This window comes from Amblyomma mixtum, chromosome 10 (genome assembly GCF_055824585.1).
Source record: "Amblyomma mixtum isolate Tamu chromosome 10, ASM5582458v1, whole genome shotgun sequence".
Taxonomy (NCBI): domain Eukaryota; kingdom Metazoa; phylum Arthropoda; class Arachnida; order Ixodida; family Ixodidae; genus Amblyomma; species Amblyomma mixtum.
Window position 1 is genome coordinate 7,442,362 of NC_143021.1, and position 144,179 is coordinate 7,586,540.

Consider the following 144,179-nt stretch of genomic DNA (forward strand, 5'->3'; position numbering starts at 1 on the left):
GCATAATGTCACTAGCACCTCTAGCGGGAGGAGCGCGGCGCGCTGTGCCAAGCGGCCGCCGTTACCCGACGAGCCGAGTTGATAGCCCTTCTCTCGCTCCTGGTATGGCGGCACGCCATAATGTCACTGGCACCTCTAGCGGGAGGAGCGCGGCGCGCTGTGCCAAGCGGCCGCCGTTACCCGACGAGCCGAGTTGATAGCTCTTCTCTCGCTCCTGGTATGGCGGCACGCCATAATGTCACTGGCACCTCTAGCGGAAGGAGCGCGGCGCGCTGTGCCAAGCGGCCGCCGTTACCCGACGAGCCGAGTTGATAGCCCTTCTCTCGCTCCTGGTATGGCGGCACGCCATAATGTCACTGGCACCTCTAGCGGGAGGAGCGCGGCGCGCTGTGCCAAGCGGCCGCCGCTGCGCGACGAGCCGAGTTGGTAGCCCGTCTCTCGCTCCTGGTATGGCGGCACGCCATAATGTCACTGGCACCTCTAGCGGGAGGAGCGCGGCGCGCTGTGCCAAGCGGCCGCCGTTACCCGACGAGCCGAGTTGATAGCCCTTCTCTCGCTCCTGGTATGGCGGCACGCCATAATGTCACTGGCACCTCTAGCGGGAGGAGCGCGGCGCGCTGTGCCAAGCGGCCGCCGTTACCCGACGAGCCGAGTTGATAGCTCTTCTCTCGCTCCTGGTATGACGTCACGCCATAATGTCACTGGCACCTCTAGCGGGAGGAGCGCGGCGCGCTGTGCCAAGCGGCCGCCGTTACCCGACGAGCCGAGTTGATAGCCCTTCTCCCGCTCCTGGTATGACGTCACGCCATAATGTCACTGGCACCTCTAGCGGGAGGAGCGCGGCGCGCTGTGGCAAGCGGCCGCCGTTACCCGACGAGCGGAGTTTACCGGCCGCCGCTGCGCGACGAGCCGACTTGGTAGCCCGTCTCTCGCTTCTGGTGTGACGTCACGCCATAATGTCACTGGCACCTCTAGCGGGAGGAGCGCGGCGCGCTGTGGCAAGCGGCCGCCGTTACCCGACGAGCGGAGTTTACCGGCCGCCGCTGCGCGACGAGCCGACTTGGTAGCCCGTCTCTCGCTTCTGGTGTGACGTCACGCCATAATGTCACTGGCACCTCTAGCGGGAGGAGCGCGGCGCGCTGTGGCAAGCGGCCGCCGTTACCCGACGAGCGGAGTTTACCGGCCGCCGCTGCGCGACGAGCCGACTTGGTAGCCCGTCTCTCGCTTCTGGTGTGACGTCACGCCATAATGTCACTGGCACCTCTAGCGGGAGGAGCGCGGCGCGCTGTGGCAAGCGGCCGCCGTTACCCGACGAGCGGAGTTTACCGGCCGCCGCTGCGCGACGAGCCGACTTGGTAGCCCGTCTCTCGCTTCTGGTGTGACGTCACGCCATAATGTCACTGGCACCTCTAGCGGGAGGAGCGCGGCGCGCTGTGCCAAGCGGCCGCCGTTACCCGACGAGCGAAGTTTACCGGCCGCCGCTGCGCGACGAGCCGAGTTGGTAGCCCGTCTCTCGCTCCTGGTGTCATGTCACGCCGTAACGTCACTAGCGCCTCTAGCAAGAGGAGCGCGGCGCGCCGTGGATACCGGCCGCCGCTGCGCGACGACTCCACTTGGTAGCCCATCTCGTACCCTGGTATGACGTCACGCTTAGACGTCACTAGGCATGACATGACGTCAGAGGTCATTCTAGAGGTCAAGCGTGGCTGCCGACCGTCGCTACGCGAAAGTCCGTTGATGGGCGTAGTATTGCTTTCGAAATAAAATTCAGGGGGCACTTTGACTGTCTGAAGTGTGTAGAGGCGAAAATGTTTTTGCACCAGTTTGACTGATTCTGTGGCACTGGTGACGTCATCACTGAATGGTATCACACATAATTAATCACTAAGTACTAAGTAATGGCAAATTACTAATTAATGGCTAATTGCAGATTGATTACAAAATAATAATTAAGCGGTAATTAATGACGCTTAATCTTCCCCTTTAGGAGGGGAACGCGAACGAGTGTTGTAGCGCTGCCAGGGAGTTCACGCAACGCCACCACCGTTCAGCGCGATGCGTTGCCCATTTAAAGCAACGCTTTTTGTGGAGTGGAAATGGCGAAGTAATTCTCTATCATCTCGATAGACACCAGAACTGCACCGTACAAGGTGGGAGGAAGTCGGAGTGAAAGAAGAAAGGGCCGTAATGAAGAAAATGAAAATTTTATTTCAGGAAAGAAAATTATGCAATAACTGTCCCACATATCTCGGTGGACACAAGTCATCTGTTTGTAGAGGAAGAGAGAAAGTGAAAGAAGAAAGAGAAAGAGGGGCCGTTATGAAGAAAATGTAAATCGTATTTGACAAAAGGAAATTACGCAGTAACTGTCGTACATATCTCGGCGGACACCCGTCAAAATCGTGACACCTCTGCTGACCAGCTTCTGCTGACAGCCTTCTGTCGACATCGACGAGGCATTAAAGGCTTTCGCCTTAATAACAGCGCGCTAGCATTCGCGACGGCCGTTTTTGCGAGGACGCGATCTGAAGAGAAGAAGCGTTGAAGTTTCTTCGCAGTGCTTAAGGGCAAGGAGGTATTACTGCGTTAGCAATATTACTGTAGGTGTCGCCTCGTCGCGTAGCCCGGGTCGGTAGGGACGGATGACCGTGACAGCGTTGCTTCAGCCGCGCTCCGCCAGATGGCAGCACCGTCGGCGCGCCGCGCGGCAGCGGTGCCGAGCAGCTTGCTCTGTCTACTACAGGTGGCTCCACTAGGAAGTCTGCCACTTCTGGCCTTCGAAGCCGGCGTTAGCAGCATTGGCACGCAGTACATCGATGGCATTCGAATGATATCGGTTACGCAATTAGCCTAATTTCTAGTCAGTCCACATAAATAAATAACACCGAGAAGGAAATTCGTCGAGTTGGGGAATCGAACCAGGGTCTCCGGAGTGTGAGACGAGCACGCTACCACTCTGGCATGCCAGCTCGATGGCTTGGAATGAACAAAGGCGGGTCTAGTGAATATAATGCCTTCGTTCACTCCCATCTTCCTCCCTTCCCATTACGGCGAGGTTCAGGTGTCCACCGAGATATGCGAGACAGATACACTTCCTTTCCTCAAAAACCAATTTACCGACAAGCGAGGTGTACAGCCGAACGGGCGATGGCGTTCTGTGGAATCCCTGGCAGCGTGGCGTAATGATCACGTGACCAAATATGGCGGCGCCCATGGTTCCGCGCTGTAAAGCGTCTATAAATGCGCACTTGCCTTGGCGTGAATGCTTTGCCATGCAGTCCTCTAACGAGAAGTGGCAGGGACAGGAAGAAGCGAGAAAGCGACAACGTGCACAAGAGACGCCAGAACAGCGTGAATGACGTCTTGCAAAGCGTCGGGCTAAGGATGCAGCTCGGCGACAAGTTCTACCTCGCAGAGTGGTTCCACGTCATCGGTCACCGATGAATCTCGACACCTGACTGCTCAGGAACGCCGCAATGCTACCAGGCGAAGGCAACGCGCCGAAGAATCACCAGAAGAACGCGCGCACAATTGCTATCGCAATTTGCCCGGTTTAACCGGAGCTAAACCACTGCCAATTTTTTTCTTAGTCTGAGGACCGCAGCTTAAAAAGCAGAAACACTGCGACAATCAGCCGCCGCTATGGCGTTTCCACAGTACTTGGGCCCAAAAAGACAAAGGGTACGAAAATGACATGGAAGAGATTTTTTGTCACTTTCGTCATTGCCAACGACGGAGAGGATGCGTTACCAATTTCCTTCCGCGCTAAAGACAGCGCTAAAATGAACTGAACTCACTGAGCACTGGAATAGGATCTGTTCAGCTCTTGTGCCGAGAAATGCCAATCAACGTTTTTGTACAGTGAAATGGTCAATAAATGTTTGTTTACCTTATTCAAGAGGTACATTTCTCAAAATGAGGCGGGTTGGATCATGCGTTTTCCCGGATAATACGTTTGCCCCGCAACAGAAAAAAAAGTATCACCGAGGTTTTACAGTATATATGCGCGACTGTAAAAAACATACTTGACATACTGAAATCTCAATTGCAGGGCTTAAAACCCTTCACATTGCATTCTGAATGACCATGAAGGATTCAGTTTCAGAAAATGCACTTCCTCGTCAAGCTCTTCTTGAGAGAAAAACATTGCACGTGCGGACATATAACAAGCCCTGCTCTCTGCGACATGTATGCTAGAAAAGTGCATTGAGGACTTCAGGCTTTCACATATTGTCTAGGTAAGGTACGTTCCTTGATATGCATGTATGTTGCATCACGGTGACTGTGAGGTTAGAGCAGTTGACCACTGAGCCGGGAAATCAGGGTTTGATCCTGTCCATAGTGGCCACTTTTTTGATGGAGGCAAGATGCTGATATACTGTGCGATATGAGTTCACATTAGCTCCAGGTGGACGAAATTATCTGCAACTTTTCACCATGGTGTTCCTCGGAGCGCTAGTTATTTGGCACTTTATACCTCATAAACCAAACTAAGCTTTGTATGCATGAAAAGCAGGGCAATTTGCAATACGCTTTATATATTCTATGTACAATGTCTTCTTGTATCATCTGCGGAGCGATAGCTAAGCACCATCTAACTCACTATGCCCTACAACACATTGTTCAGTAAGTGGCGGCAGGAATGCGATGTGATGATACAGGTTTACTGCAGCTCTCTAGCTACTGTATCGACTAGGCGATGAACTGCACAGTATGCTTAGTGTGCGAGACAGCCATGTGCCGTCACAACATAAACCTAGCCCCTCCCCACACAGTTCTTGGGGTTACCGCTATGCATATACAACTAAGTACACTATGACCTTAAATTGGTGTATATACACACATTTCAGAGAGCAGAAGCTGTGAACTTTATGCTGCATATTGTGGGACGCACTCGACCCCTGTTGTTCGCTTTCCCGCAATGCACCCTCAACTGTGGTTAGCTCCCCCGCAACGCACTCTCTTTAGTTGTGTTACTTTAACTAACAGGGGAGGACGCTCGCGTCGCAGCGACACCAGCGCCACGGATGGCGTCGGCTGGATTGATGAATGGATAGGAGCGCCCCCTTTGAAACGGGGTGGTGGCAGTTGCCACCATGTTCAGCTTTTCTTTCTTTATTATTTTTTTTGTTTACTGTGTTGGCAATTCTCATTAAGAATCGCCATGATCTTTACCTACGGTTTCTTACAATTCTAACCTCATGCTACATCTCTGCTTTTCAGCCACCAATCCTCCAATCGCTTTTTGCTGACTTCCACTGCAGATTTATTTACATGACCATTGTTATCTTTAAACCCTAGGGCCTCAGGAAGAGTGATTGGGCCTGCATCGACACCCGGATTGATACCATCACATTTGATTATGAGGTGTCGCGTCGCAGCGACACCAGCGCCCCGGATGGCGCGTTTGCTGCTCGCGCGCGGGGGAGAGACGGCTCTCTTCTGCTCGGCACCGGAAAAGCACACGGACGTGTCGCGCGCAGCTCTTCGTCGGCTGGCGAGAACCCTCGTGGGGAGAAACTTTCACCCCGCATCTCGTCCTGCCCGGCCTCGGAGTTTTTCTCTGCCCTACCGTGGGCGAACATTCGCTCGTAACCGTGCTGGTGAGTCGGACGTCCTCGATTCCTTAGGGTATTTTGTTGCTAGCTGGCGTTATTGTTATTGTAACAATAAATGCCTTGTTTGTGTCAGCCAGTGTGTGTCGTTCCTTTGTTCCCTCAGAGCAAGGCTCGCCGTGGTCGGCGAGCGCTCGGTAGCGTACGCGACCACGGGGTGGATGATGATGATGAAAACTTTATTTGGAACTAGGGAGTTTTGGACACGTCGGTCCTTGGGCCCCCGCACGGCCCCACTGCACTCAAACGTTCATTTCCCGGAGGCTCATGACGCTGGCAGCCCGGCATGTGGCGATGGTTTGCTTGGCCGGGTCCTCGGAGCGCAGTAGGGTCTCCCAAGCCTCTCAAGTGGTAAGGTACGTGCTCTAGTCCCCTCGGGGGAGGATCCGCCGGGCAGAGGAAAAGAATGTGGTCCAGAGTGGCTTTGGGGTGGTGGCAGAGGGTACAGGAAGGGTTTTTGTGGACTTGGTGATATCGCGAGCGTATATAAGGGGAGGGCAAAGTGCGTGTTTGGAGCCGCCTCCAAAGTGTCTGATGGTAATTGTCGAGGGAGGGATGAGGTGGGGGGGTAGAGCCGACGCTCGGCTTTGCAGGCCTGCGTCATTTCACTGGATGAGTGCATGCGCTCCCGTGAGAACCCCAGGTTGGAGGCCGCCGGTGCCCGGTTGAGAGAAGCTCGGGCTGAAGCGTTGGCGGCCTCGTTTCCGGGATTCCCGGAGTGGGCAGGCACCCATATCAGCTCCACATGGTGGGGCGGGTGCGCGGCGAGGGAGTCCAGTATGCGAAACGCAGGGACGTGAACTCTCCCGCGAGCAAAATTTAGTATGGCAGTTTTAGAATCTGACAGTATATATCGAGCCTCTGTGCGTGGGATGGCCAGGGCAATGGCGGCCTCTTCGGCCTCCTCGGAAGTGGCAGCGGGGGTTATGTGAAGGGTGGCAATCGGTTAGAGGGAGGGGTTTGTGATGGCTACAACCGGGTCTTTGCCTGTGCATGCAGCATCCACCCAAACGGCAAACGATTCCGCGCCATAGTGTTTGTGGAACACCCGAGCGTGAGCTCTGCGTCGGGGTTCGTGGTAGGTGGGGTGCATGTTTTTGGGGAGAGGTTTGATAAGTAGTTCGCGGTGAATATGGCGGGGGACCTGGAGCTGTGTGGGATCCGTGACTGGTAGGCGTATACCGAGGGTGTGTGGGGATGTGTCTCCCGGTGGTGGTTCTCGCGAGACGTATGTATTGTGTCTGTGGGGTGGGGTCCGCGCAGTTTTGAACTGGGTCAGCCGCGGTTAAACGGGGAGAACGGATTTACCTCCCCCTATTTAAAACCCCGCAATGTACATGTACAATCTTTAATACAGGACCTCGGGCAACTACAGAATACAGGCCAGCCAGCCACAGGCCAGCCAACCACACGCCATCCAGCCAGGCTTCGAAGAAAGCCTGGCACCAGATGATTCAGTGCAAGATGCCATCGAACTGCAAAAGTGGGACCTCAACTGTGAATCTTCGCAGGTCTCACTCCTGCACGTTGCACCAGTGGCGGATGAGCCGTTGGCAAGACGCCGAGAGTGAGCTGCCACGAGCGATCCACTGCCGTCTGCCCAGGCATCCCTGGACTCATTGTATCCCGCGGCTGCTTCAGTGACACCTCCTATGCAGGGCAAAAGAAAGAGAAAACATCAGGGGAGTGCCGATGATGTTTCTATAGCTGACCACCTAGGGAAGCTTACTGAGGCACTACACACATGCGAGGGAACTGATGAATTTGGCGTCCTTGCACTTTCATTGGGCAAAATTATGAGAAGGGTTGCCTTGCAGCAACAAATTGGGCTCAGGATAAAGCTTCTGAAGGTATATGTTTAAGATTTAATCTTCATCCTAGACATGCGAAAGAAGCCTTATTTCGTGCAACACAAAACTTTTTTTAAATGTCCAGCATTAGTTTTATGCTTCAGTCAATGCGCAGCTGTACCTATGTAAGCCTTTTTGTGCCTTTTTGTACCATTTGAAACTCTCAGAGAATAAGAATTTCGATGAGTTTTTCTTTTATGAAATGATATACTTGTCATTTGTACGTACCTTTACGGCTGTCCATCATTTTATACTATACTATTCATGCTCCTTTTTGCATCCACGTTATATTTGTATATACTGGCAACTCCAATGATTTTCTCGCCATTTTTGTCTTGCTTTTTCAGCGAAATTAATTTTGTTTCTTTTTTTCTGCCTTTTTCACTTATGCTTGACTGTAGTACATTTGTAAGCTATTGTTTTTAGTGGTTTGCTGCTACTGTTGTTCGCTGTTGGTTGATAGTCTGTGGTTATGCTGTTTGCCTTTAAGGGGATAATGTACATTTGTATAAGCTATTGTTTCTAGTCATTCGTTGTTTACTGTTCTTTTATGTCGGGTGATAAAAGTCTGTGTTTATGCTGTTTGCCTTTTAGGGGAAAGGCCTGCGTCAAGCTGTGTCCACAGCTTTTTCTCTCACCTTCTCCATTATGTCGAATGGAAATGGAGTAAATAAATACTGCTTAAAGGTGCATTGTTTTGCGTCATTTTTTATGTTCTAAAATATGCTTAAAATGTGACACCTGATTGGTTTCACATTAATTCTAAATGAAATGATGTGACTGACAGGATTTTTCCGGGTACATTGGCTTTGCGATGTGCCTGACACAAATCGACATACAAAATTACAGATGATTCCTTTGCCTCCAGGAAAGACAATTTGCTACATGCAGCACAAATGTAGTGTTGTCAATGACCCGAGCACATTCTAGATGAAGCTTATTGCACAATTCCTGAAAAATCTCACACAATCTCTATGACCATCCCTTAAGAAAATATGTAATGTATGTCTTCGGAAATTCTGGTGATTTTATGCATTAGGCTCATTTGACTGTCTTATGACTTTCTTTTGAGTTTCCTTATGCGTTCCTAATGGCTTTCTAAAACAAATTGGCCACCGTCACTCTAGAGTGTTCCTAATGCATGCTTTTCTGATGCCTTCTTCTTGGGTCTGATGTCAGATCAAAAAGCTTCTGCATTAGAATCTTTGATGCTGATCAGTTACATTTTTAATCTTTTACTGCCGTTTTTCCCAGCTCGTAGTTGAGTGTCTTGTGGTGGCAGAGTAACATTCCGGCATGTTTTAATGCGATATGTAAATAAAAGTAGTCCTCCATGCTATACCGCCAAGACAGAGTGAAAATTTCCACCGCATGTAGAAAGTGACGTGGTGCCTTCGGATTTTACGATCACACTCTTATGAATCTGCTACAGTGTATTTGTAAGGAGACATTAGTTTTCTAGCTCCTGCAGCTTTGAGGCACCAAAAATGTAACATGTGACTTAAAAACTATGTGTACCTTGTGAGGCGGGCATCATCGTTTTGGTGGGTACATGTAAACATATAAATACAAAGATCCATGTTGTTTGAAAAGGCATGCAAAATAACCAGTCAAAACTTTTTAAATCAAAATCTGGCTTGCATGCATGGCAATCACATACATACGAACTTCTTTGAACTTATTTTATTTCCCTGCTCAGCATTGAAGAGAGGTGTTCTTCAGCTGCAGCAGTGTAGCCGCAGGAAACTGGTCACACGTGTACCCTGCTCACACACACATACAAAAAAAGGATTCATGCATTTTGCAAGTTGCATATGCAGTTCAAGGCAGTCATGTTACTCAAAAAACTTCAGCAAATATGTAAGAAAACAGTCAGTAATTTTTGCACAGAAAAAGACAATGGCAGACAAAAATCATTATACAGCAAAATGAGAGTTAGGAATTTCAATTCACTACCTGGCAATTAATTAAACAACCCTTAATACATGCATGCCTTCAAACTTTTAAGAACCGAAGTCAGGAAACAGCGAATACATGCATTAGGTTATTAAGTACTCTATTTACATGGTTGGAAGTCGAACTATTTTTTTTAATTTCAAAATCCGAAGTGGGAGGGGGGTCAACTTATAATCGAAACCAAAGTAGGTCACCATGAATGAATGTGAGGCAAATGAGATATCAGGGATGCTACAGTGTGGTTGCTATTTTGTTTGCTCGGCGGCTCCACCCAGTACCATTCGGCTATTCTGTGCACTTGTTCAGAAGAATTATTTTTATTTATGGGAGTGTCAATAGTTGATGGAAGGGCTGCTGTTCTAATCGCGGTGACGCCGCCACTCAAAATGGCCGCGCTTCCGGAGGTGTCTGTAGCCAATGGAAGAGCAGACGTCACTCATGCACAGTTTCGCTTTGGCTCTGTTCGACATATATTTTACTTGACTGGCAGCCATGTTTTACCAGTTTTTAACGCAGCGCTTCGTCAAACGCCATTTGTGCCCCAGGAACAGTAAGTGTTCAGCGTTCGTTCATAGCTACATTAAAGATGGCGGTCAGGCTTTACACCGAAGAAAGGAACAACTGCGTGCTGAGCCACAAGTTCCATGTTTCACAACGGGTGAGTAGGTCTGGTGGCTGCAACGAGGAAAAATTTTCATCTTTTCTACATGATGTCATGGTGCAGCTCTTTGTGAAGTGCAGGATTTCGCTGGACAACGACGTTAGAACAACGTTCTGTGGGATTGCAGCAGTGACAACGATGGCAAAAGCGTGGACGAGTAGTCCAGTGACTAATGCGTCTGCAATTTGATGTCACAGGCATGCCCCCCCCCCCCGACTTTGAATATGGGGATGTGGTCTTACAATCATGTAAATAAGGTATTGTCCCATAACACATGGTGTGTATTTGGAAATATTGTATCATACAAGGCTCAATTTCAGCACCAAGAAATAGCCTTCTAGAATGCAAAACTTGCGCAAGGCTTATATTGCATTGTGGCAAACCTAAACTGAAATTTAATTTGTGAACATACTTGAAGTTAGAAAGGCCGCATTTTATACATGCAAACTAATCTACTGCCTAAAAGCAAAGCAATAGCTGGCCCCTTCATCTCTCAAAACGAAAGAAAAGGTAGCTTAAAACTAGTTTTCTAAATCAATAACAATACTGCTATGCCAACTTTAATTCCCGTTTAAGTAACATGCGACTCTGAATTAAGGCTAAAATTTTTCAGAATGCCCCTCCTACCACAGTCTCACAGATGCATACAGTACTTTTAACTTAACTATTCGAAAACAAAACAGTGCATACCTAGCACGGCATTCAGCCGCACAGGATCCAGTCCATCCCTGGACGGTCCTTTATGGGCATTGGTGCCTCTTCCATATAGAGACTTCCCCCGAAGTTCCTCTTCGGTAAACTCATGCCGAAGAAGGCTTCTCGCGAATTTCGTTGGCAGCCCTTGGCAATGAGCTTGCAGCCTGCTGATGACAGTCTTCTCGACGAGGACACCGCCCCCTATGTCTTCCTGCATAAAAATAAAAGCACAATTGCAATAGATACACATTCCTTCCATCGGTCTGTGCTAGCAATCACGCATTCACACGCTGTAAACATCCACACCAAGCAACAGGATGACGCGTGCTTGTGCAGGACTTTGCTAGCGGTGAAGGATGCATACTACACGATCCTATTTGCCATGGTCAACAAGGCCTTCAAGAAGTGCGGAATTTCAGATGCCATGACAGGCATCGAGGGTGAAATGCTGTGAGCTACGAGCGTGACAAGCAAGCCGGCTTCTCACAGCAATGATGAGATTTTGCCAGCCAGATGGGATAAGGCAAGTGAGCCAGTGGCACCATTTACATCATGACATTTTAGTGGCTGCAACAAAAGACCACTCTTACAAATGAGAACAAGGTGAATTTCTTTATCAAAGCATAAACGTATGAAATGAAATTTAAGCGCACACGAAAAACGCACACAAGAGGAGGATACACACAGGACAGGCGCCTGTCCTGTGTGTATCCTCCTCTTGTGTGCGTTTTTCGTGTGCGCTAAAATTTCATTTCATTTATAAGCTATTCACCATCTAGCACAAACAGAAGTTTTGTTAAAATACATGAACGTATGGTTCAGGTAACAATCGAAGGCATTCGACTTTTTTTTTTCTGACTGCTACAATCGAGCGTGCATTCAAATCAAGCGAAATACAGTACCCTGGCAGCGGGTTCTGCAACATATTTCGATTCCAGAACCTGGTGCACTCCCGAAGCAAATTCAGAAAAGGTATCAGCAAATAAACGCAATCTATTTTACGAGCATATGCCATTTGACTCATCTGAGGTTGTTTCTTCTCAGGAAAATAGGTCACATTTTACACGACTGCCTATACAGCTCATTCAATCGAAAAGCCGTTGGCATCGTAGTAGTAGTAGTTGTTGGCACTGCGCGTCAGAAAAAATCGTATCATGCCAACCATTTGTCGCAGAATGTTCTGGATGGTGCATATGTTTCTGTGTTTCGTGCATAAACTTACTAGTTTAGTTAGAGACTAGCTTGTGGCAGGAATTCAAACCAGCGACCCAGGGCTGGGGGTTTCCACCGAGTTACTACAGTCAATTCCTTTTCTCAAATCTAATTCTCATTTCCTTCCTCTTTCTCTCTTCTTTCACTCCCACCCTCCTCCCTTTCCTTAGGTGTGGTTCAGGTGTCCACCGAGATGTGAGACAATTACTGCGCCATTTACTTTCCTCAAAAATGCATTGTGTTCAAAGGTGTTTCAAACTGGCAAGGAATCCCACCACTACAGGCGAAGCTTAAGCGTCCTCCATTTTTTCCTCATACCACAGCCATGATCAGCGGTAGCGTAACACCTGACCATTGTGTCCTTGATAGGCCTTGCCCCAATAATTCAGTGCGGGGGCTATCCAGCACATGCAACTCTGTCCTTTCTGCCTTTTCTTTGCAGCAATGGCATAACACTGACTAGGTGTATACTATACCCTTTGTAAAGTGTTTCTTTTTGCAAAAACTAATGCCAAGGCACTAGAGTCAAACCCTGCTACAAACGACTAAATTTCTGCTTCATGTGCAGTACCCTTGATTCCCTATCTGCAAACCATACATGGCAGTGCAATTGATTTCCTCTCCCCCAAAACAGATATCTCAGTCTGGTTTGACTTTAAAGGTGCAGTAAAGAGAAATCTGAACTCGTCTTTCTGCCGCGGGAACTCGATCTACACGTTGCGAGCATTCTTAGAAACTTCGACTTATTGCCCTGTGTGGTCGATTTCCCTAATTAAAGTCGAATTAACGTACGGCTCCCGCCTTTATTTTTTGAATTCTCCCCGTAAGGTGGGCGGAGTCGACCAACGCGTGGAGTGCCTTTCAGCCAGCTCCGTGGAGGCTTTGCTTTCGCTTTATTTTGTTTTTTAGGTTTTCGTGAATAAATAGTTTCATTCGCAGACAATATAATAGCAAAATAAGACCGCCGAAATAAAAATACGCGCGGACTATTTACTACTACGGATTACTACGTATTACTCCGCCGATGGCAGAGCGGCAAGCCGCCACGGGGCTGGATGAAAGGCACTACACGCGTTGGTCGACTCCGCCCACCGTACGGGGAGAATTCAAACAAAATGGTGGGAGCCGGACGTTAATTCGATTTAATTAGGGAAATCGGCCACACAGGGCAATAAGTCGAGGTTTCCAAGAGTGCTCGGAACGTGTAGATAGAGTTCCCGCGTCAAAAAGACGAGTTCAGATTTCTCTTCACTGCACCTTTAACGAAGTTATAATAAAGCAAAAGTGAACTGTAAAATTTACTTTGCAACTTGAGATACAGGAAATTCCAAATTTGTTTCCACAGATCAAAAGATGCATGCCGTTTGGTTTCACAAAAAACTGCCAAAGTCAGCGTGCACCTCACACTCACAGCAGGCTCTCGACCACACGTATCGCACACCGCCACATCATGCACTAGCTGCAAATGCCAACTCAAATGTCGCTGCATAACCTGGCTACGGATGCACTCCCGAGCCTTCCGTTCCCATTACACAAAAAGAAAGCAGCCAACTCAATGGGAGGATACACAGACTAAACGATAAAATGATACAACTCTTCCGAAGAAAGGATAAAACATGAAAAAAAGGGCACTAACAAGCTTTTTGTTCCCAGATCTTATTTTATTCACCAAGTGCAAACATTAAAGTGGTATAGAAGCCTAATTTTTCGTTGCATGCTTTCTTTGTAATCATGCATGAGACAGTGTTAAGTAGGGACCCTGGTCTTGAAAAAAAAAAATTATTAATGATTGGTTTGGTTTATGGGGTTTAACGTCCCAAAGTGACTCAGCTATGAGAGACGCCGTAGTAAAGGGCTCCAGAAATTTCGACCACCTTGGGTTCTTTAACATGCACTGATATCACACAGTACACGGGCCTTTAGAAATTCAACCGCCGCGGCCGGGATCGAACCCGCCTCCTTTGGGTCAGTAGCCGAGCACCGTAACCACTGAGCCACCGCGGCGGCGCTTTCATTAATGAAGTCACAGGTAAGAAACCTTCAGGGAATATGCATTTTTCTAGACCGATTCTAAATATGTCATTTAATTTCACGTAAAACAATTCCTTGAGCACTTATGTAATTTTTATGCATGTATTTTGTGAAGAGCTTTGGAAAAAATTTCTTGTGGGAAACTTGCTGAAATGTATGCCATTGTGTTCTCTTTATATCAAGGAATGCAATAAGGGTAAAATTGTCTTCCTTGATATCATAGAACATAAGTTACAGAGTTTTGAAGAGTTTGTCACTTCATAAATGAGAAGAAAAGCGCGTATTCCTGTTTCTGAAGTGGCAGCTTCAGTACCCGATAACTGAAGTTCTATGGTAGCCAGGATTATAATGTTAGCAAAGCAGACATTTGGGCTAGTTGGTGTGAATTCATGGTTGAAAAAACAGCGCAAACTTAGACAGAAAACACAGAAAAGAGGGGAGACACTACAAGCGCTGACTCGCAACTAAGGTTTATTAGAAAGAACAGAACACACTATATACAAAAAACCACCCACGACTGCGTACGTCATAACAGATTACGTGTAAGTGTGCAAGATAATCTAAACAGAAGCATCGCGCGTGTGCACCCGGTTATTTAAGTACCTAAATTCCAATTCTGACAAGGCCACTGAAGGATCACTCACGCACCGTTTGCCGGTTTTTCGGATAAAGAACGCGTCCATCAGCTCCCGGGTCACCTTATATTGGTGAAAAAAAAGCACATCAGTTTTCGGGAAAAGGGGTGTGCATTTGCAAACCCCTTTCTTGACTTGTCTTTGAGAGCTACTCCGGGACACCTTTGCTGGATGTATCGCCCGCGCACCGTCAAGCCACTCCTCGGTTATGAGTCAGGGCACTCAAAACTAATCAAGGACGGTATCGCGGTTTCGTGCCTCAAAGCCGCCACATCTAGGTCGTGCCACCACCGTGTTGCGGAAAGTGTGACAGAGCAAGTCGTACGATTGAAAAGCAGCGGTTTTCCCGACCACGTCATCTCCAGGGCAGGAGAAAAAGTTCTTAGGTGGGTTAAGACAGGAGCCAACGGAATAGGCCGTGTTGACAGTGAGCGCCGTAGGCCAGCCGTCATTCCGTACGCTCACAGGCTTTCCCATGGGTTAAAGAGCGTGGCAAAGAGGTACGATATTAGTAGAACAGAAAACTGGGCGAGTTGGTGAAGGTTCAACATTATGTACAGCGCGAAAAACTAAGACAGGGGAAGAAACACGCAAACAAACAGCGCTTGTTTGTTTGCGTGTTTCTTCCCCTGTCTTAGTTTTTCGCGCTGTACATAACGATATTAGGGTGGTGTTCTCGGCTCCTAAGAAGCTCGCTGCAATTTGCCCACAAGGGGACAAAAAACTGGCGGCTGGTGGCCACAAGAATCGCAACGCCTGTACAACAAAACATGTGGCGCCTTTCATTCCTTGCAAAAAGGGTGTTGTATATCGGTTGCCACTGTCTTGCGGTAAGGTGTATATCGGGCAAACGGGGCGCTGTGTAAATGTAAGGCTCTTTGAGCACCGCAACCTACTCGGCAGTGACTCGCGAGACAACCTTCCCGCACACTGCCGGGTTTGCAAATGCACACCTCTTTTCCCGAAAACTGATGTGCTTTTTTCCACCAAGATAAGGTGACCCGGGAGCTGATGGAAGCGTTCTTTATCCGAAAAACCGGCAAACGGTGCGTGAGTGATCCTTCAGTGGCCTTGTCAGAATTGGGATTTAGGTACTTAAATAACCAGGTGCACACGCGCGATGCTTCTGTTTAGATTATCTTGCACACTTGCACGTAATCTGTTATGACGTACGCAGTCGTGGGTGGTTTTTTGTATATAGTGTGTTCTGTTCTTTCTAATAAACCTTAGTTGCGAGTCAGCGCTTGTAGTGTCTCCCCTCTTTTCTGTGTTTTCTGTCTAAGTTTGCGCTGTTTTTTCCACCACGATAATGTTACCCTTATTGCATTCCTTGGCATCAAGAGAACCCAATGGCATGCATTTCAGAGAGCTTCCCGCTGCAAATTTTCTTGAAAAATGTTCGCAAAATACTTCCATAAAAAGCGCATAAGGGCTCAAGGAATTGTTTTATATGAAATTAAATGACAGATATAGAATCAGCGCACAGCAATACATGTGCCCTGAAAATTTCATAACTATGACTAGATTAACAAAATTTTCTTTTCAAGACCAGGGTCCCCCCTTAATCATCGATTATCACGTGGCAGTAGTCTACGGCCGTTCAATTTATAATCGAATTGCATCTCTCATTTGTTTCAGTTTCAAGAGCCAAGCAATCGATATGACGTCAAAGGTCCATATAGGTCACGTGAAGCATGACAAAAACTGTGATACAAATTTTAAGGGAGAAGCTGGGCTAGTTGGTGTTTGGATTGAGAGGACATAGTAGTAGCGCTAAAAAACAAGGACGACAGGGTAGACAAAGACAACACAGGCGCTAGACATCAACTGACTTTATTCTCGAGAACAACAACGATTTTATAGGCGACGATCAGGAGCATAAAAAAAATCAACAATTGAATCGCATGCGTGATGGCATTTACCGATACAGGAACCTCAAATCTTTAGTGCACAGATAAACATTTGGTTTGCTCACGCACGATTGCCTTTCCATATGAATGAGAAAGGCTTCCAATATTTCCCGCTATTTCTGCACCCAACAAACTCGGGAAACTTTGCAGAGTTGTGAATGATGACTGCAACAGAAAACTGCCATGCCCCATCGAGCATGGGAAGCCGTTTATGGCCTGCAGGACCAATGTGGTCTATCGGATTCCGCTATCTTGCGGAAAGTGCTACATCTGCCAAACTGGCCGTTGCATCAATGTTCACCTCATGGAGCACAAGAATTTGGCAGCTGCGATATCAGGCCCTGGACACTTGGCGGCACATTGCAACCGTTGTAAGCATGATGAAAAAAAAAAAAAGACATGTACCCCTTTGTTTGAGCAGACACGTGTGATACGTATATGTCAATGCAGATCAGAAAGAGCGGGAAGTATTGGAAGCCTTTCTCATTCACATGGAAAGGCAATCGTGCGTGAGCAAACCAAGTGTTTATCTGTGCACTAAAGATTTGAGGTTCTTGTATGGGGAAGTGCCGTCACGCATGCGATTCAATTGCTGATTTTTTATGCTCCTGATTGTCGCCTATAAATTCGTTGTTCTTCTCGAGAATAAAGTCAGTTGATGTCTAGCGCCTGTGTTGTCTTTCTCTACCCTGTCGTCCTTGTTTTTTTATCGCTACTACTATGTCCTGTGATACAACTGCTGCTTTGTCGTTTTACTTCACTACAATGCTGGCAGCCTGCCTAGAGACTGAACATAGATGAAGAAGCAGCGAATATATCAGCTTTTCTCAAGCTTCACGACCTATACAGAAATTTGACATCAAAGCCAACACTCCGCTGTTGAAACAAGTGAGAAGAAACTTGATTACAAAATATTAGAGGTCGCACGTGAACACCATGTGGTGATCCACGTACACCTGTCTTAGCATCACTACAAAGAACAAAAATGCAACCAAATTTGGCATGGCCTTCAATGGACCTCTAGCTTACAGGCTCAGCTGAACACCTCAACCTAATTACTAAAGCGAGTGACAACGAAGCGCTAGCTGTGGTGGTTACTCTGCCACCCTGTCTCTTTTTTCATGCTTCCTGCCACTACGTTGTATTTGCTTTGCTATTTGGAACTGACCCAAACACATGCACTTGTCGACAATCACGCAGTGATGCAGCCATCAAGCACCTGTTGCACGGAAGCAGGGGCCATTCTGTTGTCTGTGTGCACTGAAGGCAAACACTGGCTGGCATATGGAGTGATGTGTTCACACGGAGGTACAACAATGTTTCATTTCATTTCATTTCATTTTATTACTCTCAAGGCCGGTCAGGCGTGTATTTTGTATGTAGGCGTGTATGTATTCATAGCTGTACCCAAAACTGCCAGCCACTTAGCCAAAAAAAGAAGAAATTTCTCAGGCCGTTTTTTTCACATGGCTGAACAATACCAGTAAAGCTGATAGATTGGTTGACAATACTGTCATGGACTAGAAAACGGCAAAGTGCGTAACAATATCTGCGAGCCTGAAGAGTGGAGAAGTTTGCGTCCCAGCACTAATGCCGAAGCAGGAAAAAGGTTGCAAGGCTCTGCGATTTGTTCGAAGAAAACATTCATGAAAAATGAAGTTAATTTCTCACAGTTGTAGGCTGATTTTGCAACAGCAAAGTTTCTGTTCGAGTGAATTTTTTTTGTAGCGAAGCTCAGCTGTAATAAACCTGATTGCGAGACAAAGTGGCAGAGACCGTAACTCCAGTGCTAGCTTCTCGTACGAAAAAATCTAATTCGCAGCAGTTATGAAATGCAGTAAACCAGTTCCGAACACCCGCCTGTTGACATCAGGACTAACGTTTAAAGGGTGGGTCAGAAAAGCTGATGAAGCAATTTTCAAATTTGTTGTTCCATACTCTAGGTTAAGTTAGTTATATTGATTTTAATGGCGCAAAAGCAACTGAGGCTATGATGAGCCAAAAACTCTAGGTTAAAATTTTAAAACATTGAATTACTTTGCCCTACCCTACTGCAGTTCTTCAACAGTGCCCTTTCATTCGATTTATTTCAATGCAGTGATGCTAGTTTAGCACTGAAACATGTTTGTGCCTCTTCTGCCTGCACCCAAATGTAGCTATCACCCCCCCCCCCCCCTGCGCGCGCGCGCGCCCACGCACGCACGCACGCACGCACGCACGCACGCACGCACGCACACACACACACACACACACACACACACACACACACACACACACACACACACACACACACACACACGCACACGCACACGCACACACACACACACACACACACGCGCGCGCGCGCACGCGCACACACGCACGCACACATTTCAGGAACCAACATAGCAACCATACGAAATTTCGCTCCGCTGATCATCACCTAAGTAAATACCCCTGCCTACCAAAGACCTCTCCAAAGATAGCCAAATGACCGGGGCTAGGCCAGCCACAGTCATCATATATGCAATTTCCCCAATCTTGCTACTATACCGCATATCATGCTAGATACCTCTACACTCTCATGCTCTTTGCTCATGCAATAGACTGTAGATCACCACCAACCCAGGTCTACTTCTTTTTCTTTAATTGCAACAGAATGCCAGACACCTATGTTAGCGCTCTATTAATGCTGCCCTCTTGACATCAACTAATGTCACACTAATATTCTTGCTATCAATTGTTCACTGCTTTGTCCTTAGTGTCACTGCAAGTATCAACACCAGTGACAGAGCTTTTGCTTTTCTTCTAAATAGGAGAAATACCTTTCAGAAAGCAAACGCTTACAGTGACAGCCTTTGGCACGTCTGCTTGCCTTGGAGCTTCAAGGAGGGCCTGCAGTCTCCTCACTAGCTTGCTAGACTTCTTCACCATGGCAAAGGAGTCTAGAGGCAGACATGAAAAGGTCAAGCTGAAGCAGGAATACTCATAATCGCAATCACTGCTTTGCGTGCAAAGCTAGCATTTCAGCAGACCACCTAAAAAATCTTTGAGCGAGAACATAGTCGCTCTTGACTCTTGACTGCATGCACAATCTGCAGTCAAGGTTCACAATGTGCGATGCACTCCTGGAATCTGCACTTCTGTCCGTCCTGTGAATCGTGAGCAATATGAGAGGGAACAAAAGTTTTGCATAGAACTTAAAATATTCCGGTCATTTCTCCACTAAATTTGAGAATGATTATGGATATGATAAACCAACAGGAAAACTAGTTGGAAAACAAAAAAAAGATGTATTTTTGGCTGGAACAGCACAAACGGGTTAAGAACAAAAATGCAACAAGGAGCACACAAATGATCACTCCCCTGTGTTCCTTGTTAATTTCCTGTCTTTCGTCCATTTTCACTGTTCCACCCTAAAAGCATCTTCACTACCTAGCCTAATTGCCCACCCACTACAGAAAAAGGTGCGCTTGTGGCATATAATTATGAAATAACAATACAATAAATGCTGAAACTTTGTTTCTTCTCATATTGCTCATGACTAGATACAACGCAGTGGCGGGAATGGTTAAGAATTCTGGAGCCTGCTTTGTAGCGGGTTAAAATTCAATTTGGAGCAGCTTCCTCGTGATTTGTGGCAGGAGCCCTATCATGGAAATGCCACGGTTTAAAAAATGATGTATTGCTCCAACCTTTGCGTGGTGCAAAAGTAGGCAGATATGTACCAGCGAGGTCTGCGTACTTAATAGTTGAAGTTTTATGTATTGGTCCCTTAACGGCCCGAAGACATTAAGCAAGGGGGGGCATGCATACAGGTTGGGTTCCCCCAAATCTACTAGTGTAAAAAATTAAAATGAGCGATATTCCGTATGTTTATTATTAGTGCAAAATTTTCTGTGCGAAAATTGCAATGGAAGTAGAGGAATTCTAATTTCAGTTGTTTTCTTAAATATCACTGTAGTGGGGTTTCTTTTTGAAACTTAAAAGAAGCCCTCCAAATAGAAAAACCGGCATGCGACAACGCTCCTATACTGCAACTCTAACACTCCAAAATGCACTCCTATTGAAGGAATTCGGCAGGCAAAAGACAATGAATCAAAAGGCCACCAGAGGCATAGCGATGATTCCAGGATGAGCACAGCCACTTCGCTTCGCTGAAGTTATGATACCACAATACAAGCGTGACCTATAGCCATTTCAAGGCACATCACAGGCCAGTGCTCAGGCACTAGGCAGGTTTATACGAGGATGTTTTTTTACATGGGGAGGACAGGCCTCTGTCAGGCGCTACTAGGCGCCTTTAGCTTGCTCTCCCTTGTCTGCAGTCTCTGTACTGGGCAAACAAAACCAATAAATGAAATGAAATGACAGAGTTCTTGCAGTCAGACATGGCGTCTCTTGAGACAAAGTGTTTTATTTCCTCCACTCCTTAGCATTGCCATGAGCTTCCCACACTTTGCTGCTTCCTTGTTAAGTGTTTGCCACGAAGAGACCCTGCTCGGACCGGCTCACAATGTAACCCATACTTCAAGCTCATATGGCGAAAGATATATGGCAAAGACAGAGGTTTGAAATCATGCGTGCACAGTGTGGTCAAAGTATGCCAACCCATGAATGGAATTTGCTGAATTCAGTTACAACTCCTATTCATACAAACTCTCCATGCTGACGTTTCGCATGAACATGGTCTACTGCATAAATCGGAAGCTCTGATGTCGACGAGAGAGTTAAAGCCAGCAAGCACAAATGACATATGTGGAATCAGTTACCTCATCTGGAACCTTTCTCGCTGTCTTATACTGACCTTATGAGACACATGATGGTGCTGCACAAAAAGCGCTATAAATATAACAGCACTAAAATTTATCATTATTTAAGCCTCTCAGAACCAATTTTTTTCTTTGCATATGCATTCGCCAAGAAACCGCATCAGCCGCAGCTCTTGGTTGCTGAAATAGTATTCTGGCACAACTTTGGCACAATCTCATCACTAGAGGCCGGATTTTTAGGCACTAAAAGCACGTTTTAGGCGCCATAAATAGGCGGCTGAAATTGCATTTTAGGCGCCTAACGGAGAAAAATAGGCACTATAAACTTTACCAAAAGTGCACACAGTTCTGAACTTTAGCCCGCAATATCTGCCGTAAAATAAAACAAAAACACAGCAGGACTGATTTGGGACCTTAAGCAAGGTGCGAACATTAGAAGCCGTTTTTTTTTTGAAGGCTGTCGCGCAACTTTTCGTACAATACACATGCTTCAGCAGAGCAAAAGGGACGGTTACCAACCATTTTAAAACACTTTGGTATACCTCGAAACAAACAATTCACTTGTCGTGTACAAAAGTAGAAACAATGAACACCTTATGTATTTAGAAATTGATAGAAACATTGTCAATTCAAAACATCTGACAAATGAGTTCAGTCTTCGCTCACACAGGAATTGAACTTAATTATTTCAGGCATACACGATGCTTTAACACTAATAAATATGTTGTCGTTTGTGTAAACTGTGTTTTATAGTTTCTGACTTCACTTGTCTGGAGCCACGCGGCTATAGAATGGTGCTTGCCATTACAAGGGTCTGGAAACTATAAATACGAGATGCTAGAAAATGTTACACACCGTGCAGATTGATGCGAAATATGCCGAAAAGAATCATAGTTCTGTACGGGCCTACGTGGTACATCCACGAGTATCCATGGTAAAATAAACATCATCCATCTAGAAATCACTGTTAAAGCGATGGAAGCAGTCATTGAGTCATTTACTCTAAGGTTTGAGTGCACGAATGCGTTTTCGTATGCACGCACGACTGCCAGCTGTCTAGTGTGGCCTGCTCCAACAAGATTACCGCCAAATGCCATTTGATGAAGATGGCATGAGGCTGGGGCACAATGAACGAAAATAAGGCAGGTTAGTCAGGTGGAAATTTTAACCAGTTAAACTGTTTCCAGCAGGTTTATGGACCATTTTACAGTTGGTTTCAGTTGGAACCAACTGGGAATTATTTGGACGAACCTATAACTTACTCCGTATGCTTTCCGAAATGTGGTGCCATCTGGTCAACGACCACTTTAACAGCCAAAGTCATCAACAAGCTGCTACGATAAAATGGCAGAAAATAGAAAAAGGTTGCTTCGATATTTTCGGCTGACGTGGTTGGTATTGTGTACGCAGCCGGCGTAGGTGCAGTGTTCACCACAGCCAACTGATGCGGTCATCTAATGTTGCCACGTGTGTGTTCTACTCAAAACCGCAATGGATTCGAAAGCAAACAGAATCTGAAAGCAAAACCACAGCGTATTTCAGGCCCCTTTTCCGTAAAATAGGGAATTTTTAGGCACCGACGTTGGAAATAGGCATTTATAGGCACTGACACCCAAAATAGGCATTTATAGGCACTATATAAAGAGTATAAAACATATTGTCAACGCCTAATTCGTGCTCATATGTAAAAATGGTGCGCCTACGAAGCTTTGAAAAAAATAGGCATTTGCCTAAAATCCGGTCTCTACTCATCACATACCACTAATTTGGTTGGTTTATGGGGGTTTAACGTCCCAAAGCGACTGAGGCTATGAGAGACGCCGTAGTGAACGACTCCGGGAATTTCGACCACCTGGGATTCTTTAACGTGCACTGACATCGCACAGCACACGGGCCTCTAGAATTTAGCGGGAACAGAAAACTGGGCAAGTCGGAACGGATTCATCTTAAAGCAGCACACAGGACGTAGGGAAGAAACGAGAGACGACACGAGCGCTATCTAACTACTGAATTTTATTTCCAGAAGGGTTAGATATATAAGTACCAAACACAACGATAAAACACAAAGAAACATCGCGATAGCCCCCACAAAACCCGTACGCGCATGTAGCGGAATGCAAGAACGCCTCATCCCAACAAAGCCATTCAGCATCTTAGCACATGACAAGCACCCGCTATCACCCTGTCGCCACACATTCCCCGAGAGCGCGAATCTCTTTTTGCACGAGATTAATGGAAGGCGAGGCGACACATGTTTCAGACTCTTGGCTTATCAGAAACGCCTCAACTAACTCCCTGCAGGTCCGATCTGGGTGACAGAACAAGATATTAGTCCTGTCCAAATGGGGGAAACAATCTTTACATTTGCGGCAGTGCAAAGCCAGGTTCGATGACACTGCCCCGTTCACTGACCTGCGGTGCTCAAACAGCCGCTCATTAATACAGCGGCCTGTCTGGCCGATGTACGTCTTGCCGCAGGAGAGCGGTATCGAATAAACGACTCCAGTGTTACAAACGACCAGTGGTTTATTCTGGGAAACTGTACATTGATTCCTTGCTTGGTCGTTCCGGCACTCGAGCTTCCTCCTTACCGCACCGCAGACTCTGCTCAGCTTATTTTTCGTTGTAAAAACCACTTTCACCCCAAATCTCGACCCTACTTTCTTCAACCGGTGAGATATTCCGGGTACGTACGGAATCGCCACTGTTCTTGTAAGCGTGCCGTCTTTTTCTTTTGCTAGACTAACGCCCCTAGTCAGTATCCTCACGGATATTTGAGCCAGAGCCATATCCGGATAACCAGCGTCCCTCAGCCTCTGAACCTGCCCCTGGAAGCTACTCTGAACCCTATGGGAGCACGATTTCCGCAATGAAGCCGTGAGACATGCCGTCGCTATTCCCGCCTTGACCAACCTAGAGTGCTCTGAATTGAAACTGAGGAGCGCCTTAGCTGTTCTTGAGTTATATTCCCAACACGTTCCTGTGTCACGGCAATTGACTTTAAGGTCAAGGAACTGAATCGAACCAGAGTCCGGTAATTCGAACTTGAAACCCAGACCCTGGCTCCTCTCTTTGAAAATCTTAATGACATCGGTAACATTCTTGGGGGACCCTTGGTTCAGAAACACTAAAAAATCATTAACATAGCGCAATACTTTCACAGCTACGTCCTCAAGGTCTTCATCCAGCCTCATGTCCATCCTGCTGAGGAAAATGTCACTCAACACTGGAACGACCCGAGAACCAATACACACACCATACCGTTCGATGAAAACTTTCTCACCCCATCCAAAGAAGGTCGAACGCAAGTAAAAGAATAGAAGTTCAAGGAAACTTTCCACTGAAATGCCACAATTGGCAATTAAGTTCCTTTCGTCGTTATCCTTGACAATGCAGTCCTTGACGTTCTCCAACAGCTGAGCATGGGGTAGGGAGTAAAACAAATCCTCCACGTCCATGCTAAAGGTATAAAGCCTCTGGTCCTCCCTCCGCGATAGGAAATCAACTACCTCAGTAGAGTTCTTCACCAAAAAAGGGTCGGACAGCTTGAGGGAGCCTAAATGACGCTGCAAAAAGCCTGAAACAGCATGCTTCCAGGTGTCACGCTCCGATGCTACTGCCCGAAAAGGGGCATCGGGTTTGTGGGTCTTGACCGTGAAAAACATGTCCAGCCTTTTCTTTTCTTTTGTTGACAGTAGCATACAGTGCATCCAGGTTCATTCCTTGTAGCATACTCAAGGCCTGCTTCTTGATGGCAGCAGGCCTCAAAGCCATTTGCATGAAATTCTTTTTCACAGCTTCCTCTGCCTTCCTGGTGAACACATCTTCTGGTGCGAGAACGAAGAATCCCTCTTTGTCAGAAAGGAGAGACCTCAGGCGTTCAGCTGCCAAGTAGTTGATCAGTCCCTTCATAGGTCTTGACGCCTTCTTGCCCTTGTATTTGCCGACAATTTCTGAGCACTCACTGACACACCTCTGTCTATCGCCTTCGGGAACGCCGTGGGAAACTGTCCGCGCAAGCGCCATCCTCTCGAGAGATCTTAAGGCTGGCTAAAAGCAGAACTTGGGACCAAGCTCCAGAGTACGTCGGTGACGATCTTCAATTGTCCCATTGCCAAGAACACAAACCTTTCCTCTCGTTGCTGAAGCTTTTCTCCTTGCGGAAATCGTGCTCTCATAGGGTTCAGAGCAATGCGCTGTTCTTAAGAAAAAAGTTATTAAAATCATTTGCCAAAGAGGATGTCAAGTGACCAAAACTATGCTCTATTGCGTCCTTGACCGGTCTACACTGACGCCCACGTAGTTCGTTCACGATAGCCCAAGTTTTGGCCACGTCATGGTGGCAATTGCGAAACTGGCTAGCATAGTTACGCCTTTTAGAGGACCGAAGAAGAGCGGTTACTTTGTTCTTAGCAGCCCGAAATTCATTTTGTAAGTTTGCATTTTTTGGTGAAGCGCGACATTTTGACCACAGCGCTTCTTTGCATCTAATGGCTGCGAGAATGTCAGCTGTAAGCCAGAAGCATTTATTATTTCGTTTTTTGACAATTATACTTTTTTGCAGGATTCTATTAAATTTTTAAGAACCAAACAAAGTTATCGTAGGCGGTATCTTTGTTATTTCGTGATATAAATGAGTTCCAGTCGAAGGATGACACCTTACTGTCAAATAGTTTTCGATCTAGTATAGTCATAACACACCTGCTATCATTAGGTTTCTGTGCAGAATCGACCTTAGCAAAGTGGCATAGTGTAAAGTAATGATCCGCTAATTTCTTTCTAATGACAGCTGCCATAACATAAGACAAGTCCGACGCGCGTACATTAACGTGGTCTATGCAAGTTTTACACAAACTGTTATTTACGATCTCTTCTCTAGTCGGATCTGAAAGTAGTGTTTCTATACCATGATCAGCAAGGGCATTTAAGTAGTTTTGCGCAGATGCTCTCTCAGGCTTTAACAGATCAATATTCAAGTCACCCATTATGCATAGGTTACCTTGGCTAAACGTTTGCTTACAAACGTCATGCAATGCTGTGATAAAATTAGCCACGTTTCCAGACGGTGGTCGGTATATGATAAGGAGATGACTCGAAATGTTGCTGTACGAAATTTCAAATCCCATTGCCTCTGCAGCGTTGATGGAGATGTTGGTATCGGAAACCGATAATGAATCCTTGAAGAAAACAGCAATTCCTCCACCCTTACCCATTTGGCGGGTAAGGAAATGCTCCGTAGAACATGAAGCTTGAACATGCAGGTAATATGGTCAGCAATATTTACCTCTGTGAAATCAAATACGTCTACTACTTGGTAAAGGTCTTGTGCGATTACCAGAAATTGATTCCAATGTCTTCGAATACTTCTAATGTTAATGTGAAGAATTGTAAGATAACTCAATGAAACTTGGTGGAACGATTGGAAACAGACGTCAAAACTTGAAAAAGAAGCCATAGCAGTAATCAGAATCAGAATCATGTTTATTCAACATAATATCGATGTTGGGTGCGTCGACAAAAAGCCAGCGAAAGGCTTGACGAGGCCGACGCACCCCACAGAGGCATTGCAGTGGTACACAAACTTCGGAGCACTTCCGAAGAACAAACGAGCATACAAACAAACAAAATAAATAACAGATTTGGCATTAGCTATGCACCAATTCGGACTCCTTGTTTAATTGATGCGGGAGGGTGTAGCTCAGCATTTGATAGCCGTAATTGGTTCTCATCCTAGGCACATACCATTTGGGTGTCGCTCGTGTAGAGTACTTTGGTTCTTTACATTGTAAACCTGACAGCTTTGCCATAGGGCAATTATTTTTATTAACACTGGATTTATAACGCCTTAGAAGTAAAGTTTCATACAGCTGTGGTAGGCGGGTGATTCGAAGTTCATGGAAAATCTGTTCAGTGTGTCCTAGCCGAGGAGCATTCATAACATTTCGTACAGCTTTCTTTTGAAGGAGATACAAACGGTTAATATTTGTATAAGACGTGGTACCCCACACTAAAAAGCAATAATTTAAAACAGAAGAAAACAGCGCGCTATACAACATCTCCTTAATACTCTTCGGCATGAAATACCTCAATCGACACAAAATACCGACAACCTTTGACAGCTTGTTCATCACCATGTCGACATGATCGTTCCAGCTCAAATTCTCATTAAAAATAACACCTAAACTTTTAACCGCTGGGACCATTTCGATAAGTGACTTACCAATCCTTAAACTGAGTGGTTGCACATTAGTCAGCTTGTTACGAGGCCTGAAAAGCACAGCTTTCGTTTTTGCAGTGTTTATGTTTAATTAATTATTTTGAGACCATTCTTGGAGTGACTGTAAACATTTTGTGGCTTGTTTTTCGAGATCTGGCAACTGTGCAGCTCTAAAGAATAAAGTTGTGTCGTCAGCGTAAATGACAAATGTTGGAAGATTACTAATACAAACGATGTCGTTAACATAAATAAGAAATAGTAATGGCCCCAAAATACTACCTTGCGGAACTCCTGAAACTATGCGCTTAATATCAGAGAAATCATTGTCTATTTTTACTTGTTGGGATCGAGAACTTAAGTAAGACTGAATTATGTCAAGAAACTGTCCGCGGAAACCGTAGTGCTCGAGCTTAGTCAACATTATTTTGTGGTTTATGCGGTCAAACGCTTTTGAAAAATTGATGAATATACCAAGAGTAAGAAGTTTCTGCTCGAAGGACTCTAAAATTAGCTCTTTTTGGGTTAGCAGCGCGGTTTCCGTCGAACAGTTCTTCCTAAAACCATGCTGACTGGGCGTTATTATGTTATATTTGTCACAAAAACTAGATATCTGTTTGAACAAAATCTTTTCAAAGCACTTCGAAAAAACAGGTAGAATAGATATCGGACGATAATTTGACAAACTGTTCTTGTCTCCACCTTTGTGAATAACTGTGACTTTGGCAAACTGCATTCTATTAGGGAACACTGCGTGTTCGATACAGCTGTTGAAAATAAATTCTAACACTGGGCTAATTACATCAGCGACGTATTTTACTGGTGAAATTTTGAGGTCATCAATATCAGACGACTTGCTGTTTCGTAAAGCTAGGAGACAGTTTTTGATTTCATTAGCATCAGTTGGAGACAAAAAAGCACTGGAAACAACGCGCGAGTCAAGACACTTAATATTCGAAAAATTGTAACTCGTATCTGCCTGAGACACAAAATAATTATTGAAATCGTCTGCTAGTCGTTTCCCACTCAGTGGTTCATTGTTGACTAATATTTCAAGCGCACTAGTAGCAGTTTTACCTCTGTTTAAGATTCTGTTAACATTTTTCCACACAAGATCGCTCCTCTTTAATAAGTCGTGGTTGAACAGATTTTCCATGTACTCTTTTTTTGCCTGGCGAAGGAAAGATGTAACTGCGTTCCGGTATGTTTTAAATTGTTTAAGGTCCTCTAGTGACCTGGTTGCGATAAAACGGTTGTAAAGGTCCGTTTTTGCTTTTATCATTTTGAGGCATTCGGCGGTTATCTATGGTTTGCGGGCTTTGCGAGGTTTCTTGGAAGTCACGAGAGGAAAGCTTTGTTCATATATTGATTTAAATATGGTAATAAAGGCATTGTAAGCATCTTCTGGGTCCTTTTCGTTTTGCACAGCACTCCAGTCAAAATTTGATATAGCTGCCCTAAAGTGATTCAGTGTGTTATCATTAATGCGCCGGTGTGAAATGCTTAGGAATACACCATTTTTAGGGGAGGGGGCTCTTTCAACAATCAGGTATATTGGTAGATGGTCACTTATGTGGCCATTAATTGCTCCAGAAGTCAGATGATTTGGTGGGGAGTTAGTAAAAAAGACATCAATTGCTGTCGCTGCTTGTAATCGTGTAGGGACATTTATAACGTTAATAAATCCATTGCATTACAATATCGACTCAACTTCTAATTTATTAGCTGAAGGTGAAAGAAAATCTATGTTTATGTCACCCCCTAAAACAAGGATTAGGTCGTTCTCTGTAGTCCATTGTAGGTATTCATCAAGGAAGCTGGCAAAATTCGAAAAGTTACTTTTGGGTAGTCGGTAAAACACAGAAAAGACATTTCTACCACTTTGTAAGGAGAGTATTTCATAGTCATCATGAGTTAGAGTAAACTCGGCAAGAAGGCTGCAATTAAATTTCTTTTCTATCGCTATCATCACGCCCCCACCTCGTTTATCAATACGATTTTGAACGTACGTGTTATAGTTTGGCAACTGTAAGGCTTCACCGCTGTTTTGGTACCAAGTTTCAGTAACCATTATTATGTTAAAATGGAAGTTAAGTGCAGAAAGAAAACATTCGAACTCGTCACCTTTGTTGCGCAGGGACTGCGCGTTCACGTGAAAAAAGGACATGCTGCTCTTTTTCCGAGCAGGCGCAGTGTTTAGAGCAGATGGCAGGAAGAACTCAGACTTTGTTTGGCTTAAAAGGGGAGGAGGCAGGTCATTATGGGTGCGAAGGGGTGCACTTCCTAGCAAGGGCCTAACCCCTAGAGCATTGCATGACTATCGCTGGCATGCCATCAGATTTCCGCACCAGCACTTTCCCATTTGTGTGCCAGACATATTTGAAGTCGTGTTGCTTCGCCCATTCCTTCGTTTTCATCAGCAGTTCGCGTTTCTTTTTGGTCAGGTTCTCAAGCACGTGGACATTGCCGTCATTATTTGCTATCTTTTTCCTGTTTGCCCACCACAGGTCCCGGGTTTTTTGTCTTGTGAACCGGCAAATGATACCAGGAATCTTATCTGGTTTCGAGGGCAGTCGATGTATGGCATCCACGTCATCAGAGGACAGTTGCGGCAGCTGAACCTCAGCAGCGATGGCATTAATTTTTTCCAGTAAGTCTTCTTTCTCGGAAAACGGTATTCCATGAAACTGTAGGTTTGCTCGCCTATTCCGCCACTCTGATTCGTCAAGCTGAGTTACCAGGGATTCAGTGCATTCACTTCCTTATAGTTTTCCAACTCTCTTTCTGATTTCTGTTATTTCTTGCTCATTTTTTTGTATACGTTCGACTAAACCAGTCAACTGATCAGACATAAATTGCACGGCTGTTTCCATATCATCAACAGTACGTTTCAGCGGCATCAACACTTCCAGTTTTTTGTCAATGGCTTGCAGCATATGCCACATATCCTGTAAGTTTGGTTCTACTGCTGATTTCTCAGGCGGGTTGGATTTTGATCCTCTGCATTTAGGACATCTCCAAGTTTTCCGATAGTCTTTTTTGGATTTTAGTGTCGCTTCAGACACGCCAGCAGATTTGCCCACATGGAACACAGTGTGGCATACACACCATTTGGATCTTCTACTACGGACTCGCACTCGAGACATTCTTTGTCGTCACCATTCATTGTAATACACTTGGCAGCAGCAGCGGTCAGACAACTGATTAAGAGGTATGCGAAGAAAAATATCACCAACCTGCGATAGTACAGGGGAAAAAAAATGTGTCACAGGGATGTCGCCGTGACCACCGCTGCCGCCAATGTGTCGCCCGAAGATGCCGCGGCGCCGCTTTTTATCCCAGGCCTGTCGATGGTAACGCCGCCAAACGGATCACAGATTTCTGGTCGTGATGAACAAGTTGGGGCGTGACGAAGGGCACATGCACCGGCTCTTTTTCGTCGCAGATGGTGTTGTAGCTTGCGTCGGCGCAACTCGGCGTGGCATGGGCACACACACCGGCTCTTTTCTTTCGTAGTATTGCAACTGGCTTCGGCGGAAATCTGCGATAGTACAGGGGAAAAAAAAATTTGTCACAGGGATGTCGCCGTGACCACCGCTGCCGCCAATGTGTCGCCTACGTGAAGTTCCCTACGTCATTTTGTCAATGTCTGAAAGAGACGCGATTTTGATAACGGAAGCCCCCACTTCTTTTCTGGCGAAAACTTTGCCATTCTTGACCCAGACAAATTTGAAAGATTTTTCCTTTCCTCGGATTCGAGCTTTCCAGAACAGCTCACTGTTCATACGGGTCAAGTTTTCATTGAAGAAAACTGAGGAGAGCTTGTGGGACTCATTTAGCGTCCTAAAATTGCTTTTTACCTGCACCCATTTCTCCCGTAAGCTCGGGGACGGAAACCTGACCAATACGACCGGAATCTTCCCTTGCCTCGATGATAGACGGTGCAAGGAGGCTATCTCAGATTGGTTGAAGTCACACACTTCAAGTGTTTCAGCCATCTGCGCAACTTCAGCCCGCAGGTCTTCCTGTGGCTGAACTGGCAGTCCGCTTATCTATAGATTGGACAGACGGCTGTACTGTTCACTTTCATTGAGTTCCCACTGAATTCGGTCAATTATCGAAGCCTGTTCGTCAATAGTCCCTTCTAGAAATGCAACCTTTTGCTCAAGCGTCTTTGTTGCCTGCACGGCATCGTTGCATGTCGCAAGGAGCGTGTCGTATTTGGATGCCAAGAATTCTACTGATGTTTAAACCTCAGTAACTGTCGTTTTCAGGCCTTGAATTGTCATGACAAGCTTCTCGAGCTGCGACGGCAGAGCCAGGAGGCTATCTATGCTTATCTTCAGTTCAGAAACAACCCTCAATTTTTCTTCCAACGCAGCCACTTTTTTAAAAACGTCCGATGGTTCTTCAGTTGGCTTATCTTTGGAATTCACGGGAGGTGACTGCCCGCGACACACGCGACATCGCCATTTTTCACGTTTTCCTGGTCCCATGGTTGAAAATGTATTCTCGGAAAGACCGGAGCAGTCACCGAGATCGTGCCCAATGCTACATTCGCAGCAAACAGTTCGTTTTCCATCTGTAGGTAGAGCCTCATTACAAACCCCACAACGTGCCATTGTGAACAGTCGAGAATAATATTAGCAGGTGTAGCAAAGCACACGGTATGACAAGGTACAAACTGCACAGATTGCAGTCGGCGGCATAACGAGACAAAAAGGCTAGTGATGAGTTTTCAGCAATGCTCACCTGTCATACACAAAGTTATGCAAAAAAACAGCGTGAACAAACGGGGACGAGACGAAGAATACACAGGAACAAGCGCGGACTCTCAACTAAAGTTTAATCACAGGAAACACGCTTATAAAAGGAAACAGAAAACAAACAAAATACCAAAATCAGAACGCATGTGTTATCAAATCAAATCAGATCAAATGAGTTTATTTAAACATCCTACGATGTTTTTTTTAACTGCAGCGATGCACATGGTCTTAAAAATGTGGTCTTCTCATGGTCTTAAAAATGTGATCTTCTCATGGTCTTAAAAATGTGGCCCATAGGTATAAAGTTGATGTGGTTTTTTCGGCCCCGAATAAGCTCAGTAAAATTTGTTCAGCAGTAGAAAATAAGTCCCGCAACCCCAAGAAATCTGTAGTGTCCTGTGGTGTTAAGCACGCTAAAAGTTTTGTGCCGTGCTCCAAAGGGGTAGTTTATAAAATCCCCCTATCCTGTGGTCAGACATACATTGGGCAAACGGGACGTTGTATCAACACACGACTCGGAGAACATCTCAATTCAGTAGAATCTAATCGCTCCACTAATCTAGTTGATCATTGTCGAGAGTGTCAATCATGTTTTCCGTCCTTACATTGTACTGACATTTTGTACAAACACCCCGACCAGTTGACCAGGGAAATTATCGAGGCGTACAACATGGCAAAGAAAGCAAGATTGTGTGTCAGCAAACCATCCCTGCTCCTGCGTGACTGTGAGGTTGCATATCTGGACATCACATAGTAACACATGCGTTTTGATTTTGGTATTTTGTTTGTTTTCTGTTTCCTTTTATAAGCGTGTTTCCTGTGATTAAACTTTAGTTGAGAGTCAGCGCTTGTTCCTGTGTATTCTTCGTCTCGTCCCCGTTTGTTCGCGCTGTTTTTTGCATAATGTATCACCAACTCGCCCGCTCATCTATCCTGTTGAATTTCGTACACAAAGATTGCAGTCAGTTCGCGACAAAAGGTTGCCGCCGACTGCGAAGGTGAACCACGGTTTTATAGCTGTCTAGCGGCAGCAGTACTTGGTTATTTCTACCCATTTGAAATTAATTTTTCTCCACTGTTCCTAAATCTCAGTACTTGGAATAAATCAGCCCCGTTGCTTTAAACTGTCGGTCAAAGCTTTTTACAGAGGAGTATCAAGCGTGCAGCCGTTTCCTCCTCCTCTCCACAAGCACTGCATAGCGTGCCTCTTGGTACTTGACTTAGCTGGCTTCTAGAATTATAGCAGATATTTTCTACGCCACTGCTTTACCTTCATTTCTCTGAAGTGCCCAAATTTTATCTTGCTGCCATGGAGGAAGAAAAAGAAACTCAGGAGGGAGCGTCTGGCAACACGCTTGAAGCCTACTCATCAAGTTGCTCGCTGCGCCCATGTGGACCAGCGTAGCCAACTGACTGTAGATCAACCTCCTTGCTGCAGACACTCCGCGCCATGGGCCACGAAGACATGTGCACTAAAACATGCCAACACCAAAATATTAGGGACTGACTTGCAGAGCAAAAAACGGTGGAGGGAGCGGCTTCATGAGCGCTTGGCTTGCGAAGGCTGGCCACATGGTGTTGTGCTCCTTGCATAGTTTTTTTGTCCCCTCGTGAGTTTTTGTCCTCCGTGCTTGCTTCTAGCTTCTCTGCTCTCGAATGATGGCCATCCCAAGTCACATTGTACCCCATGATTTGGTGTATTGCCATAAGTATACCTATCCCACACTGCTTGATTTCACTGCTTGATTGATTTCAGGTTCAGCCTCGGTGCAATTAGGGCTCGCGCGCAACAACACACATTTTCATCGTATCAGAATTATTTTTGTCTACATCAAAAACCACCGCAACAGATACAGAACGTGACAGCACACACGAGAAGAATGCACGTGCCACTCGTCTTGGTCCCCGATTTCGCGTTCTGTATGCTCACTGTGCTTTCATTCCAAACCGCTGCTCACAGCTCGTGCCACACCACGCGGTGACAAATGTAATTCAAAATACACGATACCGTGCATCAGAAAAATGTAGCGATGACAACCGCTCACCTCAGCGGCAGCCTCCGGCTGCCGGCAGCCTTCGCAAGGTGCGCACGTTTTTTCTCCATGGCTCGTTCGGAGCCTGCGCCGTTAACGCCACAAAATACACACTGCCACAGATGTACCACGCGTTGACGCCTCCCGGGACTACGCTCCGTACTCACCTAAATCTAGAAGCTCGGCTTCTGCTGGCGCTTCGCCCTCCCTTCCACCCAACCGAGACCACCTGGCGCCGCACTTGCCGTATAGCGTTATCTTCGCTAAGAAGGCGCACGCTGAGCTCGGTGTCTACGAGAGTGGGCACGCTATAAACGTCCCACGCGCGCTCTGTAACCCACCTCACCAACACGTGCGACATTCTGCGTTTTTAGAGCGCAGCTCTTTGGCGTCCGTTCCTGGGTTTCGCGTCGTCGTCGGCGTTGTCGTCGGCGTCGGCCTCGTAACCAGCTCCGCCCCCCTTTCATCCGCAGCTGGGGTTGACTCACTGTCGGCGTCAGCGGCATCAGTCAGTCGCTGCTATCTCTTCCCTCCTCCCTTTATCGTGTTGTCCGCTTGCTGCGCGCGCTTCTGCCCCCATCGTTTGCCGCTGGGTGTACACGCCGCCCCCGTCCCCCCTCTTCCTGCGAGTCTCCGGTTGTCAAAGCGCCGGCTCGAACTTAATTCCTTTCTTCGCTCCTCCTCCAATGCAACCCCTGTGCGGTGGCAATCAGAGAGCTAGATCGGTGGCGGCGGATCTGTATATGTGCACCGCCCGAGCCGAAATTGCCGCTGCCGTTCGCCCTGTGCGGTGGCAATCAGAGAGCCAGATTGGTGGCGGCGGATCTGTATATGTGCACCGCCCGAGCCGAAATTGCCGCTGCCGTTCGCCACTGCGAAATTATCTGCCAGTACTTTCTGAGCCATGAGCGAGACGACCGATGGAAGTCCTCCGTCTGCTAAAAAAAAAAATTCTGTGATAGCGCATACATGTGTTGCTCGATTTCTTTGCCTCAATCTATCGAAAAGGTGAAACAGCTTATTTGCTGCGCTCAAATTTCGCATTAGGAAGTAACGTAATCGTCGGTAATTTTTTTTGTTTGAAGCGCGACTGACGCTCGCAAGCGAAAAGAATAACAAGCAAAATGGCGTGCGCGCGCAACATGACAAGCAGAAAAGTTACGTGATCGCAGGTATTGTAGGACACCTTTCTGTTCAGAAATTTAACAACGCATTGTTAAAAGCCTTCGCTTCAGGTAATTTTTTATGACTCAATATATTTACACTAGCTCTTTTGCACTAAACATATTGCACACAAGAAAAAAATAAACCTCCACCCAAAGCTCTCACTTTAGCACAGCTGTACCAAAACATCATGGAGAAAGTTTCTTCCATGCACAACGCTGCAATATTATCTTCGGGTGATGGCACTCGTGAAGTTTTCTGCACAGCCAGCGTTTTTCTGCACGACTTGCGCACGTTCAAACGAGCCCGTGGCACCGCTCTACCGCACACTGGACGGTAAAGTCCCATCATGCTGCGAGTAGACGCCGCGAGCAGACTACGCTCGCGGTTGGTTTTTGAGGAAAGGAAATAGCACAGTGTCTCGTACCTTGGCGGACACCCGAACCGCGCCATAAAGGAAGGGATAATAAAAGGGGAAGTGAAAGAAGAAAGAGCGAAAGAGGTGCCGTAGTGGAGGTCTCCGGAATAATTTCGACCACCTGGGGATCTTCAACGTGCACCGGCAGCGCACAGCGCAACGAGGTTCGAACCTGGGAACTCCGGCTCAGCAGCCGAGCGCCCTCACCACTGAGCCACCCCGGCGGGTTCGACGCTCTTGACGAAGCGGAATTCCGCTCTGCAGTGTGAGAGCAAGATAGATGAACGAAACACTTCAGGTGTGCACACCTATACCACAATTCTTGCACGCGTCTAGTTTAAGTGTGAGGCTACATTCAAAGCTCGATTTTTAACGCGGGAGTGTTAGCAGCATGTCGGAAAAAACTGTCCGACGCCGACGGCGATGTTGACGGTGGTGTTGGCGACCGTTTGAAACGTCGCAGCCGGAGCGGCCGCAGCAGCCGGCAACCTAGGTGGGGCCCTTGTGGCGTCACCACAGCCTGCTCACTGGCTTGTGAGCAAACTGACCACTGTGGTAGGTGGTAGTAAAATCAATTATTTGTCGTGAGAGGTTGCACGGGAAGAGAAACCACAGCCGAACTAGAGAGAGGCGGGCGCGCGCTTGCGCCGTTGCTGCTCGAGTCCGGCCGTGGAGCAACTTAGTAGCTGGGTTTCACAAGCCTTACGGGTGGCAGCACATGCCATCCCAGAGCAGTGTTGGGTTTATTTGGTTTATTTTGGTTTAAAGTCCCGAAGCAACTCAGGCTATGAGGGACGCCGTAGTGAAGGGCTCCGGAAATTCCGACCACCTGGTGTTCTTTAACGTGCACTGACATCGCACAGTACACGGGCCTCTAGAATTTCTCCTCCAAAGAAATTCCAGCCGCCACGGCCGGGATCGAACCCGCGTCTTTTCGGGTCAGCAACCGAGCGCCGTAACCACTGAGCCACCGTGGCGGGTCCCAGAGCAGTGCCGCATCGCTTAACCGTTTTATCTAGACATAAGTAAATATGTAGCGAAAAAAATTCTATCCCTCATATTTTGAAACCGAAGCTAAGTAGTTTCTGTATCTAATTTGATTATTTACTTTCATTATGATAAATAGTGTTCTAAAAGTTAAATTTTTATTGTTAATACATACATACATACATACAGGAATTTTATTGCAAGATATATATACACAGTACATAGCGTGTGCCCGCAGAAGCGCAAGCGCTTGTGGGCGGGCCACGGCAGTCACAACAGCATGCGGTGAATACAAAACGCTGAAAGTGCACACTTTACAATCCATAAAGAAAAAGAAGAAGAAGAAAGAAGAAAAAAAAAGCAATAACACAAAGTCGAAATACTACATATAGTTCAGTCAACAAATTTAGCGATTGAGAATTATGTAAAGCAAAGAAAATCTGCAGTTAATAAATGGAACACAAATTTAAAAACAAGATAGAAATTACAAAGCAAATCAGTATTTCCTTTCTTTGAAACTTTCAAACCACGCTTGCAGTCCAGATTTCACAGCCGTCAACGAATCATAACCAAACATCTGAGCAGGTAGTTTATTAAAATGGTAGGGTATATAGAACTGTCGTGTCCTTTTACCATAATGTGTGTAAACCCTGGGAACTTTATAACGCGCTATATGCCTAAGTGACTCTGGTTTTTTATCTGGCTGTTTAAACTGTGCTGAAAAGTAATTTCTCAGAACTACCACCTGTAAGTACAAGTCATGCAGAGGAATAACTCCTGCTTTAACCATTCTGGTGTTATGGTCGGACTTCTCGTGAGCAGTGCCATACAATAAATTAGTGGAGATTCTGCACAGGAAACTATCTACCTTCTTAATCTTACAAGGTGCACAAGAACCATACACTGAAACGCCGTATCTAAGGATAGATTCTCCTAAAGATCTATACACAGTCTGACGCAAGTTTATAGGTGTAGTGTATTTTATACGATAAAGCTGGACAGAAAGAGCACGGAGTCGTTTTAATAAATAGTCAATTTGGGAAGACCAACACATGTTGGAATCAAGATATAGGCCAAGATATTTAACACTGCTCGAGTAGGGTAGTGGCGAACATTCGCAATTGGCACAGTTGCTACCGTGCAGTAGAACCGACTGGGTAAAATCAACATTCTTGTGCGGATTTCTGAAACATATTAACACAGTTTTGTTTATGTTGATGTATATGATGTCTGTTACCCTTACTCTTGGCTAAGTACAAAAGTCACCCTAACGACCACAAAAGGAGTGTGCGAAGCCTGGACACAGTACGGGGACTCAGTGGGAAAGGAAACATGACAGATAAGAACTAACGTGGAAGAACATTAAAGAATGATCGAAGCCACACCAACCAGTGTACACATATTAGTACGCAAGGCCCGTACAGTCGGCTTTGCCACTTGATTCGGACAGCTTGTGGATGATAGATTTGAAGCGCTGTGTGAAGAGAACTATGTGCACCGGAAAGGCCTTCCAACGATGATAAATAACGAGGTAAATGTCAAAGCTCCATTCAGCGATCGATGCCCAATTGAACTGCTGTTTGTCTACTCGATCGGCAAACACGACATGCATGCAGATGAGTGCTTCAGTGGGCTTATCAACCAACGGGCTCCCAACTGGCATGATGCTTTAGGCCACTTCAATATTGGAAGCAGACGTTGCATGGGTGCAGTAAAGGAGGATCTGGTTTAGTAACAGGGTGTTAATTAATCGGGTTGCTATCACCAAAGATTACTAATGGATACAAAAGGTGTCCATCACGCAGTGACATAAAACGAGTGAGAAAAATTGAAATGAGCACCCAAACTACGCCTCAGTGTATCTCAGGGGTTCCCCAACTGTGAGTCTTGTGCGTTTCAGACTTCTGCGTAATGATTTTCGTATATCTGATATCGTTTGAAAACCTTTTTATTTCTGTTTTCCTCTAAACATCTTTTGACTCGACTTTGTTACAGAGCATTGACGATTATTTTTAAATGAATTTTTTTCTGCGCCTGCGGTGAACTTGCGTAAGCCAAATCGATGCGAATTTTTTTATGCTTTCTTTTAATTCTGCATTTCAGAGGTTACTGAATACCGTTTGGCGCAACTAGCAATTTCAATCACTTTTGGAGATAAGTAACACTCTAAAAATAAACTGCAACGTCGTTAATACCTTCAACAGAGTGTAAGGTAAATAAAACACGCTCTATCGCATAGAGGAAAAAATGTATAATCCTAACTGCTTATTTTAAGATTACTATTTTATTTGTGGCCTGAAACCCAGTTTAAACAAAGACTTCGTGAGCTGTGTGCTGGCATTCAAATTTGCTCCTTTTGGAGCTAAAATTCACATCCGAGATCCAAAAATTCTCGGAGAGCCCGGTAAAAAAAGGCCACAGAAAGCGATGGCACCAGCATTCCTCTTCGGATGGCACACTGTGAGCTTTTCGCGAGTCCTACCGACACCCTCTAGAAATTCTTTAGAGTTTGTTGGTCCTACTCGTGGATGGATGGATAGAAAAAACTTTATTGTTAATAAATTTGAAGTGTTCTTGAACCTTACGGTTCACTGAGCGCTGTGGTAGATCCTTGGTCCAGGATGCCGCACTTGACTGCTGCCATCGTGGCTCGGCGTATGAAAAATCGTTGCGCTTCCTCGTCTTACCTGGCCAGCAAGTGCTCCCACTGCATCACACTCGGGTTGTTTATGGGGCTCTAAGTCTGCCTTAGGGCGGGTCCTTGTGACATGCCCTAGTGTAGGTTTACCCTGACATCATGGACAGTCGTCTGCATATTGTATAGGGAAAATCTTGTGTAGTTTGTGCAGGTGCGGTTGAGTACATGTTTGTAGTCTGCGCCAGTCTACCGCCTCCTATTGGTAAGCCTTTTGTGTGGGTCTGGGTAGCGTTTCCGCTGACCCCTGTAATGATCGAGTGTATCTGAGTACGTGGGGGGTAACTGGCTCAAAGGTGCCTGTGGTGCAAAGTGTTGAGTCTGCTCGGTAACTGAGTACGTGGGGGTAACTGGGTCAGAGGTGCCTGTGGTGCAAAGTGTTGAGCCTGCTCGGTTGACGTACCCCCGAGCTAACTCGTCTGCTGCCACGTTGCCCCTCATCCCCTCATGTACCGGAACCCACACTATCTATGTTTAGTGTTTTTGTGTCTTCTCGTCGTGTGTAGAATATGATTGGCGATGCTGTCGATCCTGCCTCTTGTGTAGTTTCTACATGCTTGTTTGGAGTCCGTCACTATAGTGAGGTTGTGTCCTGTTGCGTTGCCGTCCGATATTGCCAGAGCAATGGCGGCTTCTTCAGCTGCTTCTATGTTTGGGTTGTTTATCGCTGCGCTGGTTATGTCTTGCCCCCCTTCGTCTTTTACAACGGCGATCGTTTTGCGTTGGTATCGGTACTTTGCTGCGTTCGTGTAGACTACGTTGGGATTATCGCTCAGTTCCCTGGTGAGTGCTCGGACTCTAGATTGTCGTCTTTCATGATGTATTCGATCCATGTGTCGGGGTATTGGTCTTACCCGGATGTTGTTTCTGTCTTCATTATTAATCTGTTCCTTGTCTCTTTGTGTACCTAGAGGTAGCCGTAATTTCTCCAGTAGGTGTATTCCCGTTCTGGTTTGAGTGAGTCTGTCTAATTGCGCACTACGTTGCGCTTCTCGTAGTTCGTCGAAGGTGTTCGATACTCCCAGGGCCATTAGCTTTTCGGTTGATGTGGACATTGGAAGTTTGAGCGCCGTTTTGTACGCTTTGCGTAGTACGGTGTTGATTTGTAGAGTCTCTTGCTTGTTTAGTTCGTGGTAGGGGAGGCTGTACGTTACCCTGCTCGTGACGAGGCTGTCTATGAGTTTTAGGGTGTCCTGTTTTCTCATCCCCTTCTTTTTACTGCTGACTGTTCGCACGATTCTGGCGACTTGCTCTGTTGTATTCTTAACAGAGGCGATGGTTTTGCTGCATCGTCCTGTGTTTTGCAGCCACATTCCAAGTACCCTGACTTCCGTTTTCTCAGGCATTGTCTCGTTTCCGAGTTTCAGGGTGATTTGGGAGTCGTATTTTCGTGTACCTTTTTTGATTCTTACGTATTCTGATTTTTCTGCTGAGCACGATAATCCTCTGGCCCTGGCGTATTGTTCAGGATGGTCGATCGCTCTTTGTAGCCGCCCTTGTTTAGCTGCTAAGGAGCCTGTGGTTGTCCATATTGTTATGTCATCTGCACACATTGCGTACTCGTGTCGATCTTGTGTGACGTGACTATGCGGGAAGGAAAGGAGGCTGGTCGTTTCCACGCGCCCGCACCCGCGAGTCGCCTGATGACATGAGAAGGCAAAATCTTTTGTGCCTCGTGTAGTGCCCAGGAATTTTTTGAGCGAACATAGTTCTGGGCTTTTTCCCGTCTGTCTCCCACGTAAGCATCACCAGATTGTCGAATATCCGTTCGAGGCTCATATCTCCCGTTTTAAGCAGTAGGGTAGTTGATTGCTGCTGCTTGCAGCAGTGAAATCATGGGACCAAAAAGAAAATATAGCCAGTACCTCTAGGATTTGAAAAAAGAAGTGCCGGTTCGCACAAAGCATCGTCTGAAGGCAGCAGCAGCAACTCCGGCTACTTCCGACTGCCAGCCTGGACGACCGAACTCATCCGACACAAGCTCCGACGAAGAGGCGACGTCAGCCCCGCCAGGTTCCCAATGGAACGCTCCTGCAGAAGAGGCGACTTCACGTCCCAAAATGGAGCAGGCTGACGACGCCTCCTGTGGTTCAGAGTAAGATGCACAACCGGACTCTGAGCGCCATGCGTCGTACTTGAGCACTGATGACTCGGACAGCTCCAGCGAAAGTGAACCAGATGAAACGGCCACTGAAGACGGGCGCGAAAGAGGCGAATGCTCGGATGAAGACAGTCAGCTGGTAAGATTACACCATTTAATTTGTTAAGCGTACGTATAGTATTTGCCAAAAGTAACCAGGTTGCTTTGAAAGTGAGGGCAGGGATTCTCGTTACCATACGGAGATTTCGAGCTTAAGGGCTGGCATAGCAGCTTTAATATACGACTCAGAAGCAGTCTGTGCAGCGTGGTTACTTTTGGCAAGGACTGCGATTCACACTGAGACCGTTCAAACCATCTTCACGATCTCGCGTTTTAATGATATTAATGGCGCTTTAATTGTTGAAGCTGGACGGCAGCACTATGCATTCATGGTTATAACTGCTTACGCGAAGGGGGCACAGGACAAGCTCTTTTTGTGTCACCTTCTCAGACTCTCGAAACGTCCGGCGGCTAAGTGCGGGTTTGAATGCTACACCGCCCACATAGCCACAATTATGGAATGCATCATAATACGCATATTAATTTGCAAATATAATGACATTGGAACTTGTTTTTTTGTTGTTGGGTAAAGGAAAATGGCGCAGTTAACTGTCTCAAATATCTCGGTGGACACCCGCGGACCGCGTCGTAGTAAGGGAAGGGATAAAGGAGGGAGGGAAGGAAGAACGAGGTGCCGTAGTGGAGGCCTCCAGAATAATTAATTTATGCTGCCTGGTTAACGCGCACTGACATCGCACAGCACAATTAGGGCGCTTTTTGTGTTTCGCCTCCATCGAAACGCAGCCGCCGCGATCGGGTTCGAACCCGGGTACTCCGGCGCAGTACCCGAGCGATTGAGTGGCACTGGTAGCATGTTTTTTTTTTTTGTCACGCGTGCGCTGCCGCTCTCCTGCTCGCGCATATATTTCTAAGCAAATCATCGTTGTCCTTTAATTCAGTTTGAAGGTACTTACGCTTCCAGTCAGTGATTAAGTTCAGTTAGACACGCTGCCATTTGCTTTTTCTGCTTAACGCCGATACTTTTGAGTAAGAAAAAAGATACCGCTTTTTATTCATATCTGACCTCTCACGGTGATCGGCTGGTTTAAGGCACTCGATCGGGTCCTCAGCCGAAGTACTCGGTCTCGACCCCGGCTGCGGCGGCCGCACCTCAATATCGGCGAAATACAGTGCGCCCGTGCGCTGTATGAAGCGATATTCCTCGCGACGCGGCGAGCTGCAGAGATCAACTCGCCACCCTCTTTTTATGTTGAGATCATGCGTGCGCTTTGTTGCCTCTTATTTAACGATAACACCGTTTGCGCGAAAGCCGATGATGTGGTAACCGTATGCTCGTCGTCGGAACGTCTACACCCAGACGCATGAGGTCGCACTAAAAGCAATATAAAAAGAGCGAGCTGGCTCAGAAGGAATTGGCAGCCGCTCTAAGAACGGTAAAAAGTGAGGGAACTTACCTTGATGTCTCCCTCGCCACGGAAGATGGTGCCGCGTCATCGCGCTGTTCCTGCTCTTGGTTGATGCACGCGCGGCGTTAACCTAGAAATCGCTCTACACAGTTCGACGGCAAGAGCTTCCGCCTGCCCCATGAATACCCGCACGAAGCGACAAGTCTTTAAGCACTGGCTCGATGCATGGACGGTGACAGAGCGAGCGTCGACAGCTCCTTCGCTGAAACTGCGCTGGAATGCGGACTTCGCTAGCATAAGTCGGCAAACCGCAAAGCCTTTTTCTATTGTCTTGCATTGGGAGCACGTAGGCGAGATAGGCGAAATTTTCTGCAAACCCAAAACCTGAGCGACGCATTGAGATATATTGGTTCAACGGCCTTCCTCTCATCGCGGGAAGCCATCGCAGATAGCTCGCCACCGTGAATTATAGCCGCATGCAGTTAGCGCTTAAAAGAACCGCAGGAGGTATGAATTAGCCCGAAGTCATCCACTACGGCGTCCCTCATAGCCCTCGTGTCGCTTTGGGATATTAATCCCCACAACTTAAATAAAATGTTCCGTCATAAATGAGTCAGAAACATCAATTACAGCCATGGCTGGCCTGTTTTTTAATCACAACAACTGGGTTTTCAGTATTGGCTTCTTGTCTCTGTCACAGGACCAGCCACTGTATCCATGGTCGAGAATAACTGTGGCTGAAAGTATTCTACTCATCATGGGGCACAGCCTCCACCATGACTCATCAAAAGCAGCAACTGAGAGCCTGCTAAGCTTGCTCGAGGCACATCTCCCAGGAGGCACACTTTTGCCTACAACAAAGTATAAATTTTTCAAACATTTCAGTGGAAACGGTGAGAACAGGAACGAGCATTTGTATTGCAACAACTGTTTGAGCTACATCGGAGCATCACAAGTGGCACAGTTGGTGTGTACAAAATGCGGCACACAGCACGACGTTGGTGAACCTCTAAAGTCATTTTCATATTTTTTATGCGAAGCATATTGCTAGAGCTACCACTCACGCCGTCGCCGTGGGACCCCCACGTGACACCGTGACGTCACACCACGTGACATCGGATGAGAGAGCCGGCCTCCACCTCGCGCCGTCGCCGTGGGACCCCTAGCCGTCACGCCACGTGACACCGTGACGTCATACCACGTGACATCGGATGAGAGAGCCGGCCTCCACCTCGCGCCGTCGCCGTGGGACCCCTAGCCGTCACACCCGCGCATTCCCGCGCATTTCGAACGCGCGTTCACACTCGGTGTAGGTGAAACGCTTGCTACACCGGGCAGGCAGACGCGGCTTCCGTGGCAATCCAGGCGCTCACCCAACGCACGTCTCGGGGTTAGTCGGCGTTCCGCTGTAGCCATGCCGTTGTCTTCCCCCACGACGAAGGCTTCTAGTGGTTGTATTAAAATGACTAAGTATTCAACCAAGGAAAGCCATGTATTACCAAGCCTAGCCACTAATATGCTTCGCATTCCCCAGGTTTAGCCAAGCTGAGCCTCAGCAATTTTTTTATGATGGACTTGGAGCCACAGCTATGCGACGTGCTGAAAACCGGCCGGCTGAAAAGTGCAAAAAATGAAATTTCTTTAGACGTCAGTGATATTACTAAGAGCACTGGCTACAGAAAACTTACTCTTGGACTGGATGACGTAAGCCTGACATTCAATACAGATGGCGTGCCCCTTTTTGAGAGCAGTAGCTTTGGGATTTGGCCCCTGTTTGCCCAAATTAATGAGATTCCATATTGATGCGTCGTCGCAAACCTTGTCATGACCACGTGATCACAACGTCATCGGCGGGCTATAAAAGGAGCTGCTTGAATAAATCGTTCGTTCTTGCTGTGTCATTCCTGCGTGATGCTATCTAACAGTGGCGACGAGATAGCGCGCCGGCGCTAGGCGAACTTACGTGCGAAAATGAGTGCCGGGTGGCCACCGGAATTCACAGACGCAGAAGGTACTACGTGGCCTACGTATCGTGCCCGGCTAGAGGCTTACTTCGAAGCCCATGGAATCGCGGAACCAACGAAGAAGCGAGCGCTGCTCATAGCTTCGCTCACGGACAGTGCGGTGCGAGTGGTGCAGGGGCGGTGTCATCTAAGAAAAGTGAATGAGCTGAGTTACGAGGAAGTCGTCCGGCATTAGGCAGACCACTACGCTCCACAAGTTAACGAGATCGCTGCAAGCTTTGCTTTCTTCATGCGCTCGCAAAAAATCGGGGAATCTGCCCATGAATTCACTGCGGAAATTAGCCGGCTAGCGGAGAAGTGCGACTTCGGAACGTCACTGGAGCGAATGTCACTGGACAGAATTGTGTGCGGTGTGCAAGATGAAGACGTCCGGCCACATTTACTGACTGAACGGAAGTTTACACTAGAAGAGGCGGAAGACTTTGTGTCTCGGCCCAGAAAGCCTCCCAGAACGCCAAAAGCATGCACTCTGCCGAGCCAGGAGAGGTACAGGGTCCGTCAAAAGTTCCAAGGCCAGAGGGTTTGCTTTTGAGCAGCATAGTCGGGCTGTTGAGATACCCTCGAAGCTAAAAATATCTGTAGAGAATAGAAGAAGGATCGTTCTACCATCTGAGAACCTCAATAACTCTATCGGAATCTTAAGTGCCAGGATATACCGATGAAAAGCGGACCATGTGGCCTGGGAACTTTTGACGGACCCTGTACATTTTGCCGTCAAAAGAGGCGCTCATCTAAGCCGCGCCCAAGGCTGGAGAAGCGCGATACATGTGGAAGGTGTGGTGGCGAGTCGCACACCGAGGGGGAATGCAAACACCTTCACGCGGTGTGCCATCGGTGCGGTAACCGAGGACATCTGCGCCGAATGTGCCAGTCCAGCACAAGTTTCCTTCAGCACGCATCGCACCCGGCAGGCCAACGACGCCAGGGCTCGTACGCAATAGTTGAAACTTGGTTCAGCGCAAAAGACGAACACAGAGAAAGGAAACGACACACACGGAGCGCTACTAACAAATGATTTGTTGATAAATGCAAGAAACACATTTATAGTCTTCACACGCATGCGCATAATCGGGCGGCTCCAGGCTACTTTAACAGTTTTAGATGGCTCACACTTATCTAAGCTCACATTATGTCACTGAAGAAAGCGCGGGAACCGGATAAGGTAGATAACTGTGAACATGAAAATGACAAAAGGAAAAGATATGGATGGGATATGACCGAAACAATTCGAGAATCGAGAGACGAAAAAGAAACGGGCCAGGATGTTACATGAGGTCATATGACGTTGTCCAAAAACATACGCTCAGCCGAGTACAAACTTAAGGAAGGGTCGCTGATGCACTGGCTAGGCTTTTTATGACTATGAAAGGCCTCCAAAATAACTCTTGATTTTGTGCTTTTATTTCTGCCTAAAACCTTTTTCTTTGAACCGTGACGCGCAGCTGCACCCCATTACGTGCGAAACTAGATTCGCAAGCTTATCTTGATTTATCAAATTTTGAGCATGCTCTCTTAAACGGTCATTGATGCAACGCCTTGTCTGCCCAATATAGCACTTTCCACAGGACAGGGGGATCTTGTAAATCACTCCGAAAGCACATTTGACGAAGGCTTCTTCATGTTGCTTTTCGCAACCGCGCTCACCATCACCGCAGATGCGGGGGCAGAGCCTCGCCAACTTATTTGGCGCGGAGAATACAAGAGGCACTTTGTGCCTACTGGCCACTTTTTTGAGATTATGTGACACCTTATGAATATAAGGCATCACCTCTGGTTTGGACTTTGCGCGTTCAGTTGCAGCCACGTTTCATCGAGGGCGAAACTTCTTCAGGAGGGTTTCGGCTACTGCCGTAAGGACCGAGCAAAGGAAGCCTGCGGCCAAAAGCCTGCGCACCTGAGGGTCGAAACTGCCGTGCATCTCGTGCGGACACGATCTCCGAAGCGCGGATTCAAGGCAGAGCATTGCTACTGCTCTCTTAACGGTCTTAGAGTGAGACGAATCATAGGGCAAGAGTTCCTTCTTCGAGCGTGGGAAATACGCCCAACAGGTGTGTCGTGCACCAAACCTCAACCTCAGGTCTAAAAAGCGCATCTCACCGTTCTGGGGAAGTTCATGTGTAAAGGTCAGGCCTTTACCGTGCTCGTTAAAAGCTCTTAAGACATCACCAACCGAATCCTCAATGGTTGAGTTAAAAGGGGCTTTTAAAAAGATTAAAAAATCATCGACATATCTAAAAATCTTTAAAACCGGGCCTCCGATAAAAGCGTGCTGCAAAAGGCGATCAACATAAGCAAAAAAAATATAAAATAGGAGCCACACAGGACCCTATGCAAATTGCGTTGCGCTACAGGAACGGCTGCTTGTCAAAAAGATAAAAGTAACACTCAAATAAAATTCTAAAAGCCTTAAAAATCGTCAAGAGACACACCTACTGAGGACCGAAAAGAAAGTTCCCCGGACTTTTCAATAGATTCCTTCACGGCGACCAGGAGTTCAGTTTGAGGTACAGAATAAAACACCGCTCGTCCTGTCCTCTTCTCGTTCTTCAGTCCTGTCCAAGTTCGCGGTTATTCCTCCTCTCCAACATCTCAGACCAACTGGCCCAACTCTTCCCCTTGTTAAAACAGATCCTCAACGTCAACTGAGAATGCATATACGGCCCGGTGGTCAGTCTGGAGGAACCCTGAGACATCTTGCGACTTTTTTGTTAGGAAGGGGTCGTCAGCCTTAATCATTTTAAGCTTTGTCAACAAAAACCAGCTTACACACTGCTGCCAAGAGTCATTCTCACTAATAATTGTCCTGAAAGGAATTGCAGGTTTGTGGGTCTTTGCAGTGAAAAAAAATTCAAGCAATTTCCTCTGCAGTTCGAAATATCGTTAGCTAACTTCGTCAGGTTCAACTGTTTGCAGTAATTCATGAATATGGTTTTAACGCGAACCTCACTCTTATTCACTCGGACAAAGTTCTTCTCAACGGCTTGCAAAGCTTTCTCCTGGTAGTCACCTCGACGCAAGACGACGAAGCCCCCATCTTTGTCCGTTTGCAGTAAAAGAAGGTCCTGTACGTCCTTGAAAAATCTGACAATTCCGTCTAGAACACGGCTCGAGCGTCGACTGGACGTTTGTGAAGCGCCTACATGCATTCTACGCCTTCAAGGAGACACTTCTCACGCACTTCTTCTGTAACCTTCTCTGCAATGTTCCTGTTGGTAGCAAGCAGGTCATGCGGTGTTACATATGAATCGAGTGCAAATTTGGACCCTTTCCTTAGAACTTGCTGTACTTTCTCGGGTATAGAAACATCCCCCACGGCGAAGACTGGCTTCTTAGGTTCTGGCTCATTCCTTCCAAAGCTTCTGAGAAGGTGCTTAAGTAAAAAGGCCCAATTCACCTGTATAATTTGAGCAGCCTGGGACATCTGAGTAGCGAGACCCTCCGGGTATTGGCGGTAGCATGCAAAACGTAGCCAGTCCTGGAAAATCCTTACTTGACGCCACAATTCCGCTCTGAGGATCTTGCACAGTCTTTTCACGTGGCCCCAAGAAGGCTTGACCGGTCCGAAGAGCGCAAACACTTCGTTCGGAATCCATCCTTTCGTTAGGCAGAAGGCGAGGCGCCTAGCCCGGCATGTGGCATTCACGATGTGACACAAAAGAGAGTTGATGAAGGAGGGTGAATTAACGTGAGAGGGAGTAAGAGGAAACATACAGAAAGATGGGCCCGCTGTACAAGAAATATACTTTAACAAAACTTCGTGCTGGGCTAGTTGCTTAAGCTATCGAGCTTAAGCTATCCTGACAGCTTAAGCTATCCTGCCTATTGGGCGAACTTCCAGTTGTCGGACAGCTCAGTATGACTGCTACGTGCGACGGGAAAGGCATTCCGGGTACGGTCTTAGTGGTCGACAGCGCCGGACCATCTTTGTGCGGCAGAGACACAATCAAGGCATTCAATGAAGCTGGGGTGGCAGTGTTGTCGCGTATGGACGCGAGTGTGCAACCGGTCGAGATAAAAGCGGCCAGCACGGAATTGCAAGAGCTGCTCAACGAATATGCTGACGTGTTTGCTCCAGGACTCGGCGTATGCAAGGGACCACCGGTGACATTGCAGCTGAAAGAGAATGCGTGTCTAAGGTTTTTTAAGACCCGTACGGCCCCTACGCTTTGAGGGATAAGATGTCGGAAGCGCTGGAACAACTGGTTGCGCAATATGTTCTGGCGCCGGTGTAAACCACCGATTGGGCAACACCACTGGTACCCGTATTAAAGGGCAATGGGTCTCTCCGAGTGTGCGGAGACTTTCGTATGACAGTGAATGCAGCCACAGTGTTGGAACAGTACCCGTTGCCTCGAGTGGACGACATTTTTGCTAAGCTACCGTAAATGGCGGATAAGTATTTACGACGTTGGACTTACGCCAAGCCTACAACCAGCTACCTTTAGACGGGGATGCCAAAAAGATAGCAGTCCTCAACACTCAGAAATGCCTCTTCTGTTTCAACCGATTACCTTTCGGCGTAAGTTCTGCTCCAGCTATATTCAGGAGGCGGATTCCAGGAGTGCAGGTGTACTTGGATGATATTATCATCGGTGAAAAAAAAGGGCGATGTATCAAGGCTGAAGAGGGTGCTGCAGCGCCTGCGGGAGTACGGTCTCCGATTGCACAAGCATAAGTGCAAATTCCAGCAAGACGAAATCACTTCGCTCGGCCATCGGATCGACGCTAAGGGTCTGCGACCGAAGGACGATAACATCAAAGCCGTTGTCGAAGCCCCAGAACCTACTTCGGTGAGTGAGCTGAAAGCTTTTCTCGGATTTTTAAATTATTACGGCAAGTTTTTTCCCAATCTGGCCACTGTGCTGGCTCCGCTGTACGCCCTCCTAGCTAAAGGGGCCAAGTGGCAGTGGAACAAGGAACAAGAAAAAGCTGTTCTGTAAGTTAAGCAAGCAATTGTGGCTTCCAAGTTCCTTGCTCATTTCGACCCAGATAAGCCACTGCGGCTCGAGTGCGACGCGTCACCAGTTGGCAGTGGGGCCGTTTTGTCCCGCCGCGTGAACGGTGTTGACTACCCCATCGGATTCCGGTCCAGGACACTCACAAAGGCAGAGCTTAACTAATCTCAGTTAGAAAAAGAAGCACTGGCACTGGTGTTCGGCGTCGCACGGTTCAAGGACTACTTGTACGGACATCGGTTCGTGTTAGTAACAGACCACAAGCCTCTTACTGGTTTATTCAATCCAGGCAAAGCAATACCACCCATGGCGGCTGTGAAAAGCCAGCGCTGGGCTTTGTTCCTCTGCAACTACAGCTATACATTGCAGTACCGCAAGGGCAGCGAGAATTCCAATGCCGACACCCTCAGTCGCTTGCCATTGCCGGTTACGGAGCCGCGGGATGTCGCTGCCGACGAGTACGTTTTGTATGCCCAGTGTCTTGAGGAAACGGCGGTCGGCGCCGGGAGGTTGAACAAATGACAAACAGAGACGCCACTCTTCAACAGGTCAAAAGGTGGATTGCCGACGGATGGCCACCGTATCTACCGCAGGATCTTGAGCATCTCCGGGCGTACTTCAACAGAAGAACAGAGCTAACCGTTGTTGACGCTGCCACCTAGTTGTTGGCGAAGATGGGTCGGTTCGGAGTCGTTGCTAACTCGCTGCTGCTGCTGCTGCTCGCTTGACGGAACCGTGGTCAAGCTTCGACACCCGTTCCCACCATCACCAGGACAGGAGTGCCGCCAAGTGAAAGAGTTAAGTGATGGGAGGAAGATTACAAGAGGGTTTATTTACATCTTTTTACAACATGGTTAATCAACTGAAGTGAGGCTCCAAATGAGGCCCCAAATGAGGCTCTAAGGGAGGCTTGAAGTGAGCTTGAAGAGAGGCTTGAAGTGAGCTCAAAATGAGGCGAAGTGAGCTGCTCTGCCGCATTCGTTCTCGACATTTATACTGTTCGCCTTCCCTAAATTCCCTAGGTTGAGGACGCCCACGCCGGGGTGGGAGGGGCCCAGATCACAAACAACACAAACTTGTGCGCACAAACACACCACTGCACTTAGGGCCACGCCCCCGTCACATGTGGAGTCTGAGGGAAAGAAGGTTGTCGAGGTAGCGTTGACTGCGGTAGGTGATGGCCTCCGGCCAGTCGAAGGTTTCTGCGGGTCACCGACATCTGCTGATAATCAAAGACACCCGCCGCTCGAGGCCGGACGTGAGGTCACGAAAAGGCCGAAAGTGGTTCCTCGTGCTTGGGTCGGAGATGATGCCCGCCGGCCTGTCGCGGTGCTTGCTTGGCACGCCACCGAGCCACACGAAACGAGGCCCTTTGTTCCCCGGCATGGTCACGGCAAATGGGGAAGATAACGTTCGTCTCCCCGAGGCGGCGGCGGCGTTCTACACGTGCAGGCACTTTGTGAAGGGGGTCTGGTTTTGGTCCTGCACTCCAACCGGGCAAACTCCGTAATTGAAGCCAGCTGTCACCTAGGTCCTCTCAGTGCGTGCGGTCCATGGCGGCAGGCCCGAAAGTAATCACGCTGAAGTCGCTCGCAGCCATATACAGTGGAAGCAGGTGTGCTGGCTGGTTCCAAACGAGACCCGCTGACGTCGATCTTAATACCGTGAACCACAATTTGGTGTACCCCGTCGGATTGCCCGGATACGCACCTTGGCATCGCAGGATCGCTCTAAGCAGCGTTATGACCGCCGGCGCAAGGATTTCTGCTACCTGCCCGGTGACTTTGTATGGTTGTGGACGCCTCTACGCAAGCGTGGTTTATCACAAAGGCTGTTGTCCCCCTACGCAGACCCGTTCATCGTTGTTGCTCGCCTCAATGACCTCAACTATGTCGTCTCTCCCCAATCACCGCAAGGACGCCGCTCAAGGAAAACCCAAGTCGTGCATGTTGCACGGCTAAAGCCCTTCCACTATCGGGACCCAGATCGATTGACTGGCCCAGAGGGCTTCGTCTGCGAAAGGGGAAATGTCACGTGCTGGAAATCGCATTGTTCTACCTATGGCGGCGGCAAAGTGTTTGTTGTGTCTGCTCCGTGAGACGCAGCCTGGTATGACGTCCATGAAAAGCACCTCGAGAACGCTGTTTTAGTACCGGGGTCTGGATTCTGGCATAGAGCGACTAGTGAAATCATGCTGTATTTGTGCACAGGCCGCTGCGATGCTACCAGCACAGATACCTTTGGCGTGGCCAGCAACCGGGGAAAGATGGAGCAGACTACACGCAGATTTCGCAGGCCCAATGGACGGACATATGGTATTGGTCGTCGCAGACTCCGAAACGAAATGAATGGAAGCAATTCCAATGAAAATTGCCACCTCGCAAACAACGGTCGACGCACTATGGTAAATATTTGCACGCTTCGGCCTTCCAAAATGGTCCAAATAACGGTCCACAATTTGTGGGCGCTGTTTTTCACGAGTTTCTGGCACGAAACAACGTAAACCAACTCACAACAGCGCCTTATCACCCACAATCGAATGGTTTAGCTGAAAGAGCTGCGCGCACGCTCAAGGAGGGGCAAAGAAAAACCCTGGAAAAGACCTGGAAATGCGTATAGCTCGGTCTTTGTTCCGATATCACCGAACGCCTGTAAAGGATAGCAAGTCGCCCGCGGAAGACTTATTTGGTTACCAGATAAGAACAAAGATGGACTGCATCACGTCCGGTGAAAAGTCGGCAGAAAGCCAGTCAAGAGTAGGTGCGACTAAATTTGATGTTGGTTAACCGGTCTGGATGTGCAATTTCAGAGCAAGTCGCAGGTGAATTCCAGGAGTAGTGCATGGTCAACAGGGTTCCAGGATGGTCTCCGTTGACTCGGAGCAAGGTCTTCAGCGGCGGCACTTGGACCAACTGAGACGTCGGCTGAATCAGAAGACGGAGCCCCTGGAGAATTTAATAAGCGGGAACCTTCGGACGACGTTCCGACCACGTCGCAAGATAGCCCAGAAGCATCCGGGACGGAAACTGGCCCGCCAGGTTTGCGAAGATCAATCAGACAGCGACGGCCACCTGTACGCTTTCCTCTTTAAGGGGGGAGAGATGATGCGTCGTCGGCAAACCTGGTCATGATGATCACAACGTCACCGGCGAGGTATAAAAGGAGCTGCCTGAATAAATCGTTCGTTCTTGTGTCATTCCTGCGTGGTGCTATCTAAGACATATAAAGACAGGATTAAAAAACTTCTATGGCAGGTTTGTGGTTTGGTCCACGCAAGCCTGTCATGAACACATTCTTCCTGCCGTTTGAAAAAAAAAATGAATGAACTCTCCGCCACTGGAATAAGATGGCAGATTTCAAAACGATACGAAAAAATATCCAGTCTTTCCTGGCCCGTGCACTACTGACAGTGTCGCCAGGTGTGAACTACTGGGGATGACCCAATTCAGTGGAAAACATGGGTGCAGTTGGTGTGAAGAACCAGGGGGGTGGTCGCTCGAGGCAATGGCCATTGTCGAGTTTATTCTGCCCCATTATCTGTGCCCAAGCTGCTCCCACATGAGTCATTTGCTCTGCATGCCTGCATGCCTGCAAAGCCAGAACAAAGCAAAAAAAAAGTAAGCTGCGGTGTCAAAACTACAAGTGTCCTAACACTTCTCACATATTTTAGCTTTTGTTCTGGCTTTGTACTTGACTACATGCATTCTGTATGCTCTGGTGTGGTAAAAGACACTCATTTGGCTGAAATCAGGTGTGCGCAAAGGCTTTCGTCTCTGCAGCTGGCAAGAAGTAGATAGACTTCTGTTGAGCTTGTCTCCCGTTTTGGAGTTGTCAAGAGTGCCAAGATCACTGAAAGACGTAAAGCATTGGAAATCAGCTGATTGGGGCAACTGGCTGCTTTTTTATTCTCCGGTGGTGCTGTCTGGTTACATCCCATCCAGAAATTTCCGGCACTGGCTGATGCGTGTTGACATGATGCATTACACGCTTGGTGAATGTGTCACACTTGAAAGCATGAGAGAATTGAAGCGTCAAATGTTGCGTTTTCTCCAGGAATATGAGCAGCTGTTTGGAATCACCAATGTGACGTGCAATTCTCATTTGCTTCTGCAAATTGTCGACACGGTTCAGGAGTGGGATTCATTATGGGGCTATTCAATGTTCCCATTTGAATCAATGAACGGAAGGTTTGCAAGAATGGTAAGGGGCACAGGTACCCTGAGAGACAAATTACTGAAAAATTCTCTTTAATGCAAGCTCTTCCAATTATGTGGCATCAAGTAACGAAGCAAAATGTTGGTGCTGACCAGTTGTTCAGAATGCTGACGAAAGGATATAACTTAAAAAGGCGTTTTGTAGCTACTGGTGGAGTTATTTTTTATGGCAAAGCAGCACTCAAAAGTGACGGTGCCCACTATAGGAAGATGGGAACCGGTTCACTGGTGCTGTGCACAGCTGACTTGGACAAGTCTCGACGGATTAACTCCTTTGTGTACATTGATGGTGTCTTTGGTCGTGTCACTGATATGATTGCCATTTGCCCTGAGTAACATCTGAAATGTGAATGCCAAAGAAGGATTGTGCTGCAAATTGAAATATTAAGTTGCCAGGAAGCTGCTAAGTGCATTCTGCAATAACAGCGGTATTAAATTCGTGCAGGCTGAAAGCACTGGTGAATACCGAACATCACCACTTGCATCATTGAAAAAATGTGTTGCCATAGTTTGTGAAAACAATACTTATTTGTGCACATTGAATAATAAGCTATGTCTTGAATCTACCTAAATGGCAGGGCCTTGCAGCAGTGGTAAAAAAACTGGTTATTGCCAAGGAGGCTGGCTACTATAATATATTGCTGGCATGAACTAAGCTGCTGTAGACGCAGCTCAAGTGATGCCAACAATATATTATGACCTGTTTGCACAAGCTGTGGCCCATCTATCCCTGCAAGAGTCCTAATCTCATCTGCCCACCTGACCCTCTGCTACCCCCTGCCATACTTCCCTTTGGTTGAAATCCACTGCGTGACCATAATCGATGAGTTAATTACAAATTCATATTTATGCTTTACTCAGGCTTGTTTGGTTTATCGTTTATGGGGTGTAACGTCCCAAAGTGACTCGGGCTATGAGGGACGCTGTAGTGAAGGGCTCTGGAAATTTCGACCACCTAGGGTTCTTTAACGTGCGCTGACATCGCACAGTACACGGGCCTCTAGAATTTCGCCTGCATCTAAATTCGACGGTCGCGGCTGGGATCCAACCCACGTCTTTTTGGTCAGTAGCCGAGCGCCATAACCATTGAGCCACCGCGACGGCTGCTCAGGCATGTGGTGACATGTTCTTGCTTTTGCCAGAGTCTGGTTTTAGAGTGTCTCATGACAGCCTTTCATGCAGCTCTGTGTTTGAGTGCACTCGCAGGCAAATGAAGAAAACAGCATGCCATGAGTAAGACTAAATGCAGAGCTCCACAACATACAAAGTGGGCTCCACTGTTGAGGATTGGTACAGGGTGTGCTGCCCTGATCTTCTGAAGGGTATTTTTGTGATTTATTATTGTACATACATGTGTGACACCAGCAGCATGCACACAAGAGCGTCTTTTATTCACACTACTGTTTTGGCAATGAGATTTCTTGTAATTAAAACAGTAATGGCACAAGGAATTTATTTTTACAGTGGTTCGAAAAATAATGCTGCCTTTGTTCTGCCTTTGTGGTTTGTGGGGACGCCTTCGTCCCCTGCGTTCACTTTCCCGCATTGCACACCCCACTGTTGTTAGCTCCTCCGAAACGCGCTCTTCTGTTTTGGTTACTTTAACTAACAGGGGAGGGCGCTCGCGTCGTAGCGACACCAGCGCCACGGATGGCGTTTGCTGCGCACGCGCGGGGGATAGCTGGCTCTCTTCTTCCTGGGACAGGATAGCGTGTGGACGTTCACGCGCAAAGCTCCGCTCTTGGCCGCGGGCGCCTCGTAGTCGGAACTTGCTCCCGCCACCCCGTCCCGTCTGGCCTCGGAGCTTATCCCTTTGCCCTAGCGTGGGCGGACGTTCGCTCGTAGCCGTGCTGGTGAGTCGGACATCCTAGATTCCTCAGTGTATTTTGTTGCTAGCTATCGTTATTGTTGCTATAGCAATAAATGCCTTGTTTGTGTCAGCCAGTGTGTCGTTCCTTTGTTCCCGTAGAGCACGGCCCGCCGTGGTCGGCGTGCGCTCAGTAGCGTACGCGACCACGGGGTGGGGTCCGCGCGGTTTTGAACTGGCTCAGCCGCGCTTAAGCGGGGGAATACGTGTTTATCTCCCCGATTTCAACCCCACAGGTTATATGTTCTCCCTTGTCTTTCATTGTTAATGTTATTTGTCTTTTTCGTGCTGTTTTTATGTGCACATAATCATTCATTTAGTTAGACTGCAATTTTGATGAGGTATGACGGTGCAGTATATGTTTTGCCTTGGCAGCAATTATGTAATGTCTTTTTTAAATGTATGGCCAGGTCTTAGGCACTTCCTTATGCTCAGACATTTGGCTTTATCAAAAAGCCTGCATTCAAATGTGTAAATAATAGCCTGTCAATTTTTGCTCTTTATTTCAACATGTTCAGTGAATCCCTACTGCAACAGAGACTGCTTTAAGTATGTCTGATAGATACCGGGCACCTTAAGAATTCTCTGCCCGCTCACCTCTATGGCTCCATTATATAGTGATGAATATCGCTTTTATTTTCTCTTTCTTTGTTTCTCTTTCTTATTCCATGTGAATTTCCTGTAGGTTGAGATTGTATTTTGTTATTTTTATTGATGCGTATTGACTGTATTACTTCCGTCGCGCAGATTCGGGCTACCTCTTGGCCTAAGACAATAAGGCCAGTTTTATTAAGAAAGTATAATCATGTGCATAATGTAAAGCTTATGTAGTTTTAAAGATTTTTAATATCATTTCTGTTGTCTTTGTGTTCACTCCTGAGTTGCTTCAAATTTATTGCTGCATGAAAGGCATGCATTTGGCTGCACAATTCTAACTATTCAATTATTCCGTAATGCGCTCAGTAGACAAAAAAGTGAATTGTTTTCTAAGAAGGCCAGAACAATAAAGTTATGTGCGTAAGAAAAAGATAAATATTTCTTTGTCACTTTACCTGCCTTCCCATCTGCTAACTGGCAAACAGCATGTCTACCTTTTTTTAGTGCTGCTTATTCGTGCTCTGTGTGTTTGATCACATTTCAATAAATTCTTTCTGTACAAGAGCATGTAACCTTGTGTCGTTACCCTTAAAAAAAAAAAAACTCTGCCAAGTTGCGCAAAATATGGTTGAAATGGGCAAAACTCAACTTATTTCGTTGTGTTCATTTCAGCTAGCTATATATTCATCATAAAAATTATCCGCTACATTACTTCAAACCACATCACCTTATGCATGCATGCATTTCATCCAGAATAATAGTTCCAACAGTTCAATATCTTTTATAACTTTGAACACCACAAGATATAATGGTCTTGCTAAATAGCAGCTGAAAATTTGCTTCAAATGTGTGGGCACTGACAGGGTGTGCTGATCGCAAAGGATGGCATGCTTCAGCAACCAAAAGTATGTTCTTCCGACATGTGCAAAATTCGCATGATTGCAACATTGCTAATAACTGCCACATCAAGTGTGAAGTGAATAAAAAGGAATAGATTAGTGTTTGCGTGGGTTTAAATGTCGCATTATCCGGAAGGGACACATTCTTCACTTTGGTAAGTCTGCCAATGCTAACTGTGCACAGTGCGCGTGTGTATGCATCCTCTTCAGGCGCGGCATGTACATCTGTACTCATGCACTAAATAGGTTTGGTTTGGTTTATGGGGTTTAACGTCCCAAAGCGACTGAGGCTATGAGAGACGCCGTAGTGGAGGGCTCCGGAAATTTCGACCACCTGGGGTTCTTTAACGTGCACTGACATCGCACAGTACACGGGCCTCTAGAATTTCTCCTCCAAAGAAATTCTAGCCACCGCGGCCGGGATCGAACCCGCGTCTTTTGGGTCAGCAGCCGAGCACCCTAACCGCTGAGCCACCGCGGCGGCGCACTAAATAGTATCCAATCCTTCTATAGAAAACCGAATGTGTAGATATATGGGCACTACGAAAAACTGCCTTATTGGGCACAATCACCTATGCAGTAATTTCAAGCCAAGCGTGAGAAATTAACACAAAAAATTGTTTTTAAGATTGATGTAAGAGGATTCTGGTGTGGGCTAGTTGGTTCATGCTTAATAAACAGATTCACAACAGCGCTACGAAACAAGGACAGAAGGAACACGAAAAACACAGGACGGGCGCTGACTACCAACTCTTTATTGCGTGAAAAACCAGCACAGATTTATACTATTTCCTGGACCACGTGATGCACTGCCAGCCACGGGACACAGCGAAGGAACGCTTCACACGTTTGGGGAGTCATCACACAGCTCGACAGAACTCATAAAACGTGCATGCACTATCAAAAAATATAGCATTACCAAGCTAATGATAAAGGGACTAACAGATACAAAGATGCGCATGGACCAGCTACAGCCAATGACAACTGCAGCTCAGATAGGCAAGAAAATGAGTACTTCAAAGCAAAGCGGAATCTTTGGGCTACGTAAAAAACATTCAAGAGAGCGAGAAGGCGTAAAAGCATGAGACCTTATGCGGAACTTTGCTCCTCTGTCTTTTAAAGACTTTTAGTTGTTTTACCGTCTTCATTGCTTGGCCGGTGGTGGTTCATGTTTTTGTTTTTTGTTCTTTCTTTTAGTTTCCCTTTTTAACGATTGTTACTTTTACCGTGTTATTTGTTGGTGTCGGTTTCTTGTTTTCGCTTTTAGCCTGCTGACTGTGCCTATTGCCTAGCAACTTTTACTTTTTTCATCGCCATTTTGCTCATGCTTTTCTCATGCTTTTACGCCTTCTCGCTCTCTTGAATGTTTTTTACGTAGCCCAAAGATTCCGCTTTGCTTTGAAGTACTCATTTTCTTGCCTATCTGAGCTGCAGTTGTCATTGGCTGTAGCTGGTCCATGCGCATCTTTGTATCTGTTAGTCCCTTTATCATTAGCTTGGTAATGCTATATTTTTTGATAGTGCATGCACGTTTTATGAGTTCTGTCGAGCTGTGTGATGACTCCCCAAACGTGTGAAGCGTTCCTTCGCTGTGTCCCGTGGCTGGCAGTGCATCACGTGGTCCAGGAAATAGTATAAATCTGTGCTGGTTTTTCACGCAATAAAGAGTTGGTAGTCAGCGCCCGTCCTGTGTTTTTCGTGTTCCTTCTGTCCTTGTTTCGTAGCGCTGTTGTGAATCTGTTTATTAAGATTGATGCCTTTATGAGTGGCTCTGGTATGACTCCAGTCAATGCAAATTTTTTGTCATTTTGCAAGTGTCATTGTTGAAAATTAAAATGCTTACAGTGTATTTATTTCTTCAAATGACAAGTTATTGCGTAAGAATTAAGTCAAAATAGTATAACTGAGACTGAAGCCAGCGTAACTTCACAATGTGACAAAAGGAGATCTTGGTAGATGCTGCCTAAATAATGATCTGGGATCATAGAAATATTTTCGGGGCAGTGAAATGCCCCTCAATAAAATACGAACATTTGAATGTTTTTCCTGCATTTCGATAATTGCATGTGTCGTATGGGATACACCCAGAAATGAATATGCGAGTTAAGGGGCTCGTTAATATAATGGTTAAAAATAAGCTACGGAGAGGAAATGAAAGAAAATTAAGGAATTATTTTGCTCCACCTCGCCAACAAAATATGCAAAGTAATAACAAACACTGTGCAGCTTGTCTTTGTTTCAAAATATATATATCGAAATACATCTGAAATGCGCAAGAGCACAAGAAGGACGTAACAATGGATAATCAAACAAGGCCAGGGTAAACACTACGCGAAGTGATATTAGCCTTCCTGAATTCATTTTACTGCTAACGAATAATTGATGAAAATCATCATTGGAGTATCTCATGTCTACTAACATGAGAAGATTTGATGTACTATATCATTTGACTTTCTTTTTTGTTTCTCTTGCAGAAGCACTTGAATAACTGCCTCAATGGTGACTTTCTAATGTGCCATAAGGAATGCATCAATTTGACGCTAGACATACAAAGTCCATTTCGTAAGGGATACCAGGTGAATTCATGCGGAGATATGTAAATATACTGCATACATGCGGGGCTGCTGCACACATTGGCGTCAATTTGTTAGTCGTAAGCCCTGATGCAGACTCAATGTTCAGTTTCGAGAAATGCTTCGGCGCGGCAGACAAGGACAAAACGTAGAATAACACCACAGAGCGCCCAACACCACATGGCGCTCTATGGTGGAATGGTAGAATAACACATGGTAGAATAACACCACATGGCGCTCTGTGGTGTTATTCTACGTTTTGTCCTTGTCTGCCGCGCCGAAGCATTTCTTGAAATATGTATGACCAACTGGCCTACAAAACAACCCTTTTCAGTCAATATTCAGTCCTTGCTCCTTTGTTCGTTTTTTTAATCGAGACTAAGCATAAAAGCAAGGAGGTCACTTTCCATTGCATAAACCTTATTTGGTGCTAGTCCTCACCGTCTCCGATCTTGTTTGTATGTAACATTGATTTGTTCTTCCTTGAACCATGCATTCGCACAAGCCGGACCAGTGCAATGCTATGTTTTAGCTACTTCATTCTATTTCAGTGCAGTGCTACCACATGCTCGTCCCTTTTGAAGCGAAAAGCTTCACTAGGCTATTGAACACCGGGTATGGCTTGCGCCGTGATCAATTTTAGCCACAGCTGCGCATGTGCGAGTTCGCCGCGGGACGTCACTGGAGAGGCGCAGGTGGTCGGCGGAGCCTCCGACGAGCACGGCTCCGCCGGTCGACCTTCGCCGTCGTTCGCGTGCTCTGCGCGTGTTTACCGAGTGTGCATCGGCGCGCACTCGGCTTCCTCGTATGACGCTACTTGCAGCCGCGTGTTTACCGCAGTTACTACGCATGCGGAAGGAGGGCTATATAACGCGCCTGCCTACACCGTTATCGTGGTGCTCTCAGTGCAGTGTGCGCGGACTGCAACAGGCATGACGTCAAACAAAGCACAACTGCAGCTTTTCGCTTGTATATCCAGGCTTAACTAAAGCTAAGCCACTCCCAATTTTTTGCCTCAAGGTGTAAGGCATAGGTTAGGGCGGCAGGCAGCTTCAAGCACTGTCAGCAGCCACAGCTAATGTACTAAAAAAGCTCCTGTGCATTACTTTTGAGCACTACAGCAACTTACTTTTAGTGGCAACAACGGTGCTGCTGTTGCATCCATCTTATTGCTGCATACTTTGAAATTCCTGGCTGCTGCCACTGCCAGGGAACTTCCCCAACCGTGCTGGAGAAGTATGCAGCGAACTGATCCCTGGCTGCTGCAGCATCAGCGAGGTACTTCCTTGCACGAGTTGGAGCGAGGGAAGTTGTCCCCCCAACACCCCTTGGATGCCCTGCCGCCGGCATCCTTCCACAATATTCCCAAGCATGTCTTCTCTGTCCACGAAGGTCTGTGACCGTGGATTTTGGACATATATTAGTGTGGGCAGAGAAAAAAAATTTTGCCCAGCCCGCACCGCTTAGGGCACTTTAAACGAATGTAAAATCAGACATTAGAAAAAAAATTTAGCATAGCAGAAAAAAAAGAACGGGGGGGGGGGGGGAATGTGCCATCATCGGCGACCACAGCTAAGGGTCGGCCCATCTCAGCGGCTTTTGTTTTGGGATGAAAGTAGGGCGTTAATTACATTGATTTTCTTGGTTTTCTTGACTTACGATTATTCTGAGTCATAGTGTCCTTATAGTCAGTTGGGGAGGAGGAATAACCGCAAACTTGACAGGACTGAAGATCGAGAAGAGGACAGGACGAGCGGTAACTAGCAACTGAAGTTTATTGAAAAAAGACATGTTGCAGCAAAGGTTGCATCTGCGCATAGCGTACGGGAACTAAGATAGTGACACGTGGAACACACAAGATAATTAATGATATACATCGAAACGAACAAGAAACGAACAAAAAACAACAAAGAAATGCCCGTCACAGGTTTAACAGAAACCGGGTCTCTTTATCTAAAAGCGCCACGGAAGGCTCACTCACACACATATCAAGCCCAAGTTTGCGCATGTGTGCCGCCTCTAAAATCTCTCTTTCGAGCCTCGACCTGCCCCTTCCGATGATGGTGGCTTTGTTGAACTGTGGGTAGCAGCCATCGCATTCCCTGCAGTGTCCCTGCAGCATGCATTCCCTGCAGCATCGCATTCCCTGCATAGTCAGTGTCCTTATAATAAATATTGGAAAGTTATGTTCTAATGGCAAGGTTTCGTCCGTCAATGTTTTCTCTTCAGTGTTCTTATCCTTGTCCTCCCTGTATTGCTTGATCTCTGGGCCTGGACATCTGTGCCAGTAGCTGGCATGGCTGCCTCCTAGTCTGAGTCCTGGACATCAAGGGGTAGTAGCAGCCGTGTCCCACTGCAAGTGGTAATCCAGCTCCACCAGGAGGGTCTCTTGGGGATGAATGAGCTGCCGTCTGGAATCTGCTTTGGCCTTCCGCGTGCCCGACATCCTGTAAAAACTCACAATCAGCGCTTCGGGAAGGAGGTGGAGCGAGCGCGGCTTCGGCCGCTTACCTGTTTTTTCAGCCAGCGTCCGCTTCGGCGGACGCGGTTGTTGCTGCGACGCGCGTCTTTTCTCTTTTTTTTCTCTTTCCTCTGATCTTTTAACTCTCCTCTATCTGCACATGGCAGCGGTGGTGGCTCGGCTCGAGCCAGTTGGCCGGCCCGTGCAATTTCCTTTTCATCCTTCTCTCAGTCGCAACAACAACAACAACAACTCAAGAAAAACAGGTGTTATTTATTTATTTATTTAATACGGCGGGGTCGCTTGACTCCAAGCAGGGCGGAATAGTATTTACTGGTGCTGTACTTAATTTTTAACCTCATTTCATTATATTTTTGCGCCTTCTTTCTTTCTTTTCCCTGTGTTTTGCTTTTTTCTCTCAATTCAGAAGAAGAATTCCAGTAAAATGTTTTTATTTAAGTTGTTATTTAGAATTTAGAAAAAGGACGATTAGCTTATTTATAGATTCCGCAAAGTAAAGCAAAATTAAAGGAAATAACTAAATAATAAATAGTAATGATAATATTAATTTACAAGTTATAATAATGAACGAAGTGAGAAAAAGAAAGGACTGACCGTAAACCCTTCCTTTCTCTTTATCCTCTGAGATTCGTTTCTCCTTCTTTTTATTTTTCCTTCTTATTTCCTCTCTATTCTCTTCACTGTTCTCGTTTCTCCATGTACAAATAGTTTACTTTTCTTATTTAAACATTTGAATGCAAGCTGTCTTCGTGTATGTCGGTTGTTCGGTCACTGACTACTACCAATGGGAGAAGGGACAAGATATTAATTCCTCTCTTCATTTTATTTCCCTATAATGAGATTATTTGTTGCTTCTATGCTGACCAAGAAACATGCCAGCCTCGGGGGTTTAGGTACTGTGATCATCCCCTCTAAGGCCAGCGGTGAATGGGAGAATTAAGTGCTGATGGTCGGCTCAGCCCAAGGGTGGGTACGTTCTTGTCTACTGTCTTCTTTTCTTTGCTCAACCCGGAGGGAGCCTTTAAACAACAATATTGCATGCTCAACCTGCTCGGAGCCCATCGGATCAACATGAACTGACTGCAATCTTCTTTGCTCAACCCTAAGGCAGCAGTGCAGGAGACACTTATTGGCCCACAAGTGAAATAAGTGATCATAACGTAATTCATGCTACCTTCAGTTTTACACCCATGCTACGTCAAGTTTCCAGGAAAACAATCCGTCTTTATGAAAGAGGTGATTTTCAAGCAATAAATGAAGAACTAACTGCTTTTTTTCCAACTTATGAAACCGATTTCCACACAAAGTCTCTTCACGAAAATTGGAGGATTTTCAGGGCCAAAGTTCACGAACTAACAAACAAGTACATTCCGGTGGCTAGTTTCCGTGCTAATCAGCAAAACCCGTGGTTTACTATGGCCCTGAGACGCCTGGAAAACAAGAAAAAGCGTCACTATCGGGCAGCAAAGCGGAACCCAAGCCAAGCATCATGGCAAAAGTACTACACTGCCGAAGCTGATTACCTTGCTGCTATCCGCAACTCAAAACACAGCTTTTTCCACTCTGACTTGCCAAATATGCTAATACACAACCCTAAAAAATTCTGGCACGTAGTAAACCCGAAGGATACACGTACAATCGTTCTTACTAACGATATGGGTCAAACCATCAGCGATTGTGAATGTGCTGACATTTTCAATAGAGCCTTTTCAACTGTTTTTGCGAAAGAGTGTGATTTACCTGCTAACACCTTCATAAGTTCCTTCACAGCGTCAACCATGGATCCAGTTTCTTTCTTCACAGATGGTATATCATCTCGTATCGAAAATATCAAGCTAACGTCATTAGCCGGGATCGATGAAATTAACTCGAAATTTCTGAAAAATACTAAGCACATTTCCGCGGCCTACTTATCACTATTGTACTCTCAGTCTCTCTCTTCAGGTAACATACCGGATGACTGCAAAGTGGGAAAGGTCGTCCCAATCTTCAAGCCTGGTAACAAAAACTCTCCCTTTAATTATCGACCCATTTCCCTAACAAGAATTCCTTGTAAAATCATGGAGCATGTAATTTATTCTCAAGTCATGAACTTTCTCGATTCCAACAATTTCTTTCATTCATCACAACATCGCTTCCGTAAAAACCTTTCCTGTGAGACACAACTGGCTACATTTGTTCATGACTTACATGCTAACCTTGATTGCAACCAACAGATTGATGCTATTTTTTTAGATTACACAAAAGCCTTTGACAAAGTACCATACCAGAGATTACTACTTAAGCTCTCTTACCTAAATATTCACCCTAGCATTCTAAACTGGATTAAGGAATTTTTAACAAATCGAACCCAATTTGTCATAGTTAATAACGAATTTTCTGATTACATTCCAGTAACCTCAGGCGTCCCCCAAGGATCAGTGCTCGGACCATTATTATTCTTAATATACATTAATGACTTGCCCCTTCACGTATCATGTCACATTCGTATGTTCGCAGATGATTGCGTTATTTATCGTACTATTAATAACTCTTCCGACCAAGAAGCCCTCCAGACTGACCTAACTAACGTTCAGAAATGGAGCGACCCGTGGATGATGAAACTTAACCCTCAGAAATGCAAGATTGTATCCTTCACCCGTCGCACTAAACCATTTATTTTTTCGTACAATATAGCTCAAATCCCAATAGAAGCAGTTCACTCATTTAAGTACTTAGGAGTCACGCTATCTTATGATTTATCTTGGGGCACACATATTTCAAATGTAATATCATCCGCGAATAAAACACTAGGCTTTTTGAAACACCACTTACGTCACGCTCCCCAACAAGTTAAACTCCTGGCTTACCAATCGCTAATCAGACCGAAACTAGAATATGCATCCCCCATATGGAATCCACATCAAATATACCTCATAAATGCACTCGAATCCGTCCAAAACCGTGCCACTAGATTCATCCACAATACCTATTCATACCAAGTCAGCGTGTCGTCTTTAAAAGCAGAATCCGCCTTATCAACCCTTGTTATTCCTCGCCGCATTGCCAGCCTAAACCTGTTTCATAAGTTCTTTTACAGCACCCACGGTTACGCAGTCTATATCACATCACCAGCTCGCATATCGCATCGCACTGGTTACATTCTTCATGTTGCCCGGCCTCGGACCCATGCGACCACGTTCGCTGCCTCCTTCTTCCCCCGAGCAGCGTTAGATTGGAACGGCCTTTCCCGCAGCATCGCCGCTATCACCTGCCCATCCAACTTTTCCAAAGCACTAACAGATCATATTGTATGTTGAACCCACATGGCAACCATTGTACTTATTTTTTTTTGTATAATCCACCCCTTATGTAATACCCCTACGGGTGTCTTTAAGGTAATAAACTGAACTGAAACTGAACTGAAGGATCAGAGAAGGCAGTGAGAAAGTTGTCGAGGACACAGGCAGCATTGACAGCGGAGTCGACATTCTCAGGGCGGAGGGGCATTGTGCGCAATAGGATGCGCCACCCTGCTGTGGTAATACCAAAGGCATTTTCAGCACACCGCCTTAAAAAAAAATAAAAAGAATGCTCAGCATTTAAAGTAATAAGAAGAGGAAAATAAATGTGCCACATTCAGTGCATTTATTTTTAACAAACACATTCACGGGGATACCATTACAATAACGAGAGGTTAAAAATATTAAGTGGAATTGCATGTGTCCAAACTAGGTGGCTCTGAAATTGATGTGCATCTCCAACGAAGACTTTCCTCCAGTCAGTAAGAAGTTTACTGAAAATGCTTTCGATAATCCCACCCATCGATAAATCAACGGGTAATTTCTGTCCATCCCTTCGAAACAGGCCTCTATTTCACCACCTCTTTCACTGCTAGCTTATCAGGCCGAACTAAACAATGTGATATCATACCGTTCTCTGCTCAGTCTGTAACTGAACCCTCTCTTCTGGTCATCCAGCTGCCTCGATGGATAATGGGGCATTAAGTATGTTCTGGTCTGGAATGCCTCATCGCCCACAATTGCGTAGGGTAGAGGTGTGGCCATCCCAGGTGGTGTTCCAAGCCTCGGAATGTTTTCCTTAGTGAGGTCACGGCCGAAGTCACACTTTTTGAATGTTTTCACATCGCTCAGCCAGCCTTCGGCACCAACAACTATGAGGACGGATTTGCACTGACTGTTCACGATGGTCATCAGCACTACAGAGTGCAGGTCCTGAAATAAAAAGCACCGCAAAGACAATCAGCACAGGGGTCAGCACACTCAATCTAAAATGCTCAAGGTAGCAGTGACCAAGGCCTGACTTTATGCTTCGTAGCTTAATCGTCCGAAACGCTTACGCACGCCTCTTGCGATCCCTTGCAGTGTCATTCGAAAGATGCATTTAAGGGTAATCTAGTCACTGTCAATAAATTTATAAATTTACATTTGTCATCTCAACTTGAATAATGTGTTGAACATGAGAAGGAGTAATGAGTAATATTACCTTGTAGTTGTAGCATCGGCTCCCACAATTGGGAGGGCAAGTGACGGACACATGATTTCCGTCGACTGCTCCCAAGCTGTTCGGGAACTGCCATCGCAAGCTGAAATTCTTGGTGATTTGTATCCACTTTGACCGTGTAGGCGTCTGGAAGGAACCAGCAGCGCTCTTTGTAAGATGGACATTGAATAGGTTGGGGCAACCGAAAAGGAAATAAAAATAATAGGCCCCTGCCTGCACCGCTTACACACAACAGGCTTAACCCAATTGAAAAATAAAAGAGGAGGCCCGTAGGCAAGTTGTATTTTGACCAACCGTGGGTGGAAAAATAAAATAATAGGGAAAATGCTACATTAGCGACCCACAGCCGAGAGAGCGGGCCCGGGGAGGCTCCCCTGACCTCCCCTGGGAAGTAGCGGAAAGGGAAATGGGACGTGGGAAGGGAATGGGGACAGCGAGTTTTTTGCTCTGATCCTTCAATTATCTCGACTCCATTACTGGCCCGCATGGCCAGGACAGGGAGAGCATCGAGATTGCCCAATGGTGCGGCCCCACTCACGGGATGCCCGACCACCCACCATACGCAACGGGCTCCGACCGTCGGAGACAGGAAAACCTAACACGGGGTCAGTAGCTACCTGGGGCTCCTCATCGCTCACTAGAGGGCTTTTCCCACCTGCCGGCTACTAGCCGTCGAAGGTTTTTCGCGGTTTTTCGGACACCGGAAGTATGTGTGATAGTCCCGGCCAGTGGAGGTCCAGAACGTCAACGGCCTCGCGGCCTTAGAACTGGTCGCTCCGGGGGGTCCATCTGTGCTTCCTCCAACCATCCATGCACTTATGTCCTCTCCTAGCTTACTCTTCTCCTACTGAGGAGAGAGTGTTCAAGGCTGGGCGACCGGGCCACTAACCAAGAACGTGGCTTAGGATGAGATGACCCGGGCCTACTCCACCGGTACTCCACACATCTTCGGTTTTCGCCAGACTCTTACGAGGCAGTACTAAGCCCTCATCCCCCGGCATCCCGCAGGCGGTTAAGCCTGCGGCCGGCCGTAAGGCCGCTTCCCCGAGGCGGCGGTCCTCAGAGCCTGACCACTATAAACCCCCGCGCGGACCTGGTTTCTCCGTAGCCAGAAACCGACGCGTCGGTAGCCAGACTTGCACGCCCCCGCGCGCAGAGGAAGGAAGGTAGCATGTATTTGAAAACCTTTTGGCGTTTTGACATGCCTTCCGGGCCGGATTTCGTGGGTCCAACCTGAGTATAAACCCAGGCCTGCCTCCGCTCAGGCATCGGACCTCACGTGCACGACTGGCCCTCACAGTCGTCTGGGAGTCGCTGCCACTCCCATTGGGGGTTTGCATCCCCAGAGGATGGGTCCCGGCCATCCCATCCCCACTGCTGGCATTGCACCGAAACAAAGCCTAGTAGCCGAAACTACACCGGCCCGTATTCGGTGGCGGGGGGGGGCCACGAGCAGGCTGCACAGTCAGATTTCCCCCCCTGTAAGATGGACAGTGGCAATGTTGCTAACTACCACGAGACAAAAAGCCACCTTTCAGTGACAGATAAGGGGTACGTGATTTTGTCTCCGCATTTCTGCCAGTCAATTTTTTTTATGTTATTCTCTGTTTTGCCTGGCAAACATGCAACCACCTATTCCTAGGATGCGTGTACGAAATGGTGGAAATACTATCAGCAGAAGCTAGAGGTAAATAAGTTTAAGGACATCTTTTTGCTGCCTGTAAAATGGTAGAGTCAAACATATGCACCAATAATTGTACCGAACAGTGCAGCAGTACTAGGTACAGTTGAAAAGGCACCATGAAGCCGGCAGCACGAAAAACTGTCCTACAAAGCGGCACATCTCTTTGAGATCGCGAACAATGACTCTCGCACCAAAGAGGGAACACGTTAATGAAACTGTGAATCATTTGTTTCAAAATCCAGCACATTAAAGGAGGTGCAGTGAGTGCTAAATTTTTTTTTGCATCGGACCAACTCACCGACATGAATAGATCTTTCGCTCCCAGATGGCCCGACAGGTTGCGTGAATGCAGCGCATTGCAGTATCAGTACCGACACGGTACGCCAGTGCTACATTGCAGATGTCTTGCCCCGAAGCCAGGTAGCTACAAGATGAAGCAGCAGAATCAATCAATAAGGAAACTTGAACCAGCAACCCTTGTTTCACTTGAGTTTGATTTTTGCACCATAATGTCCTAGTTTTTTATGCAGCTTTTATAGAAATGGCAGATCAAGTAAATTCATAGTGTGAAGGGTCTAGTGCTTGCTATCGCTAGATGGCAGGGTTAGCATATTCATGCACTCGCATATTTCCTGTGTGACCACCGTGTCAGGACAGTACTACTACGGGTTCTTTGCCCTTACTACTCTGCCTTAATCATTTTGTTTTCCTTCTGTTCACTCAAATTGCAGCTCGGTGCTTGGGTCTGTGGGCGAGACACTTGTTTTGAAAAAAAATAACGAACTGACTGACGATAATGATGCTCAGTAATGCAAAGTTTGAGCGCTTCTCTTCAAGTGTCTTAGTTTTGTGATGTGATTACGTAAAGGATTTTAGGGAGAAATGTTTCTACTTACATACACTTAGAGCCTAATTTATATTTCCCCACACACCATCCTTCAAATGGCTGTGAGTGCAGGACGTATTTGCGAGCTACCCTTTAAGGGTTAAGGGAGAACCCAACGCTACCATTCACCAGGTCATCGAAGACGCCTGTGTTCCCGATAACGACGATGCGTTGTGGGAGGCTCGGCAGAATCCTGCACGCCAGATTTACCGGTTACCCACTGAATGCCAGTGGGTAACCCGGTGGGATCGCAAGTGAGTAATCGGTAACCCACCGTTTATGGCGATTGCGACGCCACTTAAACCAGGAATGGGCGCTCAGGAGCTGCACTCGAAATATTTTTTAAAGAATGCATGCACATTTTTTCTTATTGGCTTTCAGTGTGACACAACTCTACTGGTCCAGTCTATCTGGCCTTTCTCTTTTTTATTCTTTCTAAGGGCTACTGGAATAAGGAAAAATGAGGGACTCATTATGGCCTGAAAACGTCAGGAGGGTTATTTTGACGCCAGCACTCGTACAGATGAAAGCGCCTTTGAAGAAGACGAGGAAGTTTGTGTGTGTGTGTGCAAGCGTTCTGGAAGCGCACGTCCTTTGCTACGCCGCTGTTGACCCTCAGCCGCTTATTACCAACTTGACATCTGGTGGAGGTGCTGGGTACGTCGCTAATGCACAGTACGCCTCCTTCAAGCTGCAATTCAAGCCCTGGACAAATACCGAAGGCAGACACGCCAGTCCACCAGGGCAGTCGCCGATTACAGGGCCTACCTCCCGAATTTGGACTGCTCCCTGTTTCCCATTGTTCACGGTGGGCAAGTGCTACAACAATGAATCCTCCAGCTACAGTACCGCCGGCCCTGCTCCACCACCAGCGAGAGCCACCCCATTTCCACGGTCAACCACACGAGGACGCCGAAGACTGGTTGGACCAGTATGACCGGGTGGCCCTCTACAGTGGTTGGGGCGCTAACTGCAAGGTGCGGCATGTTCATTTCGCACTTGAAGGCTACGCGAGGACCTGGTTTCTAAACAATGAATCTGGCCTTGGAACGTGAGATACGTTCAAAACAGAGTTCCTCCAAGTCTTCAAGGACAGCACGTTGCGCAAGGAGAAGGCTGATCGGCTTTTAAAGGCCCGAAATCAACTCCCTAACGAGAGTGTGACGGTGTATGTTGAGGAAATGAAGAGACTCTTCCGACGTGCGGACTTAAGTATGTCGGAGGAGAGGAAGGTGAGCTTCCTGATGAAAGGGGTCAAGGAGCAGCTGTTCGCCGGCCTGGTTCGAAGCCCTCCAGTGACTACAGGTGACTTCGTAAAGGAAGCGAGCACCATCGAAAAGTCTCTTGACATGAGGGCCCGGCAGTACGACCGTACAACAACATCGATGCTCACGGCCACTGTGGAGGGTGCCACGGTGAATTCGGCAGACTCTCTACGGGAGATTATTTGATGCATCGTGAGAGAAGAACTGGCGGAGCTCTTTCCGGACAAGGAACAGCCTCAGGTTAGCACGCTTACTGACGTTGTCCGTGAGGAGGTGCAGCAAGCTCTAGGTACTTGTACATCAATAACTGTTCCCAGCTCTGTGCAGCCTCAGCCGCCCCCGAATCTCAGCTACGCCGCCGCCACACGCCGCTTTATTACATCCCAGCCGAACCCACGTTACGACACAGCCGCCTCCGCTGCTACACAAACTCCACTTCCCCAGCCGAATTCTCCACAGCGGCTAGGACGCCGCAGAACGGATGTCTGGAGAGCGCCAGACAATCAGCCGCTGTGCTACCATTGCGGCTGGATGTTGCGGTGCGGCTGGACATGTTTGGCGCCGCCGCCCATACAAATAGATGGGCCTTAGAGGATTCCCCGTCGGTTGTCCTCGTCCGATGTATGGAGAATGACCGCAGGAGATCGCGGATTACATCTCGCAAGCAGACTCCGTAGAGCGCCGTTTCTCTCGATCTCCATCACCGCGTCGGTACAGTTCCCCAGGACGAGGCCAGTCTCGGAGTCCCCGTAGGGGGAAATAGATGCAGCAGCCTCTGGAGGTGCGGCTGCTCAAAGACAAAGTGTACAAGATCCTCCATCGCCACAAGACACTTCTCAACCAACGCCGAATTCCGTAGCCGTACCGACGATTCCTGATTCCACGTACCTTAGAACTAGCCGATGTCCTGACGCACCCCTCCATGATGACGACGCCTTTCCTCGATGCCGAACTCCTTCGACACACCGCAGCCGAATGCCTCGACATCCCCAAAGTAAGACACCACCAACTGCCGACTTGAAGATTTCGGTTGACGGCGCCGATGCAGCCGCACTGGCGGATACTGGTGCCGATTATTCGGAACCTAGTGGACAATTAGGCGTGGCACTAAAAAAGGTCACAACCGCTTGGGACAGTCCCCAGATGCGTATTGCAGGGGGACATTTGATTACACCTACAGGAACGTGCACGTCGAGGGTAACCGTGCAAGGCCAAACATTCTTGGCAACGTTCGTAGTGTTAGCCGAGTGCTCCCGGGACGTCATACTCGGTATGGACTTTCTGACCGAAAACGGTGCAGTTATTGATCTCCAATCACAGTCCGTCAAGTTCTCGAACGAGAAGGCCATATCCGTGGATAGTTTTCTCCCAGCGGCGCTAAACATTCTGGACGAACACGTGACCGTGCCTCCACGTTCCAGTGTGATGGTAACCGTCGGCTTAAAGCGCATGCGGTAAATTGAGGGTGTCGTCGAAAGCAAGCAGCTGTTGCTACTGGACAGAGGAATTTCCGTCGCCAGGGCAATTGTCTTCCTTGAAGATAGCAAGGTCAACGTTCTTCTCACCAACTTCAGCAGCGACCATCAACACCTTAACAAAGGGACGACTGTGGCGTATATTGACGCTCTTAGTGAAACTAGGTGTGTGCACAGTTTAACAACTGCTTCAATAACTGAGCCCGACGGACATACGGATGTTAAGTACGACATTAACCCTACCCTGCCGCTCGAGCAGCGATACAAAGTGGGGAACTGCTCAATCGCTACCGCGGTGCCTTCGCGTCCTCGCCGCGCGTCGGGCAGACGCATCTTGCGAAACATCGCATTATTACGGGTGCAAATGTTCCGCCACTCCGACAGTCCTCTTATCGAGTGTCTACCAAAGAACGTGAGGCTATTAGCACACAGGTTAAAGAAATGGTCGCAAACGACGTTATTCGCCTTTCTACACTGTAAACAAAAATATACCCAAAAGGAAGTAAAAATGATGGTGGCCACCCTTTTTACTCTATTTGTGAAAACATTTACTCCATGAGTGGGGAGTAAAAAGGTGGACTGTCCTCCATTTTACTCCCATGAGGGAATAATGGAGTAAAAATGAGGATTTAGCAGCATTTACTCCAGTCTAGAAAGGGAGTTATTTGTGTCAAATACTCCCCAGTGCCGAAATGGAGTAAAAAACACCATTTTGTGCAATCCGCCCCGCCGCCTAGCGTCTCGTCCGCTTCTGGTCAGTTGTCGGATAATGGCGGGGAGTGACGACCGCTTGGTTACCATCGTCGCTGCATCTCTGCTGACTTCTGTTCCTCATGGGCGCCTGCCGCGGTACAAGATATCGACTTGTCGCCGTTTTGCGCTGCAGTACGTTACATAATTGAATTGCTCCTGTGAAGCCTCCAGTGCTCTAGCGATACCTGACTTTCCTTTGTTTGTGTCGCCGCAGCGTTACAGCCCCCGCTTAGGCCTAATTCTCACAGGCTTTTTTTCAGTGTGGTTCTCGCAGTGTGTTGCAGCAGATTATGTGTTGCATGAACATGGAACTGTGATAGAACATAGTGTCAACGCTGAGCTCTTGATTGAGGTCATGAGGCCACGTTTTTCCTCAGCCATGTTTAAAATCCAAGCCTCAATGAAGTGAATATGGAAGGAAACACTGCCATTCCAAACTACCAACAGGTGTATTTTCATCTTTTCTGCTCTGGTTTTGGGTCAAATATAGCGTGGTGCATGACCTTGAAAACTACCCAGCGTCTCCTTTAGAGTTTTGAACTACTGATTATAATGTTACATCCCTTTATCTACGAACATAGCCAACGAAACGAGCTCGTACAGCAAAAGGAGACGACAAGCAGACGACTCCTGCCGCGTAGGCCGCCGCTGGGCTAGCAGACAGCGGAAAGAATGCGTGACGCGGGGTCACATTAGGGCAACGCAGTTTCCCAAGTTGGGTTGCCGGCGGTCCGTATAGCTACTGCCCGTTTCCGCCGCTGTCACTGCTGTAGGAATGAGCTAAATGATGATAAATAAACATGACGCCATTTTTGGGCTCCATCTCTGTCGGTAGTAAAAAATTTACTCCCTTTTAACTCCAAAATAACTCCCTTTAACTCCAAAATAACTCCCGTATGTAAGAGAGTAAATAAAAAACACCATACATATTGAGTAAAAAAAACCTCCTTTTGGGTGTGCGTTAGAGGACAAGCCATTTACTCCCTTTTGGGTGTTGTTTTGTTAACAGTGTAGGAGCCCGTGGGCGGCCCCTGTGCTTGTGAAGAAGAAGGACGGCACCTTATGATTCTGCATTGACTACCGTTGGGTAAACAACATCACTAAAAAGGATGTGTATCCGCTGCCCAGAATTGACGACGCCTTGGATCGCTTATGCAACACCAGATATTTTTCCTCCATGGACTTGAAGTCTGGATATTGACAAATTGAGGTAGACGAAAGAGACCGCGAAAAGACGGCATTAATCCCTCCGGACGGGTTGTGTGAGTTTCAGATGATGCCATATTTAACCTTTGTTCGGCACGCGCGACTTTCCAAAGGCTCATGGACACCGTTCTTGCAGATTTGAAGTGGCAAACTTGTCTAGTCTACCTGGACGACGTCATCGCTTTTACCCCCTCTTTCGAGGAGCACCTTCGTCGCCTCGAGGAGGTCTTGCAGGCCATTACGCCATCAGGCCTTACTCTAAAAGCCGAAAGATGCCTTTTTGCATATGAAGAGTTTTTAGGCCATGTTGTGAACCAAGAACGGGTCCTTTCGGATCCCGAAAAAACATCCACCATTGCCCATTTTCCACCGCCGCGTGACCAAAAGGAAGTTCTTCGCTTCCTCGGGCTATGTGCGTGGCTCGCGTCGGGCTACCGCCGATTCGTGGAGAATTTCTCTAAAATTGCTTGACCCCTTACTGATCTCACAAAAACACATGTACCGTTCAGGTGGGAACCTCCGCAGCAGAAGGCGTTTCAAGAGCTTCAACGCCGCCTGCAGTCACCCCCCGTGCTGGCGCACTTTGATGAGCTTGCTGACACAAGGGTCCACACCGATGCCAGCAACGTTGGTTTGGGCGCTGTCCTCGTTCAAGTTCAGCGGGACCAACAAAGCGCCTATGCCAGCCGCGCACTCTTCAAGACAGAAGCCAACTACTCTGCCTTTGAAAAAGAATGGCTCGCCATCGTGTGGGCAGTTTCCAAGTTCAGACCATACCTTTATGGCCGCTCCTTCAAAGTAGTGCCCGATCACCACGCACTATGCTGGCTGACCAATCTCAAGGATCCTTACGGACGCCTAGCTAGATGGAGCCTTCGACTTCAAGAGTTCGGTATCACCGTCATTTACAAATCCGGTCGCACACATGCAGACGCAGACTGCTTATCTCGTGCTCCTGTGCAACCAGCTCGGGATGACGCTGGTGACGACGATGAAGTATTCCCGAGTGCATACATACCAATGATTTCGCCGAGCATCAACGCGCCGATCTTCGCGACGTCATTCGTTATCTTGAAGGTGCCAGCAGCAGAGTTCCTAAAGCCTTCAGGCGCGCTTTGTCGTCTCTCTGCATACGTAACGGTGTTCTCTTTAAGAAGAACTTCGCGGCCAACACTAGGCCATACTTGCTGGTCGTCCCTGTGACCCTACGCAATGAAATTCTTCACGCCTGCCATGACGAACCCGCTTCCGGCCACCTTGGAGTTACTAGAACACAAGCCAGGATTCAACAGAAGTACTACTCGCCTCGCCTGGGCCTTGACGTTGCACATTACGTACGCACTTGCCGGGATTGCCAGCGCCGTAAGGTTCCGTCCGTGAAGCCAGCCGGACTCCTCAAGCCCATTGAGCTGCCTTTGCAAGCATTTCAACAAGTCGGCATGGACTTGCTGGGCCCCTTCCCTACATCTGGCTCCGGATAAAGGTGGATAATCGTAGCCACTGATTATCTCACGCGTTATGCAGAGACAGCATCCCTTCCAAGTAGTACCGCCCTCGAAGTAGCCCAGTTCATCATCATCATCATCATCAGCCTGAATACACCCACTGCAGGGCAAAGGCCTCTCACATGTCTCTCCAATTAACCCTGTCCTTTGTCAGTTGCCGCCACTGTATCCCCGCAAACTTCTTAATCTCATCCGCCCACCTAACTTTCTGCCGTCCCCTGCTACGCTTGCTTTCTCTTGGAATCCACTCCGTTACCCTTAAGGACCAGCGGCTATCTTGCCTTCGCATTACATGCCCTGCCCAAGCCCATTTCTTCCTCTTGATTTCAACTAAGATGTCATTAACCCGCGTTTGTTCCCTCACCCACTCCGCCCGCTTTCGATCTCTTAACGTTACACCTATCATCAGTTCTTAGTGCATCAAATCGTCTTACGTCATGGTGCTCCGCAAGTGTCTATGCTATCCATACCAACCTGCCGCTACACTGGAAGACACCACTTCTTGGAAAGCAGAATTCAAGCTGTACGAACTTTAATGCTATTGCCAGTCGCTCGGGTAGCTCCAGGGCTCTCTTACAACGTGCTGCCGTGTCAGGTCCGGGGAAACAAAGCCGAACACCTCATTGAACAGCTGTGGCGTCATTCTGAAGAATTTGAAAAAAAAAGATCGTGGTCGCCTTCACGCATGAAACGGATCTGTGGGGGAAAAAATATGCTCTCTGTTAGGCCAAGAAGCAAACGGCTGCTAGCACGATTAGAACACCTAGTGATATGTTATTACATTAGCTGTTGTGGGTGGTTCCCGAGACTGAATGAAATATTTGTTCGTGTATATAACTTATGCCAGTGGAGGTGTCTCAGTGCCTTTCACAGTTGGATCTTGTCGACATTGATGCTGTGAAGCCAGCTTTAATACTTAGTAGTTGGATCTCGGCAGCAAAGGTAGTGTGGTTCTGCGTGAGCAGCGCATAAGCACTTGGTTTTTCACAGCCTTTCATTCTCCGGCACTGTTATGCAATACTATTTGTTTGGTTTGATTTCGACTTATGGGGGTTTAACATCCCAAAGCGACTCAGGCTATGAGAGATGCCGTAGTGTAGGGCTCCAGAAATTTCGGCCACCTTGGCTATTTAGCTTACCTATTAGCAATGATTGGCTAATGTGATGCAAAATTATTGTCTCATTTAGAAGACCTATTTCGGCAATGGAGAACTTTGGAGTCTACTGTATCAGCATGGTGCCATACAGAGGAAAACAAGGCTAAATAATAATAGGGCCCAAATGCAACTAATGGTTTTTCGGCTACTTGGTGCGATGGATTTCATTCACACCAGTAAGAGGCACACTCCCACAAAAAAGTGTCGTGGTTATCAAGCCCCTGCCACATGGCTCCAGATGACAAGAGCTGCCTGCCACCTACCTTCATTGGTACATGGAACCGCTACCTGCCATGGCTGATAGGTGACAGAACAAAGAGAGAGGAATCACACTCATCCTCTCGTAGATGAGGGGTGGGAGACTCGGAGGTGGGGTGGGGGGATGTGGGAGAGAGGAGACTCGAATATAATGAAAAACTTCCTGAGAGCTTTGGTTACAGGCGCAAAATAAGACAGAACACAAAACAGAAAGACGGGACGAAGTGCCACTCACAACTGATTTATTAGAAGAAAACATGCACAAATATATGCCGTCTTAATGCAAAGAATACTGTCATCTTCAAAGTTGATAGATATAATGAACGTGTGAAAAAATTGCTCTCAGCCTTGTACAAAGATATGGATGTGTCGCTGACGCACATGCTTCCTTTTTTTGCAATAAAGAAAGCTTCGATTTATTCCCTAGATTTTGTGCCTTTGCTTTTTGACAGAATTCGGGCACTAGAAAACATGGCTCAGAAGATCGTGACGGGCAGGACCTTATATGCTTAGGCATATTTGGGCCTTCTTTATTTTGCTGAACGTTTCTTTCGTGCTCCCTAATTCGCTCGTTAACGCAGCGCTCAGTTTGCCCTATATAGGAGCGGCCGCACGAGAGGGGAATTTCATACACAACTCCTTCAGCGCACTTCATGAACGATCGCCCATATTTCGGGCCGTACCCCCTCTCTTCTTTTCGTCCTCTTTCAATACGAGAGCAAAGGCTTCCGAGCTTTTCAGGGGCTGAAAACACAAACGGCACACCATGCCTGCTCGCGACCGTTTTCAAATTGTGGGCTAGCTTGTGCACGTAGGGCACCACCACAGGTCGCACCACCTCTTCTCGAGGGACATCTTCCCCAGCTCTCACAGCCTTACTCTTCTTCTTCTGCAGCAGGCTTTCAGCGACAGACGTTACGAGAGAACCAGGGAACCCAGCTGAAGACAGCCTAGCCAATTGGTTTTGAAATCTTAGATGCATGTTGTGAGAGCATGATTTTTCAAGGGCAGATTGGAGGTAAAGTGAAGCAATCCCCCTTTTTATTAGCTTGGAATGAGCAGAATCATACTGCTGAATCATCAAACAAAGCAACATGATTTATAGAACATACGCAGTAACGGTAAGGAAATCTCGAGTGGAATGTTGTGGAAATTGAACGCTACTAATAATCATTCATTGTTTAAGGTTCTCAGTGGACCACGTTGTGGAAGAATTGAAGAGGAAGAGGTAAAGTATTAATCGGTGAATGAACTTCGTAGCGTACTGTCTGTATGCCCTAATTAGATCGGATCTTAGGAACCTGTTTTTTTTTGCCTTGTGAAGTCGGACGTGTTGGAAGAATTGTCAGGAATTGAAGCGTACAGCCGGTTTTGTGAATATGTTGAAATAATCGGAACAAATATCTGATCTGCCTTCAGGATACTGTGTTTGATGAACAGTGACATTGTTGGTATCTGATCTGCCTTCAGGATAGTGTTCAATGAGCAGTGACATTGTTAGGAGGTTCTGTAGTAGGCCGTGATATGCCTCACTTGCTTTCAGTTCTTTCTTTTGCATCAAGTCGTAGTTCCACAGATGAGAATCCAATAAAAAATTTTACAGTAAAAAAGTGCATAATATATTGATATCTTTAGTCATGTAGGTATAATGCTAGTCAATCGGTAAAGGCTTCCAATTGTTCTGTTCAGACTGAAAGCATGTTTCAAAATATTGTCACGCTGTAGTGAAGGCAGTCCAGCGGTCAGGAAGACACCAATAAGTCTCGTAAACGAAGCTCTTTATTTGGGCTGGCTTGCGCCCGCAAAAGAACTGCATCGCTCGGTGGCGGCGTAAGCAACAAGCGTGCTCGTCAGTCGTCGAACTATGAATGCCCGCTGCTCGCGGCATCGTTCAATTTAAAGCCGGCAAGGAAACTTCGAGATAACAGGTCGAGATAATCTAGAGTAATCTAGAAACACGTAGATGCAGCTCTTCATGGCTGTGAACAATCGAGATAAGTCCGGTTGCTTCTCGCATCACGAACAAAAATGATAACACCCCTTTTCTGCGTCCTTGCGCGAACGAACGGACGCTACAATGATACGTGGCATTACCCCCTTCCCAAAGAGGCATCGTCTCGATGCTTTAAAATGAAAATAAACACGGATAATGTAAACTTCGAGTCGTTTCGCGTTCATAATAGAGTTTAAGGGCAGCGGTAAAAGCTTCAAGTCTGGATGTGTCGTCGTCGTCGCCGTAGTTGTCGTCGTCGCCGTAGTTGTCGTCGTTGCCGTAGTTGTCGCCGTCGCCGTAGTTGTCGTCGTCGCCGTAGGGGTCGTCGTCGTAGTGGAGGCATAGTCTTGTGTTTTCGTCGATGGACGGTCTTAGTTCTTGCGCTCAGAAGCAACCTCACCTCCAGAGGCTGCTTTATTCAGTTTAACCTTCGGGGGCCGGGGGAGCGTCCACGCACTGCGTAGCCTCGGCTAGGAGATACATAGTGCGGTGACGATGGCGATGGGGAACGTGATAGGCGGCTCGGCGATGAGTATTCTTCCCGACGCAAGAACTCTTCGATTGCGGCTGGTCGCAGGCCAGGTCGGGGTCGTGGGGCGTCGTATGAAAATCCTCAGATGCCCATTCACCTGTATGGGCAGTACCGGACAATGTCACCGGCTTCTCCGCAGTGGAAGCATAGTTGGCGGGGCTGGTCGGGAGTTCTCCACTCGTCGCATTTCCTAGGCCGTGTGCGACGCTCGTAGGACGGGCGAGTTGGGGCGAGAGGGCGGCGCTCCAGCCCAGCTGGGTAATGGCGATAGGGGCTTAGGTGCCGTCGTCGAGGTGCACGACGGCGCACTACTGCGGCGTAAGTCATGGCTGGAGGCTCCAAGAGGCTGCGTGGTAGACTGGAGTCAAGTCCTCCGGTGAATGACTCGAAGGGCTGGCGTCGCGACTTGCAGGGGGTGTCCGGTACATGGAAGGCTACCCCGCACCTCCACCAGGGACGGTATTACGAGTTATCGTCTCAATTTTGAGACTCTGACGTCAAAATGACGACACCGCGAGATGCGAACGCGGAGTCAACCAATCAGCGGTGGCCAGTGAAGTCCCTAGCTAGGGGCTTTAGCGGCTAGTAGCAGGGCTCCACCCAGGAAGCATTTAGTTGTGCAATAGGGGACCGTATGCAAACGTTTTGCTGTAAACAAGCCGTTAATAAAATGAACAATGTTTTATTTTCACAACAAACTATGTTTCAAACCTAACAACGTTAAGCAAAACAAGAAGCGTCCTCAGTTCTGCAATTAAGGTGGCTCTTCAGTCACTTTTGCTGCCGCGAGAGTGCACTGACGCTGGAAAAGCGTCGGCTAGGTGGCGTGAGCTGCCGCCTGATTCAAAGGATTCAGCTACATTCAGCCTTATCCCTCCACCCACATATTCACCCATCGTAAACATGGCAGACAGAAAAAAAAATCAGCTGATTCGAGGGCTGTCTTATTTTTTTACACATTACGTAGAATCAAAGTACTGCGCAGACGTCTTAAGTGCGCGGAAAAATCTGTTTAAAGGCAGTGATCGCTACGAGCCTGCCGAAATCAATTCGCAAGTAGCGCTTGGCTCGAAGACCGGCGAAGGCAGCTTCAAAGCAAGTTCACACTGGCGAGTTGCAAACGTCGCGCTAGTATTCTAGGCGTCCGATTTCGGTCAATTAGTTACGGTTTCCGAAGTACATGTAAAGCGGGGAGGGAGCGTAATAAATCGATTTAAGCCTGTAGCGCGACCTCCGCGACTCGCCAGTGTGAACTCACCTAGCCTGCTATCGACGACAAATGTGCTCTAAGGGCGATGCGTGGTCCTATTTATTTTTGTTCAGAAAATCCCAGGCGACCATGAATATTCACACTGCAGCAACTGCCGACACACGGGAGCAGACCGGTGCAGCTGCTGGGAGCTTGCAATCTCACTGTGGGAATTAACAGCCGGCACGCGCCCGGTCACTGCGCCAACAATCGCTCACGACGCCTCGTAACCAACTCATGCCGCCCGCTTCGGATTAAGCACTTGAAATTCGTGTTGGTGCTGTTGCCGTTCCGTTCGGATGATGCTCGGATGACGCCGCCGGGGATACTGCGGTGGCGAAAGTTTATGCGAAGGAAGTCCTCCTTCGCCGCCGCCTTCTCTTGGGGGTCTGGCCGGAAAGCGCGCACCTTCTGCGACTTAACTTTGACAGTGGTCTCCGCAACTCACCGCAAACACTTGCAGTCGGTTGGGCTACGCCGACGTTTACTTCATTTCCGACGGTGTCTTGAAATCCAGCGGCGGCGAAGGCGCGCACAGACTTGCCGCTCCACTGACCGCGCACTCACCCGCACACCTCCAAGTTCAACGGCGAGTTCGTCGCACAGCCATTGTGCTCCTTCCTATGTCAAAACGTCGCAACAACTCGTCCGGCACGTCAAAACCGTCTTCATGCACCATCTTACACCGTTGCTCGCGCGGCCACCGGCCATGTAAACAACCCGCCATTTTCTGTCTCGAGCGGTTTGAGACCAATCGTTCCTGTCGCAAAAAATCGTCTCAATCGGCTCGCATAATTAGGTAAGCAACGTCAACACTTCTGCCCGTTTTATGACGTCGGCCGGTGACGCAAAAAACAATATGGCCGCTGGTCACGACCGACCAGCGGCCATATTGTGTTGACATAGAAAATACAAAACAAAACGGATGAACTTAATGCTCTGATGAGTCAAGCACATGCGCAGTGACGCAGCACTGAGCACGTCAGTAATGCAGTAAGAAAGCCGATACTCGACCGCCGCGCAGGACGATAAAGTATGTCCACCATTTGCGCAAGAACTCAGCCTCGCTCATTGACAGAACGTCCACGCATGCTTGTTCAAAGAGGCGCGTGCGGCGGCGCTGCAACATTGGGAACATTGTTCTTTGCGGACGCCCATTTAAGGATGCCACTCCACGCTGCCGCCACGCTGCCGCGTAAGCAACAAGCGTGCTCGTCAGTCGTCGAACTATGAATGCCCGCTGCTCGCAACATCGTTCAATTTAAAGCCGGCAAGGAAACTTCGAGATAACAGGTGGAGATAATCTAGAGTAATCTAGAAACACGTAGATGCAGCTGTTCATGGCTGTGAACAATCGAGATAAGTCTGGTCGCTTCTCGCGTCACGAACACAAATGATAACACCCCTTTTCTGCGGCCTTGCGCGAACGAACGTACGCTACAATGATACGTGGCAATATGCACATTGCAAGACAGTGTCTCGCTGAAGCAAACACCAATAAATTTGCGACTGGCAACTCTTTCAATCATAATGTCAGCATAATGGACATTAAACACATGTAATTATATAGTGTTAATACGCCTGGAAATTATGTAGCGCGTCTTCGAAAGATTTGATGACAGTCTGTTTGACGGCAACCAGGAGTGAAGGTTATTTAGGCACGATTTTGTCTTGCCCACAAGTATGCACAAGCTCAGTCACTTAAAGAAATGTTGGTGTTATCAGCGAACATTACCATATCTGTTGAATCTGTTATATGAGATATATAATTAATTTATGTTCTAAAACCTAAGATTGAGCCCTGTGGAACCCCTTGTGTGATGGGTAGCTTCTTCTCATTATTATAGTAAAAACGGTGAGCCAAATAACTAGAAAACTGTGCTGAGGAAATGTCACGCACACCGTAACAATTTAAATTATGGAAGAGAACAGCATGATGAACGTAGTCAAAAGGTTCTCTAAAGCCTAAACAAACCAAGCGTGCATAATTCATCGCTTCAATGTTATCAAGAATTTTGTCTTTTATTGTTAGCACTGTTTTTTCTGTGAATCTATTCTTCAAAAACCCATACTTGATTTATAAAGTTACATTTGGCGAAGAAATTTCGCAACCTGTGGTTGATGGTGCCTTCACATATTTTGGATAAAATACGTAGAACAGACATAGGTCTGTAATTAGCACTTTCGTTTCTGTCGCCACCTTTGCAAATCAGACAAACTCTAGGAACCTTCAGGTCGTCAGGAATTGCCCCAGTTGGGAACATGAAGTTCATGATGCGAGCTAGAATTTCTGATACAGACGCGGACACATACTTTAATCGGATAGGTTTCATGTCACCGTATTCAGGTGATACGTAGTTTTTATTGCTTTACATTAGCATGGTCACCTCATAGCGGGTTTTTGGGGTAAGTGGTAATGAATTCGGTATGGGTGTAATCAGGTTTTGATATGTGGTATATCAGTTCATCGGCAATAAAATCGGCGACATTCACAAAAAGCTCACTCATGGCTGTTGCCAAGTCAAAAACTCGTGTAAGTTTTTATCTTGCGTGGCTCTTCCATGCCTATTTTATGCCTAGTGGGCGTGGCTAGTTCTTTTCACACTTTACTTTAATTATCACGCATTTTGGGGAAACGCTAGACATAGTAATAGGCTTTGGCGTAATCAAGCCAGCTATTTAGTTTGTTTCTGAGGGCCTTCAGTTTATTAAACAACACAATTCCATGGTTCACCTCATTTTCATTGCAGGTACGTTACTATAGGGATTTGGTTCAAAAGGAAAACTTCAATTTAGCATTTTTTTCTGAAACACCTCGATAAATGCAGCATAGGACCTATATAAAGTTTGAGTTTCGTGTTTATTGTACCAGCTTTTATTTTCAATGGCTGTGGCTAGAGTTCCATCCAGACGGAACTACAATTTGCGCTAGAGTTCCGTTCAGACAGAACTGTATGTAGCAATGAAAAGCGCTAGCATGCTGTGCCGCGCCATCTAGTACAGATAAACAAAACTAATTTTGTTTAGTCGAGCTGCTTGGAGCGGGGCCAGGCGAAGCCACAGTGCGGGTGGTAAATACTTTCCCGCTTTCTTCTGACAAACGTTGAGCGATTTCATTCCACCGAACTTTATGTTGCATGTTATCATCAAAGGGATTGCATTCCTTCACGTCCCACAGCATATTTAAATCATCGCTTTCCGAGAAGCGAAGGCGCGCTGGTGTCCCACTCATGATGACGACGTGTGCGTATGGAGCCAAAACGTGCACCGTTTTGCTTTCCCCGCCGACTGCCGAGGTTTTGAGCTTCGCGTGGTCGCGCGAGACCGTTGGCACACTCGTTGCTATGACGACCACAAACGCTTCTCCGTCAGGCTTAGGAGCTGCTGGAACGAATTTCTATCTGGAAAACAAAAGCTAGTTCTCACCTAAAACTTCATTCCAGAGCAAGAATGGACCAACGGAAGGAAAATACAGCAGTTTACAGCATGGTACCACGTCGAGGGATTAGCGACGAAGCTGTTATCGTTGGGAAGCTAGCGGGCAGGGTGCCGCCATCTTGCCAACGGCACGTATGCAAGCAACGTGAAGACCGCAACGCAAAGATCCGAATCTCACGTACAGCCTTTGTCAAAAGTTTGGAGCCCAGGGGGTTTGCTTCTGAAGCACGCTGTCTGGTTCGTAATGCATCTGCAGCGCTCCAAATTTGCTGAAGGCAAGATTTCTGGTCCTGCCTCCTCCAATGGGTAGGACTTCCACGAATGATACAGGAGTCCCACTGCGAGGCTTAGAAGCGAACCCACTGGGCTCTAAACTTTTGACAAAGACTGTACATCTGTGCGACCCACGCCGACACTTCACGTTCTGCGCATGCGCTCTGGTGACCCGTAAGCGCTCTACTTACGTGAAGCTTCCACGTACGTGAAACTAAAACTGTCTTTTGTATGGACGGAACTCTAGCTGCAGTAAATATTCTGTCTGGACGGAACTGCAGCAGCACCAAAGTTCCGTCTAGACGGAATGCTAGACACTCCGATTCTCAATTCGTGCTTTAGTTTGGATAGCGTAACGCCATGAATTTCTCTACATCTGCTACCGAATCTATTAACAGAATGTGTATTTCTTTTAATAGGGAGGAAACACAGTAGGGGTAAATGATCGCTGATATCACAGCTCAGTACAACAGACAAATGTTCTGGAGACATCTGGCTAGTATACAAACGTCTAATAATGTGGCCGTCTGAGTGGTCAGTCGAGTAGGCAGAGCTATATGGCTACAACATGCATATGACCAAAGAGTACTGCTGAATTCACGGGTGCCACAATCGTTGCAGAATAAGTTGTTCACATCACCCATGACCACAAACGGTAGTTTCGTGGAAAGAACGTGTGAAACAAACTTTCTAAAAATTGAAAATAATGTGACTTTTGCATGCGGAGGCGCCTATATATGATAACTATAAAATTTGATCAAATCAGATACAAAAATTCAGCATCAGGGGTTACGACCGACAATTCATCTAATAATTGAATAATCTATGATTGGTCTTTCAGATCAACTGCCTCACGTGTCTGACGCGAGGCAAAAGGCCTCATGTGTCAGACCTTGATTCTTCTTCTGTAGGTGCTATAACTCACATCGCAACTCTGCGACATCTTGAAGTATGAGAACTTAAACAGTTGTTATCAATAAATATTAAAGAGTAGTTTGCTTAGCCAAGCATAAAAAAAAAACCCAGCAGTCGAAGGAGAGGAACAGGTATTATAAAACACGTGTAAATTCACAAAAGGGTAAGTTAGGAGGGATGCAGTAGTATCCATCCCTCCTCGTCCCCCGCGCCAGCGGCGACCGCGTCGGAGTCACGAGACCACGCGCGCGCGCCGCCAGGAATGTGGAGAGAAGCTAGTCTCCCCGTTCCCAGCGATGACGTGACGTCACGACAGCGCGCTGGCCACGTAGGGAAGAGTTTCATGCCCGAGCTTATGGGCAACTGGTTGCTCCTAGGGAGGAATGCCCGAGGGGTTAAAAAGAGGAGCTCGAGGCGGGAACGGCTCTCTTGCTGCTGACCTCCGCTGAGGATCCTTTCCTGCCGCAGGCCCCCGGACGACCCAACACCGGACGACAACGACGACTTCGTCAGCTACTGAACTTCAATCTTATCGGACAGAACATACTTCCGCAGTGTGCTTTACCTCACGTTTGGACAGTAAAATATTTTCTAGCGTGCTCTGCCATTGCTTATTTCGTCCGAACCTGCCGTGGCTGTGACTCAGCGCCACGGGTTGGGGAAAAGTGTGCCGTATGAGTAACGCCTGCATGTAGCCGGCACAACAGCTCGCCTTCTCGGCCGGCTTAGCGTCGATGACGGCAGCGGTCTCGTACCACGTCGGCTCCGTGACAGATCGCAATTAATTCCCATACATCAACTTTATCTCCCTGCAAGCCTGGTATCATCGTCTCTAGGAACCTCAGTGACACCCGTGTACACCACATTTGTTTAGGTGGGGCCAATTTTTGAACATTTTTTGGTCATTGGAAGCTTTCGCCACGCTGCGGTGGTGCTAAGCCTAACGGCGCCGAGGCCCGCGATGGCTCCGTTCGGGGACGATCGGCTCTGGCGGCTCCAACTCAAGTCACCGGATACGACCCGCAGATCTTGCGGATCGTAAGAATAGACAGGACTCTATCCGAGGATACGACTCAAGCCGAAGCACCTCTACCAACCGAGGACGATTACCTCCAGGATATGGCCTACATCTGGCGCGGAAAGAACAACACGGCGGCGGCATCGAGGGACGCCGGCGCTGGTGCCGCCTAGCAACAGGCGCCGGCTCGCTCGCACTTTGCATAAGCAGGGCGGGAGTGCGCTGAACGCCGCCTCGAAGCGCTCCAAGCAACCCCGGTGGCGGCCGCAGTACACGCCGCGCATCGAAAAAAGACGACATCGTCGTGGTGCTGAAACCGCGAAGCACGGTCGACCTAAGAGCAACTTTTGGTCCTGGACAAGCCGGCGCTGCAATCCGCAGCATCCTTGGGGGCGATGAAAATGCGGGAGTGCCCGTTTGGGACGAAAACGTGCTAGTCTGTGCGCTCAAATCAGCCGACGCCGCGGAGAAGCTACTCCAGGATATTACGTTGCCGGTCGGGTACCGCGAGCTACCATTCCGGGGAAACCCCAAACTCTCCGGTGAGTTCTGTCGTAGCGCCGTGACTGTCTCGCCAGACGAAACGTCCGAAACCATGAACGCAAACTCAGTGCGGAACCAAATGTGGTGTCTGTCCGCAAGCTGGGGGAACCCCGGTTGCGGTGTCACATTCGCGGGGACCAAGGTGCCACGGATGATCTTGTACAGCTACGAACGGCTCACTGTTTGCCTGTATAAGAAAAGAGTGCCGGCATGCCACCGCTGTGGCACAGTGGGCTATCGGGGCGATGCGTGCCCACGACCGCAGCCCGGGCGCTGCAGACGTGGCGGGGTCCGGGTTCCTTTTGCCACTATTGACGGCCCAGCTTAACGTCAGTGTATTCTGAGCAGCCTCACCTGTGGAGGCGGCCACCCAACCGGAGCTCCCGGCTGTGCCGAGCGGTTCTGGAGAGTCAACAAACCGGGCTCCACACCCGGATCCAAGCAGAAGACAAAGACGGGGCCCAAGAAGGCTCCTCCGCCCAAGGCCAAGAAAGCGCCAGCCGGTAAGCTGGAACCCAAGGCCCTAACCGGGCCATCGAAAACTGTCAAGTCCGGTACCCAGGCGGGGCCCCCGGTCTTCAACGTCCGGGGCTTCCCGTCCTTGGCACCCGTCGAACCACAGGTGAGCAGTTGGAGGAGGGCAGTCTCCGGGCCCACTCCTCGTCCCTGCAAATGTCTCCCCTACCGAAACCGTCCTACAGCAGCAGGTAGAGGATCTGAGGCGTCAGAACCAAATTCTAGCGTGCAAAATGCAGGAATTAGAGGCCAAACAGGCCGGGTCATCCGAGCCAATGCAGGACCTGAGCCAGAGGACGAGGATGACGGACCATCCGTAGCATCCTGCCTCACTAGCGTCTCGCGGCAGACCGGGGACTCGGTAGTTGGATCAGTTTCCGCTGCCGGTCGCGTCGGAGACGTCGGCAGCGCCAAACCGAGCAACTGGAGGAGCAAGTGGCGGCCCTCCCGAATCAAATTATGTCAGCAGTCCGCGAGTCCTACCAGGACATGTTCAAGGCGGCCTTAACGCAAGCACTTCCCGACCTTATGGCCCAGGTCAATGACTCAATCCTTAAGGGCGTGCAGCCCTGGGTCAGCACCCAAATTAAGAACTCCACTACACTCTTAGAACTAAAGGAGTGCCCAGAACACACTTTGAAGGAGTATTCGCTTGTCCCATATTCCACTCCTTTTTCCAGAATAAAATTACTCCCTCTGGACAAAGAGTGATCCAACACCTACTCAAGGAGTACTGTAATACTCCTGCAATAGAGTACAGGCACTCCTCCGAGGGAGTAAAGCTACCACATTGAAACAGCATCCTACTACTCTTTCAGGTAGAGTTCCAGGACTCCGTTTGTTAGAGTGACTATACTCCTTCAAGGAGTAGCAGCCCAGATCTTATTTTACTCCTTCAAAAGGAGTTTCACGTGTTTTCAATGTATCCTACTAATTTTCTTATTTCACATATTCTTCAGAGCAAGTTGGTCATATGTTTTGCAGGATCCACCTGCGCTACATCTACAAAAGAGTAATGAGCAAAAGGGATTATAATCTTTGAGTAGAATAATTTTTGCTCATACAACTACTTTATGGCTACACTACAGTTTGCAGATTAGTATGGTGCTGTGTCTGCGTTGGGAACAACAATGGTTCAAGAAATAATGACACAAATGTACAACACTGATAACTTTTATTTCTCAAGTCATTGCTGTGATTGCTGTGGCTGCCCAAAACACGCTCGGGAGGCGCTCGCTAGGATCAAGCCCCATTAGTGTCTCAAGCAGCAGACAAGCCCGCTTTGTTTTTGGGGTGTACTTGACATTAAATGCCAAGAACACTGCCAAAAGCAAAGTAAACCCATCTACCAAATCCACCGCAGTGAGCTGTAAGCGCTCAAAAGAAACTAAGATGCTGGATGATGCCGTAACTTGCTCGGCTGAGTGAAGGAGCTTTGGCTATGCGTGCATTTCTCCGGGTGCCTGCAAACATGAATGAAAATAATGCAAGTAAGAGTCAATTCCAATGCCCTTTTCATACTATCCTGCATATAACCCCATGAAAAAAAAGAAAGAATACAACTAGAATGTACTGATCGTGTGTGTCATGTCGCCACTAGTGTGTACCTATATTGTGACCAAGTGCAGACACCTTTCATTGCAAACCTTCATTCAGAGCTACAATTTTATGGAGCCCAATACAATTATCACTATGCTAGTCCTTTCAAAAGCTGTGTGCATGTAAAACAAGCACATATTTACCAAATGAAAATTTTAACATGAGCAAGCTCTTCTGCAAGTATCATGATCAGCCTGACTACGCCCACTGCAAGGCAAAGGCCTCTCCCATGTTCTCCAATTAACCCTGTCCTTCACCAGCTATGTCCACCGTGTTCCTGCAAACCTCCGCCCATGGAACTTTTTGCTGCTTCCTGCTACGCTTGCCTTCTCTTGGAATCCACTCCGTTACCCTTAAGGACCAGCGATTATCTTGCCTTCGTCTTACATGCCCTGCCCAAGCACCCTTTCTCCTGATTTCGACTAGGATGTCTTCAACCCACGTTTGTTCCCTCACCCACTCCGCCCGCTTCCGATCTCTTAACGTTACGCCTATCATTTTTATTTCCATAGCTCGTTGCGTTGTCCTTAACTTAAGCTGAACCCTCTTCGTTAGCCTCCACGCTTCTGCCCCATAGGTGAATACCGGTAGGATACAGCTGTTGTATACTTTTCTCTTGAGGGGTATTGAAAAACTGCCATTCATGATCTGAGGGAACCTGCCATATGCACTCCACCCCATTCATATTCCTCTAGTTATTACCCTTCATGATCCAGATCAGCGGTCACTACCTGCTCTAAGTAAATGTATTCCCTTATCACTTCCAGCCATTTCTAAAACCACACCTATTGTGCTTGACGGTTTCTTGTCACATAATAGATTGTGCAGTTTAAAATATAGAGTAACCTTGAATCGGGAAAACACTTAAACCAATGACAGTTTTCTTGCTGAAGAGAAATGGCTGTTGCAATTCCTGTTTCTCAGATACCATTAACTGAATTTCATGCTCTAAAATAGTGAAGGAAAAATTCAAAATTTTTCATCTCAAAGAGGCAGACAACAAATTTCAGTTTGGTTTGGGTTGGTTTATGGGGTTTAACGTCCCAAAGCGACCCAGGCCATGAGAGACGCCGTAGTGAAGGGCTCCGGAAATTTTGACCACCTGGGGTTCTTTAACGTGCACTGACATCGCACAGTACACGGGCCTCTAGAATTTCTCCTCCAAAGAAATTCCAGCCGCCGCGGCCGGGATCAAACCCGCGTCTTTTGGGTCAGCAGCCGAGCAAATTTCAGTTGCACATTTTTTTTTTGTTTTTAATGATGCATAAGGCATTACTATGCACGGATAACCACACAGTATTCGCCTATGGCTGCTAAATAATTTGTAATTAAATATCTTCTCTCTCCTGCTTCACTTTTAAAAACTGAGCAATGGCAATGGCATCAAAGGTCAGTATAAGCCAGGGGAGGCATGAGGAAAACTGCAATATAATTGCGGCTTCGTCATTCATTGTGATTCCGACTCTTAAGGCAGGCTGGCTTTAGCATTGTAACTAATTAAAACGATGAAGTAGCGATATTGTAGCTTTTTTGTGCCTTCCATAACCTATACTGAACATTGATGTCATAGCAATTGCTATGCTATTGAAACAGGGAAGAAAAGAAATCTGGTTGTAATTATTTAGCGATTGGAGACGAATACTATGCAACAATTCTATGTATACGAATGCCCAGCACGTCGCTACAAAGAACACACATAACCAAAAATTTGGTGTTTATACTCATTTAAGGTAATACTACTTCCCACGCAAGAACACGACAGCCATGTGTAAACTTTTTGCTTTCATAGTAATAAAATCTATCCAACGACAAGTTAGGCGCAGCATGTCTGCTCTTTATAAATATGCAATACTGACAATGTTTGACACTAGCATTTGGCATGAACGAGATAACTGTGATTACTTCGCACATTACGTGCCAGTCCATACTATTATGCACAATTTAGATTTGCAAATGTAATGTGTAATTCTCTATGACTGCCACAATAGTGCACTGCAAACCAATGAAGTTGTCTCGCATTTGCAATGTTCTCACTACTTTTATGCAACACTGATCACTTCAGTATATCTGCATCGTTCTGTTAGACGGCCACGGGATAGCTAGAATTAAGGCTATTTTATGTGATGGAAACCATTGACTAGACAACAAAGAAGAAAAGGCTCAACTACTGTCCTGGTGCTGGGACGTCTAATAAGAGCTCAGAAAGACTCGGTTTCAATACGCCAAACCCTCCGCATAACATTACCCTGTGCGAAAATACCCCACCCTACCCTTGCTCAATTTCTGTCCACATGCACCAAGGCTCACTGCACCTGTTATAAATATTGCCCTAAATATTGCAATCAAGCTGCCCGTGTATGCATAGGCTATCTGTGCATCGAGAAAGAAAGAAGTTGTTAGGAATGTTTCACACCAAAAACAGAAAAAAAGGCAGCCTGTTTCTCAGAAACAGCTAAGAGCATGAAATGGTGTGTCCAAAAAGATTAGGCTGCTTTGTACTTATTTATGACAACGAGAACTGTCAGAGCTGCGCTTTCAAAAATTCAGGAGCTTTGTGCACAAACGTAGCTTCCGTATGGACATCTTGCAGCACCAACGCTTCCGAATTGAAACGACCGATGAATATGCACAGGAAAAAGCAAATAGAGAGCGCTTGAATTTAAAAGAAAAGCTACCTTGCACAATCAGAAATTTCGCGACAGAACCTTCCAAACAGTGACGTGTACTGGTTGCGGTATACCGAATATATACCTAGCAAATAAGTGTGCGCTTTGTTAACGAGCGGGATTCTGTGGCGGCAATGCTACAGCTCCAATTCCGAAAACCTAACGCTGCAAAAATTGAGTTTTCAAAATACGTGCGAATGCACGATACACTTTTGCACGCATTTAGAACTTTCAGTTGGGAAACACAGACAACGAATCTTGTGTATGCGTCTTCCTTGGCTGGTAAAAAAATTCTTCTATAAGTCTCCAGTTTGCCTGTGTACTCCACAAATTCTAGGATCCCTGTCCGCTACATGTCAAATTTCACTGAAGTGAAAGTAATACAACCGACAGCTGATGATCTGCTAGGGCAACAGGATTTCAAAAGTTTGAGAAGGGCAGTGGGAGTCCAATCCAGGTGGAGTAGTGAAATTTGACTAGTAACAGACAGGGATCCTCCAATCTGTGGAGGAAACCGGCAAATTGGAGACTTACGGAGGAATTTTTTTACCCGCCAAGGAACACGCATACACAAGAGAGAACCACAGAGGACTACGGCTTTTACCAGCCCTTGTCCTGTGCGGTTCTCTTGTGTATGCGTCTTTTTTGGCTGGTAAAAAAATTCTTCCATAAGTCTCCAATTTGCCTGTGTCCTCAACAAACCGCAGGATCCCTGTCCACTACTAGTCAAATATTTCAACTCCACCTGGCTTGGACTCCCACCGCCCTTCTCTGTGGAGAAAGGGTGACAGCAGCTGGCAAAGGACAAGGTTAACTGCAGATCAACTGGGGAAGCATTATCCTGCACTGATTTTGACGGCAGGTTCACAAGACAAACAAAATCAACTCGAGGAGCGGGGTGCACATCATGCGACTGAATGTCAATGGCCAGTGAAAATGGCACCAGCACTGTGGAATGCACATGCAGAAAACGAGACGCATTTTTTTGTCAACTTTGAATGGCAGTCTACTGCACTTTTAAAGAGCAAAGCTCTCACGTATGGCAACACTGGCACTTTTTGTTTTACTGGGGTGAGGGTCGTCGTGAGGGTTGAAGTCCATATTTCTTTTCCATCCACTGTGTTAATTGCGAGCTATGTTTACCTAATAGGGCCTGGGCATCTAACATCACCGTTATTTCTTTGCAGCAGTTAAAACAATACAGCATACATTTTATAACATGCTTAACGAATTTTTGGGAGCAGCATGCTTTTACCCTTCTACTATTTGTTGCTACTGAATCAGTTTGGCGTTGACAAAAGATCTGTAATAAGGAGTAATTACTCATTGACATCCACTCGAGCACAGCCAAATGGCTACAAAGGAAAGCTATACAGCTTTCACAGAAACTTCGTAGTTAAAGAAAGATTCGTCCTGGTCCGGTGTTCGAACTCAGCAGTCGTTCTACGAATTTGTCCAACCTGGACGGCAAGCTTATGGTAGTGCGAGAGCGAAGTGACCAATAACTCGAGTGGTAACTGTGTTGGTCCAATGTTTTAGGACCCCTAAAACATTGGACAAACTCAGTTCCCGCTTCATGTTACCTCTAAAACATTGGACAAACTGAGTTCCCGCTTCATTTTACAATACTGAGTGACATTTTGGTCTATACACCAGAAATACCGGTAAAGCATCATGATAGAACACAATGTTTTTTAAAGGGATAAAGGAATATGTTCGCCCTTTCAGAGGGCACATATGCATAAGAGGCAACATGTGTGAAATAGTCACTGCACCTGAAGCAGTGTAAACTCCATTATGTTAACAGCAGCAGTCAAAAGCTTCATGAGCGACTATTTCATACAGATCATGCAATTACATTCATGTAATTCAGGATCAGATTCATGTGATTATACAGGGAGGTACTGCTGCTAAGTGCACGTAGAGCTCTGCATGCATTTCTAAACCTGGCTGTGAGCCTATGTCTACGAAATTTTTCTAAATAGGCAGGTAAGGTATGCATCACTGGAAAACAATACCTACCACAAACAGCTGAGGAGAGATAGCACAGCTAAAAGCTGGAAGCACGAATGGCCCAGTAGATACTGGCAGCTGGCAACTGCAAATAAATATGTCAGAGCAACTGTTGTCAGTGGCCGTAATAATGTCATGAATGACAAGAGAAGAAATTGTCTACTGCTTCATAAATTAGAATAAGGTATTAACATAGGAACACAAAAAGCAATGAGATGGCCCAAGACAAATGAAATGAACAGATTGTATGTGATGCACCGATATACATTTTTTCAGTAGATTTACATGACTGTCACAACCGCATAGAAAGATGAGCAGGCTGGAATACCACTATTTTTATGCATGATGAAAAGAGCGTAACTATTCGAATATAGCATGCACAGGATTTAATTATTACTACTAGGGTGCTTTGCAGCAGCACCGAAGGTATTTTTAAATTGAACGTAGCGACGAGTAGACCCGTCTGCTTTGCACAAATGACGAGAGGATGGAAAAGGCATGCATTCATTAGCAAGAAGCACAATATCTCACATCACAGCATGAAACGAAAATTGGTATTGCATTTAACAAATCTGCACAGAAATAAAAACTGCCTAGTGGCAATGCAAGTAAGAGCAAGGGAAAAAAATACCGAAGAAAACTGGTGAGTGTGGTGCAGGGAGGTCTGTGGGTAGGGTCTCGTGCCTGGGAATAGTTCCGAGCGCGGAGAATCGCCGGCAGCACAGCTGGTGGCAGTCAACCAAGAATAAATAAGAGAAAGTGAAAATCAATAACAAACCATCACCGATATAGCGAACAACTTGAAAGCGGGCCGCACAAACGAGGGATATAGCAAAAAGCTTGAAATCCTAAATAAGTGTGCAGTTGCATCCCAAACAGTTCTCAAAATCTGAAGGCGAGGAAGCATCGACACCTACACCTCAGGGCAGACGCAAGAACGATCTAACTTTGACATAATGCTGTGTCAAATTCTGTTACATGGGGAAGCACAGATAAAAATTTACAAATGACTAGGCAAGGGATATGCCCCAGCCTTTTACACGCGATCATTGTCCCCGAAAAAACTGTATGACAAATATTAAGGCGTAAGCACTAATCCGACGAGTACACACACTGAGCACTGTCTGTTGGCAGCTGGCCTAGCGCGAGTGCTCTGTCGCGCGGCACTGCCGCTCATCATCATCTTCTAAGTAGCACAAATCAATCCGACGGGCACCAGCCGCGAGGCAACTCGACCGTTGTCAGTTCCCTTGTCTGTCCGCAGCTGGCCTAGCAAGAGCGCTCTCTAACGTGGCACTGCACGCTCATCATCCTCTCCTACGTAGCACAAATCTATGCTATTGGAATGTAGTAAACATTGTCTGTTGTTTTTCGCAGCGCTAGCAAGCGACCGCATAACTCTGTTGTGATAACTGGTGGCATTTTTATTTACCGCGGCACCCGAGTACTAAACGCAGATAGAGACTATGGAGCAACACTTGCCATGCGGCCTATACGCCCGTTCTTTTCTGGTAAAGGCCGATTCACATGACGGTCCGTTCGCACGCTGCCGCGGCCGACAGCGCGCCTCTCAATAATGTGGTGACGCATGAATACGTAGGGCGCGGGCCGCGGGCGAACGATCGTCGTGTGAATCGGCCTTAACGCATTATAGATGAGGCAACCGCACGCAGACTGCCTGCACTGCCATCCACTAATAACGCGTGCGAATAGAGATCAGAAGTAAAGAAACGTACACGGGACTCACCGTTCAGACGGCTCATCAAGGCTTAGCAAAACCGCACATTCTTCTTCGTTGCCTCTCCAGATGACAAGAAGTCGTAGCGCTACCTTTCTTCACGGCTTTACCCGTTCAAAATCACCAGTGTTGACAGGGCGTAATTCTCGTCGTTGGTTTCCAAAACACACTTGTGTTCTTCATACACGTCCACCGCACGAGCACTCAAACGACTCAAACAATGCTACGAAAACCCAAATAACACAAAACTTGACGACGGCTGCAGTTTTGCATCGTTGAAAAAACCTACAAATGCGCTTTTTTTATTACTAATATTTGAATTGTGTTCGCAACAAAAACAAATTATATTTTTTCATTTTATTTCATTATTAAATGCGAATACCAAAGCGCTTTTAGATACTTTTGCTGACATGTCGTTTGTAGAAGCTGCGATCCTGTGATCCCATCCCCGGGTGTCCTAGCAGACGACGGCGCAGATGACGCTGTTGACGGAATGCAATTTCGATTGACGGCAGCGAAAATCCCTTAAATGCGACAAAAAAGGCAAAGAAACGCACCGTATCGCAAACTGGTCCATATCAAGGATATGTTCGACGCGAGCGGTAGGACAAAGAGCAGCTGCGATGCATTACTCTACGCGACACTGGCATGCTCGACGGAGATCTACATGAAACAGAGCTTAAATGTGACCCGTACAAGCGGATTACTGTGATATCAACTGCGTTACGGAACTACGACGATACTCGCTTCACACTTTAGCTTATATGCAACAGCGGCCCGCACTCGCCGCATCCTGTTCGAGTGTACTTTCACTAGCAAGAGCCCACATGCATGGAAGCCGACAGAAGCAACTGTCTTTTCGAGTTCAGATTGTTCCGAGAAGTACGAGCAGCTTACTTTAGCACGTACTCGAATTCAAGTTCTCAGCCTGTGTGTCACGTACGGTGACGATGGCGTCGAGGACTCGCCTTAACGTGGCCGCAACGCAGCCGGTATCCCATAAGCATTCGTGCGCTAATTGTTGTTCACCTGTACTGCGAACGTGCGCTCAGTCGCAGACCAGCCGCTAGCTGCTCGATTTGCCAGCCTTGCGAGTACAATTCGCAAGTTTCTGAGCCAATCTGTGAGCGAGCCGAGCTTTCAGCAATGACGCTGCTCGCGAGCGCGCCGCGCGACGAGCTTCGGCCTGCTCCCTGGCTGCCGTATTCGTAGCTAAGCCTAGGAGGTTTCACTTCGATGCCAGAGCTGAGAGCGCTTCGAAACTGGCTAGCGCTGAGGTGCTACTTTTGCATTGGAAGTACGTTTTATTGTGAACTATGTCTCGTAGTGAAATAAAGATATGCTCGGGTCGACCCGAACGGTGATGATGGCGTCGAGGACGAGCTTAAGAATCGCCGCAACGCAGCCGATATTCCATGCATACATGTGTGTTAAATTAGTTAACCTGTGCTGCAAACGTGGGCATAAAGGCTCGCTCAATCGCAGGCCAGTCGCTGCTCGATTTTCCAGCCTTGCGTGCGCGATTCGCAAGCTACGGAGCGAATCATTGAGCGAGCCGAGCTTTCGGCAACGACGCCGCCCGCGGTCGCGCCGGGCGACGAACTGTGCGCTGCTCTCTGGCTGCCCTTGTCGTCGCTAAACCTAGCCGATTTCACATAGATGCTGTAGCTGAATGCGCTTCGAAACTGGCCAGCACTTAGGTGCTACCCTCGGCACCGTTTTACTCTGAACCCCGCGTCATAGGGAAATAAATATATGCTCGGTTTCCGCGACCCAGGCGAACTCCAGAGCAGCAGCAAAGCGGCTATGGGAGGAAATTTGTATGGCTGTTATCGCTTCTACCAACAACTCGACATTGGCTAATGATACTCTATCCCAGAGCTTTGTTCGTGAACAAACAATACCAGTGCATTTTTCTGACGCCGGCAGCCGGCATCCAGGCTGGCAGGCCGGCCCCGAGAAGCTAGCGCGCCCTTACGATTGTATGGCCGTGGCGCACATCAAAACCGCCACGATATTCTCCTCTTCGCTCAGGTTGTAGCAGCACACTGCTAATAACGAGGAACCAGACCACTTTAAAAGACCGAGCGCGAGGGCGCAGGAGCCTGGGCCAAAGCGCGTGACTGACGTCATTCCCGAGACCTCATTTAACGTGAGAATCAAACGAGCAGGCGACCCGCAGGTCACCCTTGTAGGTGTGAGCAACGGTGTCGTGGAGCTGCTGCCTGGTCGCAAGCGACTGCTGGTCGCACGCCCTTTACTACTTGCAAGTGTGAATGGGCATTCAATGCCCGTTTGCAGTAGCGAGTCCCTTAGTTCACGTAGTTCACGTATACGTATGTATACGTAGTTCACGTATACGTATATAGTAAGTGCTTCCGCGAAAATACAGTTAAACGCAAGTTTGAAGGAATGCACGGCGAGCGCTCTTAGCAAAATGAACAACGCGTCCTCGCTGTAGATTATTCTTTGCGGCATAAGAAAATAATACGAGTTGCTTGCTACGATGAGCAATGATATCTATTGTGCAGCCTGTGGAGCCGCATGAACGTTATCATTTGTTTGTTAATTCCTTTGGCGGAGGAGTAAAACAAGCACTGAACTCCCTTGGGGTATGCAGGAGTGGAAATGCCATTTTACTCTTTTGTCAAGAGGAGTGAACAGGACCTTTCACTCTTTCTCGTTTGTAGAGAGAGTAGATTGAGACCTGCAGGAGTAGCGAGGCTCTTTTACTCTTAATGCAGGAGTAGCAGTTCTTAGAGTGTAGCTTCGAATCCCCGCACCTCAAACGTAAGACAGCCTCCCACCAGGCAGCGGAGGAACACGGTTCAGGATAAGCTGCCGGTTGGCCGGTGCGTCCCCTCACTGGAGTTGCACCGGCTCCCGGCCAGAGCTATTCCACCCGCCCCGTAAATGAATACAAGATGGTTAGCTAATCTAACAGGAATGCTAAAAAATTACGAGGAACTTCAGCGCCTAAAGTGGCGAGAGCCTGAGTGCTGCATTCTGGTACGCGATTGTTCACTGCTTATTCTGTTGGTGCATTAATTAACTGCCAATTATTATCCCTTAATCTTGTTTAGAAAAAATTTATTTACATATGTACACATGCCATGGTTACCAGATATATTTACATTTACAAGAACACGTGACATTAAGCATGTAAGGCGAGCAAATTAGAGAGGTACCATAAACATCTCTAAGTAACTAACAGGAATGGGCGATGTAAAACAGGATAGCATATATATCTACTGACAGGAGAGCGAAAAGGCAATAATTTGACATCGCTTAATCTTTGCCTTTAGGAGTGGAATGCGACAGCGTGTTGTAGCGTTGCCAGGTAGTCCACGGAACGCCACCACCCGTTCGGCGGGATGCGTTGCCCTTTGAACGCAACGCTTTTTGAGCAAAGAAAATGTCACTGAAATTCTCTGTCATCTCGGTGGATACCTGAACCGCACCGTACAGGAAGGAAGGAAGTGTGAGTGAAAGAAGAAAGAGGGGCCGTAGTGAAGGAAACGAAAATTGTATTTGAGGAAAGGAAATTACGCTGTAACTGTGTCACATATCTCGGTGGACACCAGTCGAAAATTGTATTTGAGGAAAGGAAATAGCGCAGTAACTGTCTCACATATTTCGGTGCACATCCGTCAAAATTCGCGCTCAGTGACGTCACGACTGTTTCGACCAATCTGAAATGCGGACATATTTGCTGACACGTCTTGGTCACGACAGTACAAGCTATTAAAGGCTTTCGCCTTAAAAACCTGGATGAATTCCAGATCATCAGATGGAACTGGAGGGGTTTCAGAGCTTGGAAAAAGCGGTCACACCTCCAGCTCTACCTGCAGTGCCTAGGTGACATGCCGGCGCTCATTGCCCTGCAGGAGCCCGGCATAGACGCTAAATTCACAGGCATAAGCACCTTTCAGGGGGGCCCCTCGACGTACATCCTGGTGAGTAAGGATTAGACCGTCGTTCAGGTCGACTTAGACTTGAGCACCGAGCAAGAATATACAATGGTCCGTGTACTGCCTCTCAGACTCCGCGACCCATTAAAGGGTCCCTGAAAGGGGTGTCTGAGGTTGGCAAACAAATACTTGCATTATGTAGAGCGTAGGCCACTGAACGTTCATGCCGCGTACAATACATCAAAGGCGAGTAGATAATTTACAATACATTTTCAAAAACTACCTCTCCCGAGCCTCGCGGCGACCAGCGGCGGTGAACTTCCGCCCGAATCCGTACTCATTACGTCAGTTTGTACTCTTTACGTCACAAGTGCTGGCCTATGATTGGTTCGCGGTGCCAACGTGAAATCACGCATTTAACAAACTAGAAGCTCTAGATACTTCACACTCTTACTCTTTTCGGAAACATTTCGCATTTCAGCAAGCAGAGTTGTCGTTTATATGCATGTTTACGCAGTTATTGTGTGTTTGGTGTCAGAAATTAGTACTGCACTTCCGGTTTACAATGTTTTCGTCTGCTCGTGCCGCTTGTGTCACTCCGCCGGCGCCGCCGTCGAACCGAATCGAGAATCGAGGTGCGATTTGGAGTCACCGCACTACTGATTTCTGTCGCGACCTCCGTCGCATGCGCAATCAAAATGGACCGGCCGTGCTGTGTCGTTGGTTGCAAAGCCAGGGTTCGGCAAGATGTTGCCCTTCGGCACTGTCTGCCGAAAGATGGAAGTGAGCGAGCCGTCGTCGTCGTCAGGATTCAGCGCTCGATTTCTGAATGAACGGCGTGTCCTTAAAAGCTTGGCCGACGCGCTGCACCGATCGTCGCTTGCGAACTGCCGCCCCACTACAAGCAGGGAGACACGGAGCGGTGAGCATCGCTGCGCCGCCCTACCCAAGCTCCGCTCACAAAACGTGTCGCACTTCGCCGCCGTGCAGCAATGCCTGAGCGCTGCTTGGGATGGTGTACAAATATCACAAGGAAAGATCGCCTTGTTATCAGAAATACTTCTCGAGCAGCGACAAAGCACGCCTGCTTATGTTGCGAGCTTTCGGCAACGGCACCGCTCGCGGGCGCTCAGGGCGACGAGCTCTGCTGCTGCCTGGCTGCCGTGGTCGTCGCTAGGCCTATTGCCTCTTTGGCATCGAAGCTGCAGCGGCCGGCGCTTCGGAAGTCGCCTAAGCTATAATACAAGGTTTACTCAACACATCGCTTTGCAGTCAACAGCATCATCTCACAATAAAATAATAGTATGGTCACTTTCCGCGACTCCTTCTGCAGCGAAGCGAGCGGGCGCCAGGCGAGCCGGACCCCACGTCGGACCAGCGGCTGCTGCGAGACGGTTGTGGCAAGAAATTTGCTCGTATCACAGTCGTTACCTTTACCAGCAGCTCAGTATTGGTCAGCGATCCTCAAAAATGACACATTTTTCACATTTCTTATCCCAGGGTTTATTATTTACGTCAAGAACACACTTTAGCTCGTTTTTATGTCGCCGGCAGACGGGATCCAGGCTGGCCGGCCGGCCGGCATGCTCGGCGTACATCACGTTCGCACAAGAAAATGCAAAACAGCCATGATACCAGCGAGGATGCTTCCTAGATTCGAGCAACGAAAATATGTCTGTGCAAAAGTGGATCTTTCGGCAACGACACCGCCTGCGGCAACGCCGCGCGACGAACTGCGCGCTGGTCCCAGGCTGCCCTAGTCGTCGCTAGGCCTATCTGGTTTCGCATTGAAACCGCAGCTGACGGCGCTTCGGAAGTTGCCTGCGCTATAATAAAAGGCCTACTATTCACATCGCTTTACTGCGAACTCGTCCCATAATAAAAGATATGTTCGATTTCCACGATGCCTTCAGCAACGGAGCTAGCAGACGGTTGGCGAACTGCACTAAGTAGCAGCAGCACCAAATCGGCTGTTGGATGAAATTTGCTTGTATCGCAGTCATCACTTTTACCAGCAACTCGGTATTGGCCAACGATCGTCAGAAATTATGCATTTTTGACATGCATCTATCCAAGGGCTTGCTATGGACGAGAACAAACAATACTAGCGCGTTTTTCAGTCGCCGGTGGCCGGCATCAAGGCTGGCAGGCCGGTCCGGCGTGGCTCGGCCCCGAGCGCCCTGAGCAGCGCGCTGTACGGCATCATGACGCTGCCGCTCTCCGCACTCGTATTGGCTCCCGCTTCCCGTCCTTGCGTTTTCCGCGCGCGGCTTGTCGTAGACATCCAGCAGGTTGGACGCAGGCGACGGGCTGCGATCGGTTGTTACGACGTCGTTCACAACGGCGCGCCGCAGCGAATCGCACACACTTTTCGCACATGTGTCCCCGCCTTAAGGCTGAAATCCCATTTCGGCACTCATCCGCAAAAGTCGTTCCTTCTGCTCGGGGTCTATAGTACGAGAGAAGCCGCAGCGACGGTTGCGAGACACAGGTGAACATAGCAGACAGCGGGAAAGCGAGCGAGCGAGCGAAAGAGCGCGTCAACCGGAAGTAAACAAACCGATCTCGTCGATGACGTATTTGTGGGCGGAGCATGGTCCCGGCCTGTAATCTTTATTTTTTTATGGTTCGCTCCGGTGTACGAGTTGAGAGGGAAAAGGCTGGTGGTCATTTTTAATAGCCATTATCTCTGGTTCCGCACAAGGGAGATCAAAAATTTTTGCGGTAGGATGATGGATCGTTCAATGTCTATCAATACTTCGACTTCTCTTTGCCTACATGGACACCGTTTCAGGGACCCTTTAATACATATCCTCAACATTTACTGCCCTCTACGTAAGCCGCGCATAACTTTCGGTGAAATCTTCCTTCGTGCGATAGAAACGGCAGCAAAGAGCCTCTAGTGATCGTTGGAGACATCAACGCTCCAAGACTTCACTGGGGCTATCACTTCGAAAAGGCAAGAGGACGTAAGCTGGCGTAACTCATCTCCACCCTCAGCCTCACGTTGCTCACGGACCCGGCGTATCCCACCCAAGTGGGGAAATCGGTAACCCGCGACACGTGTCCAGACCTTTCTCTCGTTAAAAATGCCGGAGAGGCTGCCTGGGAGAACTTGGGAGACTCTCTTGGCAGCGATCACTGCCTTCTCCGAATTACACTCGTGGCAAATGCAGCGCGCAAAAAATGCGGTCAGGCCAAGCTGATTGATTGGCACAAATTACAAAATCACACTACCTTCTCGTACTCTTTTCCAGCGGCTACGCGGAGTGGGCTAACCACATACACAACATTCAAAACAACATGTCACTACACTACAAACCACCGAAGAGATCTCCGCAGTGGACACTCACCTTTTGCATTTCTGGGAGGCTCGCAAGAGCTTAACTAAACGGTGTGAAAAGCAGAAAACTAATCGCAAACTACGCGCCCGCATAGCCCAACTCACAGAGCAGGCTGGAGTGCATGCTGCCGAGCTCTCAGATCCAAATTGGATAGCACGCTGCGACGCCGCAGCTCATCAAATGAGCTCGAAGGGGACGTGGCGTCTCTTTCGCAGTCTCATCGACCTCTCCCAAACGAGAGGGGAGACGCAAAAGCAGCTCCGGCGGGCTCTGCATGGTAACCAAGGTACGACGGCGCAACTTGCGGACACTCTGTGCGACAGTTATCTCTGTCGAATGGCGGACCCGACTGGGCCTGAGTACATGTACTCTGGCAGGCCTAATCAAACACTCGATCCCGCTTTTGAGTTGCATGACCTTAAGGCAGCCTTGGCAAAAATGCGCCGGGGTACGGCTCCGGGACGGGACCACATAACAGTGAACCTGTTGGCGAACCACATCTGGAGTCGGCGTCCACTCCCTCCCGAATGGAAAACGTCACTTGTGACATTTATCCTTAAAATAGCTAAGGCCGTGAATACGGACAACCTGAGGCCCATATCACCGACCTCGTGTGCGGGAAAGCTAGATACAATGGTACGGGATCACCTCTCTCCCCAGCTGGAGAGCAAGGGCTTCTTTGCAGTCATTATGTTAGGGTTTCGCCCCCACATGTCTGCACAGGACGTCCTTCTCCAGCTGCACAGGGATGTAATGCGACCCACAACTATGCAGCCCAATGACAAAGCCATCCTCGCCCTTGATCTGAAAGGGGTTTTAGAGAATGTTAAACACGGTAGCATCCTGGCCAACTTGAGTTCCAAGGATTGTGGGGCTAGGGCCTACGTGTATGTAAGTGATTTTCTTGACTAATCGCCAGGTCTTTCTTCGGATTGAGGACGAGGAATATGGTCCTTACATGATGGGAACACGGGGTACCCCTCAGGGAGCTGTGTTATCAGTATCACCGTTCCTGTTCAACATGGCTACGATTCGCCTCCCAAGCCAACTGGCCCGGATGGAAGGCATTCAACACGCGATATATGCAGATGACATTACAATCTGGACCATTGAGGGGAGCCTTGGGGACATGGAGGACCACCTTCAGCAGGCCGCTTCCATAGTCGACGCGTACGCTATAGACTGTGGGCTCCAATGTGCTCCAGCGAAATCAGAGCTTCTGCATGTCAGAGCGAACCCAAAGGATAGGACAGAAATACACATCTCTCTGTTAGGAGGTCCTATTAGAGAGGTGGAGGAGCTCCGGATCCTCAGCCCGTTCTTTCACCACAGACTCAGACCGGACTCCACTATTGCGAAACGCACGAGAGTAGGCAAACAGGAAGGGCGCATAATCCACCGCGTTTCCAACTAGCGGGGCGCTCTGCGGGGCAGGGGCGCGCTTCAGCTCGCCTATGCCTTCGTGACTAGCCGGATCCTCTGCGCCATGCCATACCTTCACACTACTAAGAAAGACGACGCGCGAATAGACGCCATCATCTGCAAGGCAACTAAGCGAGCTCTGGATTTCCCGTTGGCTACCTCTAATACCAAGCTCAAGGCATTGGGGGTGCTAAACTCCCACCAGGAGCTGCGCGAGGCCAACCTCGTGAACCAATACACGCGGCTCATGCAGACGGCCCCCGGGCGCCGCCTGCTAAACCGCTTACAAATCCAACACGATTGCACTCTAGAGGAGGCGGAGCACATCCCAGAATTGTGGCGCCATATGCTCTGGGTCTGCCCGCTCCCCCGTAACATGGACACCGACATGCACGAAAACAGACGACAAGCGCCTGTGCTGTCTTTCTCTACCCTGTCGTCTTTGTTTTTTAAGCGCTACTACTATGTCCTCTCAATCTAAACACCAACTAGCCCAGCTGTCTGCCTTAAAAGCGCGGGCTCGGGCTCTTGAGAGACAACACGGCTGCCGACCCGGTGTACACTGCGTGGACGTAGCTGGGCCATCGCTCACGAAATTTTACACAGCCGCTATCGTTCACCAGGAAATGCATGTTGATTGACTCTCCTTCAGAGCCCAGAATTCAATGCGAGCCGAGGAAGTAGCGATAGCGCTTGCTGTTGCCCCCGCCAATTCGAGAATCATTATCACGGACTCCCGAAAAGCATGTGATCATTGCTTAGCTGGGGACATCTCCCCCTTAGCTGCTTGTATTCTAAGACGGACTGCCACTGATCCTGCACCGAAAAGAATCATTTGGGCTCCTGGCCACCAGGGGTTATGAGGTAATGAGGCCGCTGACGCGGCTGCCAGAGCGCTTACTCACCGGACTCCTTATCCCAGCTCTTCTGGCTCGGAGACAAACCAGCCGCTGCAGCTGTTCAGGGAAATCATAACACATTACAACGATAACCACCGTTTTTTCCCGGCCCCTGCAAAGGGGCCGATTACGACGGAGGAGCGAAATTTAAGGCGCCGGCAGACAGGTACTCTACTCTGTCCTGCAATCATAAAACATTACGATCCTAACACGGATGGGCGATGCCCGCACTGTGGGGAGATCTGCGATGTCTTCCGCGTGGTGTGGGTATGTACTCAACATCCCCACCTGCCCCCTTACCCTACCTCTTCCCGAGAGGCATGGGGGACTGCCCTCCTCAACTGCTCCTCGCTTGATTCCCAAATGGCTCTGGTGAAACGGGCGCGAGACGGGGCCTCATGAGAGAAACCACGGAAACGAGGAGGAAAGGAGGGTGCCTGGTTGCTGCCGGCCGGCTGTTACCAGCAGCGGCCAGCAAACTCCGTGCTGGTCGCTGGCCGCGTGGGCCAGGCGGGCGCGGATGTGTGTTTGCTCGGGTTGTGTCGGTTCCGCGGCAGCTACGGCCGCGCGGTTGTGCTCATGTTTGCGATGTGGTTATGCTCGTACAGAGTCGATCAAAGTTGTCTAGAGCGCTAGAAAGGTGCAGTTCGGTTGAATGAAGAGAAATTATGAAGCAGGAATTGACTTTCATTGATAATGCTTGCGCTCGAGAACAGCTGAATAGAGACGTGAACGCACAGGCACTAGTGCCTTACCGCTAACAAAGCAGCTGTGAAAAGATTTCAGTTCATTTAATCCGCAGCACACCGTCCGAGCATTTTAGACAAGTGTTGGTTGGTTGGTTTATGGGGTTTAACGTCCCAAAGCGACTAAGGCTATGAGAGACGCCGTAGTGGAGGGCTCCGGAAATTTCGACCACCTGGGGTTCTTTAACGTGCACTGACATCGCACAGTACACGGGCCTCGAATTTCTCCTCCAAAGAAATGCAACCGCCGCGGCCGGGATCGAACCCGCGTCTTTCGGGCCAGCAGCCGAGCACCATAGCCACTGAGCCACCGCGGCGGCTACTCTAGACAAGTGTGATCGACTCTGTACGCACCGCGTGAGGCCATCAAATGCGATATTCCTGTGCATCTGTTCAATCGCTGAGACGCGAGCGCGCATTGCGTGCTCCAGACCGTACACGCAGCTCCTCAAATGCGATTGGTTGGGGCTGGTGTGATTGGAATGCAAGGCCGCTGAGGCTTGTATGTCGCGCAGATAAGAATGCCTTGAGCATTTAGCTCGGCGCCAGTAAAGTGAGGGAGAGGTGTTGAATGCATGAATTAAATGCTGTCAAGATGTGACGCATTTTGTGAATTTTCTGTTTGGTAAAAAAACGGACAGGATTGTTAATGTTGCTTCCAAACTTTCAAAAGTTAGTTCTTTAGAACTGGGACAAATGATGTCTTACTCAAAGGAAAAAAAAATACCATTCATCACAGCTTTTCCACTTTGACTAGTAACATGCCTACCCTTTTCTATTTAATCTTGCCACCCAGCTGTTGCTGAAATAGTAAACAGGTACACTGGTTATGCATAAACTATGAGCATAAATGCACAGTTGATAGTTCTTTGAGACTTGTAGGGTCTGCTCGCGGGCAAGTCAAATCCCGCGCCGCTCACCGCGGGTAGTCTGGAACCCTTCTTCCCGAGTGGTGGGGCGGGGGGAGAGAGGCGAGGAGAAAGCCTTTATAAGGCGAGACCGGAGAGGCTCGCGGTCTCTCGCTCCTGGACCAGCCCTGCCAAAAGGACCACCTGACCCAGCTGCCACGACGACGACCGGCCCCCCTGCCATGTGAGAATAAACGTTTGTACGAAGTCCTGCCTCGAGTGACTGCCTGTGCGTCCCCGCGCAGAGGAATTGCCCACAAACAATGGCGCCCAGCGTGCGGCTTTAATTAACACCTTGTGGACGATTTCTCTGCCGATTTTGGGACGTGCAGCCAGACTCGTGGCAGGCCCTCTTTGTTCAGGGCCACGCCGGACCGATAGGGTTAAGGAGCGGGTCAGGCGGAATGTTCGCGGGGTAGCGACTTGTGTAGTGTTGTAAATTTGTTAGGGGTTTTGTGTTATTTATGTAGTTTTCGGGCGTTTTGTGTTGTGTATTTCCGCGTGTTTGTAGATAGATTGTTGTGTATGTGAATGTTCTTGTTGCCATGAGCAGTTAGCCGGTGCGGCCGGACAGTTAGCGCGAACTATGCCTCCCAGAAAGGATGTTTCAGCCACGGCTTTGGATGGCGGGGCAGCCGGTAGTGAGACGGCCGACGCGGCGGCCGTAATAGAACAGGTGACTGAGATGTTTGCCGCATTAGCCCGTCAGCTCGGTTCGGTGGCTGGCGCCAACCAGGCCGCAGCATCGGTAGCATCGGCGACAGCATCGCGCCCGAGGATAAATATGGAGGTCCCCTCCTTTTCCGGGTACACGGACGCGAAATCAGTCCACGAGTTTTTGCAACAACTCGAGGACTACCAGACGGCTCTGGGCGCCCCAGATGACGTAATGCTAGGGCAGGTCCTGCCTGTAGCACTCGTCGAGAGCGCGGCGCGATGGAGGCGCTGCCAGCCGACTTTCCAGTCGCTGGCGGACTTCAAAGACCGTTTCCGCGCCGAGTTCTTGCCGCCTGATTATGAGCGCCGGATGCTGGATGAGCTCGCGTTGCGCACCCAACACCCAGAGGAAAGCCTCCTCGAATACGTACGCGCAATGCAAGAGCTGTACAAGAGGGCAGACCCGACGGCAACCGACCGAGATCAGGTTGCGCGTGTGATCAGGCAGTGCCATCCACGCTTCAAGCCGTATCTGCGGGGCCGCAGTTTTACAAACCTCGAGGCCCTAGCGCAGGAGGCCAAGACCGTGCAGGCGGATTTACTCGCCGAACTGCGCTACCGGCCGCCCCTCAGGCCGGCCGAATCGCTGGAACCGGGATGCGCATGGGATGGAGGCCGAGAATGCGCGATGAGGGCTCGGCGCGCCGAGGTAATGGCCGTGGAAAATCAGGCGGAACCCCCTGATGTCCCTCGTGCGCTTGACCCGTACGCATTCGAGCAGCGGCGTCGAGCCGGTCTCACAGGCCACGCGCGGAGCGAGCGTCAGGAATGCGCGGAGAAAGGGGAGAGCCGTCCCCAACCGCTTCGTGGAACGAGAGGTCCTCCGTCTACGCGGCGGGTGAATGACCGGCTTTGCTGGAATTGCAACCAGCCCGGCCACGTGGCACGCGAATGCCAAGCTAGGCGTATGCAGGGAAACGCCAGGCGCTGGCGGTGATGTCAGGTGGCAGCGGCCTTTCACCGTCAGCGGGAGAATTTCATGGTTGTCAAGGCGCTAGTCAGGAAAAGAACTCCCGCGCCGGCGACGGGGAGGCCTTTGTCCCGCTCGCCTGTAGAACTCAGGGAGTCGTTCCGCGCTCAAGCCCTTTTATGCTAGTGCAGTTAGCGGGTCGATGCTACTCTGCACTCGTAGACACGGGCTCAACGCTGTCACTGGTCGGTGACGAGGTGTACGAGGCCTGCCGGATAGGTAACATCCGTGTCAGACCGGCCGAAACCCCGTTAAGCTTAGCAGCTGGGGCGGCAAAGCCAAAGGGAGCAGTGCGTCTTACGATGCGTTTTGACGGCAGAAAGCGGAGACATCGCTTCGTCTATCTGCCTGGCTTGTCGATACCAGTAATTCTGGGAAGGGATTTTCTCTCGAGCGAAGGCATTGTGCTCGACATGGGGGAGAATGGCTATCGTTACAGCCAGCTCGCCCCCCTCATTCCCTTCGAAAGCGCATCCTTGCCCGGCTGTCCTGCACAAAAGGTGGTTGTCCACACCTGTGCGACAGAAAGGCAGGTGAGCTCCCTCGAGACGCTGAGAGACGGTGGCCCGTTAGAAGCGATTATTGCGTCTTTCTCAGGACCCAGTAGTCAGCGCCGAAGGCTCGCGGAAACTTTACTCCCGTTTTCGGATTGCTTCACGGAGAAACCGGGCAGAACCGACCTGCTTCAGCACGAGATTCAGACGGGTGATACGCGCCCTTTCAGGTGCAACCCGAGGCCGTTAAGTGCGCATAAGAGGCAGCTTCTCGACTGTGCCCTAGACGAGATGATTGACACCGGTGCGGTGAGACCCTCACAAAGTCCCTGGGCGTCCCCAGTGGTTCTAGCGCCGAAGAAAGATGGATCGGTCAGGCTGTGTGTTGATTATCGTAAGCTCAACTCACTGACGCCTACGGTTGCGTACCCTTTTCAGTCGATCGAGGCTGTGATGTACGCGTTAGGGAACGCGAGGTTCTTCACAGTCCTAGATGCAAGCAGAGGGTACCTGCAGATTGAGGTGGCCAAAGGTGACATTGAGAAAACCACATTCACCTGCCACCGCGGGCTCTTCGAATTTACTCGACTCCCGTTTGGTTTGTCTAACGCCCCGAGCACGTTCATGCGACTGATGGACATCGTGCTGGGCGATGCAAGGTTCAACTACGCCATGGCGTACCTCGACGACGTTGTGATATTCTCACAGTCGTTCGACGAGCACCTCATTCACCTGAATTCCGTTCTCGATAGAATGAGACGTGCCGGTCTAACCATTAATCCAAAGAAAGTGCAGTTGGCATCGAAGAGAGTGAACCTCTTGGGCTTTGTCGTGGATGATGGCACACTGAGACCGAATGATGACAAACTGCAGGCAATTCTGAACTACCCCTGCCCCATGGATGTGAAAAGCTTGCAGAGGTTTTTGGGGATGGTTGCGTTCTACAGGCAATTCATCCCGCGCTGTTCGGAGCTTGCAAGGCCGCTGAACCTGCTGTTGCGTAAAGGCTCGAAGTGGGTCTGGGGCAAGGAACAGAGTGACGCATTTGTTGCCTTGGCTCGCGCGATAGCGAATACCGCTAGTCTGCGCCTCCCCGACCTGAACAAGCAGTTTGTCTTGCAGACAGACGCTAGTGACTACGGTGTTGGAGCTGTTTTGTTACAGGAACACGAGGGCAAACTGCGCCCTGTCGCGTTCGCTAGTCGCACGCTCACATCGGCGGAGCGGAATTACTCCGTGACCGAAAAAGAATGCCTGGCGATCATGTTCGCATTGTCGAAGTTCGACATGTACCTAGACGGAGCGGTCTTCACCGTGCAGACAGATCATCAGGCATTGTCTTGGTTAAAGAGGCTCAAGAACCCCGCAGGCAGACTCGCGAGATGGGCGCTGACGTTGCAACGTTACGCGTACGCCATCGAGTACCGCCGGGGCAGCTTGAACAAGGTGGCCGATGCTTTATCGCGCGCACCATGGAATGCTGGCGGAAGCGCTTCAGAGGCGCAGCCCAGCTTTGTAAAAAGCGGCGTCACCGCTGTCGGAGAGGAAGAGAGGGCGGACGGGAGTGTCGCGCCCTGTTTGGAGAGAGAGGAGACGGACAAAGGTCCCGCACGGTGCTGTGAGGGAAGGGAAACACAGCAGCTCGTGGCGGCGACCGCTCGCCTGCCTAGGAGCGAGGCAGAAAGAAATCTGTCTTGGGGAGTAGCGGTCAGTAGAGAAGAGCTGATCGAGGCCCAGAAAGCAGACGGTCTTTGCCAGCGGGTGCTGATGGAGCTTGCGAGCAGCGCAGCTTGCACCGGGAACGCTGAGGGCAAGTACGACGCGTATCTGCTGGGCGATGATGGCTTGCTGCTCCGCTACATCCCCCAACTTGACGAGGAAGCGGCGATAGCATCCCCTTTCCGAGTCGCGGTCCCGAGAAGGTTGCGGAAACGGTTCCTGCAGTACTTCCATGACTCAGCGCTGGCAGGCCATGGCAGCGGCAGTAAGACTTACGACAAGTTATGCCGTGTCGCGACCTGGCCAGGCATGAGAAAGGATGTGCTGGGATACGCCCGTACCTGCCCGGTATGCCAGGTAGCCAAGCCGCGGGCGGGCAAGCCCGCTGGCATGATGAAGGCGGTAGTTAGCAACTACCCGTGGCAAGTGGTCGCGTGCGATATCATGGGACCCCTCCCTCGGTCCGCGCGCGGAAACCAATTCATCCTGGTAATAACGGACCACTATTCCAAGTGGGTTGAGGTTTTCCCCCTTAGGAAGCTTGTGTCGGAACGAATTTGGGAAAAACTGTTGGAGACTTTCACTCGTTTCGGTTTCCCTTCCGACCTGATTACAGACAATGCTTCGTATTTCACAAGCAAAGTCTTTGTAGACTCCTGTCGGGCGCTTCAAATCCGCCACAGGAGAACGAGTCCCTACCACGCTCAGAGCAACATAACCGAGCGGGTGAATCGAAATCTGAAGAGCATGCTGGTCGCGACGACCGAGCAGCACAGAGATTGGGACGCGCGGCTGTCCGAACTGGCGTTCGCTACAAGGACAACCGTGAACAGGTCAGTGGGTATTACACCCGCTTACTTGAATTTTGGGAGAGAGATCGCTTTTCCGCTAGAGAATGCCCTACTCGACGCGGCGGGGCCTGCGCCCCCTCCGCTTTCGCAGTACGCGGCAAGGCTCCGGGAGCGCCTGGAGGCAGCGCAGCGAGCAGCCCGATAAAACCTCGATGTGGCGCGCATGGAGCAGGCGGATCAGTACAACAAAGGTCGCCGTCACGTCGTTTTCAACACGGGCGACCTAGTACTCAAGAGAACGCACCCACTTAGTAACGCAGCGCGCGGTTTCGCCGCGTCGCTAGCGCACAAGTGGGCTGGGCCGTACGAAGTTACGGCACGGACTACGCCGCTCACCTACCAGTTGCGGTTGTTGACAAACGGCGAAACCGCCGGTCCGGTGCATGTCGCTGATTTGAAGGCTTTCCACCTTCGCAAGGACGATGGCTGCGAAGCGGTGGAAAATCAGCGCGATGCGGCGATCTCACCCCCGGGAGGACGAGCAGGTAGCGGTGCGGTTTGCAACCGACGCTACAACCTGAGGACCAGGTAGCACCCGTGTCTCTCGATCAATTATCACTCGCAGTGCTCTCGCCCTCTCAGTATGTCTTCTAGGAAGCTCCAGCGGACCGACGCCCGTGGCTCGGACTCCAGAAGGCAAGGCAGACCACCGTCGAACGGTGGCCGCCATCAAGGCGCGCCACCCGGCTGGCGGCAGGAGCCGCGCGAGTGGCGCAGGTTCCACGGCCGCGGTGGCCCCCACCGCCCGCCAAACCCCATGCCTAACCACTGGAGAGCACCTCCCAGTGGTGCAGGCCAACGCAAGAGGGCCAGTGACGACCAGGCGCAGGGCCCCCCTCAGCACCCAGCCGGCGCTTCGGCCGCCGAGCAGCCGCAACCCAAGCGGCCCAGGGTCCTGCGGCACGTGGCCACCTGGACCACGGTCGCCAACGGAGCGGCCATCTCTTACTGCGCGCGGTCCAGGTGGCGGGACCAGGCGCAGCCCCTTCGCGGCGGAAAAGCGCTTGGCGGCTGCAGCGCCTTCCCGCGCTGCGCCACTGCAGAGGGGCGCCCGGAGGAGGCGGCCCTCCGCATCCTCCAGTCCAGCCGCCCAGACCTGCTGTCCCCGGCGGCCGAGGAGCTTTGGAGGGCGCTGCCGGCAGGGCCCCCAGCGGAGCCAGGCGCCTCGCTCCCCCAGGCGACTCGTGAGGAGCCCGTCCAGCCAGCGGTGAGCGGCCCCCCGGCGAGCACCCCTCCCCCCTGCGACGACTCTATGGACCCGGACCCGGAGGTCGTCGAACGCCTACTGGCGGACCCCGGGACGGACGTTTGAGGGGGGGGGGGAGATGTAGGGTCTGCTCGCGGGCAAGTCAAATCCCGCGCCGCTCACCGCGGGTAGTCTGGAACCCTTCTTCCCGAGTGGTGGGGCGGGGGGAGAGAGGCGAGGAGAAAGCCTTTATAAGGCGAGACCGGAGAGGCTCGCGGTCTCTCGCTCCTGGACCAGCCCTGCCAAAAGGACCACCTGACCCAGCTGCCACGACGACGACCGGCCCCCCTGCCATGTGAGAATAAACGTTTGTACGAAGTCCTGCCTCGAGTGACTGCCTGTGCGTCCCCGCGCAGAGGAATTGCCCACAGACTACATGACGCAGCAAAAGCGGAACTTTGGCTAGGTAATCTGGGTAGCACATGATGCAGCCCTAAATCCACTCCCATTGATCTTGGCCAGCAAATTACTTATCGCAGCCTAAAAAGCCTGTAGGCTAATGAGCACGGGAAGTGGCGCCATGTCACCAAAGCTGTAAAATCGACTGGGGCTTTTATAACGCAGAAGATATCTATAAAGGCAGATATCTATAAAGCAAATGCTAATGCTCTGTTATCTCCCTTTTTTAGCATACGAAATGGTAGTCGGTGGCATTGCATGCAAAAGCCCTTGTGAAGGTATATGATGGGCATTCCTTTTGATAGCAATGTCATGACTGCAGCAATGAGACTAGTCAAAGTATTTTTCTAGATAAGGCAAGCAACAATAGTGCTGAGAACGGGAGCAGTGAAGAAGCCACCAAAAACAACTTTCAGCGTGCAATACATGACACTACAGGTATACAGCATCAACAAAAGCTTGCAGATATTACACTATCATCTTTAGTTCCTCTTCACCAGCAATTTCCTTTCCAGAATTTTACTTTCATAGCCGTAGTAGAGCGCTTTCGGTTAATTCAACTGCTTGGGGTTCTTTAATGTGCTCTGGCGCCGCATAGTACACCAGTGCCGCACATTTTGCCTCCATTGAAACAAGGTCACTATGGCCTGGACTGAACCCAGGCCCGCGGGGGCTCTGTTTCTTAATGCGACTGCTACCATTTCTTTTTGTATAGCTCTCAAGGGCAATCCATGGAATGCTAGTCAGTACTGCAGCAGGCAGCAGATCGCATCAAAAAGAGCCCAGTACGAGTGCTGACAACAAATCAGACTTTTCACTGCAACACACACACACATATGGAGGAGACAGTGTTACTTTATCCATGCCGACTGAACGTGAACTGTCTTGCATATTAAACACATTTGCAAAAATCATTTTTTTGAGCAAGAAATTGCCAACAGTTTTATATAATATTAGTAATAATACTTTATTTCTCCACAGTAATGATACATCTATTTGTTGGGTCAGCCCAAACAGCAATTTCCCGTCAGGGTGTGTACTAACACTTCTTTTTGGGCGAGTTGGTGCATACTTGATTTGAAGAAAATAGCGCCAGAGCATGCAAACCACGAAAAGACAAGGACGATAAGCGCTAACTCACAACTAACTTTATTGAAACCAGGCAGCGCCTTTATATGGCGAAGTTTCACTGAAAAAGAAGGAGGAGGGCAGGAAAGGTAAAGATATCGAAGCGACCATCACAGCGAGCACGCATGAGCAGGCGGTAACCAAAACAAAAACAAAAAAGTTAACAAAGATTATTTAAGGGCGACATCTAAGAATTCGAACTCGGACGATAAAAGTGAAACAGATGGGGTGCTGACACACCTATTGCCAAGTTTCCTTATGTGAAAAGCCTCCAGACATTCACGTGCCTTCTTATCTGCGCTTTTGCCAAGAATCTTAGTCTGACTCAATCGTGCCTCGCATCCTTCGCAACCCATAATATGCGCTACCAAATGTGCATATTTATCCTTTAAATCTGATAAATTTCGGGCATGTTCCCCAAGCGCTCGTTGATGCAGCGCCCAGTCTGGCCAACGTAGGTCTTCCCACACGTCAAGGGGATAGCATAGACCACTCCTGCAGAACACATGATGAATGGAGAGTCGTACCTTATCTGGCAACCCCGCTTTCTTGAGCTGCAAATACGGGGGCACAGCTTTTTCAGCTTGTTGGGGGCCGAAAAACGACACTCACCTTATGCCTGTTGGCCACTTTCTTCAAGTTGTGAGCAGTTTTGTGCAAGTAAGGCACCACCATTGGCTTCTGTGACCTGCAACGATCCTCTCCGGAGTTTCTTCGTGTTCCTTGCTTAAGTTTTTTTAGAAGGGTCTCGCAGACAGCAGTCAACACTGAGCAGGGGAACCCAGCCGCCGAAAGCCGGCTCACCTGATTCTGGAAGCTAGCCTGCAACCGATGCGGGTACGACTTTTTCAAAGAAGACTCCAAGCAATGCGACGCTATTGCTCTTTTCACCGTCTCTGAGTGCATAGAATCATAAGGCAAAAGATCTTTCTTCGCGCGCGGATAATAGCCCCAGCAAACATGTCTCTCAAGAAATGTTAGTTTTAGATCTAAAAATTGTAAGACGTTAGTGTCAGGAAGTTCATGGGTGAACGTGAGCCCAAGTCCATGTTTGTTAAAAGCATTTAAAACTTCACCTACTGTAGAGGGGTAGGTGAAGGAAGTCTGCTTTGTTAAAAGCTCTAAAAAATCGTGCACGTAGCAAAAAACCTTTACCCCCCCCCCCCATTAAAAACTATGTCTAAAGACTGGTCAACTTTCGCTAAGAAAATATCGCAAAGAATAGGTTCCTGTGTGGCCCCCTTCCTGTGTGGCCCCAAATATCGGAAGGATAGGTGCATAGGTTCCTGTGTGGCCCCCATACTTTGGATATTTTCTTAGCGAAAGTTGACCAGTCTTCAGACATGGTTTTTAATACCTCGACCTTCTTCCGGCAGTTTGCGGGTGGCCGGTTCTGGTTTCGCTACCTCCCATCGTTGGAACATCACCGGTGCTCTGTCACAGCAAGACAACTGCATTGCCAGTGCCAGCAGCGTCATCACCTATAATTTACCTGTTCTCAAGTGCGCGCGCCAGTGGGCATGGGAGAGCGGCAACGGTGCAGACGCTGCTTCCTCCGTTCTTTTTCGTTACCAAGGTTAGTCAGTTTTATTCCCGTTATTCTAAACGCACCAGCAACAGGTGCTTGGTGCTCATCTCATGCCCACATGTTCTGTTGTTATTGGCTGCTGATTGCGTAGATGTTATGATGGTGCTTTTCATGTCGGGTGACGTTGAGCTCAACCCCGGCCATAGGGAAAATGTTGACGGCACCAGCAACGAAATTTTGGCGGCAAGAAAAGCGCTCGCAAGTACAATGAAATCGGGTCATGCAGAAGTAATGTCGACCCTTAATGAGGTGAAAGCTAGCCAAAAGATCCTCGAGGAGCGTGTGTCTGATACCGGCGTGAGACTGGCACCGGTTGAGACCACAGTAGACACTCTCGAAGGGATCCATGTTGCTTCTGAACTTAGTCGCGTAGTCACCGATGTTGTTAAAGGCGAGACTACCATGATCCAAACTCGCCTCAATGAGTATGAGGGTAGGTCACGCCGAGACAATTTCATTTTCTATGGACTTGAAGATGAAGCGAATAAGACTTGGGCCCAAAGCGAGGAAAAAGTACGAATCCTTTTAACAGATTCCCTATCGCTGCAACTAAGTGATGAGGCCATTTCTCGCGCACATAGGTTAGGGCCGTTCATTCCAGCTAAAACCCGGCCGATAATTGTTAAATCCCTTTCCCCAAGACCAAAGACCGAATCTTATCGTAAAAGGATAAGTTAAAGAAGACCGGTGTTAGTGTGCAAGAAGATTTCTGTAAGGCGACCAGACAATCGCGAAAGAAGCTGGTGGAATTCGGTAAAAGCATTGGAGCGTTCTATAATTTGCGCTACAACAAGCGTCTTGGGGACAAGAAATGCTACGTTTATTGTCCGCAAACTCATCGTGTGTGCGAAATTGAGCCTGCCCTGACAACTACACATTGAAGCAGGAGGCTCTTCAAATTCGTCCGTTCTCTATGATTAGGGATCAGTGGCACTCGTGATCTCAGTTTCCTTTTCTTGTGCTTGGCGCATGATGGCCTTAGCTGCCTATGTGCCATTAAACCCAACCCAACACAACACTCAGTTTCCTTTTCACAAATATTCGAAGCCTCATGAATAAAAGCGACGCCCTATTCTGCCTGATAGACACGTGTGGTGCCGATGTGATTATTATCACTGAAACATGGTTGTCTGGCAAAATTGATGACTCTGAACTGTTTGATTGTGAACGAAATTACACTGTTTATACACAAGACCGCTCTGGGCGTCCGGGTGGCGGGATTTTAATCGCCGTTGCGGATGACTTGCTTTCGTATGATGTTCTCATAAGCTCAGAGCTGGAATTCCTTTGCACATGTACAAAGATAAACCATAAGGAAATCATTTTTTGTGCCTGTTACCGACCCCCCCCCCCCCCGCAAATCAGCGAGCAGTTTTTGTGATAACCTCCATGACTGTCTTAATAAAATTTTACTCAGGTTTCCAAAAGCACCAATTTTTCTCTTAGGCGATTTTAATTTCCCTGCTATATCATGGACGCAAGACGACCCTGTTGTTTGTTCTTCTTCAGAATCGATAACCTTCCTTGACTTATGTTCAACATTTAACCTCTGTCAACTTGTGAAAGAGCCAACTCGTATTACAGCATCCACTGCCAAAATTCTGGACCTTGTTCTAACAACCTGCCTTGACTCCGTTTTATCTCTTACACTTCTGCCTGGACTAAGCGACCATTCAGTTATCAATTTCACTCTACTGTCAGGCGCACCCCGCCCAGTAAAACATTATAAGGTAATTCGGGATTAAAAAATAGAAATTATTCTGCAATCAACACCGAACTAGAAAAATTTGCTGACATTTTTTTCCCCACATTTTGGGAACATTCGCTGCACGTTCGCTGCACGCTTTTCAAAGACAAGCTAGAAGCGCTCACTGATAAGCACATCCCACTTCGTAGAATAACGTGCACTAAACGTTCACTATGGTACCTTGAGGCGACTGCTAAAGAAAAAAAAACGCATCCTTCGTCGCTGCACGGCATCTAACGCTACTGAGAGATGGAATGCTTATCGTAGTGTAGTATCGCAATATAAAAATGCCCTTTTCAGCGCGAAACGCAACTTTTTCCAAGATACCTTGCCTAGATTACTGATTACTAACCCACGCAAGTTCTTTACTATCCTTAACGTGACACCGAAAAAAAAAAATGATACTGAAAGATAACCAAGGCGCCCTGGCCCCACTAAACGAATGTTCTGCAGTATTAAATCGTACATTTCCTCAATGTTTCGTAACAACTACGCCAGTTACTCTTCCGGAGATGCCTACCTTCGACTCCCAATTGATGGATGCCATCGCCATTGACTGGGAGGGAATTCACAAACTTATTGATAATGCTAAAATGTAATCTTCAGCAGGTACTGATGGCATCAGCAACATGATATTGAAATGCACTATTACTTATTCTTCACTTATGTTGTCCGAAATTTTTACTCAATCATTGCAGGCCGGCATGCTCCCTGACGCCTGGAAGGTGGGCAAGGTGGTTCCAGTACACAAGTCTGGTCATGTTCACAGCCCTATAAACTACAGACCAATATCAATAACTTCTGTTACATGCAAATTACTTTGACATGTAATCTATTCTGCCCTCATGAGTCTCCTTGAGTCCAATTATCTTTTTACAGCCCATCAACGTGGTTTTCGAGGAAATAATTCAAGTGAAACACGGTTAATCACGTTTACTAATGACCTGTTTGAAGCTTTGGATAGTTCTTCGATTGTTGATTGCATGTTCATTGACTTTGCTAAAGCTTTCGATACCATTTCTCATCCTCTTCTACTTCTCAAACTCAGCAAACTAAACATAGATTGTGATGTATTAAAATGACTTGAGTGTTTTTTGGCCAGTTGTACTCAGTGTGTAACAGTTAATGGCCATGATTCTAACCTTTCTTCAGTATCATCGGGCGTTCCTCAAGGATCTGGTCTAGCACCTCTCCTTTTCCTAATCTACATTAATGATCTTCCTGATCTCATAACATCATTTATGAGGCTCTGTGGTGACGACTGTGTAATATAAAGAGAAATTTCCAATCCTTCGGATACCTTGCTTCTTCAATCTGACATTAATAACATTTCTGCTTGGTGCGACACTTGGCTAATGAAGCTTAATGTATCTGAATGTAAAGCAATGAAAGTAAGACGACTGCCTTACAAAGCTAACCCGCATCCATACATTCTAAATGGCTTCCCTTTAGCTTTTGCTTCTGCATATAAATATCTTGGCGTATACATTACCAACGACCTCTCATGGAAAACGCACATCGAACACATAACTAACAATGCTAATCGCATGCTTGGTTTCCTTCGCCGGAACTTTTCACTTGCTCTGGTTAGTTTAAAACTGCTTCTGTACAAAACTGTAGTCCTATCTAAAATAGAATATGCGTCTTCCGTGTGGGACCCTAAAATCAAGTCACTGACTAATACTTTAGAATCAGAATCGTTCGGCCCGTTTCATCTTGACTAACTACTCGCATTCGTTTAGCATCACACTCTGAAAAGAACTCTAGACCTTCCAGATCTTTCACTGCGGAGTCATCTTTCTAGGCTTTTCACTTTCCACAAAACATATTACGCAAGCAATCGCTACAACAGTCTTTTTACTGCTCCAGGTTATGTATCATATCGTATTGATCACCGACTCAAAATGAGTGTTCCAAGTTGCAGAACTAACCAGTACTTTTATTCTTTCCTGCCAAAGACCAGCTCAGACTGGAACCACCTGCCCGCCTCCGTCGTCTCCATTTCAGAACCAGAAGCTCTCAAGTGTGCGCTTCTTCATCACCTGCGTTAATTAATTCCCCTTTTTGCATTTGTTTTTGTATAATTATACTTACCACTTCTATCTGTAACGCCTCAACGGCCTTGATAGTAATAAAATAAATAAATAAATAAATAAATAAATAAATAAATAAATAAATAAAATGACTGAATGAAACATGGTCAATGGAGGTTTTTACCTAGAATTCATTCAGTGAACTATTCGAGTGCACAGACAATCTATTAGTTGAAAAATACAAATATTCTGGAGACAAAATTTAGAACAAGAAAAGCAAAAAACCTTTTGATGGAAGGATTTGGGATGTCTTAATGAGTGTGAAGGTATGTGACGTGTTAAGATTTCTTGACAATGAATGAGCGGTTACCACTGCATTACCTTTTCAAAATTGCTTGTTGTTTGCTATGACAGAAGACCGGCTTTTGGTAATTCATCTTTAAAGGTCCCACTTTACGCGCTGGCTTTCTTTTTACATTGAACGCAAAAGCAAAATCCAATTCGGCTTTGAGTGGTGTGGCTTCCTCTATGAGGCTTTAAAGAAAACATTGAGTGCAGTTTTCAGCGCTCACTAACAGGTGGAGCGACAAAATGCTTTGGTTCAGTTTGTTTGTTTTTTTAAACCAACTTTGTCTTTTCTGCGTGTTTTGGAAGCAGCCTGAACTGCATTGATAAGCCTGGTAAGTGAATTTGCCTCTTTCTTGCACTACAGCAACGTTCAGAGAAAAAGCAGAGAGTATAAGTTGATGTTTTCTGGCAAAAATAACTTCGTATGAAGGAATCTTGCGGCAGTTGCGCGTTTTGACGCCTATAGTGCTAGGGATAGCGTGTCTAGTGCGTGCGCAAACTTGACGCTGGAGCTGAATACTGCGATTTATTTGTTTTCTTTTGCGTAGGAGAAGGAAAATACCTGAGCCCTGAGGAAGCGTTGGAGCTGTATTTTAGTTTACCGGTAAATCGAACGACAGCGCCGATGAGTACTGCGATAGTTCGGACGAGGAGGACTTAGTGCTTGGAAGCGATGAGAGCAGCGAAGAGGACGAGGTTTCGCCACCACTAGCTGTTCCCTCTACAAGCAAGCGTAAAGGAGTTGCGCGCAAGCCGTACTCAGGAAAAAGGAAAAAAAACATAAAAGACCAAGAAGCCTCCTGAAGTGTTAGAGGACCATATTGCAGCCAGCCAGTGGGACATGTCAAAATTCATTGCGACAATTCCGACTAATCACAATGCGTTTGGATCCCAAAAGATCTTGGAAAGAAGCACTGCCCTTGAAGCATGCATGCTGTATTTCGATGATGACTTTATCAAACATATCCTGGATCAAACAAACTTGTATGCAGCACAAACCAGCCGCAAAGGATGGACGACACTCACGTGCTTGGAGTTGCGTGCTTACCTTGGTGTCCTGTTTTTGATGAGTGTCAATCGCATGCACCACCTGCGAATGTACTGGTGCTCAGACAGCTTATTTCATGTGAAAGAAATCGCACAAGTGATGACGTACAAACGGTTTCAAATGATAACAAACTGTCTCCATCTCAATGACAATGAAAAAATGCCGGATTTAGGCTCAAAAGTATTTGACCGCTCTTACAAAGTTCGGCCATTGATAGACATGATGAACGAGAGATTTCAGGCTCACTACCCGCCATCCAGTCACCTCGCTGTCGATGAAAGTATGATTCGCTTCAAAGGCCGTTCAAGCATGAAACAGTACATGCCAATGAAACCAAAAATCAAGAGAGGTTACAAAGTATGGTCTCTAGCGGATTCTGAGACGGGCTATCTCCTCAAGTTCCAGCTGTATGAAGGAAAGAGTGCGCAGAAGCCAGAAGACAGAACAATGGGCGAACACGTTGTCCTGACTCTGGCCGATGGAACCGTCCCTGCTGGCTCGCAGTTATTTTTTGACAATTTAGCTGCGAGCGAAAGATATTCGTGTTTGTGGCACATTTCGTGTGAACAAGAGGGATCTGCCCCCCCGAAGTCAAAGCCGACAACAAGCTGCAGCGAGGCTCCTACATTTGGAGAAAGAAGGCAGCCTACCAATGGCGAGACTCCAAAAATGTGCGCATCATTTCTAATTATCATGACCAAGAAAGTGTTGTGGAAGTCCAGCGAACCCTTCAAAACGGGAAGAAAAGGCAATGGAATGTCCATGTGTTGTGAAAGAATACAACACATGGATGGGTGGGGTGAATAAATTCGACCAGAAAAGGAATGCCTACCCAGCAGACCGCCGTTCAAAGCGCTGGTGGAGCCATATTTTTTACTTCATCTTGGACGCAGCAGTGGTCAATGCTTTCATTCAAGTTTCCTCCATGAGTCCTGTCACCTATTTGCAGTTCCGCCTGATGCTTGGGCGTCAGCTGATAGCCCAAAACACCTTTCGAAAATCAAGAAACACACTGAAAGCGCACTAGAACAAAAAAGGCAAGAAGAATAGACGCGCAATGAGTGGTGCTCCTGATCAGCTCCGATTTGCCGGAAATAGCCACCACACCGTCCTCACTGGGAAACGACTGCGGTGCCGGTGGTGCTCAACAAAGCAGAAGGAAGTGCGTACCAAATACCTTTGCAAAATGTGCAACGTACCACTTTGCGTCACTTGCTTTGGCCCGTTTCACTGCAGCTGACAACTTGCCTGAGGTGGATGGTGGGACATACCCTGTCCCACATGATGAATACACCCTATGTGGTTGGTGGGACATACGCTGTCCCACTTTTTTCTATTTTGTGAAGAGACAGTTTCCACTCATTTTTTTTGTCAATAATAAACCTGTCCCAGAAAGTTTCTGGTGATGAAAAAAAGTGTCTAAGTAAGTTTTTCTCCTTGCATCCATCAAAGGGTTAATAGAACAGCATAGAAAAGGACACAGATGCAGAAAAGAACACGATGGCGCAAGTATTTGAAGCAGGTCATTTGTCGGCAATGTGCACAAAACAAGGAATGTGTTAAATTTGGCATGCTTTCACATAGCTTACCTGTGCCTTTGCAGCATACCTTTGCTGTTACTGTCCATGCTGCAATCAGGGAACTGCACTATGTGTTGCTGGTGCCATATAGACAAATGGTCCATGTGAATGAGAACACTGCCAGGGGCCACTGTATCTGCAGTCATTCCTCAGTCGCTGGAGTATTTGGCTGCTCCTCTTCATCAGATGCATAGCCTCTTCCCCATGAGCACATCAATTCTCAATAAAGCCCCTAGCGACAGGAATACACTTCCACCACTTGTGAACTACTAAGAGCAGCTGCTTTGCTTCACTCGCCCTACGCACAGACCTTGTGCCAATGGGCTCTGCCTGCTTCCCCACGATAAGGGAAAATTGAAAAGGTATGGACTTTGCATGTCATGAAGAGGTCACCTATGCAGTGCGCTCTTAATGTAGTCAACAGAGGCACTAGTAACAGTAGAGCACTGCCACTAATGGAGACTATGTCGAAAAGTGAGAAAAGTCGAGACTAGCTTCACTGAAAACTTGTTTTAAATGCAACTTCCTTCAATTCCATCATGTAAAAGGTTGCAAGTCAAGAAGCGAAATTTATTTATTTAACCTTGTATTATGAACACTACCTTTTAATTCGCAGATAAAAATACTGCAGGTAAAACGGTGTTTCTTTGTAACAAATGATCAATAATGGCTGCGTTTGGGCGAGTTGGTTAGACATGTTAAACCTGGAAAGCGCAAAAAAACAACGGACAACAGAAAGAGACAGACACACGAGCGCTTACTTCCAACTGATTTTTATTTTCATGCGAGAGCAGAATATATGTACACTTCAGATCACCTGCGCATGCGAAGAAAACACATACAAGATAAAATATTATCTGGCTGCACATGCAAAAGAAGAAAGATATGCAATCTCTTTCTCAGACAGCAAAATCGACGCACCACTTACACATTCATCGCCAGATCGTGCTATCTCACTTGCCTCAACAATTTCACGCGTTGTTTTACACTTGCTTTTATACAGAACTTTACATTGGTGAAAGAGAGGACGCCAATTCTTGCTTTTGCACTTGAGGCAATGAATGCTCAAATGCCCACCTTTTCTGTTTTCGACAACGTAATTGTGTTCACCTAATCTCTCATTCAGGCATCTACCAGTTTGGCCTATGTAATATTTACCGCAAGTCAAAGGCAACTTGTACACAACCCCTTCTGTGCATTTTACAAATGGTTTTTGGTGCTTGATCATGCAACCTGACTTCAGCCTATTTATTGACGTGCTCTGTTTGCTTAGCGCACTCAGCTTGCTTGGGGCAGAGAACAACACATTTACATTCACTCGGTTACCAATTTTTCTTAGGTTGTGTGACAACCTGTGCTTATAGGGTATGACTGCAAACTTTCTTTTATCTTTTGTCTTATCCGGCTCTTGCTTTGAGTTAGCATTCCTTTTGTTTGTTTTTACAAGTCCTTCTGCAACAGACACCAGCATGTGCAATGGGTAGCCAGCATCTTGCAACTTTCTTGACTGTAAAAAGATGCTTTCTTCAACAGAATGTGGGCATGACTTTTTCAAACAGTTTATGAAACCTAAACGAGCTATGTTACGTTTAATGAGTTTAGAATGCGCGGAGCTAAAAGGTAAAGGCAATTTTCCATCTCTGGGATGATAAGTCCAGCAAGTATGATCTGCAAAAAATGTTAATATGATGTCAAGGAAGCGTATGCTATTGTTATCAGGGAGCTCATGTGTGACAACAAGTGGAGATAAACAATTCGAAAAACAATCTAAAACACTTCCAACGGCCTCATCGAGGGTGATTACAGTTGTGTCTAACAAAATTAAAAAGTCGTCAACGTAACGAAATACATTTACCACCCCTACGTCTTTCAGGCAGGCAAAGAGCCTTCTGTCACATTCAGATAAAAACAAGTCACTTAAAATGGGAGCCACACTGGACCCTATACAAATTCCTTGCTTCTGTAAAAACAGGTCATCGCCCCACCTAACAAATGTAGAATCAAGATATGTACCTAAAAGTTCAAGAAAAGCGCCAACACTCACACCCACTGAATTCTGAAAATCAAATCAATCAAATCAACCATTTGTAAAATGCACAGAAGGGGTTGTGTACAAGTTGCCTTTGACTTGCGGTAAATATTACATAGGCCAAACTGGTAGATGCCTGAATGAGAGATTAGGTGAACACAATTACGTTGTCGAAAACAGAAAAGGTGGGCATTTGAGCATTCATTGCCTCAAGTGCAAAAGCAAGAATTGTCGTCCTCTCTTTCATCAATGTAAAGTTCTGTATAAAAGCAAGTGTAAAACAACGCGTGAAATTGTTGAGGCAAGTGAGATAGCACGGTCTGGCGATGAATGTGTAAGTGGTGCGTCGATTTTGCTGTCTGAGAAAGAGATTGCATATCTTTCTTGTTTTGCATGTGCAGCCAGATAATATTTTATCTTGTATGTGTTTTCTTCGCATGCGCAGGTGATCTGAAGTGTACATATATTCTGCTCTCGCATGAAAATAAAAATCAGTTGGAAGTAAGCGCTCGTGTGTCTGTCTCTTTCTGTTGTCCGTTGTTTTTTTGCGCTTTCCAGGTTTAACAAATGATCAATGGCTGATAAGGTCGTAGCAAACGTCCTTGTTCTGTCACCACCCAGAAAAGACCGGCCTTTTCCATGGGCTTCCGAGCTTTGTATGTAGCTAGACAGTATAAGTTGTCGCCAACATGTCAACTGCATCCGAGGTCTATGCAATCAAGTGCGGGTATCAACTTTTCCCACAGAGAGCTCCTGCAGATATACACCTGTACCTTACACTTTGAGATAAAGACCCAGGCGCAATTTCACTTCTTTAAGAAATTAAACTGTCGAAGAACCACCCCTTCCAGTTCCACTTCACTTGAATCACACGACAGCCAGTAAGCTGTGGTGTCCTTATTTCAGGAGAGGTAAACAATAGCCACTATATTATTATTACTGCCAGGGCAAACATACTATGGTCCGGTTACTATGTTATGCAAGGGCGAAGAAAAGGTACAAAACTCTCAGCATGCTGAAGCTGATGTTTAGAGAATAAACAACATCGGAGCACTCGCACTTCACAACATTGCTGATTTATGTTGTCAATTTAAAGAACAACAAAAAGCACAACAGTATGAAAGATGGACCACATATAAACATGGCAGGCTTTTCGTTACATGTTTCAGGTTTATTCTCAGTGACTCATACATGTTGGACTTCAAATAATTATATTTGCTATCACGTGAGGACACCAGGGCCGAAATGATTAAATGGCTATGATTTTTCCCATGCTTTGTTGCTCGTTACGCAATCTGTGGGCACTGAAAATAAATCAGAATCATTTTGTGATGGGAAAGCTCCACAAGAAAAGCAACACGCCATGTCTTTTTTTTTGGGCTGCCGCACTGAAGCCAAGGGACTCTTTACACCATCCTGGGAAAAACTTTTGCAAATAATTTCCTGAGTCAGGGTGCAGACAGCTGATTGAGGTGAGGTAGAACGGGCCCCAGCATTGTTTTGGCATGTCTGTTGGGTTCGTTGGTAGCCAATTGTTGTGATGGGGCCCCATCAAGAGCATTGCTGGCTGGTGCTGACGGAGAGTTCTGGGGCTCTTCAGCACCATCGGGAAGAGGTTAGCCAAAGCCGTAATCATTCTTTTCTGGGTAGGACACCATTTCTGTTCGCTGCTCAACTTGGGACACCTGTTGATATGCAGCATGAAACCATTGGCGCAGCATGCCCACAGCTGTTGCTGTTGTCGCTTCATATGATCTCGACCTTGTCAAATACATACTGAGTGTATGACGCATGACTCATCAGGCTCTACAAAGTAAGTTGTCCTCAGTATGATATTCTCAAGCATCTAACTTGCATGCATCCCAGCACTCCACCTGCCTCTCATTCTGTTAGCAGGCCAACAACTCGACTTTAAGTATGCAATTTTTTTCATAAGAACGAAAAATGTACTTCTAAGGTACTCAATTCCACAACAGTTTTGATCACCGAATTCCCGTTTTTATGTATATCGAACCAGCTGGAAACCATGATCAGTAAGTGCAATGGCAAGCGCAATGTGATACATTCGGAACGGAAATAAAGATCTCGCCTGTCAGAGAGTAATTTAATATATATTCTATAGAACAGCATTCATTTCAGGTTCTATACCAAAAGCTGTTATGGCGCAGTCATGTACGTCTAGTTGACGAGCGTTTTGGTACCGCTTCAACCAAGAAAAGCAAAACAATGAGGCCCGATCTGGTGACAAAAGCTATAAGCACCTCATTGGCAGTGCGAAGGGATCATTCCTTTTCATCGAAGGGCACATTGGGGAGAGCGTAAACTAAAAGAAAATATGACTAACACGCCCGAGCGAGAAAACAAATTCTGCACTAACAAATACAATATTTTACTGAGATGTGGTCATATCGTGAGATGCACTGATATAGTGGCAAGGTCTCAACGCAGCGAGGCATTCCGGTTTGTTTATGCAATTTTCAACGACAAATTAGAATTATAAATCTTGATTTCTTTGATATTGCAAAGCTCAATTCTTACTACATGAGGCAAAATCTTGTCATTTCCCCGTAATCTCAAGACACATTTTGGTTACTTCTCAGCCCCTTTAAGGCTAATTCTGAAGAATTTATCCATATATCATTAATCCACTTAGTGTTTGTGCCTAAGTGCCTTGTGTCAGTAATGCGAAGGTTATTCGGTCCGCAACTGCAGTTGTGTGTTTCCTTCTTTCAAATGATGCGACAGATAATAGCACATATGGATCCCCACGTAGTGTTTGCCTATGGCTGCTGTGTAATTTAGAATCCATTTTCTTCTGACGCGGGTTCCAACCCAGTTGAGGTGGTCACATTTCGATGGAGGCAAAATGCTTGAGGTCCGTGTACTGTGCGATGTAGATGCACGTGAATGAACCCCAAGTAGTCGAAATTATTCGGTGTCCCGACTACAGCGACCCTCATGGACTGAATAACTTTGGGATGTTAAACCTATAAAACCAAACTAAAACCGCAGTGAATTTCTTCTGTCAACTGTTGCGGTTTTAGCAGCTGAGTGATGGCTGCTATATGAAATGTCAATTTAGGATGAAAAAACTGCAATATAATCGCTGCTTCTTCATTCGCTGTGATTCTAGCCATTGAGGCAGACTGGCTTCAGCGTTCCAAGGAAATAAAATGAAGCATAGATTATGCTGCATTTTTTCATACTTCATGTGAGCTAAACCGACCACTGATGCTGTAGCCGCTTATCTGTTGAAACCGAAATTGGAAACAGAAAAAATGAATCGGTTTTAAATGATATTGTGGTCGTAGGTGAATACCACGCAGTGGCCCATGTTTATTGACTTATTATTTATTTATTGGTACATACTGTCAATCCCATATGGGATTATAACAGGAAGGGCATAAGTTGAACAGTCTAAAGAACAAATAAGGCAAGCAAGCATAATACAAAGGTAAACACTCAGCGTTGTGGGGGTAAGATGTTTAACAAGAACTCAAGAATAGAAGTAAAGGGGTATAAACTTTCAAATGGACAGAACAGAAAACAGTAATCATGGAACAGAACAGACACTGGAAGCCAATGAATCAATATTTAAAAAATAATAGGCAAAAATGGAAGGTAATGCAACGGAAGAACATATAGAAAAGCGCACACAATGAACACGATTTGTGCCTGACTGGAAGGAGGGTACATATGAAAAAGTACGTCAAGCATTTATTCCGTACCCAGTTGGTGTTCGACGAGGGCTACAAAGGCATTTAATGATGAGCAGCTTGTGATGGTTGGGTCAAGGGTGTTCCATTCGCGTATGGTTAGTGGGAAGAATGAGTGTTTAAAGCAGTCGGTCCGGAAAGTGTACTCGTTTAAAGTATGAGAGTGATTATGGCGTGTGGGCCTGGTATCTGTAAAGGATAAATATTTGGAAGTGTCAATATGCAGCTGATTATTGATCAATTTGTTCATGAATCTAAGACGTGCTAGTTTGGCTCTCTTCTGCAAGGTAAGCATACCAGCTTTATGGAGTAGGTCAGTTGGTGAGTCAGTTTGTCTATATTTATTAAAAATGAATCTGATTGCCTTCCTTTGTACTTGTTCTAGTTTACTTACATGTTGTTTAGTAGAGGAAAACCAGACAGTATTAGAGTATTCAAGACTTGGCCTTACAAGGGTATTATAGGCTAATAGTTTTGTCTCTGATGGTGCTAGTTTCAGGCGCCTTCTCAGGAAGAAGAGTCTTTTTAGAGCCTTTGATGTAACGTGAGTTATATGGGAGCTCCATCTAAGGTCATGGGATATGATTACACCGAGGTATTTGTGTTCCACAACTTGGGGGAGTAGGATATTATTAATGACATGCTGAGATGCTGATTTTTGTATTTTCCTGGTTATTGATAACGCGGCGGATTTTTTTACGTTTAGGTTCATTTGCCAATCGTTACACCATTTATTTACTGCTTCAAGGTCGTCGTTCAGAGCTACATTGTCTGCGGCTGAACTGATCTCGCGGTAAATAATGCAATCGTCGGCAAAGAGCCTGATGTTAGAACAAATATTTGATGGTAAGTCATTAATAAAGATGAGGAACAAGACAGGGGCTAATACGCAACCTTGTGGCACTCCGGATGTTACAGGCACTAAGTTCGAGTTTTCCAGGCTAAGTGAGACGTATTGTGATCTGTTTGTTGGATAATCTTTGATCCAAGTAACTATGGGGCTATTACCTAATGCAGATTCCAGCTTCATTATTAGTTTACAATGGGATACGCAGTCAAATGCTTTCGAAAAATCTAATAGTAATAGGTCTATTTGTCTTTGATTATCGATACTGGCGGATAAATCATGCACTAATTCAATTAGCTGCGTAGTTGTGGACAACCCCCTTCGAAATCCGTGCTGTAATGGTGATAAGATGTGTTCCCGTTCCAGGTATGTCGTTATATGTTTTAGGATGATGTGTTCCAGGAGTTTACAAGTCGTGGAAGTGAGTGAGATGGGCCTGTAGTTTGCGACATCATCCTTGTTTCCGGATTTGTGTATCGGTATGATTTTTGCAATTTTCCACTCATTCGGAAGAGCACAGGATGACAATGATTTGTTAAAGATTATGCATAGATATTTGGCTGTCCATTCAGCATATCTCTTAAGAAATGAGTTCGGCAGGTTGTCTGGGCCATTAAAAAGAAGAAAAGTAGCCAAAATATGGCATCTATGCTCGCTTAATTACAGTGCCTGCTCAGGATAACTCGGGCACTGACTTGGCGTCTCACTGGCACCACTGTATTAAGTGCTAGAGACAGACAAAGGCAGGTATGACATATGCAACTAACGCTCATTTTATGACTGCTCTCATATTGCATGCTTTAGTAATGTAGAGAAAGGTGTGTAGGTCTAGCGGAGGCACGGACATGTTATGCATGGGGATGGTAGTATGTGGGATTAAATAATTTTAATAATTGAAATAGAAAAAAATACAATGTATGGTACACAGTTTTTGGTGAAGCCTGTCATTAAAAATTGTTAACAGACCCAACAAGCCAAACCTATATCTGTGCATGTTGCACAGTAAAACAAGTGCCCTCAGTTTGTTGTTGCCTGCAAGAATTGCCCCTGAAAAAAAAAATGGAATATGGCAATATGGTACAAGCTACTTAAAAAAAAACCCCTATTACTGCCCAATTTTAAGCTGAAAAAAAAAGCGCCAATTTTCGCTCTCCATACTGACGATGTCAAGGGGCATTCAAGCATACCCTGAAAGTCAGAAGTCTTCTCAGTTCAAACAAAATGAGCACGAACACTACCAATGGGTGGAACTCAAGCACACAAGCAATTAAGATTGGAAAGCATCCAGGAGTGGATCCAGAATTGTCCTGACTGCATGCAGGGGGACTGAGAATTACCACTTGTACAGCATACCGCCCTTAAGGTACCACATTAATGGGCTATATGTACAAAGCTCAACCGTTAACGAGCAAGGTAAGGGCACTTCGACAACACCCCTGCATTAGTCGGTACCTGAAACCACCCTTAACTTCTCTAATAGTTGTGGAATGAACTCGAATTGCACTGTTGCCCTAGAAGACGACCCATTAAGTCAGAGAAGGCTTAAATAAAGTAGCAGCATGTTTATCGAAACTGGCGAAGACATTGCTGGACACCTGATGACTGGGCGACAGCGAGGATTGTTGAAGGCCTGACAACGGCTCACTCAGAGTTCTGGCCTCAAAGGAACTACTATTGGCATACATCCTTGGACCAGTTCGAATCATCTGACTGCAGACCAAGTTTACAAGGTTCACTCATGGACGATCAACACTGTACTTGTGTCATGTAGTACAGAGCGTAGTCATTGTCCGAGCCAGAATTGAACATGAGTGAAAAAAAAACGCTGCAGTAAGGAGGTTAACAACTGTGCCATGGGTGTAGAATAAATTACAGTCATTAAAGGAAGGTTTCCCTTCACGAGCACAAAAACATTTCTGTAAAAATAGCTTTCCAAACTACATTCTGCAGGACGTAAAGCTGGGCGAGTTGTTTTTCAATTGTACCAGCCAGACTGGCACAGCGCGAAAGACAGACACAAGGAAAGGCGTGAAAACACGGCGCTGATTAACAACTTGAATTTTTTATTCAGAAAGGACTTCCTTTATAGATCACAAAAACAAACAAAAAGTGTACACTCATGGAAGAAGAGCCAAAATCCAGATATCGGCTCGAGATTAGAACTTACCCCAACTTCGTCAAGGAACATAACCAGGTGACGGTTGTTAGATGCACACTCAAAAATTCATTCTCGTGTCGGAAACACCGTCTGCAAGAATGCAATCTCTTTTTTGTGAAGGTTAATGGAAGGTTTTGCCACGCACTTGTCCCCTTCTCTGCGAATATAGAAGGCTTCAACCACTTCGCGTGATATTTGATTTCGATTGCCGGATAATAAGCGCGCGCCTTTAAGGTCTGGAAGGCAACTACTACAACCCTGACAGTGCAGAACAAGATTGGAACTGGGCGGTTTCCCCAGCGAATCACGGTGCTCAATCAAGCGTGTATTCACACAACGCCCCGTCTGCCCTATATACGTCTTACAGCAGGACAGGGGAATACAATACACTACGCCCGCCCTACATGGCAAAATCTCCACATTATGGTTAACACAGCACCCCTTTCTGGTGTGGCTTTCCGTATCGCTCAGCACCCGGCTACTGACCGCCGGAAAAATCTTCTTTAAACTATTTTCTGATTCTTAAACAACGTTAAGATCATATTTTTCCCCGATTTTCTTCAAGCGGTGTGAAACAACGTGAACGTACGGGATGGCCACAGTGTTTCTACGCGATTAGTAGTAGTAAAAACATTTATTGTTTCAAAAGGAAGAGTTAGGGAGTAGGGTGTGGGGGAGAGATAGATGTGGAGCTTCAGTGGTCGGTTAATCATGGTTGTCTGAAGGAGCCTCTTTTTTCATCTCCTTTATCAGTCTTTCACAAATTAGTCCCAGGGTCACTTCCGGATAGCTAGCTTCCTTCAGACGCTCGACCCGCAGCTTCACAGAGGCCTCCGTCCTGTGCGGGCGCGATTTTGCCAGGGCCGCCCTGAGACAGGTGGCAGCTATGCCCTGCTTGACGGTTCTTGAGAGCCCGGAGTTGCAGTTGCAGTTCTCGAGTTGGAGTTGCAGTGCGGAGGTGCAGTTGAGGCTTGTTGACAGGGCCGGCTTAAAATATAGGCAGTTTTTCTTTGGAAAACTTTTTGGATGCATTTACATAGAATTAATGTCAAGACTCTTTGCCTGGACAATGGACAAAAGGAAATTGCACACAGCCCAGTAGGGCTCAGATATTTTTGCATCACTAATATGTGCAGCGATGTGAAAACAACCTTGGCTGTGGTAACAGGACACAATTACAGAGAACAAGGACTGTGAAAGCCTTTTTAACGCCAGAAGAGACATGTTCATCTGCACAAAATTATGTCTTTGTTGCACTCTAGATGCGCAACACTGAGCTCATAGCAGTGGGTATGCAAGCTAGTCCTAACTGCCAACCACACTAATTCCTCCTGTTCACTAGCTTTCTCGCCGTTGAAGCGCTTTTATTTCCAATACCGCCTCTTTATATAACACAATAAAAAGGAACAGACAGTCATTGAGAGCAAGGAAGGCATAGGGGAATGTTTTTAATGATGTTGCGGTGTCGAGCAATAAATATTAGTAGTGTAACAATTTTTTACCTGAAACATAAATGATTAAAAATTCGAAGAAAAGACAACCACTTGCCGCCAGGGGGATCCGAACCCCCATTTCCATATGCTTTCCTTGGCCTTGATGACCACTGGCTTTCTTATATGCCATAATGATCCCTTCATGTGCCTACTGTTGCATATTCAATTCCTTAACGATGGCCTAGGGTCTAGTAGCATAAGAGGGCTTTTGCACGGCTGCTGCCCTCACTATTTTATAATATTGTTACAAAGAAGACCAAGCTGGCAGTGGCACGGGACGGAGCGCTCACGCTAGGCTAGCGGCCATTAAATCATCTCTTATCCATCGTTCATCACGCCTTATTCTTCGGCTGGCCGCCACGTACCATTTGGTGTGAGGTGCTGAGGTTCCTTCACCGCCATCCTGGCCACGGAGCTTCGGCGTCCTGCGCCTGCCATGGACGTCGGCCGTCAGTACCTGGTCCACTCCGCCCGGCCGTGCCCCAGCCCGCCCGACCTGAACCGACCTCGCCGCTCACCCCAGCCCCGTCCCTCGCCCGGACCACAAGACACGACGAATTGACGACGTTGCTGCGACCATAATGACCCGACCGACCCGAGACCATGCCCACACTTGAGGACACCGCCCCCCCCTCCCTGCGCCTGCCGTTCGGTGCGTCCAAGGACTTCGGCCGTCAGCTCCTGGCACCCTACGGCCCGGATGATTCGTGGACCGGGACTCATCCGCCTATCATCTCATCCACCGTGGCGGCCAGCACTTCATCGCCTTGCCACTCTTCTGCCCTGAAAGCCACCGCTGAATCACGCATCCCTTCGTCCATGTCTTCTTCAGTTTACGATCGAGACGATCGCTCGGTGACCCTGGGTAATGTTACGAAGAAGACGACGCTGGCATTGCCTTTCCTTCTACTTTCTAATCATTTATCAATCCCACAAAATAATAGAACATTCTTGCATGCTTTCCTTGGTGTAAATGGCTGTTGGATTCCTTTATATGTATATCGTAATGAACCATTCATTTCCCTACCCTTGTCTGCACAAAAGGAATTAAGTTTTTGCAAAACTGCTGCAGAGAAAAAAATGACAAAGAAGAACCAAAGAGACGAAGTCGATGCTGCAGTTTCATAATATTGCAGAGACTACCTGGGCTTCTTTGTTGTCAGGGAAAACTTTTTCGATGGGCTTTGATTTGGTTTTGGTTTATTTAGGTTTAACGTTCCAAAGCAACTCAGGCAAAGCCGCAGTGAAGGGCTCTGGAAATTCCGACCACCTGGGGTTCGTTAACGTTCACTGACATCGCACAGTACATGGGCAGCTATAATTTAGCCTACACCGATATTCGGCCGCTGCGGCCGGGATCGAACTCGCGCCTTTTGGGTCAGCAGCCGAGCGCCATAACCACTGAGCCACCACGGCTTTCCAGGGGCAGTTTTGGTCAGGAACCAATGTGTCCACATTACCAAGGTATTGGTATTAAATTAATTGTATTGGTATTCCAAAGTACTGGAAACACAATAATGGGCACAGTAATGAAATAAGCACAGTTGTCAAGGTTTGTATGCAAAAACTGAAAAATATGTATGCTCATAACATTCGGGAAGTTGTGCTAGACAGCGGAGAGAGTAATTACTTCCCACTTGTTTTTAAGTTTCATCTAATGTAAAAGTACTCCGAAGAGTGTTTCTTTTCTTTGGCAAACACCACCCTGTCTGTTTCTTTTATATGTGACGGCGCGGTACTGCAAAGCACTGCATACAAATGCACGCATTACGAAACTGTCTCCTCATTAGCATATGGACATTACTTCGTTACCATCTTTTCATGAAAAACTCAGTCAGAACCAGAGAATGTACCCAATCATATCTGAAAAGTTTTGTGTACCTAATACAGACTTGAGTAACACTTACTGTGGGGCTATGTGGTCTTCCATGATGTTTGCTCAACCAGCGCAAGAAAAAAGAAGGATGATTTGGACAGAAGAGCTGAACAAAACTTTTATTCGAGACGAAATGGGGAAAACGTATTTATACAGTTTCTAGCTCAGAGCCGTGACATAGAAAGCGATGTGAGAACCATCTTTGATCTTGAAAACGTGTCAGTTGATACCAAAAAAACATAGTGTGATCGGGGTTTTTGTAACACTTCCATTATTTTCGTCATATTTTATGCCCTTCACCAGTTGTTCACTAAACTATGATTTCATTGTCCCTTTTGTCTTTTTAGCTGTTTTCCGTAGGGCTTGTTAGCGTTTTATCTATTTTCTTTCATTGTTTTTAGCGTTTCAGATCTCGCCTCGTAGAACTGGAAAGGATGGAGGGCTAACCTCTCACACACTGTCGCTAGAGCAAAAAAAAAAAGGTTTTTCTGAGGGCCATGAAAAGTCTTCCGTCTGCAACATTTACACAGATTAGTGAAACCGGCAATCTGGGCTGCTGCGGGCTGCCCTGGGAAGTCAACAACAGCACTAAAGCTTCCACTGGATGTGTGCAAGGCGCGGCTCTTATTTGTGGTGCCAAATCTTCAGCACAAGACAAGAAAATCGGGTGTGTTTAATGAGATTTCATTTCTTCTTTATATTTTCAATATATATTGTAAGTGAAGTAACTTCGGCAGCTCCGATCAGATTGTAGCTGTGTAGATTATATTTCAGCAATTCTATCCGCACTGATATAGACAGCACAAGGAATCCTTTGATCCGTATGCCACTATTTGCAGCGCATACAACGTACGGCACGTGTTTCCACTGATCCGTCATGCATGCATGCTCTGGCTAAACGAAGCATGCCCTGCTCTTGTCTATGCCCGAAATTAAGCACAGGAGGCTATTGTAGAGGAATTAGTTTGATTCATGGGGGTTTATTGTCCCACAGCGACTGAGGCTATGAGGGACGCCGTATTCAAGCGCTCCAGAAATTTGAATCACCTGGGGTTCTTTATCCTGCACTGACATCGCACAGTACATCGGCATCCAGAATTTTGACTTCACCGAAATGCGACCACCATGGCTGGGATCCAACCCATGTCTTTAAGGCCTGTAAAGAAATTGATAATGGTCGTTCTCTTATAGTTATGTTAACCTATCCTGGAGGGCGCCACGGGCTACCCTAGCTGTGTATTAATGACGCAACTAATCTATTAAAAGTGTCTTCTTCGTTCGGCCACTGGCGTCGTGCTTGCTTGGCTGGCTGCTGCTCTGCGTGTGCCAGCAGGCGATACTACAGATGGCGACGAGGTAAACAGAAGTGGACACGAATAAGCTACAAGATGAACCTGCTTCAGCCACCGGAATTCCTGCCAGCGCCGGGAAGGCCAGCCATTCCGTGGAAGCAGTGGCGAAGGATGTTTGAAAATTATTTGCTGGCCTCGGGGAACAACGCCCACCCTGCTGATCGTAGGAAAGCGCTCTTGGTGCACTGCTTGGGCGTGGAAGGTCAGCGCATTTTCTACGCATTGCCAGAAGAACAATCGTCAGCTTCAGCAGGAAAACAGCAAGACACAGATGCGACCGATAAGACAACGACCAAACAGGATGAATTTGACATCGCCATGGTAAAGCTCGAAGAATATTTTGTTGCCCCGACTAATGCCATCGTTGAGCGACAAACGTTCCGCCAGCGTGCTCAGCTGCCAGCTGAATCCGTGGATGCATTCGTCACAGTTCTTCGAGAGCTTTCTGTTACATGTGACTTCGGTACGCAAGTGGAAGAATTCATTCGGGACCAGCTTGTAAAAAAGACAGGCCACCTCCAGCTACGGGAGCGACTGCTGCTAGAAGGTTCTGCTTTGACGTTGCAACGTGCGCTCGACATTGCGAGAGCAATGGAAACGACAGAGCAGCATTCGCTGCAACTCGCTCCACGTACGGATGTTCACGTAATAGAGCGTCAGGCATCACCAACCGGGCGACCAGAGCGTTCTGCAGTCTCTAGAGCAGCGCTAGGCCAGCCGACTACCAATTTTAGGGGTTGTTTCCGCTGCGGCTTCCCGCGGCACATTGAAAGTTCTTCAACGTGCAAAGCCAGAACAAGGACGTGCAACAAATGTGGTAGGCATTTCGAACGTATGTGCAGAAGTCTGGAAGAGCCAAGGCAATCCATGCCCATTCGAGGGGTTACTGCCGAAGATGACATTGGAGTTATGACAGTTCTTCACCTGGGTCGAAGGCATACAGACGGAATACAGGTGGACGTGCAAGTGTACGCTGTCATTATTTCATTGTTAGTGGACACCGTCTCCGCGGTCTCAATTTTGTCCGCAACTACATACGAGAGACTGAAGCTTCCAACGTCGTTGCAACCATCTACAGCCACCCTCTTCGATTTTTCACGCAATCGCATTGTTGTGCGGGGATGTTTCGTCGCTCCCGTTGTATTCCGTGGTCGCCAAGCAAACGTGCTCTTCCATGTCGTGCCAGTTGGAACGGACATCCTGGGGTTGGACGCCATCGTCGCCCTGCATCTGCAAATCGATGGCAGGTGCGTAAACTGCATGACACCTTCGTATGCGCCTCAGGGCATTCCCAGTGAATTGCAGGCCGACTTTGCACACTTTTTCGATGGGAAGCTAGGGCTGGCTAAGAACTTCATTCACAAGGTGCGAGTTCGTGAAGGCGCAACTCCAGTTGTTGCGAAATTGCGGCGATTGCCGTTAGCAGTAAGAGACCAGGTGTCCGAGGAACTATATCGTCTTGAACGTGAAGGTATCAATGAAAAAATTGACAACTCTGAATGGGTATCGCCGCCTGTCACTGTGCGGAAAAAGGACGGGTCAATACGCTTATGCGTGGATTTACGTGAGCCCAACAAGGCAATTGTGGTCGACAAGTTCCCGTTACCACACACAGAAGAGCTCCTGAATAAGCTGCGTGGTGCAAAATACTTTTCGAGATTGGATTTGGCTGCAGCGTACCACCAAGTTCCACTGAGCCCAGAAAGCCGAGATTTAACAGCCTTTATCACGGACCATGGATTGTACAGATTACGACGTGTATGTTTCGGCCTTGCTTCAGCAATGGCAGCATTTCAAAAAATGATGACTGCGATTTTACAATCTTGCAGGAATACCTTCTGCTACATTGATGACATCATCGTTTTTGGCAGCTCACTCGAAGAACATAACGCGAACCTTAGGCAGGTTTTGCATCGCATCAGTGACAACGGGCTGAAGTTAAATCAAAAGTGCATTTTCAGTGTGAGCGAACTTCCATTCCTTGGTCACCTCGTGAGTGATAAGGGCGTGCGACCATCGCAGAGCAACATGGAAGCCATTCAGAACGCGCCTGCGCCGATGGACAAGGCGACGTTACGTTCCTTTCTTGGAATGACGGGCTATTACGCGAAGTTCATTCCGCGATACGCCGAGATGGTCGAACCTCTTAGTGAGTTGCTGCGAAAAGATTCAGAGTTCCAATGGGATTCGAAGTGCCAAACTTGTTTTGATGAAATGCGTCGTTTTTTGTCTGACAGATGCTTGCAGCTGTTTGATCCTGCCCTTGAGACCATCGTTACAAATGATGCGTCCGGAATTGGCCTTGGAGCAGTACTGCAGCAGCGGCGTGGTCACGAAGTGGTTTCTGTTGCTTTCGCTTCCAGGAGATTGACAGATGCGGAAAAGAAGTATTACACTGGCGACCTTGAAGCTTTAGCGTGTGTATGGGCCGGCGAACATTGCCGTGTGTACCTGTAGGGCCGTTCGTTTATTCTGCGCACGGATCACCAGGCCCTGGTAACTCTGCTGACAACAAAAGGGGTGGGTCGCTGACCCTTCAGAATTGCAAGATGGCATGCTCGGCTACTCGATTACAACTACACAATAGAATTTCAGAAGGGCAGTGAAAACGTTGTGGCGGATGCGCTCTCACGAATGCCCCAATCTGCACTCGGGGGGCACATGGAACCGGAAGGGCCTGATGACGCAGTTTGCGTTGTTTCGTCGTGCATAAGCCATGAAGAGTTCGTGGCAGAAGCTTCGCAGGATCGAATGCTGCAGGACGTCATGCAGTGGACTACCTCGCCATGGCCGCCAAGTAAGGATCTACCATCGGGGGCACACCCCTTTCAGCGTATCCGAGACGAGCTGTCTGTCGCTGGAGGGATTCTTCTTTGTTGCGAGCAGTTTGTTGTGCCTGCATCGCTAACTGGGCGCCTCCTGTCAGCAGCTCATGAGTCGCACCCAGGTATTTCACGGACTAAACAACGGCTACGTGAGAAGCACTGGTGGCCAGGAATGGACAGACAGGTGGAACATCTGATTGTCTTGCGCTGTCTACCAATCCGTGGACAAATCGGCGCGACTAGTAGTGCCCCCGTTACAGCCGGTAGAGTTCCCTTCATGTCCATGGCAGAAATTGGGCATTGATATAGTTGGCCCATTTGCGTATGCACCCGCAGATAACCGGTTTGCCATCACATTAATCGACTACTTTAGCAAATTGCCCGAAGTGTGTTTCACGGCTAAGGTCACGTCGTCAAACGTTGCATCATTTCTATGCAGTGTATTCAGCAGGGAAGGCTACCCCGAAGAACATGTGTCCGATCATGGGCCTCAGTTCACATCAACCGAGTTTGAAGAATTCCTGCAAGAGAGAGGTATAAAGCATACTTTTTCCGCTGTCTACCATCCACAAGCGAATGCACAGATCGAACGGTTTAACCGCGTGCTTAAGGATTACGTCCAGGTGTGTTTGCAGGAAAAGCGGCCCTGTATTTTTGTATCTTAATGCATTGTTTCCCACCTGCTATAATCTTGTGTACAAGATCGCAGTATTCATAAATAAAAAAAAATAAAGGATGCCATCACAGAGTACCTTGGAGTATACCGGTGCACCCCACACGTGACGACAGGAGAAAAAATGGCTGAGGCTTAGCTAAGGTTAAGCCTTGTCAGATGCGAAGCATATTGATGGCTAGGCTTGGTAATACATGGCTTTCCTTGGTTGAATACTTGGTCATTTTAATACAACTACTAGAAGCCTTCGTCGGGGGGAAGACAACGGCATGGCTACAGCTTAACGCCGACTAACCCCGAGACGCGCGTCGGGTGAGCGCCTGGATTGCCACGGAAGCCGCGTCCGCCTGCCCGGTGGAGCGAGCGTTTCACCTACACCGAGTGTGAACGCGCGTTCGAAATGCGCGGGAATGCCGCTCGAGGACATTCCGGCGTCTGTGCGATGGCATCGTTCTCCCTCTCCCAGCGGGTGACGGCGATCTGTCGTGACGTCATCGTGTCACGCGGTTGGTCGCGTACAGCTCCGAGCGACGGCGCGAGGTGGGGGACCTGTTTCTCATCTGTCATGACGTCATCGTGTCACGTGGTGTGACGTCATCGTGTCACGTGGTTGGTCGCGTACAGCTCCGAGCGACGGCGCGAGGTGGGGGACCTGTTTCTCATCTGTCATGACGTCATCGTGTCACGTGTGTGACGTCATCGTGTCACGTGTGTGACGTCATCGTGTCACGTGGTTGGACGCGTACAGCCATGGTGACGGCGTGGGGCATAGCTCTAGCAATATGCTTCGCATAAAACCTGCCCTGCTTTTGCATGGGCGTCACCCAAGAACTAAGCTGGATGTAGTCGGAGCTCCAGGTGCCCAGTTCTTCCAGAGGCCAGACATTGAGTTGCAAGCGTTGCGTCACAGGGTGGCCGAACATCAGCAGGCAAGCAAACAATACACGGATAGGCGACGAGCTGCCAAGCACGCGGCGCTTCAGCCAGGCCAACGAGTACGGGTGAAGTTGCCAGGGCACATTCCCAAAGGCGCTCTTAGGTATTCCCAGCCCTTGACGGTTGTTAAGCAGTAACACCAAGACACCTACGAACTGGAAGATGGCCGCAGGTAGAACCGAGAGCGTTTAGTGCCGTACCATAGGGAGAATCTGCCCGCTGCCGTGGCAAGTTTTCAGTTCGGCGCTACCCGGAACTTCCTTGGGCCTCATTCGACAACAGCACCGTCAACAGACAGCTGCACAGCTCAAGCATCACCAGCGAGAACGGAACCACCCGTAACTTTGCGACGATCAACGCGAGAGCGAAGGCAACCCTCGTGGTTCGCGCACTATGAAATGTGATTGTTGACAATATGAAGTAGTCAAATGAGCCGCCACCTTGGCTCATTTTTTAGAAGGGGGGATGTTATAGTTATGTTAACCTATCCTGGAGGGCGCCACGGGCTATCCTAGCTGTGTATATAATGACGCAACTAATCTATTAAAAGGGTCTTCTTCGTTCGGCTACTGGCGTCGTGCTTGCTTGGCTGGCTGCTGCTCTGCGTATGCCAGCCGGCGATACAACACATTCCTCTTTGGATCTTTTTTCGGCAGGGCAAATCTGTACTTGCAACCCATTCCAGCTGTTTCCCTTTCCGTGAGGAACTCACTTGATCTTTTCAAAAACTCTCTATTTCCCACACCTCAAAACGTATTCACAGTCACTGCGTGCTTCCGACTCGCGGACAGGTCATTGTCAAGGCAAACGTGTCTAGCCGCCACGGTGGCTCAGTGGTTATGATGCTCAGCTGCTGACCCCAAAGACGTGGGTTCACTCCCGGAATAGGCGGTAGCATTTCGATGGAGGCGAGACGCTAGGCTCGTGTACTGTGCGATGTCGGTTCCCATTAAAGAACACTGAGGAGAAATTGAAGTTGGCTTGTATCGACAATACCAGCTCCTGATTACAAAAACGCCACTCATACTGACAACAAAGCTCTTGTAACGTAGAAAAGAGCAAGAACCAAAATACAGGTATCGCCGCCACAGGCCAAACTCGCAAGTACAAGCGTGGTGATGTCATAGGACAAAGCAGTGTTGCTAGAACCAATGGTTCTAGCAACTCTAGGACCCGAGAAACCACAAATCACTGAGGCGCAGCCAATGCATGCGCAAATCTCTTTGACGTCGCCAGATGGCGCCACGTGCCCGGCAGCTACGCGCGCGCCTGCAGCATTGGGACCAATCAGCACCTGCTCCCCGGCAGTAGGCGGGCTCCAGGTATTCCGCTAGCGGTAACAAGGTACACGGCCATGGTACACGGTATGCTAAAGGTGTCTATTTGCAAAAACTTCGTTGACGACTTCGACAACGAGATCCATCGTAACGCTGGCAAAACGCCAGTGCAAACGTAAGCGAAGCGACTGTAGCGACGGCCGCAGTAGCCGATAGATGCCTTCAACGTGCGGCAGGCGGTAGCTTTCTTTACGGCTGCTGCTAGGCCGCACAGCTGGCCGCCAGAAATCACGGAGTCCTGTTGCGTCATGTGCACGTCATGTTTCACGTCACTTAGTCCTGTGTCGTCATAGGAGAATTCCAAGTTTGAATCAGAGCGGCGGGAAAAATTTTTCAACTTCGAATCCAAATTTCTTAGAAATAAATGCATCTTTCGCTGCCGGCCAAGTGGCAACAAAGCCATGACACGCCGAACTATCGAATTTTGCTATAAAAAAATATTAATAGTGCTCTCCTCACTGTCTCTTTAAAGAACCCCAGGTGGTCGAAATTATCCAGTGGCCTCCAATACGTCGTCTCTCATAGCCAGAGTCACTTTGGGACGTTAAACCCCACAAAACAAACAATGTGGCTAAGCAGCTTTGCTGCCGTAAACAGGCACTCACCGTCTTAGCAGCAAACATGGGAGTCGACGTGCATACGATTGTTTCGGGCCATGAAAGATGCGTGATAAGTGACCACTTCCTTTGAGGATTGAAATTGTGAGAATTGGCCAAGCAGCCTGAGAGACCCTGGCGGCCACGACCAAATCGTTATGAAGAACTTCATGAAGAACTATGGTAGCTGTGCAATTATTATAAATATCTTCCAATAGTTTCACATAACACTCTTCTACACCGATTCCGCAATGCCTGTATGACCGCTAAGGTTTCTACTGAGTCGAATGCTTTCTCGTAATCCTTGAACGTTATATATAGGGGCTGGTTATATTCTGCGCATTTCTTTATCACTTGATTGATAGCGTGAATATGGTCTATTGTCGAGTATCTTTTACGAAAGCCAGCCTGATCATTTGGCTGATTGTAGTCTAAGGTTGTCGTGACCCTATTAGCGATTACCTTAGTAAATATCTTGTAGGCAACAGACAATAAGCTGATCGGTCTGTAATTCTTCAAGTGCTTGACGTCTCATTTCTTATGAATTAAGATAATGTTAGTGTTTTTCCAAGCTATAGGTACACTCGAGGTCACAAGGCATTGCTTATACAGGGTGGTTAATTTTTCGATCACAACATCTCCTCCATCCTTCAACTAATCTGCTGTTATCTGATCCTCACCGGCTGCTTTCCGCTTTTATTTATTTATTCATAATACCTTACAGGGCCCAGAGGGGCATTGAGTAAAGGGGGCAAAGAACAGAAAAATGTGCAAAAGAAACTAATTAATACAGCATGAGATACAAAAGATTAAGTAAAAATCAACTAACATACAAGGCAAAACTTAAAGGCAAAATTATACATAGGATACAAGGTACTTATTTGCAGCATGAATGCCGGACATACGGCCAAAACAAAACGCATTGGCAACAAAGGAACAAAAGTACACTGCGACAAAGAAAATCAAAGATAGGAGAAAAAGCGATGTGATGTGAGATAGTTACGTAGCTGATCCTGCAATGGTTGGTTGTTGCCGATGCATGCGATAGTGTCAGGAAGATCATTCTAAAGAGTGATGGCACGTGGAAGTGCAGATGAATTAAAAGCGAGGCTTCTTCCGTGAATGTGTTTTGGGCTGTTCTGGTTATCTAGGCGGCGTGAAATGCATTGCTCCTTGGGCTTTGTCTGCTTCCTCCTTCGTTACCGGCGGGATGTCCCATTGCTGTGCTCTACTGCCTCTCTCAGTAACATTCTGATTACAATCGCTACTGTATAGATTTGTGTAAA

The 144,179-nt window shown here is 47.6% G+C and overlaps 1 protein-coding gene and 4 pseudogenes across 1 annotated transcript in view; 3 read left to right on the top strand and 2 right to left on the bottom strand.

Annotated features, from left to right (window-relative positions):
* Positions 1-9,143: 9,143 nt before the first annotated feature.
* On the bottom strand, positions 9,144-19,482 carry LOC149325076 (uncharacterized; annotated as a pseudogene).
* A 24,313-nt stretch (positions 19,483-43,795) lies between these two features.
* LOC149325077 (uncharacterized) lies at positions 43,796-55,054 on the top strand (annotated as a pseudogene).
* Positions 55,055-61,421: 6,367 nt separating this feature from the next.
* Positions 61,422-66,965, bottom strand: LOC149325078 (uncharacterized; annotated as a pseudogene).
* Positions 66,966-71,059: 4,094 nt separating this feature from the next.
* Positions 71,060-105,935, top strand: LOC149325079 (uncharacterized; annotated as a pseudogene).
* Positions 105,936-136,562: 30,627 nt separating this feature from the next.
* The window catches only part of LOC149325080 (uncharacterized), a 10,281-nt gene continuing 2,664 nt past the window's right edge, over positions 136,563-144,179 (top strand). Inside the window, exons 1-2 of the mRNA XM_089564179.1 lie at positions 136,563-137,073; positions 139,688-139,885. Of these exons, the coding sequence (XP_089420305.1) occupies positions 136,563-137,073; positions 139,688-139,885 (709 nt within the window). The remainder of the gene's footprint in view (positions 137,074-139,687; positions 139,886-144,179) is intronic.